General features: G+C 38.8%; 1 protein-coding gene and 1 non-coding gene across 4 annotated transcripts; one reads left to right on the forward strand and one right to left on the reverse strand.

The window, feature by feature from the left end:
* The first annotated feature begins 29591 nt into the window (after positions 1 to 29591).
* GLRA3 (glycine receptor alpha 3) lies at positions 29592 to 97965 on the forward strand. Of its 3 annotated transcripts, XM_074154480.1 has the most exons (10): positions 29592 to 29710; positions 45301 to 45428; positions 51526 to 51593; positions 63642 to 63865; positions 66590 to 66672; positions 78043 to 78180; positions 86372 to 86586; positions 88191 to 88337; positions 93947 to 94066; positions 97696 to 97965. In XM_074154480.1, the coding sequence occupies exons 1-10, from the start codon at positions 29592 to 29594 to the stop codon at positions 97963 to 97965; spliced, it is 1512 nt and encodes a 503-aa protein (XP_074010581.1). The 3 variants fall into 3 exon arrangements, with proteins under 3 accessions (XP_074010581.1, XP_074010582.1, XP_074010583.1); XM_074154481.1 differs by lacking the exon at positions 93947 to 94066; XM_074154482.1 differs by lacking the exons at positions 29592 to 29710; positions 93947 to 94066 and having other exon boundaries at positions 45350 to 45428; positions 88191 to 88343.
* A 2994-nt stretch (positions 97966 to 100959) lies between these two features.
* On the reverse strand, positions 100960 to 101042 carry TRNAL-CAG (transfer RNA leucine (anticodon CAG)). Its single transcript has one exon. It is a non-coding gene; the product is annotated as a tRNA-Leu (tRNA).
* Between the last annotated feature and the right edge of the window lie 43137 nt (positions 101043 to 144179).

A 144179-nucleotide genomic window follows, 5' to 3' on the forward strand; every position in this document is an offset into this window, starting at 1 on the left:
TCACACTCCCAACCTGCCAGACTAACATGTCCAGACAGTAAGATAAAAATATTTCCTCTATTTGCTCCATAACTACCACTTTTTTCTGCTGCTTCTCTCCAGCAAAAAAGTATCACATTATGAAACCATTTAGAAGAATCATAAGATGAAATTTTTACTTCAGTAACTCTCTACTTCTCATATGATATACATAAAATTATCACAGTTTCATCAGCTCTGAACAACTCCATCTCCCTTTGTTCCTAGTATACCTTAATATTTTAGTCCGTAAGTTAGGATGTGATTTATCCCCTCAGTAATATACCACATCATCTTATAGAATTTTTAGCTACTAGTTTACCATATGATTATAATAATATAATTATGATGCAATATTTTTAGCTGGGTCTTCTGTTTTTACTAGGAATTGTTCCAGAACTAGAGAAAAAATTATTTTCATTGAACTCTTCTGCATATTATTTCAACAGAAACTACATTTTGATTTCTGAAATATGCTCACCACTCCTTGATTTTGTTTAAAAAAAAAAAAAGTGTGACACCTCTTCAGGTTCAAAATTCAGGTGAATTTGGGGATCTAGCTGACTGTGGCCAGACCACCTGGGGTGTAAAGTAGCTCTCTTTCCCTTGAGAGCGTAATTTGTCCACGCCGATGACTAAGGCAGTACTGTGAACTAGCAACAAAGTGCGACACTTCTGGTAATGTAATTTGCAAAAAGAGGACAAAACGAACTTCGTATTTCACTAGGACAATATTTGCATGTGCAAACTTCAATTTAGTAGCATTAAAATTCATGTTTGCATACTGCAGGAACTAAGAATAATTACACATTTACTTAGCTGAATGTAAGACTGCACCAGGCAATGAAGCTCATGAAGTATTTATCCTGTTACTAACAATCAAAGAGAAACATTTTAGGCAAAGTCTAGTTTTATGCAAGTCTGGTATCAAAAGGAATTTCTCTACTCGACTTTCTCTTCCAGATTTTTGTTTAACTAGAAGGTGACACTGAAAAAAAAGCTGCTAAATAAAGATAAACCAAAATAACCCAGGAGAAGAGAAGGAGGAGATCCGTCTGCATGCGTATCTCTTGTAACTAAACAGCAGGATTTCCCTTTGGCAAAAGGAGCAGATTGGAGCGAGTTTGGCTCTATCACTTGTTTATTAAATTGGGACCCATCTTTGAGAGTAGAAAAGCCAGTGCTTTGGGTTTATAAGATGGATGTGTTGATGAGGGTACATGTCCCTTTCTACTCTGTATTTCTGAGCACATTTTACATTTGTTTTGATGTGTCAGTGCATTATTATCAAAATGCTGCAGAAAAAAAGTCATTGTTTAATTTCATGTCTTTGTAGAAAATCCTACCAGCAGATAGTCTGATAACATTCTTGCCCATTTGCCAGAGTAAACATTTTATATTTGGAATTTCTGAATGTATACAGAAAAAGCTATTTACAAATACATAACAGGATTTGAGGACGTGCTACCAAAACAAAACGGGGTAATATAGCATGTCAATAGTACCTGTGTCAACAAAATCCAGCTGACTTTATTTTCCCAAGTACTTCACAGGGAAAAGGAAAAAGACTTTGCTTTTAGTTCTGCACAGTGAAACCCAGTCTCCCAACCCAGACCAGCTGACATCAAGGCATAGAATAATTCATGCTGGACCATCCCCTTGCTCCAGGCCAGGAAAGAGAGCGGCTTGGAACAAATTTACTGCTCCTTCCCCTTCAAAACCCAAGATAAATCAGACTAGTAATGTCTGTGTATTTGCAAAAGAAAACTGGATAATTTTAGTGATGGAAAAAGATGCCAACAGAACTAGATGAATTTTGCAGATCACAAGCTTGATCTGAAGAGGAACTTCAGACCCTAAACCCTTTCTGGATCTGGCCTGTTCTACTCCCAACACGCTGAAAGTTGACATCCTCCCCCAGAACCCACCCCCAACAGAGTATCAGGGTGTTTAACAATAAGCTCTCTAATTATACTCTTTATATTTGGTAGGAGCCAGCAGAAGGCTTATATAAACAGCTTCAACATTGTCATTCGCAAACACAACAGACTTCACAAACAACACAGACTATCACATTCATTTCAATTAGTCCAAGATATCACTCAGAAGAACAGTGAATAAACCCAAATCATTCTGAATTATTGTAGTACAAGTGGCAATAAAATAAAATAGATTCTGCAACTGTTTTCAAAAAGGCTGCGATATTTTATACAATACTGCATGTCAAAGCTCTGAAGTGATTGTGTTGAATTTATCTACGCCTGAAAAAATTTAAGACTTTATATCTCATTGTAAACTATACACAGTTTGGCTATATCTGTGCTGTGTAAAATTCAGTTTGTGACTTTTAGCAAAGTAAAATTTATTTAATGATTTATCAGTGTTTACAGCACTAAGTGAGATTATCTGAAAAAAAAGAGAAAATATTTTCTTTTCAAGCATATACTAAGAACACAAAGTATCAAGTTTGAATTAAAATAAACTCCATACATCTGGTCCAGTGAATTTGTATATCGGGCTACCTGCACCCTGAAAAGATTCTGGCGAAATACTTCCAGAAACTCCATCTTCTTTGCTCCACCTTGTCTTTTTTTCACCAGTTCCCCAGGGTTTAGGGTCAGAATCTTGCAGGGGTCAAAGAAGAGACATCATCTCTCCCCTCTCTTAAGTGAGACGTATGTAGGGCAGAGTATCTAATTTATTGCTGCCCCAGACACTCCAGCCTTCAACTCACAGTGGCATCTAGAAAGCCACATATTCATCCATCAACTTTATCACAAATTCTTACAGTTGCAATCAGCACTAAGCAACAGCTTAAGTTATTTTTCTTCAACTACTTGGGGAAAAACAGGTTTTTCTTGTTTCTTTCCAGCTTTAATTTGAACTATTTTTAACAAGACGCAGTTGCCAGATAATACCATTGATAGAAATATTGGCCTGGAGACTATTTCCTCCCTGCTCATAAAGTCTACATACAGAAATTGTTTTTCCCATCTAATATTAAGACCCCTCATGCGTAATCTGCCTTAAAAAGCTCACACTTCCAGCTGATGGCTTCTCAAATGGCTCACCAGTCACTGAGCATTCAGAAGACTGAGGCGGAACTGATTGCGTGAACACAAAAATTTATTTAAACTTCAATTTACTGTTGCATTATTTTTCATAATAAAGTTTTAAAGTTTCAGAGAACTAAATGTCAACTGATTTACCATCAGCTATTAAGATGTGATTAAGCCATGACTCACTGCAACAATAACTTCGTCTGACCCACGCTCATATTTCTTGCTTACTTTTTGGCTGGTGCACCAAAACTGAGAGCAATTAATTGTTTTCTGTATCTTGTATATTTGTGCACTCCACAAATACAACAGTGTAACAGCCAGGATACAGGAGCAAAATCTGGCCAACAAAAAAATTCACCTAATCCAACGTTTATTCAAAAACACATTACATGATACCTGAAATGCAGGTAAAGCAAACCTAAGCCAAACTATTGGCCACGTTTTAGTTCTTCCTCACGTATAAAATGCTTCCTTCACAAATTCTCATAAAAATGTCTTTCAGAAAAATAAGTTTAAGAATCTAATTACTTGCAAAATACTTCTCAGAGAGCTGAGAAGTGAGAGCTTTTACAGTGCTGTAAAACTACCTACATGATGTTAAGATTCAAGGCTCAAAACCAGAAATAGATCGATGCAATACATCTTTGTTTTAAAATTTTATCATAGAGAAACTTTGTCAGGAGCAAGATCAAGTGCAAGAAGAACTCTTCACAAAGTGTCATTTAGAGGTTACATGAGGTTTCCCAAACTATCACAGAGTAAGGAAAACAACCTTCTGTTTTTCTTGTGCAAAATGTGAGTGATTTAGTAGATTCTGCACTTGGCCAAGAGTTAGCTATGTGGTATTTTATGAAGACAGACAGTCAACTTCATTTTTTCTGTTGGACTATATACCAAAGAATTGCAAAAGGTTACACATGAAGTTTGTAGCAGCCCTGAAAAACCATTCTGGATTGTGATGAATAGTGAAGGATATATTTCAATAGTTGGTCATACACCACTTAAAATGGAAGTCACTTCTCTTTTTATAAATATAAACCTACAGGAACTGGTTGGAGAAAGACCTGGTGGCAAACAGTTCCAATTTTACTCTGCCCTGGAGCAAGCTATAAAACTCCCCGCTCTCCCCTGGTAAGAGATTTGACCCAGCCTTGCAGCAAATCAGGGCAGAGACAACACAGAGAGAACATGACATTGTCAGACTGACACACGGGCTGCATTTAATAACCCTGACCACAGCAAAGTTTACGGGGCTGCTGTCAGACACTTTGGATTATTTTGACAAATCTGGATAAAAGTAAGCACAGATACATTCATAGTTCCACCCTTCCACCACCACCCCCCTTTACTATAAGGTATAAATCTGTGTTCCGTAAATAGTTCCAGGGCCAGTAATCAACAATAGGCAATGTGTGTTCTAGCCAGAAAGTTGTTACCACAAGGAGTTACTGGTATCATGTGTGGAAGAAAAAAAAAACAAACCTGCCAGTTGTTTTTATATTATTTGCAGTTCTTAAAGAGCATTCCGGAAGGCTCTGTTGGGATCAACACTAATTAATAAACATTTTGTGTTGTGGATGCCCCATCTCTGGAGGGGTTCAAGGCCAGGTTGGAGGGGGCTTGAAGCAACCTGGTCTGGTGGGAGGTGTCCCTGTCCAGGGCAGGGGGTGACACTAGGGGGGCTTTAAGGTCCCTTCCAACCCAAACCATTCTATTGTTCTATGATTGTATTTAATAGAAGAAAAAAAATGTTTACTATAATAGGTGGATAATTATACCTCTGGATTTTATTTTCTTGATGAAATACAAGACTTGCTATTGCAATAAATAGCATTGATTTAGGAAGAAATAAAAAAGGAAAACACACCTGTCAAAAGGTCAGGTTATAGTTGGCAGGAAAACAGCTCTCAACCTTCCTAATGTGTAGCCACAAGAGTTTGCCTTGTGTGAGCGCTGCTGCAAGCAACGACAGCATGAAGGCCTTCAGCACAAATAAAGTTGCCTGCACAGACCCACTGGCAAAGCAAACTCTGCTTTCGGGAACAAGTATCCCTGAACTTGCTTATTAATTTGTTTAGAAATATATTCTGTGTAACTCAAAGTAACAGATCTAACACATGGACAACAAAATAGATATGGTCCTCTTTTCACAGTTCCCTTCTTCATTCCTCTAGAAGCCATGAAAGCTTAAGTGTTCCTTCAACTTTTTTATCTACAAGATTATTTTATCTCTGTCTATATCTGCTTCTAGAGCATATAAACCAGGTTTTGATTCCAAAACTAACACTGTCTAGTTAGAATAATTATTTTATTTATTTTCAGATTTCAAGCATCAATTTTGTACTCTTACCTACCAAATGTTAAGTATGCCTGTTAGCTCAGTTCTGGACAGGTAGCCTGAATCGTGTGTGTCTGGCAGTAGAGATGCCCACAACATCGACAAATAAGCCTATTAAAAACCACTTATGTATTTGCAAATTAACACGCAATTCAAGAATTACTCCAACCTAGAATACTTAAAGGAACATTAAAGTTCTTTTATACTGACTGTGGCCCTCAGTTATAGAGGTCCCTTATAGAGTCATGAAAATGTAATCCAAAAGGATAGGTACGTAAAATCTTAACAACTCAGTAAGTTCTTAAGACACTTGAATTGGGTAAGTTATTCGTCACTGTGCACTTAATGGTCCTCAAAAGCCTGGAACAGTTTAAAAGCAGCAATGTGAAAGATTTTAGATGACTAGGCATAACTCTTGCAAAGCCAAACCACTGTTGACATGAGATATTTCACTGGTATCACCACTGAGGGGGGGTCAGCTTTCAAACAAGGAGCAGAGTTCAGGCAGTAGTTAATCTCCATCAGACTGAGCACCAATTCTGTTGAGCCCTTGCGACTCTAAAAAACATTCAGGTGTTCTGGAATCATGTTATTTTTGTGACTAACAGAGCTATCTGGCCCATCAGAGGGTGATTTTTTTTTTTCATCACTATGAAAATGTTTGAGTGCATTCCCAGCTCCACCCTTGCCCCACCTCCCAAATCTTGTCATGTACGAAGTGGACTTTTGGCATTTAAGCCATAATTTTGCACTAGGACTTGCAGATATACTTAAAAGCTCTGAAGCAGTGTATTATACCCAATTTAAACCAGGAAAAATAAATAGTCCCTGACAAAATGAGTTTACTGGACTATTTTCTCCTGTTAAATCAACCCAAGTTCTGCTGACCTACTGAGAAGACAGTGAATCAGAAGTCTGGAATAGTAGTTCAATTAATACCAGCCTTCTGCATTTAACTCCTCTGAAAAAAAAAAAGGGGGGGGGGGGGTTGCAGCTTTCCCTTCCTACACAGTCAGTTATCTTATTTGTATTTTTGATAAATGTCCATTGTGTTGTTCACACAGCTCCATGTGTGGCCAAGAGGCAGTGCTGGTCATTGCAGCCACTGGAACGGGCTGCCCAGGGAGATGGTTGAGTCACCATCCTTGGATGAGTTTAAGAGTCACTTAGGTGTGGTGTTGGGGGATATGGTGTAGGAAAAAACTTTGTAGAGTAGGGTAGATGGTTGGACTCGATGATCCCAAGGGTCTCTTCCAACCTAGACGGTTCTATGATTCTATGATTGCAATTCCACATCTAAATATCACAACAAGCTATAGATTGCACATGAGCAGGCAGTATAATCTATGAGACAGCCTGTGGCTGAAAAACTATGTTGAGTTACTTCATTTCAGCAAAAGGCAACCTTAAGTTAAGGTCACTTGCAAAGCTTTGTAAAGAGCTACATATACAAAGACTGCCTATGGGTTTAAAACAAATAAAATCCCCAAACTACCCAAACAAGTATCATAACAAGCTCTACATAGCAGGTCTACTAAAAATAAGTACTATTCCTTTACCAACTCCCACAGGCTAAGGCCCGATTTCAGGTTAGGGCTGGTTCATTCTTAGTTCCAAAAATGGCAATAGTTGCAGGGTAGCGTGTATTTGGCTGAACAGGGAGCAAGTTCTGTTGTCAAAGCAAATGGGGAAGAAAATTAAACAAGAAAAAACAACAAATTTTCCTCCACACACACTTCTTTCCTTGTTTGCTATGGACTCTGAAATTCCCTCTTCTTTCTTCTGTGCCATCTCCTTGTTTGATCTGTTACTCTGAACCGATCTTAAGAAGATTAAAACGTGGGTTTTTTTTCACTTTTTAACTAAATAAACCTTGTCTCATAGTTGCCAAGCAGCAATACAAACTTCTACAAAGAAAGAACATTGTAGAAAATATCTTTTTCATCCCTACTACCAAAAAAAAAAAAAATCCCACCCAAGGAAATCCACGCATCTTTCAGTAAGATTTTAAAATGCTCATACACTAATCTCATTACTACCCTTTCAATTAAAACACTCTGTTCATTTGTTAGGGTATCATCTCTTAGGGGGAAAAAAAGAAAAGCTTTAAAGAAGCATGAAAACAAAAACACAATCACAAGAAACATTTCCACTGGCTGTGAAAGACGCTCCAAAATGATCTGTCTGGTCATGAGGTGAAATCTCTTTGAAATTCATTAAGTCAGACACTATCAGCCCAATCCTGCAATTCTGACTCAGGCAAAACTGTCATTGACGTCAGTGAAAGCTTTGCCTTTATGGAAAAAGTGAGAACGGTTTTCAGGACTGGAACCTAGTTGTGTTTCGTTTCATTACCATCTTATTTCACACGCAAAAAAAAACCATTTAAATCAGAATGATATTCTAGTCTAAAAGTAAAACCACACATCCACAGAACACAAAACAAGCACAGTATGAATTGCAGTGGAATTTTATTGTGGCCTCTATTTTAACTTTCCGTTAGATGTCAGGACGGTGCAGAAATCAGCATATATTTTCTTTATGAGTGTTGGCTTCTCTCAAAGTGATTTATGAAAACAGATCTGCTACTAGAAGTGCTGTAGGGTAGACAGAAGGTTGTAGGGAAAACACCAACACACTAAAGAACTAAAGAAAAATAGGCAAGAACAAAGCATAAAACAAAGCAGTACAGGAATATCCAAGCATTTAACATTTTCTTAAGATCTTCCAAATTCTTTGGAATCTTTCCAAATTCATTTGTTCTCTTTAAAAAAAAATATATTTGAATTATCTCTTGGAGACAGTTCTCTTCTTTGGACAGGCTTCTAAGTAAATATTTCAGTCCTTAGTGCTGTTTGATGTTCAATGTTTTTTTATTTCTTAGATGTATCTGTTTTCACCATGTATTTTTCAGTATCTGCTGGAGGAGGGGAAGGAGTAGGACTTTAGAAGAACTTGATATATTCAGCAGTTATTTCATCACGTATAAGTGGATTACATTAAGATTTAGATTACATTAAGATTAGATTTTAAAAAAAAATTTAGTGCATATCTTACAAGTTGAACCCAGTCTTTTCTGTATTAAAAGGTAAATTGGGGCAGTTTACATCTTGAGAGACACATTTTTCCCTGTGTTGTTTCATTGTCCAGTCATCCTGTAAAAGTGGATGTTACCCCAGCTAATTCTTCTAACCACATGCTGTAGAGCAGAGCCAGGCTAAGGAAACAGCATACGAACAAACAAACAAAAAAACCTCTTTGGTTTGGTACAGGCCAGAAGTTGTTACTGGGCAGTTAGACCCTTTAATAAAATGCTTTTTTATGCAACTCTCAGAAGCCATCCCCACACCTGTGTGCCTTCCAGCACCTGTTCTGCCAAGAAATACCCAATGGGCCATTTGTTTGCTACATTTTTGCCCAGAGAAGTGGTGGAGTCTCCATCCTTGAAGATATTCAAAAGCCATCTGGATATGGTCCTAGGCAACCTACTCAACATGACCTTGCTTGAGCAGTGGAGTTGGACCTGACAATTTCCAGAGGTCCTTCCTGGGGTTCAATGATTCAAGATTCAATGTTGAGTTTTAAATATGATCAAATAACACTTCAGTATTTAGATTTTGGATTATTTTCCCTATTGAAATAGACCACTGGGAATCAACTTAGTATTCCTAGCCCGATCTACACTGTTTGCCCATAATTTGTTTTATATACGTATTTATCTCTGCAATGACCCATGATCCTAAGTCTTTAAAGCACATACCTGAAAACGTGAGCAAAGAAATCTCATGTGAAATCAATAAAACCAATATTAGAAAAAAGTTATTGAAATTATTTTGATTTATTTTCCTGAAGAAAAAAACCAAACCCCACACCTCAGATATATCTACCTTTGATGCAATAGTTGTTCTCTAAAGCAATTACTGTACTACTACTGAAAGACCACATATATGTGTATATGCAGTTATTAAGTAATTCTTGACACAGCAGTCAGCCAGTTCCCATTTTTCATGTTTAGCCTAATAAAAGCTTACCTTTGTGTATTACGTCAACAAGTGCAAAGAGATTTCTTCTTACAGGGAGCATAAACACAGGAAATCAAAGGACATTGTTATAAACCAGTGTTATAAACTTCACCGCACAGTCATTAAACTGTTACAAGTGGAGCCACTTCCAATAATGCTGAACCCCCATGAATTATTTTCATTAAACCTCACAGCCCTGGGAATTAGTTGTGTTTTGCCTGCAGAAGGCTGCAGTCCAGCTCTCCTACTCCGGAGGCAAAAAAGCAGAGATTTCCGCTCTCCGGTTGAGATTTTTTCTTAATTTCTTTTAGTCTTAGAAGTGGAGATTGCAGTAAAACCTGCAGCAGGTGAAGATCTGCCAGTCTTGGTCATTTTGTAAGCCTGAAAGCACTTGTCTGCTGGTGGGAAGCAATGACTTCATCCACATGAACTGCTGCAAAGCTCCTCTTTGTACTCAGACAACACTGATGCTGTTTTGCCAACACCCTCAACCAGGCATCCCGCTGAACACACGAGAGAAATCACTTCAGATAACACCCTTTTAAACATCCCCTTTAAAGGGATTTTACAAATTCATAGCACATTAACAGCTTCCCCTGTGACGTACTGCTTGGAAATTGGCAGTTTGGCGACACGGTGTCATTGATCTCAAGTGAGACACCGTATGTCACAACTCTGTTAGAATTAGCAATAACAACAGATAAATGCTTACAATCTCCAACGTGCACAAGCTCCTGAGTGCACGAGGAGTCAGAACGTATGAAGTTTTACAGGCTTTGAGGAAGTGTCTCCAAGGCCTTGGTGAAATACTGTATTAACACACATCTACGTTATCCTGGAAAAAAAAACAAAAACAACACACATTGAAAGCACTTAGGTTTTGCTTGCTTTTTCCTCCCTCTACCCCTCAGCTGAAACCCCAGTATGATTGTAGTGGGAAATCTCTTTACAGACCTCATCAGCCATTAAAAATTGCAGCATTGTTTCCTCTTTGGGTGAGGAAGTTTTGCGAATCTGGTAGTTTTTTGGATACAGTGACAAATTGCATTTGTGAGAGGGTAACATCGAAGAAAAGAACTCAGTCCAAAGAGCAGTTTTCCAAGATTAAATAAATTCAGCAGCTTTCAGTTGCTATCTAACCTTTCCATTAGACTTTTCATCTACTGGGTACTAGGCAGAGCTAAGTAGGAGACTAGTCTACAGTTATGTAAAACCAATTCATGTCTCTTTCTTCTCAACATTCAATTAGAAACATGTACAAATACTTAATAGTTTCCTCAACAGAATATCTTCTTTTTTAACAGAAATGTATGTATTCACATATATATATATACACACACACACGCTACAACTGAAAGTCTGAAAAGCATAGTCATTATTTCTTCAGCTTGTTTCCCACTGGAAAAAAAAGTAACACCTTCAGTGAGAAAAACTGCAGTAAAAAACAAATTATTTTCCCAGTCAGCTCACTTTAGCAAATACAGGGACACTTGCTTCATGCGTTTTTATTGTCCTCGGTAGTTTGGTGCAAGAACAACACAGAATAAGTTAATTTTCATAGAATAAGAAATGCAAAGATGTCTAGAAAATCATCTGGGACCAAAGCCTACCTACGAGTCCTAGAGAGTCCCTCATTGACAAGTATTTTTTAATTTCACAGGCTGCTTTGGAAGGCCACTCTCAGGCTTTATGTGGATTCACTTCATCTCAAGCAAAGTTTTTTGGGTCTCAGTTATTTTTATGAACTGGCAAGGATGCATAGTCAGCATTTCCCTGGCAGAATGGCATGTGTTAGAGCTGGTCAACTAAGGAAAACACTACAAGCTTTTCCGTAAGCAGAGCCAACACACAATGGGCAGTTTCTAGTTTATTTCACTACTATTGTCCAAATGGCAACTGATCTCAGATCAGGTTTTTCCATCACTGCTGGTCATAAATTAGGGTTGACAAGTTGCCAGTAAAAAAAAAAATAAAATAAAAATCATATTTCAAAACTATTCTCTTAAGAAAAGGAAAACTCCTCTAGCCTCAGCCCTTCAGAAGTCACTGGCAGGAAGTATCAACATTTGGAAATAGTCAGCATGAGCCCCAGTGCAACAAAAGTCTTGTAAAGACTACTTATTTCATAGGAATCAGACTAGATCAGGATGGAAGGGACCTTGATAGGTCATCTGGTCCATCCTTTTTACAGGAAAGGGAGCCTAGATGGCATTATCTAGCATCTGTCCAATCACATCTTGAAAACCTTTGGTGATGGGGACTCTACCACATCCTTGGGGAGGTTGCTCCCAGTATCCTCATATTTTATACTATGATATTCACAGCATTCTGAAACTTCTCCCATTTGCCTTCTTCCAATAAATAATAGCAGTTGTTTTGTGGTTTGGGCTTGTATTTTTTTTTTTTTTTAAAAAGGTGACATTTGTACAGTTTGACACATTTATATATAACAACTGTGTCTTAAAAACCCTTTTTAATGCTAGGCTGAAAAAAAGAGAACTGGTGGACACCGAGCCATCTTCCTTACTGCACTCTCGCTTCTGTTGAGCTCGGCTCCTTTCAAATAACTTATTTTCAGAGAAAAATGTTTCAGAGAACTGATTTTTGCCTCTCTCATGGCTGGAAAAATCTGGTTCACTGCAAATGCCAGGCTCCAAATGTCTCATGGTTCTCAAGGGAAGTTTATTTCCCACCTGTTAACTTTGCAAGACATCTGCACCATTTTTAACTTCAGGATACTGTTTACATGTTGTGCTGGTTTTTGGCTGGGATAGAGTTAATTTTCTTCATATTAGCTATTATGGGGCTGTGTTTAGGATTTGTGCTGAAAACAGCATTGATAGCACAGGGATGGTTTAGTTATTGCTGAGCAGAGTCAAGGCCTTTTCTACTCCTCACCCCACCCCACCAGCAGTGGGCTGGGGGGGGACACAGCCAGGAGAGCTGACCTCAACTGACCACAGGGATATTCCATGCATGGGACATCATGCTCAGGGTATAAAGCTGGGGGAGAAGGAAAAGTGGGATGTTGGGAGTGATGGCGTTTGTCTTCCCAAGTCACCGTTACAGAGATGGAGCCCGGCTTTCCTGGGGATGTTGAACCCCTGCCTGCCATGGGGAGCAGGGAATGGACTCCTTGGTTTGCTCTGCTTGTGAATTTGGCTTTTACTTTACCTATTCAACTCTTTTTAGCTTTGTTATTCATTCTAGTAACCTAACACTTGTTCCATTTTACATTTGTTTCACCTAACAGCCTTCACTTATTCAGAGCAGGCTCCTGCAGGTGTCCAGGCATGCATGATAATTAGAAAACATTTTTTTCTGAAGTAATAAGCCAAAGTGTACTGCCTTTAAGAAAGAGCACTGTGAAACAAGGGTCATGCTAGTTATATTGAATTGAAGGGTTTTTTTTTTTTTTTCAAAGAACACTGCTTGATCTCACCTTTCATCAATTTTAAATACAATCATTTAAATAAAACATAACAGTAAAAGCACAGCTGCCAGGATAAGTCTAAATACATTTCTAAAGCCTTCCTTCTCCTTCTGCACACACTACAGCATTGTAACAAAAACACTTTGCCTGATGTTTTAATATTGAAAGAAAAATAATCATCACACTTGAAGCCTGGATTCTTGATGGACATTGCTCAGATATTTGAAAAACAGAAGAATCTTATTTTTAAACCTTTTTTTGTGATATTCGCATGCTTTAGTAACATCAGAGTTTACTGTAGTCACTGCTAATCTTTGTGAGATAGTGAAATAGATTGTTAAACAAGTAAACAATTTACTAATGCCTGAGGAAGGAAAGAGTTGAGATGCTTTCAAGAATCCAGTATGAATTAGTTTGGATTTGTTTTATACAAAATTCATATTTCCACTTCTTTGAGTGCAGTGCATAACTTTTGCCTTTTTTTTTATTATTTTGTGTAAACAGAGCTCCTGAACCACGTCAAAATCTGTCTGTCCCTATCGCTGTTGAGCACTGTTCAAACTAAGTAGAGGTGGCAGTTGTCTTTTTTTCCTAAATGTGTTTTGTGGCCTTATCTGCTGCCAAGGAGGTCTTAAAAGCTTCTACAGTTCAGCCATTCTTAAAAGCCTTTTTGAATAAGATACTTTTTCCAAGAGGTTTCTATACAGCAAAAATATTTTTGACCTTCCTCTAGAAAAAGTATATTGACATTCATGGAAAATGAGTAATATTTCCAGCGGGTCAAGTCTACTGGAAAGTTCTATATATTTACTAATGTCTCACAGAATTGATTTCTTCTTTACAGCCATCATTGGAGGTGTATTCAACAAGCTGGATGGATCTCACATCTGTACTCAGCCATCCAGCCATGCCAGGAAGCAGATAAGAAAAAAATTTTACTCCCATTTTAAACTTTGGAAAGAAAAAAATAAAATCGCAATACCATGTACCAGATTTATGAAAACAGCTATACGTGTTCTCCAGATTAGAGAGCACTGCTATCTCCAGAGGATCTGGAGACACTTTGGTTCTTCTGAGAAATAAAAAACAACTCCTTTACCAACTTTCACATTTCCCCCTATTTCCCCAAAAGCGGTATGAAGCAGTGCCGCAGAGACAAGAACAGACCTGTCGACAGCCTGAGTTTCAATCTGTATTCCTGAAGACTGCGTTCTAACCCCAATGAGACCCAGGAAACGCACAGCAGCTTAATTTACTTTTTGCCATTGCTGCATTCCTCTTCCCTTGGTAATAGCCTTCATATTGCTAGACATCCTAATTGGGGAACTGACACGCTACATTTGTAATGCAAGGCTATTTGCATTCGTATTACTGTTTTTCATCCAACTTCTTTTATTCCAAGGAACAGGTCACTATAGGATTACTCACCAGCCAGAGACTACTTGAGCACTGCACATTTACATCTCCAGACTGAAAGTATGAATCACCCTTCAACAACATTTCTGCATAGAGACCGCAGCTCCCCATCACCAATACCGAATGGATTTGAACTTGATCCATCAGGGTCTCAGCTGTTTCCAAGATCTTACACCCAGTAGAACTACAGGCATGCTCCTCATTTGTCTCTCTCATCTCCTGGGCTGACATACTAGAACATTTCTTTAAGAAAAAAATAAAATAAATGTATTTTGGTGACATTTTCAGCAAGCAGCACCCTTACTGAGAATGAAGAATGGAAATGCCAGCTACATATAATTGAAGCAGTGACAATAAATTGATCTCATTAATTCTTCCAGTATCTCTGGAACTGTGCAGGGTTCAAACTGAAATTGTATTACCACTGTATTAACAGTATTAAGAGACATACTAACAGTACACTCCGATTCCCCCATGCTTTGGAGGATTTCAAGTGAATCTGAAGCTTAATGTCTGTACCTGTGAATTAAGTAGCCTTGCTTCATGTTCTGCCGCTCCTCAGAAAAAAAACTAAGGTGCAAAAACAGAATCTTGATACTCCAAATAAAATCACAGTTAGTTTGTAAACTGAATTAAAACATCATTTAGTGAAGCAAACTGCTCAGGTCAGCAAAACCACATCCCTCTGCCCCTGAAAGAGACACTCAGAGTGGCTGTTCTACCACTATTTTCCTGGTAGACTCCTATTTTTGCTGCAGTTTCTATAAACTATAGATTCCTTTTATTTCCTGCCTCCCAGCCAACACAGAGTGACAGGGAAGAAACCTTCCATCCCTTGTCTCTTCTGAAAAGGCGAGACACAGTCTGGTCAACCTATAGAGTGCAGAAGAGCAGTAGAATCTCATCATTGTTTTCCTCTTCCCATTTCCTACAGTTTATCACTCCCACCAATACATCCCGGTCACCTGAAGCTATGGGTTTCTCCAGACTCCCATCACACAGATGAACCATAAACTGACCACCACAGGCTGCTGAACGGTGCTGCAGACCCCACCAGTGAGCAGTGCACAGACTCCACCCTCCTAGATAAATACCATCAAGCTTGACATATAAGATGCACATTAGATCTTCTCTAGTCCAAAAAAGGAAGAAGTTACTCTAGCTTGACAAATAAACATTACTAAAAAATAAAAATAATTTTAAAAAAGTAAAGAAATCTGATTAAGAGAAGTAGTCAAGTATTAAGAAGTTCTCTCTGAGAATTACCCCTGGACACACAGATAGTCTTCTCACAGATAAAGAGCAAGAAGTGGCTGAAGCAACGCTGGCTACATAAAAGGCAAGTCAAATTATAAAATGCACATTTTCCTTCAGAAGATTTGAACAATTCAGATGGGGAACAACTAAATGCAGCTTCCTCGGGGTCAGTGGTTGTGACTGACCATCTCCCTCCACTCCAAAATTCAATTCTCTGAGGTGTGTAAGCACGCAAAATACCTTTATTTATGTAAATTCTATAGTCATAGCTATATTAGAAAAAAAACGTCAAGCCTATTTGTCTGAAGTTTTTTATTTGGTTGGGTTTTTTGGGGGTGGGGGTGGTGCCAGGGGGCATATTTGTTGGTGGTGTAGGTTTTGGGGGGGTTGGTTGGTGTTTTGGGGGAGTGGGAGGAGGAAGTATTGATTGGTTGTTTTTTAAAAACTTAACTCCATCTGCATTAAAAAAAAAAAAAATCATCCCAAACCCCAACATACTTCCTAAATAGAAGCAATAATGATTTAACTATTTTCCCCCTTATCTGCAAAAAGGGGACTGAAAAATGACAAGAGAATTTTCCATCTTTTCAGAACACATCTGTGAAGGCCACCCAAAAGTATACATAGGCTATATAAACAGTTCGCGATTTCCCATTCCTCAGGTATCTCAGTCAAAGCTTGCATTTATCAATTCCAAACTCATCACAACTCTATGAAGACAGCTATTGATTTCAAGTCATATCCAGCCATAGACTTTCTTATCAGCAGATATGAGGACTTGGAATTCGCTAAGTGCTTGTAAATGATCACTAGGGCACTGAATTGAACTTCAAAACCACATTTTTGTGTAAGACTTGAAATACATGCTCAAACGATTTAAAACATCCCTATTTGCAGTCTAGTGTTTAATATTCTCAAAAAGGTGTCCTATGTACATTGCTATTTTAACCACACATGCTGAAGAACCACCTGCATGAGCCAGTGAGCAGCAAGCCTCAAAAGGTGGCCAGACTCACTATAGAATGAGTGAAACAAGTCACCTGAAGAAGCAGGTGAACCTCATTTGTTCCTATTTTCTGATATTAGAGAAGTCCTTCTGCAAAAATGTCCCTTATACAGCTTTAACATTCCTGAAAGTTTAAGCTCTCAAGACTTGCATGATATTTTCAAGTTATATCCCTTTAAGATATAATCAACTGACACATTTACTGCCTCCTTTCTCCCAGAATAATGAGGCTAGAAAAAAGCTCATTAAAAGAGCTACAAAATACTTCATTAAGCAAATCAACAAAGAAGGAGAAGCTATATAAAATTGCATCTCTCAAAGTTTTTCTAGACCCCTCCCAGGATAAAGCAAGTTGCCACACATAAATAAAAGCTGGACAGTAAGAGAAAGAGAATAGCACAGCTATTATTCAAATAATCTTCCTCCACTATCAAGCTACTGTTAGGCAGAAATAGGTATGTACATACACAGCCCATTGTTTTAGTTGCACAGCTGGATTTGAGACCACATCCCACCTGGTAAGAAGAGTCCTGGCACTCTGGTACCACTTTCCTTTTCTTTCACACCAGTTCAGTGAGCAGCGCTTCTTGAACCTACAGTTATTGCTGCTTCCATATTATTTGCACACTGTTTGGAAGTGGAATAGTCTAAACAGCTTCCATTTAGAGTAAAAGAAGAAAGGCAAGTAATGCCAAACAACTCCTAGAAATAATACCAAAGTATAGGGACAAAACCAATACAGACTTGGGTAACACTATAATAGCACCAGCTAACACTCACACACTAGCCCTTTTCAATACATATTTCCTCTCACCGCATCTGTAGTTTAGTGATGAACAGCACTAGCTGAAGTGTTTACGTAGAAAGCGTTAGATAAGAGAAAAACCAAAGACTATCAGATTATTTCAGAAAAAAAACCCAACAAATCAGAGAATTTAACACAATCCATTTCACAGATGCGAACTGCAGATACTGCAAACAAGAAGTAAAATATAAGACAGTAAAACTAAGTAAGGAGGTAAAGTGATTTGAGAATTAATACAATGAAACGAGCACACGGAGGAATAACAGCAGTGTGGGAAGTCCAATAATCGCCTGTGACTTTTTCATACCAGTATTTAGCCAAATCTTGTCAGCACAGCCTCCCCTCCCCTTAGCGCTGCCTCTTTGCCTCTCACAATGAGCTCCACACTGAAAACTGGAATAAAATGAAAAGCTGACAGGAAAGCAGAGACTTTCTCCAAACTCTTTATACTCAAGAAATACAGAGGTACAGCTATAAAACAGCTGAACCAGTCCCCTAGAATACAAAACCACAATGGGATTATTCAAGATTTCAAGGCATCCCTAGAAAAAACATATTACAAAGAAACAGCAAAATGTCAAAGTTATTAAGTTTTCCTACATTAAAAGCACTACTACATTTATTGAGTCTCTGTACTTAAGAAGAACTCATAAGACAAAAACAAAACATACCAAGAAAGCTACCTCACCCTAAAGCAACTTCAAAAAACCATATTCACAAAGAACAAATAGAAGCCCAATGACAGAAAATATTTCATCAAAAAAAAAACATGAAAAAAAAATAATCTTAAAAACCCCACCATAAAGCCATCTGTTAATTACCTTTCTGGGTAGCTGCACCTCCTCGGCAGGTTGGACATCAGAAAAACACATTTGAGCTGTTCTTCCTAATATAAAGAAAGGAGCAATAGCTGGGCCCAGATTCTTTAGTTACCTTGTTAAGAGCTTAATTGAATAATTAAATTCACCTGCTGAATGCCTGATTCTGCCTGTCCCTGCACTGGCCTCCACCTGGCGTGTGAATTAGATCAGAGTGGTGGGGGCTGTGCTTGGGAAGAATTAACCTAGAGATGCTCTTTTTCCTCTTTTCCCCCGCCCCAGAAGTGGGGTGTTTTGCAATATTTTATTACCAGAAGTATATTTCTCAAAACTCTTCTTTTATAGGAGACAAATAAGTTTTTGCTTTAAGGTGTTTATGAATTTTAAACGTGTTTTGCACAAACATCTTAAATTTTGTTTATACTTTGACATGTCATTTATTAAAGTTTAAAAAAAAAGTAGTATCCATCCTGACTATGACTAGGTTGCATAGGGTGCCTGTATGAACAGCATATCAGCGTTCAAATCAGAAGAACAATGTACACAAATCATATTTTTGTACTACACCTTTCTGCATTAATAAATATGTATTAGTACTGAAAAAAATAATTCATTTCAGTCAGGCATATCAAGTGGTTTAATACTTTTAGTTTGAAAACTATACAAGGATCTATACCATGGAAGCTGACGTTGAAGGAATAAGCCAAGAGAGAGCTCATTCTCTGAGAGCTGCCATCACTAACATTTTTTTTTAAATCATCAAAGCGTGGATATAGGTGCAATGAGCTGTGTACAGCGTACCTGTGTTAAGGTGCAGCAGGAGACCACAGACTCACAGAGTGGTAGGTGTTGGAGGGGACCTCTGGAGATCATCTAATCCAACCCCCTGCCAGAGCAGGTTGCAAAGGAATGTGTCCAGGCGGGATTTAAACGTCTCCAGAGAAGGAGACTCCACCACCTCTCTGGGCAGCCTGTTCCAGGGCTCTGCCACTCTCAAAGGAATGAAGTTTTTCCACATGTTGAGATGGAATTTCCCGTGTTCCAGCTTGTGTCTGTTACCTCTTGTCCTGACACTGGGCACCACTGGGAAGAGTCTGGCCTCATGCTTTTGCCACGCACCCTTTAGATATTGGTCAGCATTGATGAGATCCCCTCTCAGTCTGCTCTTCTCCAGGCTGAACATCCCAGGTCTCTCAGCCTTTCCTCAGCAGACAGATGTTCCAGTCCCCTCATCATCTTCATAGTCCTTCACTGGATGGGCCAATGAGGGGGCTGAAGGAAAGGTCCAGCCAGGAGTAGCAAGAGACAGGACTGGAGACTGGCACACCTACAGAGGAGCTCAGGCTGGGACTGAAGGCCCAGTCCTCAGCTTAAACAGAGCTTCTGGGCCCATGTACAGGGTTGCACTGATGAGGTGCTGGTTCTTTTGGGGTGTCAGTAAGAAAGGCATCAGCATGTAAAGCTGGTTAAGGAGTTTAAGTAAAAGATGGAAATTATGGGAAAAGTGATAGCAATCTTATGTCCCTCCTGATGCTGAGTGTGGCTGGATGCCCCAGATGAGGCTGCATGAGAGTCATTAATGGCCAATAGTGCACGCAAGACCCTGACAGGAGTGTACAGGATCACTACAGCACATTCCAGGATGTGATGAAACTACTGATAAATTGTTTTAACTTTTCAATGGCTTTTAAGCCATTGAATCCAGTAGATTTTATGAGCTCTGAAGAACATAAATGAGGGACTAAGCAAGACATCGAAAATAAAATCTAACAACCTGGTCCAAAAACCTACGAGCAGAGATATTTTTATTTATTTTCTTTGAGTTGGTTCCAAATGAATACTGCATATATCCAGAATTCTAGAAAAGTTATTTTTTTAGGAAAGTACTTGGACCATCCGATAAAGTCCTGAACTGACCTCGGGCAGAACATTGCATTTTATTCTCATCATTTAGTTTTGAGAAAAAGAAATTCAAACTGGAAAATAAAGGTGAGAAAAGCTACTCAGGAGACCGCAAGAGCTTGGTTCATTCAGTAAATGCATTTCCTGAGGTAAGCACAAAGGAAGGAAAAGACTAATACTCTCAAAAAAATCCACCAAAAAACAAAACAAAAAAAAATCCCACCAAAAAAACCCCAAATACCCCCAAACAAACACAAAAAACCAAGCAACCAAACAGAAAACTGTATGTGAATTTGAACTTACCAGAAATAAACCAGGCTTTGAAATTAGAAAAAAGTTCCTAATCATCAAAACAGTGAGGCGCTATCCCTGTAGGAGCAGCAGCAGAAAAAGGTTTAGGTGCTTTTACGACGTAACTTACATTTGTCAAAATGCAGTTGACTTTTCATGGTGTGATTACCCAAAACAGCCGTGGACAAAACCTAATGTCTTGGAATTCAACTTCCAGACCTCCGTTCAGCTTCACAATGCACACAGAAATACCACTGCACCAAAGAAACAGAAGATCTCATTAAATAGAGGAATTAATGCTATGCAGGCAAGCGTGTATCCTCTTCCCTTCCCACCACCTTCCCAACGTGAGTAACAAGGCCAAGGAAGAGCACCTTGGTCATTGGTGTTGCCAAATTGGTTCAAGCTGGCTCGAGTACCTTTCTAGATGACTGCACTGCATCAGATAGAATCATAAACAATATCAAACACTTCTTTCAATATATTGGTGCTCGGACCATTTCAGCAGCAGATTTCGTAGGGCAGTTCTCCTCTCTGTCCCAGACAGTGGTTCCCTCTTCATGGTCAAGCCTATTGAAAGCACTGCGTGTTGAAAATAGTGAAGTGGAAGGTAGGATAAACACCAAGTAGGCAAAAATAAGCAATTAATAGTAAAATTAATAAATAAGAATAGCATATAATGATAATAAATTCCACCAGTAAACTATGTCACTATAAGGCAATACTAAAATCACTGCTAAAAGGAAAGTTGCTGACTGTGGAACATTTGCTTTGTAATGAAAAATTTTCAATCTTTTGCTGAAACAGTTTCAATCCTTTATCTTCAAGACCTGATGCCAATGCTGAGAATGATTTATGTGATGTTGCTTGGTATTACATATGTAATTTTGAAATATCATGCACAATTGGCTTTGATGCTTTAAATCCTTCTTCCTGACAGCCATGGATTCAAATCAAGAACAACTGTTGCCTTTTCATAAAAATTAGAATTTTAAACTCCAGTTGACTTCAACAAAAAGAAAAGGAAGACATTAACAAGGATCAGTAAACGGAAAGCATTTATGTCTGATTTAGAACATGAACACATTCAAAATCTTGTGAGGTATGAGGTATTTTATGGTTTATCAGGATCTAATGAATCATGAGATTAAAGTCTGGGCTTACAAGGGTTGAAGAACAATATTCAGCTGTAAATGGGTCTTAAGCCCAAATTTTAGTTGTTCTTCTTTCAGGCTCTTTTCTCTAAACTCATTCTGCAGCAAATCTGAGGGACATGTATTCACCTTCCCTTGAGGAAGTTCTCACTGGTACTCCAAAGTTACTTTGGGAAAACGTATCAGTGCTTTCAATGAAGATATAGTTCATAATGTACCTCAGCAGGATCGCTCACATGAACACATTTTCTGAAATCACAAGGTATTCAGTCACTTACTGTAAAAGGAATGTACATTAGGGTGTGTTATAGCAATACATTCTGCTCATAAATTATCACTTTACATACAATGTCCATTTTTCCAAATTATTATAACTCATATTCTGCTCAAATAGAAACGTCCAAGAGGTCAGTCACTGTTCAGAACAGTAAGGCTTCACTTTGTTCTATTTAGTTTCAGGGATAACAGTCATTTACGATATTTCTTAAAAGAGCTTCCAAGTGCAGGATTCTCAACAGGCCACTGAAGAGGGAAGGTCACAGAGATGGACAATTACACCTCAACGCAAGTGATCCAGTCATCCAAGCCATTATAAACAAGCCAAAATATGTCGTCAAGCACTCATTTCATCTTAAAAGTAATATGTATACAAACAATGTTATGTAATTATCGCCGAAATAATACATTTTCCAGCAAATTAATTAGCTGAAATGGGTCAATAGACATCAGAATGCATTTAAGAAGAGCTATGGAGGTAAAAGTGGACAAAAATAATTTGTTTGTAAGTCACAGCTCTGAAAACCAGTTTCGAGTAGTGGTGTTTATAAAGTAACAGCTGGATACCAGCCTAAGCGGTCCCGGGGCTTACATTTTGGAATCACTTCCCAGATCGTTATAAGGGATCCCCTGCAAGTTATCTAATACAGATTTTCAGAGAGTTATTGACAGTTTACATAGATCATAATCTTCTTGTTAAATTTATGTCCTTTCTCTGGCCTGAGGCTACACGTAGCGTGCACAGTCAGTACAAACGTTGGAGCTGAGCAAAGACCAGAGCAAGAGAGAGAGAAGTTAGTGGGAGATTGTCCACTTTGGTCTACATCTTGCAGATTCACTCTCTCTCTAAATTGATACTTGCATCTTTTAGCTTCCCAAACCTGCTGCAAAATTTGTGTACTCTCCAAGAGGAATGAGAAAACTGGCGTGAAGTCCGGCAGGATGAGAAAATCTGGGCTCCCAGGTTTGATTCCTTCCATTTCACACACACCTGCTGTCATTACGACTTCGCTGCATCTGTTCCTGGGCACTGAGAAGTGCTTATTTGAAGGGGTTTTTTAAATTTAATTTAAAATACTCCAATAGAAACAAGGGTGGTCCAACACCAGCAGATTTTGAAAATGTCCTATCTAAAGCCCTGCCTCTAAGCACAAACATCGATACAGCCTAAAATTTAAAACCCTGGGTGTCCTTGAAATTATTCCAGTCATTACAAGACCCAAACATTTTCAGCTGTATCATTAAAATGGTCTCAACCCATATCATGTTTTACACATGCAAGAAATCATATTTCTAGCATCAGAATCCATGGGAGTTAATTTATACAGTCACAATTTTTCTTCTCAAAGTTAATTTTTCCTGTGCAAAACTATCCCATGGGCAAAGAAAAAAAAAAAAAAACACTCAGAAAAATGGAAGAAACTTAAATTTTCACACTGAGAAAATGGCAGGCTGCTCTGGATATTGGAGCAATGTTCTGCTATAATTACAAGGAGTAATTAAATAAAAAATTAAGAAAAGCAACACTCACTAACAGGAACTGTCTCCCCTGAGGCTTGAGCCAGCAAAACGTTCAAGGGCCGCTGACTGCAGCAGAACAGCTCACCTGCTTTGAGCCAAACAGCGTTTAACGGATTGAAGCCTTGATTAACAAACAGAGCTAATAACAAAATATGAAATTAGTTTGAAAATCTTTCTGCTTTTGAATGGACTCTGTGCATTTCTGCCCCTTTTTCAGATGACTGTTTGTTCTGTTGGTTTTTTTGTGAAACAGAGAGAAAATACTAACTTCCCATTGACTCTCATTATCTCACAGAAATTCTATTTATAGGCACATAAAGAAGAGACCAGATTTTGCTCCAAGGCAGTCAAGACACTACAGTGAATATAAACATATCAGCTACACCTCAGCACTTCTTTTCAGCGATGACTGCTTATAGAGCACAAATTTAGCCTGTATTTATATCCTTGCTTAGTTGTCTTCATATAAAGTGAATATTTACGCATATGTTTTCTAAACATAGTGATTAATATTTAATAAGAATGTTATATTTTGATATTAGACAATTCAGGGTGGTATTTTTTACATATATACTCATTATTTACAAGGCTTTTCATTAAAGTTTCCAATCTGTTCTCCCTTTATCAATTTATTTCTAAATTCTGCTGTATATACACTTGATACGTATGTGTGGTATGTTATTACTCTGAAATATATCACTCTTATTAACATTGGATGAGCTCTAGCACTCAGAGTAAAAGACAGACCATCTATCTGCATTTTAATTTCTGCTACTACTATAACCCACCGCCCCAGAGATGAACTTCTCATATAGTTTAGCACAGAACTAAAGAACATAATGGACAGAAGAATATCAGTTGCCACTGGAACCGGGGAACTCCATCTGAATTCAGAGAATTAAGGGGTAAGATAGAAGGTGTTTGAGAAGAAAACCTATTTGTAGAAAAATGCATGCAATCTGTTGGTCATATCTCAGTTTGTTAAAAGACTGATAATTTAATTAACCATGAAGTAGAAAAAATTTCTCTGTGTGCATCCAGAAATTAAATGCAACAACCGACAGCTAAGCAAACCAGACTAAAAAGCCTACTTATTTTAATTACCCCAAGACTTGCTTTTGAGGTAATTAATTCTGAAGAATGTTTTGGTACAGCCTTGTGGTGAGTACCCATATTTCTTACAGAGAAAACGGGCAAATGTTCTTATACAGACCCCCCACTTTATTTTTAGAGACTGAAATACATTGTTAAGCCTTATGTTGCTTCTTGAGGTATACTGAACTACTATATTTTTCATTTTAGTGACTTTACTCCCATATTTTAAAGTTGGCTTTTCTATTTCAGGATTGTGTTTATAAAAAAAAAAAAAATCTATGCTATTTCCAGTTTTGTGTTTAATAATAGGTCAAAGCCTCTGGGGTTTCACACTTGAATGAATTACATCCTGGGGAATCCTGTGTACTGAGAAAGCCAGACTAATTAACATAATCAAACATGTCTCAGTAAAACTAGGATCTAAAACTACAGTGATGTCATATCCCATCACAACAGCCTCTTAAAATTCTGGAATGTTCAAACTGGCAATACTAGCATGGTAAAGACTACATACGTGAGATCTTTATTTCTTACCGTTAAGATATATGTGGTTTCCAACTCTGTCAGCTTGGAAGCCAATCTAATGTTTGTAAGGTCAATGTATTGCTTTTCTAGGGAAGCAAATAACTTTAACTTTGTAGCTGAATATTTCGTGATAAAATATTATGGGTTTATAGTTTCACATGTTTTAACACTGGAGCCATCGCTGGTTTGAACTTCCAAGTCTCAAGGCTCATCAAATTTTACCCAACGGCTTCTGGATCAAACACAGAATATACAGCTGACCTAGATTTAAAGACTTTAAATGGTGATCAGTTCTGCTCCCTCTTCAGTTGTTTCAGTCTTTTAATTGTTTCAAAGTAGGATTTTTTTTCTATTCTGAATTCCTCTTTTATCAGGTTCCAATCTTGTTAATTTACTGCCCCTACTTATTTAAAAAAATTACCTTCACTTCACAATCGTTTTTCCATCATGAAGGTGTCTAAAAACACCTCTAAACTTTTCTTTTTTTTATAAGTTAAAACTTTTTAATCTTATGTTAGAAAAGTATTTCAATCACAGTGTTCTCAGAGCTCTTTTCAGAAACCTTTCAAATATGTCAGCAGCCTTCTTACAGAATGATTATTTGAACATATCGAACCATAACATGTTCCAGGATGGGGCACATTAAAATGATAGTAAGAACTTCTCATGACTACCACTGTGATTAGTTTGTCTTACTATTCCACAAGGACTCTCCAAAAAGTCCACCAAAAAGCACATTCATGGAATCATGGAATTGTCAGAGTTGGAAGGGACCTCTAGAGATCATCTAGTCCAACTCCCCTGCTAAAGCAGGGTTGCCCAGAGCACATCACTCAGGACTGCATCAAGGCAGGTCTTGAAAATCTCCAGAGAAGGGGACTCCACAACCTCCCTGGGAAGCCTGCTCCAGGGCTCTGGCACCCTCACCAGAAAGATGTTTTTGCTCATATTTGAATGGAACTTCCTCTGTTCCAGCTTGTGCCCGTTGCCCCTTGTCCTATCGCTGGAAACCACTGAAAAGAGTCCGGCTCCATCATCCTTCAACCCCCCCTTTAGGTACTTGTAAACATCAGTAATCCTTCAATCCGTATCTGCACATTGGCTTCCCTATATGAATACTGGTGAGTAGCTGCGTGATCTTGCACTCAGTTGTATAAATTGTGTGTTGTTAAAGTGAGCTGCTTACTTGACCTATGCTTATCTCTTGCTGAGTGAAGATACACAAAGTTCTTCAAGCATCCCCATTTTTGGGACAAAAAAACCCCATATTTTCCTGTTATGCTCCACATTAGGATCATCTCCTTCCTGTAACCTTAAATCATTTTTGGCTCACAGGCTATTCCTGTGACCATCTGGCGACCATCTCTCAAACTCATAAATACGAGTGGTTTACTTTCAAATATACCTAAATAGCAGTTGGACCAGAGAAAGAGGAGCTATACAGACTGCTGGTTATGAGGACAATTAGAAATTGACATTAACATATGGTATACACACATCAGCTCTCATGTTTTGAACGATGATTTATGGTGCCGTTATCCGGGTGTATGAGGCATATATAAATGAACACCATTAATATTTGAGGCAGATTGATACCATGGTGACACTCTACAGATCTCGTTTTTAACACGGATGTTCAAACAAGTCTTACCTTTCAATTTACTGTATCTACCAGAAGTGTCAAGAAATATGAAAAAAGATCTAAAGATTGGACACAGCCATGCATTCAGCTTTGTATAATAGCAGGTAAGTCTACCAGTAGTGATATGGAAAGAACAAAAAGATGGTAATTAAAACAATAGCGCATTAAAACACTTAAAACAATTAGGGAATATTTTATCAAAGCTTGTGATTAAAAACTAAGTATGCTTCTATGCTTCTAATCTCATTGAAGTCAAGAGTATGTTTCAAGTGCTTTGTTGAACTGGAACTTTTCATAAGTCAAGGCAAGTTGTTTGAACCTCCTCAGAAAAGAGTATTTTAATATTCAACACTACCCACATGAAAATTTCCAAAAGCTTGAAAACAACATTTGTATTTAGCAGAACAAAATGTTGGAACAGCAAAGTTGCTACTTAAAGCACGAGCAAGTGTATGTTTTTCCCACAGGGATTTTGAGGAGTTTGAACTCTGCATATCTGAAGTATAGCCTATATCTATAATTAATAGAACTGTTCCTCCCGGAGAACTGGAGAGTTCGTGCTGGTAGTTTCCACTAACAGCATCATAAGAAAAATGTACTTGCCTCAGTGCAAATAAATGAAATGTTAGACCAATCACTGCTGAAGTACATAACGTACAAAGATAAACAGCACCTGGAGAAGTAGCCTTACTAAATACTTATTTTAAGGGGAAAGATAAGAATCAATTGTTCTGAATATACAAAGGAAGTACTCTACCCTGATTCTGTAGAGCACCTGCATTGACAGGCTGTCCTTGAGCAAACAGAGGGATTCTTTAGTTTGTTTGCTATTGTGTTTCCAGTTAAGGGCTTAAACAGGTTCTTCTCATGATGATTGTTGCCACACAGGGCAATTGGGAGAATGAGAACAAAAGGATAAACTTTTGGTCAAATGGACCTAGAAATTGAGAGAGCTGAATACAAAGTACTGAGTACTTATATAAGCACTACTAATTAAAAAAAAGCTCAGGGAACATAAGGAATAAGCTAGTGATATTCTAGTACTTTCTTCAGCCATACACTTGATAGGTATCAACAAAGAAATCCAAACTGGATCTAAAATGTGCGGTAGGCATTATTATTTAGTGATACCTGCTGGAACAACCTTGAAGAAGAAGTAAAAAAAGATAAGGATAGGCAACAATGGAAAACATGTTAAGAACTGAGGTGAAAGCTACATGTGGGATATTTTTGAAACAAAAAAGACAATATAGCTGAAGGTAGAACATGTGATTGCCTCTAAAGATTTCTAGGGAAATACCCTATTTCTAACACACATGCATATGTGTGTTATGGATAAAATCCCTGTTTCTTATTTCTTACCTGCATCTACTCTACTCGATATCTTTGGGTTTTTTTTTTTCTATTATACATAAAAAGTTGTTCTATATTTCACTCTCTGTCTTTCCATCATCCTCTTTCCAGAATGAGTTTATTATACTTCCCTCAAATTTCCATTTCTTTTACTCTGCTTCATGTGCCTAAACTTGCTGAACCTTTGCCTTTTTCCATATCTCCTCCTTCCTTCTGCACTTGAGTTTTCTGTAGCCCTTTAATAGCCGAAATAAGACTCTGGCCTGAGATAATCATGTGGGCTGTGCAACTAGTGGAGTTGCACAAGTAGTGGGACTGCTGTCTAACACAAATTAGTGGCTATAGGAAAAAGCAAGGCAGCAGATTGTACTGAGGCAAACACTGAGAGGAGGAGATGCCCAGCCAAATACATTTCACATATGCAGAGATCTGACCCTGAACTGCTCCCACATTTCTCCTTCCATTGGCTCTCCCAGACATGATGTCAGTGTTCAAAGGCCACTGCCTTTTAGGCTCACAGAGAGTATCCCTACTCTACAATCTCAGAAATATTTCCTCTTTTGTCTGTCTCTAGATATAGAATCATAGAATGGTTTGGGTTGGAAGGGACCCTAAAGATCATCTAGTTCCAACCCCCCCTGCCCTGGGCAGGGACACTGTCCACTAGACCAGGTTGCTCAAAGCCCCATCCAACATGGGGGAAACTTTCCTGTTTCCCTCTTACAATGTTCATTCCCTTGTTCCTTCCCAGGATCTCTTCCACTCTCCTCCCCAGGAAAACTTTCAAAATCTTTGGATTTCCCTATTAGTCTGCTTATGGCACTAGATCATCTCTCTTTTCTAAAATATGGAATAGAACAGGGTATACTTTCTCTGTGTCCATTAGCACGGTATTTTCAAAGAAAGACTGAAGCACAGAGGTGGTTCCCCCCACGTTTCCTAAGAAAAGCACACAACCTAAGAAAAAGCAGAATACACACACACACTCCCCCCTCTTTCCCCAATCCTTTCCAAGCCCCAAAGCTCGGTGAATCCACACCGGCTCTTGGACGATAGCTGCCCCGTGCAGGCACCCCCCCCACGCCCCCTCTCCCCGCAGAAGGGCAGGCACTCGGGCTATGCTGAGCACAGACACCCACCACCAGCCCCAGCCGAGCCCTCCCCGGCGGGGCCATCTCCCCCTCCAGTTGCAACCCCTCCGGGGCTCCGTCTCGCCGCCTCCCTCCCCGGTCCCGCCCCCGCCCTGCCTCCCCGCCCGCCCCGCCGCCGCCGCCGCCGCCGCCGGGGCCTCGGCGCCCCCCGCGCCGGGGATGCGGCGGACGGCGGGCTGCCGGCTGCTGGCAGAAGCCGGGGGCAGGCGGCGGGGAGGTGGGCTCCCGCCGCCGCCGCTGCCTCCGCGGCTGGGAGCAGGCTGGGATGCGGAGCGGCGGGGCCCGCCGGGAGGGCGCGGGGCGCTGCCGGGCAGTAGGCGGGCGGCGGGCGCGGAGACGCCGGAGCCGTCCGGGGTGCTGAAGGACTCGGCACCACCAAAGCTCTCCAGGGTGCTGAAGAGTCCGGAACCGCCGAGGCGCTCCAGGGTGCTGAAGGGTCCTGGAGCTCCGGAGCTCTCCAGGTTGCTGAAGGCGCCGGAGCTGCGCCGAGCCGCCGAGCCCCGCCGATGCCTCGGACAGGAGCCCACCGGGACTTGGCGGCGGCTCCCAGCAGCATGGCCCGGGTTGGGTACCTCCGGGCGGCTGTCTCGGGATTTTATCTGTGGGAAGCCGCTTTGCTGCTCAGGTGAGTCGTTTTCTTTGGGGAAGCATATCTTCCGTGCCCTGGCTACCTTCGGCAGCCAGACCATGGGCACGGAAACTGCATGTGTGGGATCCATGCTTTGCGAATGACTTGGTAACATCACATTACCTCGAATTTGATTTTGTATGTTGTGGGCTGAAGGCTGCACCTTTCCTTCGCCTCTTCCCAATTAGCGTTTCCCTATTCGATCTGGGAATTTTATCACTGGTTTTAGCAGGAAAAGCAACACTAACGATCTTGAAAATTCTTCAGCTGCAAAGTGTCTATATCTAAAAGTTACAGAAGATAATCTGAGTTGGGAATATACAGGCTTATTTATTACTATAATTTATTCAAAAAAATCAGGGATTTTCCTTTTACTTTTACAGCAGCAGAAAAATGATAGCTGAGTAAACAGAAGATATGTTCTACAGAATTTCCCTCAAGAGGGATGGCATTTGCTGTACCACTGGCAGTCTAGGATTTGTATTACAAAAGATAGGGACATACTTATAAATTAGGACCTGAGTAGAGGACTGAGGTTCATACAGCTTTTTCTACTTTCTGCCCAGGACACTTTTTCTAGCTAAAGTAATGTTATGATATCAGCACAAACATTCTTTTAATACAGAGCTCTAAAAGTGTGGTGATAGCAGGCTAAAATAAACTGGAATTCTCTTTTTAAAGGTGAAAGGAAAACTTAAAAAGAAAAATCAGACATGTAAAGGAGCAGGCTTCAATGTCATCATGTATTCACTGCTGATGCAGTTAACCATGCTTCCTGTCAACAAACATTCTAGCTCTGTATCACAATAAACAGAGTATGGCATACAACATGACGATGCCAGACTATTTTAAGAATGACATTGTTATCTGACAGAGACAAAAAAGGAAACATATTTGAAAAGTGGTTCTCCAGAGAGTTTGGGGATTATACATGTACGGGATTTATAACCACAAAGTTAAAACAGTAGCGTGCAGTGCCGCACAATGATGGCACATTTCACAGGTGTTCTCAGGTTCATAGCAAATCTTTTCTTTTTTGAAGATAGTTTAGTGACCTGTTTTGTATCAATATATGTAATGTAAATAGTTTATAACATGATTTTATTGTAATTGTGCCAAAAGGAAGAGACTTTAAGAAACTGGGTCACATGGTATGGGATTAATTGACACTGGGAGGAAAGAGTAAATTTAAATAATTAAAGTTTAAATTTTCCAGTTTCATTGAGTATTTAATGCTCAGAGTAGATGGCCAAACCCCTGTGTAGTGTAAGCAATACAAGCAGTACTGTGTTGTTATTATTCTGTTTCCATGTCCTTATAGAACTTATTTTTCTTCTGCATATTATTTAAATACCTTCTTACTGTTGAATGTTTCATCCTTTATTTTAATGATATAAAGACATGTATTATATTCCAAGGGGAAAAAAGTGAAAAAGTCAGTTTTGGACAGCATACGTGTATTTTGCATCACATAATTTTGGACTAACATTTAGTTGTTTCAAAATGTCTACAGGCATCTTATTTTGCATAAATTCAAATTATTCTGTTCAATGTCCAAACAACTGTTGTATTGTAATAGCCTTCTGCTCTTACACTGCCATTTCATCCCAATGAACATGGTTAATGTGCACAAGGACTACACAGTCTGAGAAAGACTTCAGAAAGCTGCACAGCATGTATGCGTGTATTTGATACATATCTCAATATAGACACTGCTGGTGACTTTAGGTCTGGCAATAAGACCTGACAAACCCGAGTAATTTTGAGACACACAAGAGTCCTCTCCATGTTTTGACATGGAAAGAGTGTAAATAAATTAAAAAAAAAAAAATAAATTAAAATGGTGAAAATATTAAACCCTGTAAAATTCCCAAGCTTCCCAAAGGCATTAATTCTAGTTCTTTTCTCACTTAAGCCTTGAGAAATTATTTACATTAGAGCAAAGGGAACAGGGAACAATAGGATGCTACTTCCACTCTCTGTGAGACACACAGACTCCAGCCCTAGCACCTATAGAACACCCTCAGTGAGAAGACGGATGTGCTATGAATTTCTAGGAAGCAAACCTTAAGTGTTTCACTTGCTCAAACATTATGGAAAAAAACCCATATCTTCTCTTACATCGAGCAACATTAAAACTTTTCTACTCTTCCTTAGCAAGTACTCAAGGCTGTGGAGAAGACTGAAGGAACCTAACAGGAAGAACCTTCAATTCTTGTCCAACAGCTCCGAGGCTGTTCAAAGTGATTGTTTAAATTATATGCCTGTCAAGATAGACATTTAGTTTTATTTTCAGTGGAGGTCAAATGAAAACAAAGAGGATTTTTTTTCAGTATAAAGTTCCAGGCTTGCTACTTTAATGAGCAAAGTCTCTGGATTGATGTGCTTCACAAGAGCAGACTGCACCTGATTCTTTTTTTAAAATATTAATTTTTCATCCCACATCTAAAGGCTTTTCAAACTGAAATGACTGAAACAAGATGTATATTAGTCGTAGTAGGATCTAATAATCAATCTGATTACTGAAAGACATTGTAGAGAGAATAAAACATTGTTAATAGTCTTTGATAATATTGTCCATGTTTGTACTACTATGTCTTAGATTAACAACATACTTATTGGTAATATATTAATAGATTTTTGACATGAAAAACAAGGGTTTAAGCACATAGTACTCTATTATATTTTCAGTGATATGTTTGAGGATTGAGACAAATGTTATAATTAGACCCAAAATAAAAAAGATATTATTTATTAATGATTGCTAGGCCAAGCCTCAGTATGATACTAGGAAGAGTGTAGAGATGTAAAAATGAGGGCAATGGTTTGAAGTTATAATAATCTCTAAGACTGAGTGTTCCTCTGTTTTCATTCGAGTAACAGTATTAAGAAAAATTCCTCTGGATTTGCTTGGATTCCAGGAGGTCATGCTGAGAGCAAGATCATATTTGTAGAATCAACACAAAGATCACATTTGTGAGTCAGTTTTATGACAGCTCTTGGACTTGCAAGGGCTCCAGCACAGCTTTACTGGAACTACACTGCCAGGAATTAGCCAGGGACTCTACTTTCTCCTTAAAGAGTATGCTATAGGTATTTTAGGTGTAGACCTGTGTGTGGGGAAAGCACAGGAGGAAAAGGTAGGTGGCAGTGTGGAAATGCAAAACAGATTTTCCCTATATGATATAGCTTAGCATAGACCAAGAATCATGTTATGACTGGGTTATCGCCTCTTTCCTCATTCTATTCACTGCCCCATTGGCCTTATATTAAAGGAAGCAGTATCACAGAGACAGCTAATGGCACTTAGCAAGACCAGATCCTTGTGGAAAAAACCTCAATGCAACCTAACTCTGGGGCATGTCTGAGCTCAAAGTTAACTGATTTTGAAATTTTTCTTGCACTGCGTTGCAAATTGATTTCAGATGAATAGCTTTAAGAAGCAAAAGTCAATATCCTTTAAGCCAGCATTAGTTCCTCCAAATAACGAAAAAGGAAAAAAAAAAAAAAAGCTAAAAAATAATAAAACCAATATATCATCACAAACATCTTTGAAAATAAAGATTTTTCAGATGTTCCGATGAGACTTCAGTATCTTATTAATATGTTAAGAATTATACCTACAATACTATTAAAGAAATGAAAGGGTCTGCTAAAATTAGGATGCAAATAAATAGGGTGTGAAAGAAAATGTAGTAATTCAAGATGAGAGCACCGAGGCACAGTACCTTTCCTCAGTAGCTCAGACTCAATTTGAAAAGATGGTTTCTATGGGATCAATCAGTCAACAGACTCCAAGTCCTAATGAAAAAAGATTTGGTACGTCTCAGGGAGCAGCAAGGGAAGGGAAGGTGAGCTGGGAGTCCAGACTCACAGCAAAGCAGGCAGGAGCTGCAGGAGACCTACCATCAAAGTTTGCAGTCCCTCAGGACCTGTGCAAGAGCAGAGCAGATCCAGCCCAAACAACCCTTCCAATTGCCAGGCAAAGTTGGTAGAGATGAGGCAGGACCAAGGGCAAGCCAAAAAGCCAGGTCAGATCAAACTCAGGATCAGAATTAGGAAGGTGCAAGGCTGGGTGGTGGTGCATTTGCTCAGTAGCTCACACAGAGACCAAGAGTATCTCCCCAGCACTCCTGAGAGAGAAAGAAAAAAAAAAAAAAAAAAAAAAAAAAAAATGAAGAGAAAAAAAGGGAAAAAAAACCGCTCCTGGGAGAAGAGGATGAACCCCTGCTGAGGCTTCTACAGCTTTTTATCCAACAGCTCTGCTTCAGAGCTGGGCTGCTGCGTTATCAGTGCTGGCATGGAGCCCAGCCAGCCAAACCCCCAGCATGAAGGAAACGTGCTCAGAGTCCTCATAATCCATCAGGAGGAGTGCATCAGGGTTCCCTTGCAAGGTGAACGCACAGGCAGGCATCGTGCTTTCCAAAACTCAGACAAAAAAGGAAGTGGAGGTTTTTGTGACCAAGAATATGATATTCAAATTCTCTCATATTTCAACTATACCAGTGAAAACACTGAAATCCCTTTGAATCAAATATGAGTTTTTTCACAAGTATAAATTTGATCAAACTTCTACTATTCATTCTTTACTTCTATAAAACCCAAATATTTTAGTGACTACCATTTCTATTATTTTGAGATAGAATTATGTGTAGATTTTTGAGTTTATAATATTATAAACAGCAAGAAAATTAAATAACAAGGAAATCTCAATTAAAAACATTAATCTTTCCATTCTTACTGTGCTAGTGACATTTTCTTACTTTTCAATCTCTCCTAATCCACTCCGAGCCAATTGATGCTAACAACTGAAAACGAGTAATATTGTGAGATAAGTGCTGTGCTTCTGGATGATGGAAAATGTAATAGCTCTGTTATCAGATTAGTCTTGTCCAGCTATCCTAGAAATCATGACAATTAGATAAAATGAAAATTTTTACAAGATTAGAGCTTCTTATTTTAACAGATTTAGAACACAAGCTTCAAATGACCTTACTGAGCATTATGTAATAATACCTATAGGGAATGGTTCCTGCAAATCAGCTTTTCTCAAGTAATGAACAAGGAAGAGTCCTTCTGTGTGGTGCTGCAGCTCCTCCTTTTTATTGCTTTTCCCGCCGCTCTTCATGATGTTTATTGGAAGAATCAGTGAGAGGAGGTAGGAACTAAAAAGAAAGACACCTTTTTGTGGATATCAACTACCAGCAGAAAGGGAACATCTCAGAGAGCAGGGAAAGACACAGCTAGAAACTGGGTGTAACAAAAATACAAGACCAAAGCAGGAAAATGAGAAGAGCATGAGGAAGCAGAGCAGACTGCCCCGTAAAGTCAAGAGAAAAGATGGCAAGAATCTTTGAGGCTGTACTTTTTTCTAGCAGAGACTATAATCCGTTATTTTTCGTGGCTTCTGAAGCAATAGGATCCTTCCTGACTGATGTCTTTAGATGCTGTGTCAATACAAACGCTAAGTAGTGAGGGTAAAAAGACAGAATGAAGGAAAAAAGTACAAAAATAGACAGCATGCAGTTATAAAAGAATGCATTTTGTTACTATTCCTCCAGTCACCTCCCTAATGAGTTGCTCCAACATTATTCAACAGCAAACAGGGTAATAATACTTGGTCCACGTTGCAGTGGACTTTCTACATAACAAACATTTCCTATCTAATTTTCCTGTACCACATACCACCCTGCTATTCCTCTAGCCCTACCATTGATGTACAAAATGAGCAGGGGTGGGGGAAGAGTCAGGGCTATTTCCAGGTAGGAATGTCCCTAAGGAAGATCAGTCCTCCTCAATACTTTTATTATTGAAGTTTTGAGTTGGTGACATGAAATATTAGCGAAATGCGGTTTCCGAGGAAAAGAGTTTGAGACCACAGAAAATGTAGGAAAGTTCAAGAAGACTCTGGCCTGAGATCATCATGTGGGCACCGATGGGGCTGGTGAAATAGCGGAGCTGAACAAGTCGTGGGGCTACTGCCTCATACAAATCCATGGCTACAGGAAAAAGCAAGGCAGCAGATTATCCTGTGGCTGTTTCAGTGAAACAATAAAGTGAGTAGAAAGCAAAAACAAGAGTACTAAATTATCTCAGACTGGGAGGGTGAGTTAATTGCTATTAACCTGTGTGTGATTCTTACAGTTAAAACTAATTTAGGAAGAGTATCATAAGCAAAATCAGTACACCTATGACACTTAAAAAAGCAAACTAGTTTTCTTCCTCTTCCTGATTAAAATTCAAGCTCAGTTTTAGCTACATAATCTACTGTTTTAAGATTTTTCCCTTTGTTGCATTCCATCTTTGATATAAAATATATATAAAGACATCTTTGATATAAAAAAAAGTAATATTGGAATATGCTACCCATCTCAGCATTGCCCAAGGCTTACCACACTACGTACAGTTTGCATAAGACTCCACTACGTCTAGAATTCATCTCCAGGTTCTTATAAAATATTTTTTTTTCCCTTTCAGAATTTTGAAAGGTAAAATATGAGCCTAATGTAATCCTAAATAACATCTCTGAGGATACACAGGTACCAGAATATATTATTTCCATTATTGGCTGTTTACAAATTTGCGTAATTTTTACCAACAATTAACTTTAATTAACTTTAATTTCACAACTTGCCACTCAGCAGAAATGCCTAGAAAATACAGTTATACCAGCACTGTTCTTCAGAAGATTGGGTTTCTTTAAAATTATTATTACTTTACATCTCAGTGGGTGACTGCAAAGCTTAGGAACTTTTTGGTTTATAATGTTCTGGGATACAGTGGGGCTTGATTATTAAACGGATCCTGAGTTTTTGTCCTGCTAAGGCTTTTAATTTCATTGAATTTTCAACACTGCACTGTGGTCTGATTGATGTAGTGATGCACAGGAGTGTCCATCCTCTGGGCTCTAAGACATACTCATCTGCAGGGACCAACCAAACTTCCAGCTTTGTGAGCAACGTACCTGCTGGCTAAGGGTGCCCTACAACAGAAATAAATAAATGGCACAAACTGGTAACTTGCTGGAAAAAGTAGGGTACAACTTTTCATTTCTTGAAGGGAAAAATAAAAATTTGGAAATCAGTCATGACTAAAGCACTGCCTTCACACAGCTAAATTAAGACTGACTACAGTCTTCTAAGGTAAACATTAATTCTGTGCCTAAGTATCTATATAATGCCTCCATAAAGGAACCCACACTTGAGCGATGTTTTCCCTGATGCTATCAGGTCAGATCCATTACCACTGACTCAACCGTATTTGAATTAAAATCAAAGTGTCCAGATTCCAGCATCACATCTGGACTGCATTCCATAAAAGACTTTTTTGAAATGCATAGCAGGTTTTTTCAGTGCTTTATTCTATCAGAAAAAAATGCTTTATGCAAACTTTCTTTTTTTAAAAAAATTACAAAGGAAGTATATTTATCAGTTTGCAAGATTTATCAGAACTTACTTTAACTCTTAATTGGCAAGAGTTAAAGTAAAATAAACTATCTTCTGTTTTCCTTCAGCTCTTGCACACTGAAGACTGGATCCTCAATTGTTTTGAACACGATATTGCAATTTTTTACTACACAAAGTAAATATGAAATGCGCCCACTTGAGACAGTAACCCACGGTTACAAAAAGTACAATACAGTAGAGAACCGGAACTAAAAATGTTATTTGCAAGCAGTTTCTCCATATTTGCATTAAAACTTTACCTCCAGACCCTATCCCAAAAGATCTAACACTGTGCAAATGAACTCTGAGAACATATCTACCTCTTTCCCTACTTCTGTTGTTCCTGTACACAGATCTTTGGGTGTAAGTGTACACAAATTTTCATCCTTAATCACAATGTGAGAACAAATGCTCTCGTTCAGATTATCTAAGTAAGGGCCTTAGAGAAAAAAAAAAAAAAGGTCTTAGATGAAAAAGCACCTTTTTCATCTTTCTTAACAGTGATGATTTCTTCAGGAGATGAAGTGTCTTGCACATAATATAGACAAGAACACACTCGGTCATGGACTTTCCTTCCCCCAGCACATTTCCAATGTTTATATGAGGCTCCTAAGACTCGGGTGATAATTAAGGGGGCGCTGGATACGTGGCATAAGCAAGACTAATACAGCAAAGAAAGAGCATGTATCTGAGGGCATGTTTAAATACCACTTTCTGTGTGTGAAAGAGAACGCGTGTGTGTGTAGTGGACCGGGATAATTTTGGTGGAAACACGAAAGGCTAGCAGCCCTTTTTTCTTAACCTTCACATTATTTTCTCTGACTTATTCAGTAAGGAATATGCTTCAGTGCATGCATCAGGAATACTGGGTTCTGTCATTATGTGGCATGAATCCTGCCACTCTCAGCATCACCCTGAAGCTCAACCCTGTTGTTCCTCAAAGAAAGTCTTATTCTGAATTATTATAGTGTTGATTCTGGATAGAATTAATAAAAAGGGAAAAATTACCTCATCCGTGTATCTCATGAAAATTAACACAGCTGGTTGAACATCCCCATTCCTGTCTCTCAGAAAATTCCAAAGCTCTGAAAAGATTTTATTGCTTTTTCAATGCATAAAAAGAAATTTAAGGTGGAAAAAGCAGGAAAAAGTCTCCGTCAATTCTGTGGGGGAGATGTTCAGAGAAGTTTTTGAAAATTAGAACCTTAAATTCCCATCAAGGTTAGAAAATTGATTGTGGCTGCCAGAACAGAAAGAAGACTGGACAATACTCCATGCAAGCCTGCCAGCATCTCCTTAAAACAGCATTGACACAGATATGTTTCTGCAAAACTCTATTTCAAGAAAACAGTATTTTTTCCTACTAGAAATGTTTTGGCTTAATTGAAATTTCTTAATCAATAGTAATATTATGGTACCTACCCTATAATTAGCTGACTAATCAAAATAAACAATTTCTTGAGAAGTGTTTTGGGCAAGAAATTTATATAGCACTGAGTTCTATTTTCTGATAAGTTTTAACTTGTCTGGGCTGTAGTCCTGCGTGAGGGAATACTTTATTTTTAGGGTGAGTGACTCTTCAGACTACATTCAGCTTTTCTCTAACTGAACTAATATCTTAACAAACTTATTTTGGAGAAAAATGTCTCATCTTCTAACCAGCCACCTGAGTGCTCACTGAAGGTACAGGGCAACGCTGTGGTACTGATAGAAGCAGAGCTTCCCTAAGGCAAACGGAATAGCGTTTAATTGAATTGTGCTTCAGTCTTCCCAAACCCCAGGGTTTTAATTCAAAATCAAATTTTTATCTAGTTTTGATAAGGCCCAACCATTTCATTCTATTATAAGATCTTCTGTGAAGATTTTTATGACTAGTAAAAGAATTGTTTGAGAAGAAATACAGCGAAGAACCCCAATTTTCAGTTTCAGTTATAGTTTTCAACTCATAAAGGTGGATTTTTAAAGCAAAACAAGGCAAAGGAGGAACAAAAGACTTTTAACTTTCTAAATAATCATTAATTATGATTACAATAAATATATTTTTCTACAGATGCACAGTTCAGTGAACACTATTCCTGTTTATACTGAGTGAGAGTGCAGCAACCTAGAGGGTGCAAAGTAAGCTGATGGGGCAATGCCATAATAACAGTAAATCCAGGCAGGGAATTACAAATAGAAAACACAGTAATATGCACCTCTACAATTTAAAGGACTTTTTGGGACGCATTCAAAAGACAGAATCAACCACGCAGCTATAATCTGTAGAATTCCGTTTTCAGTATTCACAGGTTACTTCTAGATTTGGGAACAGTTTGCCTCAGGAAACAATAACTTGCAGTTTTTAGCCAGGCTACAGTCTCATTTTAATTAATTCTCCTTTCAGTCTGGTGTTGCCTCATTGACATCAGTTGAATTACTATTCATTGTGATGGTGAAAGACACCAGTCAGTTCCTGCACAAGTGCAACTCGTTAGAGGAATCGTTCATTAATCACAAAAATTAATGTAATTGTTCAGGTCTGACATGCTTTTATAGAAGGATATCTGGTATTATAAAAGATAATATGCTGAAATTATTTTACTTGGTCATTTTGCAATCTATCCATTACTCCAATAACTATTCTCCATCATCCAGTTACCACGCAAATTAGTGTTTGTAGTGAGATAGTAATGCAAGTTCAGACCACTATATCTGTGATTTACAGTTTCTGTTTTCAAAGATATTCTGTTCATTTTAGCCAAGTATTATCTGTCTTAAAAAAAAAAAAAAAAAAAAATCATTGAATTTTGGGACGATCTGCCTGTCTTTAATTCAAAGTTAAAGTTGTAAAATCTTACCCCATGCAGCAGGTCTTTGGAAGAGTGAGAGATTTGCCTGAATTTGAATATTTGAAACATTCTCTGCTCCTTGTATAGCTGTTTGCATCAGCTTTTTCCTAGAAAAAAAAATGTAGGTTGAATAAATTTACAAACAAAGACCTGAGTTTAGAATATTTATAAACATAAGGTGGACAAGAGGTACAAAAGACTACTAAGGAAGTAGGTTCTTCTGGGAAAACAATGAATAAATACTCGGAGTCATAATTTATAAAATGTCTTAAGAAAATTCATGGGCTGCTCAGCTGAAACTGGCAACAATAAACTTGTCTTAAAGAAGAAAGCAAAATTAGAGGGACAGCCTGTAGTTTACTGAATCTATACCTTAATTAAGGGATACAGCCATGCCCATAGGATTATGAATAATGCTGACAAATTAGTTTTCTTCCTTCCTTCCTGAAAGATTTTTTTTTTTCCAAAGGAGAGGCAGTAAAGCATTGTGCTTATATGTATGTACCAAGTCACAAAAAACCCCAAGTATATACAAATTTAGCCTCAGCTAGAATTTAAAGCCCTTTGACCTGTAGAATGGTGATCAGGTCAGAGTGTCTTAATCAGAAGACTTAAAACCCCATTATTCTCTATCTTTTCTGGAACATTCTTCTGTCAAAAAGGTATCTTTGTCAGGTTTATGTTTGTTCTTGGAATAATGTGTGCAAATTCTATATACTATGAACTGATCTGGTTAGTCTTTATCTAATTAATAGAACAGATAATTAGAGACTCTCCCTATAAAGAAATAATAATAATCCTATGCTTCTGACCTCTTCAAACATGTTTGCTTTTGCCATTCATCCTATCAAAGACATTTTATGAAGAGAGAAGAGATCTATGTTGCACAGAAGAGAGTTTAAAGACCGTCTTCATAGCACAAAATCTTACCGCCACAATTTGCAAAATGCAGTTACCGAGGCACTCTCAGGTGATCAGACACTGTCAATTAGAGGATCATTTCATTTTTGCAGCCCTTGTTAATTACATGGTTACACTGAATAATTTTTGTTTTAATATTGATGTATTCTATCCCGATTGCTTACAGTTTCAGAACCAAGGGAAGTAGTTGTAAGATTAATTCACCTAACGGTTATTGGTGACCCAGGGAATAAGTACCAATTCAGATTAATTTACTGAAATGTGTATATTTTTGTTTGTGAGATGCAACTGAGTGCATATTGGCTGGCTACAGTTTTTGCTTTCCTTACGAGTGTGTAATTAATTTCCTTGAGCTTCTTTGCAAAGCTTTTTAATGTAAAGTGCATTAAAAACTTTCAAACATCAGCTGGAGAGAATGGACCACAAACACAAGATCCAACAGCTCCAGGGGTTTTTGGCCACACTGGCTGTCTGAGAGAATAAGTAATGAAATGAAAGAGCTATTGGACCATCATAATGCATGCAAAGCGTCATATAACAGCTCTGTTGTATGCATTTTAAAATGAAATATAAAACTTCTGCCTCTTTGAATGGCTAAGATGGAGCATGTTTGAGATGAAAGAACTAATTTATGATCAGATGAGAAAAGTCAGCAAGCCAAATATTACAGTAACTTGGTGTTAATATAAGATTTTCAAGATAAAATACATAGGTAGTATTGGAAGGAAGGAAGAAAATGAATTTACCATTCTAAGGTAATTTATATCAATTGTATTCAAAAGTAAGCTAGCGAGACTTTGGAGACTAATCTCAGGATAACTTTGATAAATTAGGAGAGTGCTGTGACTTGGAAACTTCTCTCTGGGAGGTCTCCAGCGGAAGTTACCACTGCAGCACACCATACTCTATCTCTCATCCACCTGTAGCAGCATCAAACAGGGAAGAGCCAGCAGATGGTGCAAAATGTAGTTTCTTCCTTCATATTTTGTCTACGCTATTCTTTCTAAGCTCCTCTGCAGGACTACAACCTTTCTTATACAAATGCTGACAGTAGCCCATCACTTCTTTTCTTCAACATTTTCAAATAAACAGGTACTCTTTTTAGGCTGAAACAACACACTGAAAGTGATTTTTAAGAACCACCTTGAAGACGAAAAGTTTAAAAGAGAGGGGAGAAATCAGCAAAAACCAGTCCTTTCTGGAGAACACAAATGATACAGAAGTCTCAAAGACAGTATGGCTGAAATCACTTTTTAAATATACCTTTTAAAATAGACCATATAGAAAGGACTTTTATTTGTAAAGTTCCTTTCCTTTATTCGTGCTTTGATAAAAACGCGCAGAAGTTTGGGGGGAGATAGAAAAGAGACAGTTTATAAATAGGAATACAGCAGTTCTTCAAAAGAACATGGGACAGCAATCTGAATTTTGTAGCTTTGTATGTTTTAGTGAAGGAAACATTTGTGCAGATCGTGAAATTCCCTTTGAAGAGCTTTTCCTCAATCTTCCTTTTTCTTTTGGAGGAAGGGAAGAGAGTGAGGTTTTTCTCTCACAAACATTCCAACTTTAAAAAGGTGTTTCAGGAGCACAGATTCATGACCCGTGCTTTCTCCTGCTGGCTAAATTGCCAGGTGCAAGATGAGATTTTCCATTTAAATTCTGTAGATGTTGGTGCTCTGGCTGCATAGCTATGGTAACTATAATTTTTTTTCAGGTTCAGTAGTAGAAATTATTTTAAAGATAGAAAAGAATCAACAACAATGCAACATATCTTCACCAGAGGTGTTAGCAAAGAATGGAGTCCCATCACCTGCAATCAGAGTCATGTATGTCACAGCATCTTAATATCCAGCTCCAACTCGAAACACACAGAGCTTTTTTTCTCTCTACTCAAAGTGCTAAACTCTTCCTGAACCCAAGTGTTTCACTGGTTGAAAGCCTTTTAATTTATGATCTAAATTTACTCCTGGACTCTTCATATCCATTTGCTTTCATGACAACATTATCATTTAGCTTAAAATTCTTTCCTCTTTGCAGGTGCATGTCATAGATAGAACGTTTGCTCATCTTTTCCTACAAGTGGTCAATCTCTGATTTTTAAGCTGCCTGTAGTTTAAGGGCAGCTCAAGTGCAGTTCCCATTCTGGAGCTTAATTTCATAATGATGCTCATACAACTGCTGGACAAGTGAAATGCCCCGCTGTGAAAGGAATTGAGCAAAATGGGGCAATGCTACACATATAACCTCCAACCCAGGTTACAGGTTCCAGTACTGGCACCTCCAAGCCTGGAAGCCAGCCACAGGGTAGAAGGATCTCAAGAAGACACTTTTTTCCACTTTGAACTACCCCCATTGCTTCCCCTCCTTAACCCCTCCAAGGCTGTAATGTGTCTTTTGGCAATCTGAAGATTTCCGCAGGAGATTTGTGCTGTCTACTCTGAATTTAGCCTGTTATTTTCATTCCTTTTCACCAAGCTACCCACATATGAAAGACAATACCTTATATTTTGCTAAACTCTCTCCCAGAAAGCTGTACTGTCTTGACAGTCTGATCTTCTGTTATCTTTATTATTAACACTGTGTGCCAAATCCCCACTTGAATTTGTCTCTCTCATTGATTTTTCTTCTTTCTTCTTCAGATAAATGTGCAGCATTTTCTGCCCCTTTGAGGTATTTATACACTTCAATCATTATTTTTCAATCTTCTTTTTGATAAACTACACATATTGAGCTCCTAAAGCTTCTTACTGTAAGAAAATTTCCCTAACTCTCAGATCATGGTTTAGTGGCTTTGTTCATGGACGCAAAATTTTATGCAATGGCCCAGAACTGGTCTCCTTAATATCATATAAAATAGCAAGTGACCTTCATGCTCCTACTCACTCTTTCTCTCTTTCCACGTCAGCGGGTAACACAATAGTGCAGCGAGAACTTCACCACAACAGTGCTGAGATCTTCAACATGAATTCTGAACCCTTCTTCAAAATCTTCAAAATCCAACTGGCCTCCATTCCCAATTCATATATCTCTTAATATCCTTCCTCTATCTGTTTTACACTGTCCTACTTAAATGGATTGAACTTCAGAAATGGGTTATTTTCTTGCCCTTATTGATATTTATACTTCTGTCAATTATTTGCAATTCTTAGTTTTAAAACATCAGTGATTTTCTATCTTCTTTCCAGATGTCAGATGGCAGTGCGGAACACCATTCTCACTACAACTCCCTGCAGTAGCGTTTTGTCTAGAATTTGGGATAGATAAACCATGTTTTGGCTGTGCCAGGCTGGTTCTTGCTATTCTCCAAAATTTATATCCCACTGCATATGTCCTCAGCTGACAGTTTATGACTTAAATATGACTTTTGGTAGGTCAGGACTAGAAATCAGCACAAAGAGAAAAAGCTCTTTATCTTTTTTGAAACTACAAAAGCCACAAATGGTTTTAGTTGTGCTGTGTATCACAAGGTTACTCATTTTATCGAGATATATATTTACTGACTGCGTTGTTTCTCCAATGTGTTGGCCAGCACCCCAGTAAGAGTTCCACAACAATAAAGACCTTTTCTCCAGGCCCACGTGGCTGATGGCAGTGCCGATACTCTGCTCTCTTGGCATGTGCTGAACACACTTTAGAACGTCAGTGGGAGTTCTGCCTACATGTGGAGAGCAGGCTATAGGAGATGACATTTGCCATGTGGTTCGGAGATGAAAATTTTGCCCTAAGATACTTCCTTCAGTAAGTTGTGGGTTTTGTTTTTTTTTACCACCGCAGCAGACACTTTTGTTTTAACAGAAAACAGACCTCTAAGTCAATGTTAAAGAGTAGCATTTGCCAAGAGATTGTTTGATACATTGTATTCTGCTTAAATATCATTAACATAAAACATTGGTTGAACAAAACCTGGTGGTAATAGTACTAATTTATGAAAGAACCTCACTACCTTTTTTTTTTTTCTGATCTAGGCTTCTGTTTCACTGCACCCAGTTAAACATCTTAGACTCCAAATTATGGCATTCCACTTTCACAGCTATTTGTGTAGCTGACATTATTAACTCTGTGATAATGGGCTGATTACTGTGGACTGGGAGTGTTATTAACCTCCAGAAGTCCTGTGCAAGAGGCAAGAGCAACCTATAACTATGCAGCTTAACAAAACAGAATTTGCATATAAAATGACTGACATAAAAAGAACATACTGTTTCCATTTCTTTGCTATGACTATTTTTGAAGCATAAACTGGCTTGAAAGGCAATCTCAGCTTTCTTATTTTCCTATTTGTACAAGAATGAACTAAGTGATTCACTGTGTAAAATTAAAGTTTCCCTAAGAAAATCTCTAAAAAAAATGTTTTGCTCTGTTTTCTCCTGTGTTTGTTTTTCCTTGCTGTCAGCTTGGTAGCCACGAAGGAAACGGACAGCGCACGATCTCGCAGCATGCCAATGTCACCCTCTGATTTCCTGGATAAGCTAATGGGGAGGATGTCAGGCTACGACGCAAGGATCAGACCAAATTTCAAAGGTAACTTCAAACCTAAACTTTTGGTATTTCAGGTTTTTTCAGTATTTTTTTTTTCTTTTTCTGAAACGCTTGTTAATGAATTCAAATTCCCACCTTGGACTACCATAGCCTGAAGCACTCCAGAAAGCAAATTCTGTGAAAATGAGGCCAAATCATCATATCTGCCTGATCCTAACCAAAAGGAAGAGTGTGTTAATGATCTGACCATCAGAGTCAAACTCAAGAGAGTTTACCTTAGTTAAAAAATCTATCACCAAATTAGATTCCTCACTCCTGTGCCCCCATTGTGCTTTGAAGTGGCAAAAGGTACCGTCTTTGCTCTTGTTCCTCTCCCTGTTCTCAGTTCTCCACTGAAACTGCAGGTTCTCAATGACAGAAACTGTCTCTTTTATGCACTTTTTTTATGTCAAAGATGACAAAGGAGATTGAAAGAAGATTGGAAAGCCAAAGTTTGCAAATGCAATGATTATATCTGCCGAGGATATTAGCACAAACTATATTATCCAGACCCGGAAATGCTAAAGTAGAGCATTTAATGAAGAATTATACAAACTATATTATTATACAAATATACAAACTACTGTACAAACAAATAGCACTCACTCTAACTTATGCAGTCTGAGAAGTTTAGGTAAATTTGACTTTTTTTTTTTTTAGAATGCAAATTCCAATAATACAGTGGAACTATATTTAACTCTATTTCTCGGTCTTTAACTCAAGTTATCAGTCTTTAAAGTCTCCAGAATACATGTATTTTTTTGAAAGAATAAGCCCATTGTGATTTAAGATGACATTATTCTCACTTTGCCTTGGCTGCCTCCGCTTATCTTCTTGAGTATCTTCTTGAGTCCAAGAGATTCTCTTTGCTCTAACATTTCACTATAAGGCAGGTTTTACTTCTTGTTTAACACAAAATTTTTCCTTCAAGCAGACAGCCCTTCCTCCTCTAAGTCATCTGTCAGTGCCTTTCCGTCTTAATTCTTATTCACCACTAAATTTTATAAATTTTTGACATCTCCAAGTCCCAGAAACTTAAGTGGTTATGACTCTAAAGCAATTTCTATTTGCTGGTTTTGCCATAACTTGCCCGGACTGATTCACAAGGACCAAGTAAGTTGTTTGTCAAATTACTTCCCATCAGTAAGCCGTAAGCAGTTATACATAATACATAAACTCACTACACCCAGGATTTACTGCAGCTGGAAATTCTTTGCTTTTAATAAGTTCGCGGTGCTGATATTTCTCAGAAAATGATAAGTGTGCACTGGAAATTCAAACACACCCCTAAAAGATTTACAGCAGTGATCAATGTCCCTGATGACCACACAGTACAAGTCCCTTGGACTTTCCTTACCAGAACTCCTTTGAAGAATGCTCCAGTACCTGGCTTCCTGGAGGGTTAATGTATCAAACAGTATTTGCAAAATAATGCAAAATGTTGTATTTCTAAAATTACTTTGTAGATGAATGGTAGCTCTTAAATTATTTTTGCTCCTTATTAAAGTTGCCTTGAGGTGTTGCCGCAGTATAGTCTTCAGCGTGCAAACTGCAGGTTCAACCTAAGGTAAAGCTGTGCTGGGCAGAAGACAACCTCAGGCAAAGCGTAAGCACTGAGTCTTTCTCCTTACTTCTTTGGCTCTCCTGAAGTCCTACAAACAAGTGTTTAAAAATTAGGAGTTTACAGTTTAGCAGCTGATTTTGGGGACTGGATTTTGGAGTTTGTCATGGACGCCGTGCAATCACAATCTTCTACAGGGCTACAGTGATGAACAGGCAGATGGTTCAGAGATTACGAATTCAACACGGTATTCTTGAACATATAATTCAAAAGACTTAGAGCCTTATTTTGTAACTATTGAAATTTAAAGAGACAAAACCTAATTTGACATTGTTCTTTTTCAAAAAGTGCACATTCTAAATCTTCTAGACAGCTATGCAGTTTGAACAAATCTGCCCAGAATGATTCAGATCCATCACTAAGAATAAGTATCTCCTTAAGTGACTTTGCCATTTTCTGGCTAGTTTTATTAGTCCGAGAACAAGTGCCGGTGCTTAATGCTTTTTTGGGTTTTTAATCTGGCAACAGTTTTAAAGAAACAGAATGAGAACTGGTAAGAGAACACAGACAACCACTTTTAGTTATTTGTACTTCCAATAAAATTTCTGTGTAAACAAGATTTTTAACTACCATCTGTTAATCATAATTAATCATCGTCTATAACACATAATTATATATTTTGTATGAGTGCTTTGATTTTGGATAAGGAATTCTGCATATGTTCCTGCAAATATGGGAAATATTTCACTATCAAATTTGGACTCAATTATGCAATCCATGTGTGGAAATTGCCGTGGCCTCAAGATGCTCAGAATTAACCTGATACACAAGAGGTGGTGTATTTTTATATCTATGCAGCCCAGATTGCATCATTAATAACAATCTACTAAGGTGGAAATTTTGGGATTTACATAGGAAAGTGTAAAGTGTTCCTTGCCCTAGTGTTGTTGAACAGTATTCAGCAATTATTAGTTTAGGAACTTCTTAAGCCAGGACTTAACTGAAAAAAATAATTTAGATAAATATTCTGATCACTTCTGGAAGCTGTACTTTTGGCCTTTCTGGTATCTTATGGCAATAAAATCTTCATGTTTTGGAATAGTAAAAAGTACCATTTTTTGTTTGCTTTGAATTTGGTGACTATTTTACTGATTTTATTGCCACGTGACATATTGAGAAATGGAGGAAAAGAATGAATTCTTTTTGATCTTTACAGATTTTTATACTTATATCCCGCTCCCTACCATACCCCTTTTCCAACGTAAAGAGTCCTGTTCTACTTAAGCTGGTTTTGCATGGCAGCGTTTCATAGGATTTGTGGTCCTTGTTTGATTTCTTGACATCTCTTTTCTCCCTAATATATCCTTTTGAGGTGGACAGAGGAGAAATTTTGAAGTATTCAAGATGGAAGTTCATGATCTGCTTATTTGATAATCCATTTTTAAATGTATTTCTTTGCATTGTCCTATCTTTATTGATTAAAGAACATGCTTCCAGAGAACCATCTATAATTAATCTAGCCTCGCTTTCCCGTGTGGAAATAATTAATTTGGAACCCATCAGTAGGAAAGCATAGAAAAGATTATTTGGCATTTGACTGACACTGATTTTCACCAAATATTTTATTGATTGACAGCTCAGTATTTTGCGATTTTTCTGCACCTCTTTGCAGTCAGCTTTATATACAACCATCCTAAAAAATCTTATACCAGAAGCCAAATTATATTGCTAGATCTTCTTTTCTAGGTCATTAATATTGAACTACAAAGATTCCATGCAGATGCATGGGGGAACTCACCAGCAATCACCTTGCACTTTGAAAAGTGGCTATTTATTCCTCACATTAAATAACTTTAAAGCAAAAGATCTACAAGAGAACTCTATCTCCCTTCATCAAAACTAATATCCTTAAAAAGCTTTGACAAAAGCTCACATTAAAAAGTTTTTGAAAGTCCAAATAAACTATTTTAATTAATTTAATTATATATTACAATTAAAATTAATATTTAAGTTAATTAGATTGCCTTTGTCCACATGCTTATCGGCTCTTTCAGAGAGCTTCAGTAGATCTGAGAGATGTTACTTCAGCAAAAATAATATTAATCCATCTCTCTTAATCATACAGCTCCCAATTTCCACCAGTTTGGCTGGTGCAGAGGTAAGGTTTACAAGGATAAAGTTCATGGTCTATGTCATCCACCATCATACCTGGAGTCTGGTTTGCTTTTTTAATTCAAGTTATACTTTCTGGACACAGTACACATTTCCCCTGATAAAAATAACTGACACAGGTGAGACCTGACTCACAGGGATTCATATTTCCACAATTTTGCAAAAATTTTTGTAACATATGGCTTGATATCACCGCAGCCTGTCAGTTTGTTTCTGTTCACTTAGTCTGAAATGTCTTCTATAGTCCTCATACAAGTCTTCCATCAGAGCAGCTCCAGTGTTTGACAGATCCAGCGATTGGAGACAAATGCTGCTACAAAAGACTTCATTTAGTTTTTTTCTGCTCTGACCTTCTTCACTTTCATGGATGCTTTTATATCTTAATCATCTTCCCTTGACTTCACCTTCCAGATCTTGGCAGCATTCTATTTTTAACGCCTTGCAGATAGTTATCATTGTTAGCTTTTCTGTCTCTAGTGAGTTTAAGCTCTATTTTTTCCCTGTCTTTAATCTATGTTCAACTTGCCCAAGTTCCTGTGTTTGAATATGACTTCCAGTTTTAACAGCTTCCTTTATGCTTTTTTTTGACCACGTTTTGGGAAGTTCATTTTTACTCTCAACAGAGTAATGTCTAAACTATATGCAAGCTGCTTTTAGCTTCTCCTTTTGTGCTCTCTTTAACTAGCTGTTAACTCTTGTTGTAATGCTGCTTTTGAAATGAAGCATCAGTCTTACAATGATTTAGAGCTTTTTCTTTATAAAAGCAACTACGTTTGTTGGTACAGCAAACCTACACTTTAAAGCATAATGCAATTTTAAACAAGACTATATCACATCAAATTTGAAACGATGACAAGTATTACAACATGAAAGCATGTGAAAGCAAAGCTGCCTTGCAAATAAATTATCTAACATAGCCAGGAAGTATAATTTTCTCCCTGAGAGTTTTTAGTGACTCTGTGTTTGTTGATCTCCCTGGCTTTTTATTTCTTCCTTGATCCCTTTCAGGTGTTGTCAATGTCAAGCTTTTACTGAATTCGAAGAAATATCAGATATGCTCAACGGCTCTAAATAATTAACCAAGTATCAAAGTGCAAACAGTGTCAAAGTGACTGCAGAGTGATACCTCCTTACCTGAGAATTCCTCTCCGTGCACATGAACTTGTGTGTTACAACGACTGACGCACACATAGTGATGTTTTGTTGCGATTGCCATGCAGTACTTCAAAACAATTATTGCCTTGAGGAAAGAAAGCTGGATGTTCCAAGTTATCTCCTGTTGGCAGAATGTTTTATGGACGTTCTGATTCGTTAAGTTTTTAATACGAAGTTCATTGGTCAAATTAAATTTTGCTACTTGCAAACCACTCACAGCGGCAGAGCAGGTTCTTACTTCAGCAGCCCTAAAAAAGAAATATTATGTAAGGGTTTGTAAGACCAGTCTTCAAATTCCAGATCTAGATCTTTATTATTAGTGACTGCTTACACCTGCAAAAAGAAACCAAGTTTTCCAACACTGAACTGGGTCATTGATATAAGACTATCAAGGTGCAGGAAGGTGACAGAAAAACTTTGTGATGGAAACACCTTGTTTCCACTGTACACAGACTGAAATCGATAAGAAATACTGGAGAAATTAGCACGCTCCACCATAATGCCATTTTTACAGAGACTTTCAGAGAAATAATTTAAAACCTTTTCCCTGAAGAGACGATTCATTGTTCCGTTATCCTACTGACTGCTCTGCCATGACTGATGCTTCACAAATGCAAGATAAGGCAGAATAACAGTTGACTGAAGACCCATGGTAACAGAAAATTCAGTTTAAATGGATTCTTAACAGGTTTGTGGACTTAAGAGAAAAGAGAATAGAATCTAAGTCATTCTTTCTTATCCACGTTTGTTGCTGTAAGCAGTAGAGATAAGAGCAGCAATAATAGATTTCTGTTACCAGTGATGACAGTTAACATTAAAGGTAGCAGCTGCCTTGAGTGAAAAAGGTCACTTTTTCCCCTAATTGCTCTAAGAAGTGACATACATGGCCCACTGAAATGCACATAAAAATATTTTTTACTATATATTTCAAACGGGGTGTTGATTTTCTTGCATAGAAACATCTGTGCAAGTTTATAATGAACTTTCTCTCATTTTCTTTTATTGCTCGAACTAGCCTGTCAAGCAGTGTACCTTTGAGAAAAATCAAAAGGAAAAATATTAAAAACCATTCAATTTAATTTTGCGTTAAATAAGTTGGGAGTAGAGCGCTATTTCCTCCTAAGTCTATAAACACTGTTTCATAGTGGTTTATATTTTACAGTCTCTCAATAAGCAATGATTCTGGAACTGGTGTTTTTTCCTCTTTTGCAGGCCCTCCAGTTAATGTCACATGCAACATATTTATAAACAGCTTCGGATCCATTGCAGAGACAACCATGGTAAGATATTTTACCCCAAACAAAGTGTTTAAAGTTCAAGCTAAATATGTTCAATGAGCTTAAAAGCCAGCTAGGGCTTCTCTTCACCTGGAACTAAATGAAGAAGGAAATCCACTTCTGAGAACAGACAGTGAGAACATTTAATTTGGCGATTGATTTTTTTCTAACAGAAAATCCATCATTATGCCATCAGACACACAAGTAAAAGTAAAGCCAAGGGTTGGGGTTTTCTTTTTCCATAAGTTTTATCTGACAGCTGTAATGAACTCACTATTTTCAATTTGATAGGCATTAGTTTCTACAGTGTTCCACATTTCTAACCTCACAAATGTCACTTCATTATGTTGCTTTGTTAATAATGGTATAATTCCATTATATACAGTGCATATGGGGATGCTTACTTTGTTTTAAAAGTCTGTCTTCCATAGAGCTATTGCACAGAGATAATAGAATATTTCATTATGAATTCTAAGAGTGGGGTAAATATAAGTGGATTGCACACTTTTTGTATATACATTTATAATTAACATCTATTAAAGAAAGGCAGAAGATACAGTACAAAAAGACTGGAGATGCTAAGGAAATAAGGAGAAAGAGAGGTCAAAGTCTAAAGACAGTAAAACTAAATATTGAACTGTGAACTGATAAAAATAACTTGGATAATCCTATTTAACAGGTGAAACATATCTGCTAATAACTCGGAGCACAGATTTACTCATTGAAATTTGGTGGGAGAGGAGATATAGTCATACTTTCTCCACAAGTGCCTTGTGTTTTGAAGAAAAGAAAATAAACACCTTTGAAAACAGTTACATGATAATTTGGGGACAGAGAGGGTTAACATACAGAGAGATGAAAGATGATCTATGGGAGTTTGTAAGATCCATATATAATAAATTGAAATCCCAACAATTTCAGGGGTCAGGATACATACTTGGAACGACAGAACACAGAATAAAAATAATTGGTATAGCAAGAAAAAAAAAAAAAGACAACACAAAGGAATAATACCAAGCAAAAGCCATCCTTCTGAATTACCAGTAAGAACAAAAATGAGACCTTTGAATAAAGCCAAGGACCTGTAGTTAGGAAATCAATAACATAACATCAAATATTTATGCCCCCTATCTCCAAGGTGATGTTCACAGCTGCCTGATCTTTACTTGCCTTGAAACACAGGGGTAGATGCTGCCGATGATTTTTTTTTTTCAGGTAGAAAATCACTTTAATTTTCATTTGGGTGACTTGCCAGATTGAAAATCCGAAACAGATTGACATGGCATCCAGGGAGATTTGTTCAGGTTCAATCAGAGGATTAAGCAATGCCCACATGATTAGAATAGTGCTCCACAGCTACTTTTTAATGGCTGTATGGGTGAAAATGGTGCAAAGCGGGAGATCAACCACAGGGTCAGTAAAGTGCAAAGATCCAGCAGTGAGACCACTAAAAAAAGGATATTTAAAAAACTGAAGTTGCTACCACTTAAAAAAATTGTCCTTAACTTGGGAAGAGGATGCCTGAGTTCACATCTCAAGTGTATTTTCTCTCAAAAAAAAAAAAAAAAAAAAAGAGAATTATAAACGTTTCCTTTCAGTACAACTTAGTACAATACTTCTGTCTTATAATGAAATTATATTCTGATCTGTGTTGCCTTGAAAGCCAATTAAAACAGTCGAGATAGATAGATCACAACCTGATCTTTAACAAATAGCTTCAGGGTAATACGTTATAGAAAAAATGTCCACTGCTCACCCTCCATCAGCTGAGCAGGTTACTCTGTCGAGTAAGGCGATCAGGTTTGTCAAGCACAATTTGCCCTTAGTGAATCCATGCCGTCTTTTCCCAGTTGTGTGCTTCATTTGGCTTGTGATACCTCCCAGGAAGATTCATTCCATAACTTTCCCAGGGACTGAACTGAGACTGATGGGCCTATAGTTTCCTGGATCCTCCTCTAAGCCCTTCTTGTAGGTGGGGGTGACATAAGCCTATGCCTACTGTAAGATCTCCCTTGGAGATGACCCCTCCGATCTCGACCCAGAGGCATTTGTTGGGGCTTCCACAATCTCTGTAGTTTACTTCTATACATTCAGGGTTCTCCTTAACATAAAGAGTGACTCTTCTTCTTCCCTGCCTGTCTTTAAGAAACAGCCTATAACCATCCATCGCAATCCTCTAGTCACGTGAGTTGTCCCACCATGTTTCCGTTACCCCTGTGATACCATAACTTTCTGACTATCAATTGTATACATTCAAAAACTGGGCAATTAAGTACAGCCTTGACCTTAGGACAAATGCTGCCCTTATGATGCTGGTATTCTGTTTATAATGTGTTCACTGATACATTCAAACCAGACTTGCTTATGGTCAGCAGCTGTTCACCTCTCAGAGACTCAAATCTTCCTTTGCAGAAGAAAAAAAGCTTTTGTGGATAGGACTTTCATTTGTGTGTTTTATTAGCTTTAGTTCTCCCCAACACTGAAGATGAACCACTTCTGTAGAACATAGAAATATTTCTATCCTAAAAGTACAATCACAACCATCTTGAATTACTTTACAAACTGAATTTCTGCATTGTTGCACAATATTAAACTCTCTGTGGTTCAGTATATTACCAATTGTCACTATTTTACCAATTTTATTTACTATAGACCTTAAATTTCAGGTACCTATGTCTTAATATTTATCCTAAATCTTTACACATAGAACAATTGATTAGATTCAAAAAAGACTTTGATATTCTTGATAAACACTTGTTTTCCAATAAGCTTAAGCAAGCAACAAGTGCAAAATAAAACCTGGCCACTAAGTGGTGCTTTGAAGTCTCGCTGGTATTTAAAACTACCAGCTGAATAATGGCATATGTATATAATTATTAATTTTAAAGAAGTCCGAGTACATCAAGCCATGTCCTTCACTGTCCTTGCAATTGGTCCTGGCACTCTCAGTCTCTCTCTCCCTGTCTCTCTGGTTCTCTCGTTTTCTCACTGATGACCAAAATCTTTGAGCTCCCTCTGCTGCCTCGGTTATGTATAACACAGTAAACTGTCCCAAAAAATCAATGGGTTAAAAAAAGCCAAGATTGGTTGCAAAATAGCTTTGCATTACTGGACTTTATAGTTCTCAGTAGGGAAGAGGACTTTGTCAGAGCTCGATGGTTACAGTTACTTCATATTCTCTTTTTTTGTCTCAAAAGACAAATCAGATGGTTCATAGTGGAGAAAATCACCTCTTGCTGTGATTCTAGTTAAACCGAGGTAATTTTCAGTGATCACATGAGGAACTAAATTTATGTCATGTATGCTCTGAGGAGGCAGAAAAAAAGTAAACCACAATTTAAAACTCCCTTAAACAAACTTCCGTCATCAGCACCACTTAGGGCTGAGCCTTGCCAATCTCTCTGTTATTGGGCTGTATATGGCCTCCACAATATTCACAAAGTGAGGATTTCATACTCATCCTCTAAAGTAAAACTCTTATTGCTTCACACCTATAAAGGAAAACCCAGGTCCAGTGTTTAATTTTTTTACATGTTGCTACTATTTATTTTTCATCTAAGGATTTAGAAATCTCAAATAATAGCAGGAGATTAAAAAAAATGGGGGAGCCCAGAATAAAATTACTATTTCATTACATGAAATTAACATAAAATAATTAATATAAATTATCAGCAATCACAAAATCTCTCATTAGCCACCACCAGATGCCTACAGTGTCTTCTGCTCTGACTTCCTAGTCCTGGGAGAGATGTCAAACACAACTATCTATACCAACTTCAGGTGTACCTAATGCTGTAAACGTTTTTGAGCACGTCAGTCAGTTCACAGGCCTAGGGAACAGGCAGTGGTGATAGTCCTACACACGTGTGCTGGGTGATGTTTGCTTAAATTCTTGCTTACATTAAGGGAAACCTGGCTTCAAATGTTTTTTACCTCATTTGAAGAAAAAACTAAATTCAGGACTACAGTTGCCTCAGTACTCTAAGCCTAGGAGTAATCATTCTGCTGTATCTAAAATAGATAAAGATTGACCAGGATAGGTGTTACAATCAGGTCTTCCAGACATATTATAGGAAATAGTTTTCTCATTCTCTCTGGTCCATTTTAACAAACATGCTTAAAGGTTTTAAAAAATACTTTGTACAATACAGAAAGTTGAAGAGCTCAATTTAAAGACACCAGATTTTCCATTTCCCCATATCCACATATTGCAAGTACTAGGAAGAGAGGACTTGAAGGGACCTCCTACATCATCAGTGCCAGCCCTTGTTATTGCAGACAAATTTTCTTTATAGTCATATTCACCACCAGTTCTAATTCAGCCCAAAACCCAAATGGTTTCTTTACATGCCAGCACTTATGAAAGGTTCTTCCACAATCTTTATCTCCTCATTCCAAGGGAGACTTAGTCTTTAGCCAAATTTTTACATCTTCTTTATCTACACCCATCTGATCTTGTTCTAGAAAAGCTGGAGAAAAGTTCACACCTCTTATTCCCTCTTCCCTATACTTGTTTCCATTGGGTCTTTTTTCCTCTGACTGCTTTATTTCCCTTGGAGGAAAAGTCATAATTTTGCACTACGAAAGCCTATGGCGTTATTCCCATCCCCTGCAGCAGTTTATCTCTTACTTTTCCATTTTTATATTAGTCTTTTCAATCTGTTTGAGTAGCAGCTCTCTGGTTTTAGCTGTTGCTAAAAGTCTGTATCCTGCTCTAGCAATTACAGCATTACCCAGAAAAAGCTGTCAAGATAACTGATTTGCAAGATGAGATCTGCTCAGTCACTATTATAGAAAATCTGAGGATCTGCGAAAATCAGATTGTGGCATCACCACATAGCTCTGTTCACATTTTCTGAGGTGTGCTCTTTATAAAATTTCATATTTTTTTGCAATGATACAAGAAGATGAATTCCATTGAGGTTATGATTATGTCACACTCATGATGTTTCTTTAATTTATAGGGACACAGATACCAAAGTAAAGACACTGTTAAAAAAAAAAAAAAAAAAAAATCAAAGACTAGTCCAAAAGAAATAATTTTTCAACTATCTTTAGTGTATCTGCCTCATGATGTGTATTTAAGCAACAGAAATTAATCTCATCATGATATATAGGGATTTTGTCCTTAACTCCCATTGATGCTAATAGGAGTTAAGTCTGTAAATCCCCATCTATCTCTGTAAGAATGTAGCCTTTCTCCCTCATTTTTGCAGGAACCTGCAATTTACTAACACTTCATTTACAAACACGAAAGCTACAATCAACTTTAGAATAGCTGTTCAACCTGAAGAAAATAAAGGATTTTCAGACTGTCACCTCTGTTCCTAATTTCTGTTTTTGAGTCTAGTAAGTATATGCTGGAAAAGTTCTCCAGCACAAACACTTTACATGAAGCATTAACCTTGAAATTCTTTCCTTTAATAAGTTTGAGTTGTTCTGGCATCATTTAAAAATTTAGTTCTGCTCTCGTGTCTTCATTCTGTGCTGAATACTTGGTACTCCATGCACTCTGGGTGTGCATTTTTAATTACAATAGCCAAAGTAATCACTCAGCATGAAAGAGCTGTGCACTCAGATTTATTTTTGTACTTCATACCCATCCTGCAAAGGCATATCCTAAATCATATCCAAAAAAAGTTGAAACCATTTTAGAATACTTTAAAATTAAACAGTAAAATTATAGAATATGTCAAAAGAGCTTGTAGGAATCTGTTTTCTACGTAGCCTTCTTCCTTTTCCAAAGGGAAATCACAGCACACGCTATCAAATGTGGTCATTAACAGCTGGTAGAACAAGTAGCTTTATGAGATTGTGATTCAGGCTTTAATTTTCTTTAGAAGCCCATACAGTCACAGAGAGGTGTGGGCTGATAGGCATTTTTACTGACATGCCCCTTCCTGTGTCATTACTGGCATTATAATGATGGTGCCAGGTCTCTTTTCTTTTAGAATCATATAATTCTATGATTCTATAATGATGGTGCCAGATCTCTTCTATTTTTTTCCCCTAAATCCTTCTAGATCATAATGGCAATTCACACAATAGCAAACCTATTGGTTTCTTCAACAGCACAAAATATGACTTCAGAATCTGTCTCAGTCACCACCTCAGCAGCCCCAGTCATCTCCTGCAGCACAGAAACTGGGTTCTGCACCTCCTCTCACTCCCAAGCCCACTCCTTCATGCCTGCAGGGATTTAACCATCGCACCCGGGAGGTACCACCCTCCCATCTGCATCCCCCCGGGCAGGTCTCTGGACAGGGATCTACAGATTGTCACCTCTGGGCAAGTCTCCACAAGACATGGTCAAAGTCTGGGGGCAAATTTAAGCCTCTATGTTCCTTTCCCAGATAAAAAGTAGCCAGCTGTCTCCTTGAGGGTTTTCTTGTCAGAGGCTGTGAGCAGGTGTTTAAGCTGCTGGAGTTAGGCCCTTCTGGACTTGAGCTTTTATTTTATCCTTTTCACCCTATTCTAGACAATGTCATATTTACCCACCACCACAAGAAAGGCTGCAGGGAAAGTTAGCATGGAATTCCCAAATTCATCTCTGATTAATTTCATTATATTTCCCTGAGGAGATGAAACAGAGGATGATTTCAAATACATGGTTTTCAATAAAGGTTTCTACTATTACCCCATTCAGTCACTCATTGAAACCAGCCAACTAAGTGCGAGCACAGAAAATGTATTAATAACAACATGGAATGTATAGCACCAAAAATTCATCTGAACAAATGAATAATCTCAGAAAACCTCAAGTTTTCACTTAGCAAGAAATACCTCCTGCTGTTAGAGCAGAAGCATCTTCAGGGACACATTTGTCTGCAGAAAAATACCCAGAATCTTTTGTCAACTGAGAACACGGCAAAGACAAATGAAGACAGAGGCTTAGTGCATGATGTTTGTTCATGTAATTGTCATGTCCATTTTCATCTATTCCCTTATACTACTGCTCAAAAGTGCAAACATTTTAAAAGCCCCTGAGCTAAAGCTTAAAAAAGCAATTACATCGAACAAGTTGCAAAATGTGATTTAATGTAATGCATTAGGAGTTGGGAACACACAACTTCCATTAAGAATGGAAGTAGTATAGTCAATCTTCAATTAATAAATATTCTAGGACATGCAGTACAAGCTGTGACAAACATTATTATACATTGTGTCAGTACTGTGTTTAATTATTTTTTTAAAAGTAAACATCCTAGATATTGACTAGCTTTGACTTTTGATATGATAATTATTTTTGAGCACAGAAACTAAGATCCAGCCATTGCTACCGATAGTAAACCAGAAAAAACCCCAATACTACAATTAACTAAACCTGTCCATTTTGCAATGTTTCCATCCTAAAGCCTATGGAAAATAAGTAGATTTTGTAGCAGACTCTTGAATTCAACAGATTTTGAGTTCTTGTAATAGAGATGAGGGAGAGAGCTAAAAATCAAGTAGTCCTCACATAAACTACTGACTATATTCTTCTTCTAGCTACGGGTTGAATGGCAGACTGATAGCTCTGTCCTAACAAGCATCCTGTAAGAGGCTCCATACTTTCAGTAAGGGAACGACTGAACTGGAGGAGTGACAGAGCAGTTCTCATCCTCCTGACCATTAGCAGGGATGGTAAATGAGATATTACTCAACCCAGAAGAAAAGAAAGGTTACGGCAGCAGGTGACAATGCTGGGAAGAGCACTTGGTAGAAAGTAATATATATACTTAGTTGCCAAACTCTGAATTTTGACTTTGTAAGGGAATCTGAGATGTCTGACATTATAGACAGCAATTCTGAATTCCTATTTTTAGCTGGTTCTTTGCCAAGTAAGTTCTGGTTCTGTTGACTTCAATACGAGTATTGCTGGGCACCTATTGGAGACAAACTCTGCAAAGGAATTAGGTAAAATTATAATCAAACTTTAACAAAACTATTCACAGGACACCCACCTAGCTACCTAGTGGTTCAGAAGCATAAGAAAAACAAACGAAACCAAACAAAAACCCAAAACAAACAAACAGAAACCCCAGAAAGATTAAAAATATTAATGAACACCTTAAAATCTGCTTTTATACATCCTTGGACAAAGAGAGAGAGAGTGCTCTTCATCCAAAAATCCATCAACAATCTTTTCTGAATAGCTCAAAACAATTTCCTAAAGCTTTCTGAGATGAGAGGCAAGTTAGCCCTCACCCAAATCCCCAACCCATCTGGCCTGTCCTACTTAACGGAGTGGGTAAGAGAAACCACTATTTCCAAACCAGTCTGGGATTAGTTTTTATCCAGAAACCGAATCGGCTCTTCCTCAGCCCGCAAGGGCTCAACTCTAGAGATCCTAATCACCAGCGAAGCTCTTGGCCAACTAACTTGAGGCAGGACTAGACAGGAAAGTTTTCTATGTCTTCGTGTATGGAACTGCATACTTGCCCTTAACACAGCAAAATTTCAAGAGTCACAGGATTAAAATGCAAAATTGCAAGAGAAAAGCTTTCTCCTCAGGCCCATTGATGAAGACTTTCCTTTCTGAGGGAGGAATCCTTCAGAAAATTCACGAAGTTCTTCTTACTGCAGTACCACAGTTACTCCCAGCCTCTCTACGGGTTCTGTAATTGCAAAGCGAGAACAATAAAATAATCCTCAGTTTTACCCGCTGCCAAAATCACTTCTAGAGAGAGAGCTTCCACCTGTGGAATTATGCAGGGACAGATCACTGGGAAGGATTCTGTGAGTCAGACAAAGTCTTTACTGTAATGAAGAGCATATCTTCATGGCTTCTTGTAAGGAATGCCCTACAGCGATTCAGCACAGAAAAGCGTGTTCTTAGGGATGCTTGGCATTAGTTAAATCTTGTTACTCTGACACAGATTTGAAGTGTCAATTAAAGTTAAGTACTCAGTGATCAATTTAAATCACAGTTAATTTCTCTTCAGATGCTATGGTAAATATCTGACAGATTAATGAGTTGCAGTTAATGGTGGAGCACGGAGTCTGTTGCAATTTTTTTTCCACTCATTAATTGAACTGCCACATAGCATAGATATATGCACTATCCGTGCTGCAGTTCAGACCTGTACTAATGCAAAAGATGTAATAAAAAATAAAGATAAGTCCCCTTATTTGCCTTAATAAATCACGTCAGTGAAAAGATCACCAATGTTTATTAGCATGATAAGCCAAAGAATGAGCCAGGATTCTGCTCAGGAAAGGAGCCAGGCTGGATTTCAGTCCAGCCTAAATTTAATGATAATTAAGGATGTTCTTGTCCTTAGATTTAAAATGTTATCTCTTTCTAGTATTTGCTCTTTGATATATTTATGGATCACAATCAAGTCATAATGCAAGTCTTTTGTATTACCAGTTAAAAGAAATGAAGCTTTTCCTGTTTACTCTGACAGAACTGGCTGTCTTGTCCAGTCCTAGATCATACTTTTCCAGACCTTCTTCTATATACTGTTTTTCTGAACACGTATGACTACAGATGAGGCCTCACCATAAATTATCTGAGTAATCATGGAGTTGCAACTATTAAGCATGAGGAAATACAGGGGAAATCATCAGATTACACAGACTTTACTTACATTTCTCAAACGTCAGTGTGAATTTCAAGGGTCTTCTCCTACTTTGATTTTGCAATGTCATTGGTAACTTGCATAAACAACGATTTACCACTTTGAGGGGCTTACTTAAATTTAAATACTTGAGTGTCTATAGAGCAAAGGCACATTGAAATCATTAGCTGAATAGCTTTTGGTCCAGACTGAAATTTTCAGATACGTAAAGGAAAACTAAGGAAATTCCATCAATTTACCCAAAGTAATTGGGTTACCTAAAGTGCAGCCATAGGGCTAGTGGAGCCAGTGCAGACCCATGGAGTGATCTCATTCCACAGGACCAGGGTCCAGCAGGTGTTCTGATGATGGTTGAGGTTACAGAAGTGGCTCTGGAAGCCACCACAACTTAAATGATGATTTCTCTCTCCCCTCGAGGAACCTCCCCAGCACAGAGTTAGGAGTCATCCCTCCAGGCAAGTAGCATGTGAGAAGAGTAATCCTCTCGTAGGAAAACAAATCAATTCTGGCAGTTTAATTCTGGTCTCTGTGTTTGCATCAAACAACCCTACTTGTTTAAAGCAGTTAAGCCTCATGCTCACAATGTGTGAGTTTAAACAGAGATGGTGAATACTTGTCCTTCAAACAATAGCAGTCCAATGTATCTCCTTCTGTATCTCCTTCTAATAGATTAGGCACTTTTTTAGTGAGTAACAAGAGCCAATTTAAGTCAGACTTTTTAGGGGAGAGAACAATGAAAAAAAGCTTTAATTGCTTCAATGAAAAATTTAACTAGGTTTTTGTTCATCTTAAAAATTGGAAACAATTTAAACCAATAAGCTTTAGGCAAACTGACATATAGAACAGCTTAATACAACCTTAACGGCCTCAAGTTGCACCAGGGGAGATTTAGATTGGATATTAGGAAAAATGTCTTCACTGAAAGGGTTGTCAAGCCTTGGAAGAGGCTGCCCAGGGCAGTGGTGCAGTCACCATCCCTGGAAGTATTTAAAAGCCGGGCAGACGTGGTGCTGAGGGACATGGGTTAGGGGTGGGTTTGGTCAGTGTTGGGTTGATGGTTGAACTCTATGATCTTAAAGGTCTTTTCCAAAGAATACTGAGGAACAAGCTTTTCTAAGGGTTTTGGCTCACTTTATTAAAAAAAAGCAGCCACTTGTTTTCACATCTGTAAAGTACAAATCCCTGGTTCTTGTTTCATCAAGCCATGATGATAACTATGAAAAATACCAAGAGCTCCTCTTCATAACTTCTTAAGGCTCTTGAGGCTGCCACTAGCCATGATAAAAAGATAGGAAATTTATTTCAGTTTCAAGGTTTTAGCTAGTTATTCTAACCACTAATAACTACTACACAGTTATTGGCCAAATTGTATTGCTCAGCCTTGAACAGTTCATTTCCTGTTCTGATTTAAAAGCTTTCTTTTTAAAATTAATTTTCATTGTCTTTTTAAGCAGTAAACAAGTGAGGTTATTTACTTCTATTATATTCAGAAGTGTCACATAAGCTCTGAGAACCAGCTCCCATTTCCCCTCTGCACCTAACATGCTGGTTACTATTTTATTTTTATCTTCTTCCATTAATGTAGTAGTGCAAATAATGAGGAAAATCATATTATGACCAATAAAACTATAGTCCCTAGATCCTTATGCTCAGTGTCTCAATTCTCCCTGTTCTTGATATAATGAAATGAGATGCTAATATTCATTTTTATTTAGAAACAAGTATTTTCATCTTTCAGAGTGGTAAAGTTTTAAGTGTGCAGCCATAAATACAATATTGTCTCTGACAGAGAGCATATACAACTCCAAAATGACTTCCAGAAGCCTGAAGCACTCCACTCATTTTTTCCATAAAAGCCCCCTTGATTAAGACGGGACTGTCTGTAGGAATTAAGGTGACTCCACAAAGCTAATTTATTACAAGATCTTGTATATGATCTCCTCCATATCCGAGCAGAGGAGGAAGACCTGTCCTCCTCAGACAGCTGTATGGCAAGTTACTGCTCACAAAATTTTCAACAGAGAACTGAGGCACAGGAAATCTAAGTGGTGGATCTAAAATATGTAAGGATTAGAGAGAGAAAAAATAAATTAATTTGACTTCCCTTGCAGTGGGACAGGTTCTCACTACCTAAGAGAGGGAAGTGGGAATGCCCCACCAGGAGCTGGACAGAAAAAGGTAACTCCATAAAAACCCTTTTATGCTTCTTTCATTTTTATTTTTGCTGTAGGGGTAGAGTTATATGGAGTTATATGAGTTGTACATGGAGGCTGGATTTCCTTATCTTGGGATTTTTTCAATTGCCCTGAAATGCATCTTTATTCTTATCCATTGTGTCCCCACTAATACAAATAGGTATCATGCTGGCATTCAGCTAAGTAATTCTTTTGTCATCCACAGATGGACAGGGGATTACATTGCTAAGAAATGAAATAAAAGCTAAATCCCTGTGCTTGATAAAGCTTTGCTTGTTTTCTCTTTCATGCAGGATTACCGAGTGAACATCTTTCTCCGTCAGAATTGGAACGATCCGCGCCTCGCATACAGTGAATATCCAGATGACTCTTTAGACTTAGATCCATCCATGCTGGATTCAATTTGGAAACCTGATTTGTTCTTTGCTAATGAAAAAGGTGCCAACTTTCATGAAGTTACAACAGATAATAAGTTGTTGCGAATTTTCAAAAATGGGAATGTACTTTATTCCATCAGGTGAGTCTCCAATCAAATGATTTTTTTTCAGACAGAAGCTCAAAATTGTACCTGAGAATTGCTAACGGATACCTTGAGTTGCTAGTCATGCAGGACTATCACTAAAGTAGTTGTGAGTGTGGAAAACAGAACTTTATCATCATTACTGATCATTGTTAATACTGAAATAAAAATGATCTCTCATTAGGCATGCACATAGTAAAAATAAAAAAATAAAAAGGTATCTTTCCCATTTTGAAGTACAGATACTGAGCCTAGAGGAGCAGGGACAGAGGAAATAATCCTGCAGTATTATAATCTAATTATAATCTAAACTGGCCTACACGCTGTAGCCTCCCATGTCATGACAATCCAATGTTATTTCTCTTTTTCACCTATTTGGATATTGCGGTTGCACTTCAACATGGAAACATGACCTGTTTGAGGAAGCACGACATTTAAAGAATAGTTCATTTACTGCTGGAGATGGAGAGAAAAGTGAACAGTAAACTTTTGAAAAGGTTTAAGCAGCTGTAAACAGCCATCATAAGTATTGACAGAATCTAGTTATCCTACTTCTTTCCTTTTCTCTTTTATTAATACAGACATTAGTAAGCATTTCAACACTATCTTCAAAAACCTGATCTAACAAGAAACACATTGGATAGAAGTATACTAATGCCCCATTAGGCATGATACGGATTTGGTATTAATACAGTGACCTACTTGTGAAAACCGTTACACTTTTCAAAAGAAATATACCTCTTGTTCAATGAGGGTTTTGCTTTGCATGCTTTTATGACACTGAATTAATGGGTAACTGGAGTTTTTGAAGAAACATCAGGATTCCTTAAAACAGTTTGTATACTAAGAGAAAAAGAAAATGTATCAGCGGTGAAGGAGTCTCCTTCCTCCCTTCTTCCAGTGCAAGTGGGCAGTATCTTGTCCAGCTTACACAGGGAGAAAGGGTTGGGTTAAAGTCCCTACGAGCGTTTCATATCCAAAAGGAGGTCAGTCTGCCCGTCTGGCAACATAATTCTTCAGTGTCACAACATGCATTCTGTCACTCGAAACAGATGGAAAGCAAGTAAAAAGGATTTCTTCTGTGGACCCAATTAGAAAGTAGAGCTAAATCAATTATCTCCAGACTGTCCGAGTCACCCTGAAAGGCACTGGTGGTTGTTCTGCTCTGACCAAACAGCTCCTCCTCCTCGCCCTACTCCCTCCAGATACACACAACGCAGAGTGTAGGCACCACCACCAACTGCAGCAGCTCTGGGTTGCAGCTTCATTAGAACTCAGACCAAGTTCATGGTCACATTAAATAGGGGGAAAAAATCCAAACATGAGAAATATTATAATATTAAATTATAAAAGCAAACATCAACTGTGATGAAAGCAGATGCCAGACAGCTCCTGTGTTACTTATGGAGCCAGAAAGTTTATGTTGCCATGATATAATTAAGAACTATTACAATTTCTGAAACATTTAAAATCATATAATTGGCATCTAGTTGTTACATGAATTTGAGCCAGTTAAGCTTTTGAGGAGGGGAGACATGCTAATTGCTAACATGCTGGTATTAAAAGAAAAAAAAGAAGATTTTTAAATTTGCTTTTTCCTTTCATTCCCCAATGTCTCCTCCTTCCCTAATTGTATTGGAACAATTCAGATAACGAGAAGGTTATCATTTCAATAAATATTAAATAAATACTAAAACATACTAGGATATTTACTGAAGCACAAAGTGAAGTCCAGGTGCCTTTTCTCTGAAATGACTTGCCATGTTATTAACCTACTCACCAGATTTTGCATTTGGAACCATTTTTAGTAGCATGGGAATAGGGCCTGGGTCTGAGTTCCCTCCTTGGACTCTCCCCCTGCAGCTCTGTCTCTGGCAGGCTAAACACAAGCTATAGCAAAGAACCAAGAAGCTCTGGAGAGGAAAAAAATAGGGTAAAAGAAATATTCTGCCACCTAGTGCCCACTTCCCTTTAGCCTCAACACCAAAACCAGGAGAATGGGTTTAAGAGAGGAGGATTCTAGAACTGCCTTTCTAGAAGAGCCTTATGTGTAAGGAATTGAACTGAAGCCCCTCAGGTTTTTGGAGAAATTTTACTCTAAAGATAAGTTATTGTATTTATATAAAATGTAAAAATACTTCTTTTGCCCATAAGGTGCAAAGGATTTCACAGGAAGTATCAGGACTACTGTGAAACACAGCTGCAGTTCAAAATTACAGGCATATTTCAGTCTACCATCAGTATCAGAAAAATGTTATCTTAAACCTTTGTGTTGACAATTCAGGCACCTTATTTTAGGACAATAACACATAAATTGCTTCGCCATCACGATTTGCAGCTGACATCTGTTATGAAATTCTTGCAAATCTGGTTAAGTTTTCTGTCAAGGATTTGAAATACTGCAACGGTACAATAATTCTGCTGTAGGACAAAAAAAAAAAGCATGCTGTTGTTGCATTCCTTTGGACTTCTCTAAAGTTAGACAACCCTACTGAAAAAATTGTTTTCCTGAAAGTCTGTAATAATTTTTTTCCACATCGTCATACTAGGCTGAGCGAGTGAAACGTGTTCAGCTAATATACATCTATTTTGAGTTTTCTAAGGAAAAAAATGTATTTTCTTCTGTTTCTAATGACTTCCAGTGTTTTCATGCATTCGTCCCATGCAGTTCTATGGCTTTTTTGTGGTATATTTTTAATATATTTTTTTGTGTTCTTTCAGATTGACTTTAATACTGTCCTGCCCAATGGATCTCAAAAATTTTCCAATGGATGTGCAAACATGTATAATGCAGCTGGAAAGCTGTAAGTTTGCGTAATGTTATAATTATCCTGTAAATGCTTTTATAGGGATTAGAACAGCTATGCAGGAAGTAAAAAGACTCGTGGCGGTGGTACAACAACAAATTTTCAAAAAAGAATCCTCTATTTTACCAAAAGAATCTGTGAAACATATGTGGTTTTCAAAGGAAGAGATTCTTTTATCCTTCAACATTTTTGTGTAAATCTAAAGTTACAACTAAACTTAAGCACCCAGTGCCAGTTTACCTCTACGTACAATTTATGGATACGGGGATTCACCATTAAGTCTTCCCTGGATTCACACATACATTAATATGTATGCGTAATATGGACAGTAATATGGGAGAGCATAAAGGAAACAGGAGAATAACTTAAGGAAGTGATTTCTGTGATTTATGTGAATATCCTGAAATCAGTAATAACTCAGTGTCCCTAAAAGCTGGAAACAAGATGATTATACTGAGTCTCTGCTATCCATATTCCTGCCTATGTGTTATAGCTACATATCTGTAGTTTTTACCTAATCACCCTAAAAGAGATTAGGGAAAGGGTTTACTACAAGGGAGAACCGTAGAAGATTGCACAGCACGTATATGGATATACCTATATACCCATGTCCCTCCATAGGGTACATCACTTACACAGCCCTCACCCCCTCAACTGGGGCAGCGCCTTGGATCAGTGGGAAAAAAGCCCAGTAAATCTTGGGAAGGGCTGCAGAGCCCTTGCATTATGAGGAGGAAGAAGTCATCCACACAAGGTATCATCTGGCTAGGGATAAACTGTGAGTAAGGTCTGGTTATCAACCATAACGCTGGAAAAATTTCTGGCGTCTTCCGAAGACTCTGGGCTTAAAGGAATTTGTAGTTGCCCAAATAGCTTGATATTGAAAACACCCAGCAAAATGCAGAAAGAAAAAAAGACCTGAGAGCTTTCTAGCGCAGAGAAGGTCTGACGGTTTGTCCAAACCTGGTGTTACACTAGAATTTCAACGGAAAAAGCAAAATTACAACCCCATGCGATTTAAATAATCTCTTCATAAAGCTCTATTTGCATTATACACAAATATCCAGAGGAGAGCAGGGGAGAAGGTAAAACCAGCTTAGACAAAACAGGCTTTGCAGAATTATCTTTCAGTTAACAGCAGTACTGTTTATGTGAAATAAAATTAGCAGTTGTTAACTCAACCCATCATATATTGTATTTATCTCCATCGATATCTGGCTTAGAACATAAAACAGGTTGGAAAGCGTCCAGCAGCTATGTCATTTCAAGACAAACACACAGAGAAGCACAAACCCAAAGGTCCTGTCTGATGCTTGGAGCTGAGCCAACACTGGGTAGAGGCAGAGATATGCATTAAATTTGCATTTTTCCTGTGATATGACGTATTTAGGAATTGCCTTTTCCCTTTAAAATGAGAGGGCTTTGGAAGAGATTCCCAGCAAAAAAAAATCCCCATAGTGATGTGAAGAACAAAAATAAAATAAAGTGTTCTTTTAAGGAAACCAGCAATCTCAGGTTTGTGAAAATTAATGACAGGAAAAAGAGATAAATAGTCAGTATTTATCTTAATATCAGATTTACAGGTTTAGGATCAATAAGTAAAATATTCCATAAAATAATTTTCATTTCTATAGAATGAACATACTGGATTATTTGAAATACGTTATAGATCAGAAATACAACATACATAATTTGATTAAAGTATTTCCTGGCGTTTTTTCTTCTTTTACTGGAACAAATTAGCATCTAAGAGGAGAGAGAGGTAATTATCTGTCAGTCAGTATGTGGGAGCTGGTTGTTGTAAGGGTATTGGTGTGCTTTTACAAAAAATTGCAGGGTGAATATGAAAGCCAGCTCCAGCTTCAATTGCAGTGCACAGATGGTAATATTAAAAAGCGGGGTTTCAATATGAGGGCAATGGCTGGATCTGACAGCAGAAATTTTCTCGATTAAAATTGAGTAGTTATTTGCTGCAAATGTCAAGGAATTTAGGGCAGTATTATATATTCAGCATTAAAGCAAAACTCCACAGACAACCCGAGAGGATAATCCTATTAATAACCTACATCACCTTTATAATTAATGTGACTAAATAAAGGGTTAATGAGGCAGTTGTATCAGAGTACATACAGAGGGCAAGTATATTCACTATATACAATTGCACTTCAAACAGCAAGTATCATACTGTTTGAACAAGCAAAAGGTTTAATTTATTTTTTAAAAAAGTGTTAAAAAAGTTATGAAATTGATGCTTTAACAACTTTATAGAACTCAGCTGTATTTTTCCCCCCCTCCAGTCCCTGTAAGGACAGGTCACACAACAGCTGAGCATTCTAGAGCAAACAGGCATCTGGTTTGCTTTATAGAAGCCTGGCAGGAGCTCACAGCTCCCACAAACGGCACCATAGGGAACCAACACTTCTTACTTGAATGACGCTGTAGATGTTCTACTGCATTTTCCAGCAGAACATTTTTCACTGAAGTCTTGCTTTTTTAATCATTCTGTTCAGTGAGAGCAAATTCCCTGCTGCACATCCACGGAGCAGAGAGAGGCGACGTTCACAAAAGAAGAGTGGAACAAAATACAAATGAGCACTTCAAAATCTTCTAGTTACAGAGAAAGATAAAATTTGATTTCATAAGGAAGTTACAAGTACTAGAGCTTCACCCATATCGCCTTGTCTAATTCCATTTTACCTGTAACTCCAGACATTGGAAAATAGAGACTATAAGCAAAGTTTCCAGCCTGAGGTAGAAAATTTTGCAGCGTGTGGGAGCTCTGGCCAGACCTCCATGTCCAACAGCAGAATAACTAGTTGGGTTTGCAACAGCAGTGCCCTGAAACTGAGAGAAATTACTTTGGAACCAAAGACAACAGGTGCAGTGACATAATTTCCAAGCTCCCAGACCTTCAAGAGCAGGAAGTCACCTGCCCAAGCCCAGTTTCTCTATACAAGATGGACAGGAAGGGAAAGAGACACCTTGGAAGAGTTACAAAAAATATCTACAAACTGGATAGGAGAGTAACTAGGCAAAAAAAAAAAAAACCAAACCAAAAACAACCAAAAAAGGTATTATATGAGTCTGAACTCTGACCAATTTCCAAAACTTTGAAAAAGGTGAGGAGAAACATTCAAATTCCAGAGTCTTTGGCTAAGAACAGGCATCCAGTTCTCTTTAAAACTATAGAGGAAAAAAGGAGGATGGGTGTGTTTAGCATTTTCCCAGGGTTCATATCAAATGTCCTGAGGTAAGAACTGACATAACCCTGAGAGCCTGAATCCATCCAAGCATCTCTAATTTCTAGGCCACAGTGCCAGTCTCCTGTGGCTGGCTGGCTCATATTTTATGGTGCCCTGTGAGACAACCTAAACAGGAGACGGAAGCACCCAACCTGATGGCCAATGCACTATCTGGGGAAGTGGAAGACATGGAGCTTCATAACTGAGAGGACAGTCCTCTCGTATCCCAAGTAAATGATCCACTCGTCAAGCGGTTGCAGGAGCAAAACAGCAGCTGCCACACTTCCAGATGTCCCTTTGGAAAGTGACCATCATTGGTGGTTTCTCCACTGAGAGCCAAGTTGCACAGGACATAGTACAACTATGAATTCCCAAGGCCCATTTATCGCACAGTATCTGGTCTTACAAGCCTTGCTCCTGCGTGTGTCACTAAGGAAATTAGGCTGTTTCTACCAAGTCACTCATCTTTTTCTCACTCATCTTACCACCAGGTTGTAAGAAAGGTCGACAATTACTTATAAAGGTTTTACCTCTACTATAAAATAATAATTTTGTTTAATACTATATACTTCCCTTCAATATTGATCTTGTTGCCCCAGCAGAGAAAGCTCCAAGAGGAAAATTCCTGTATAGCTTCCCAAATGATATTTTTATTTTTAGCCATCTCATGTAAAGTTTTTTCCAAGGTCAGTCTAAGCAGCTGGATTTGCCTCTGGTTAAAGAGCTTCGCTTACATCATGAGCGTCTGAAAAATATTTAAGTGGAAATGCCTTCTATTTTTAAAGGATATATTTTACCAAATGATTTCTCAGCAACTAGGATGAGCTGCTTTTGTATCTGAGAAAGGAAGCAAATGAAAATGCACATATGAAATAATCCCTTCTACATTTCTGTGCCTGACACCAGGGCAGCCTATAGGCATGTGAGATAATTTTAGTTTTATTCTGCTTGAATAAGATACAGAGAAATGTCAGCTAGATACATATTTATTTCTGCGGCCTGTCTCCCAGGAAAGAAATGTTTTTCTTTCATGTGCTAGAGCTTGTTGTCTCTCCTTTTTTTTTTTTTTTAAGTTTCACTTTTATCTCTACATTCCTTTATTCATCTATCACAATTATAACTTTGTGTGACATTCAATATTCCTGAATTTTCAAAGACTATCTCGGTTATAAAAGAAGAAATATGTTATGAAAAGCAACATATGTAAGGGAGAAAGCACCTGTTCACATCATAATTTTATTTTTATGCATATTGTCTCTCAATAAATTAAATAATGGCCTTTTTTTCCCACCTTTTTGATTTATGGAGGCTTTTTAGTCTTTCTGCAGTAGAGAAAACGATGTGCTCATTGTTCCCTTCCCACAGCAGTGCAGAGACAGCATAAGAAAGATAATGGCACTGGAGTGTATTCCTTATCTGCCAGGGAACCTCAGGTGTCCGCCTGAGTGACAGTAATTATGGACACAGGAGGTGAACGTTCTTGTAGAACACGTGGAAACCATCCCTCTTTTCCATTTCAGTAGCATAAACATTGTCAACAATTCATCCTATGAGTTCTACTCTGCAAATGGGTGACCTGGTCTACAGGGAAGTGTCCCTGTCCATGGCAGGGGGTTGGAACTAGATGGTCTTTAGGGTGCCTTCCAACCCAAACCATTCTACGATTCCATCACTCAGCCCATTGGGCATATCTGAAGTGAGACCTGACACACAGCTTTGAAGAGCTGGACATTTGTAGTCTTCAGCTCCTGACCAATGCTGGATGAAAGGGTGGCAGTAACCATCCCAACTGCTGCTGAACCCACAGAAGCTCATATAAACATGACAGCTGAAGATCTATAGGCTTCAGCAGGGACTGTTAGGTTGGAGGGATGTGGGCTGGGCCCGAAATGTTATTCTTCTCTGACATTCAGGCTAAGAAGGATAAACCTGTAACTCCTGAGGGAGAGATTCCATTAGAATGACTTTGAGGCCAGTGCAAGGAGCAGAGCCTTTGCAAAGCAGCTCAGAAGTACATAGAATAAAAATCCTGCTGTCTTGGAGCTCCAGCATAAATTTAGCCTTGAAATGCCTCACAGTTCATTTCTGAAGCTAATATTTTTAGTACATAATGTATATTAGAAGAATTTATTCTAACCTCCAGCCAAACCCAGGCTCGTTAGCTTCCCCCTGCAACGTTGCTTGGAATTTAGGGCACAATTCAAACCTCTGCCATGTTCCAGGAACAGTAACGTGCCGGCAGCCTGCCTGGGGGGCACACTGTTGGGATGCCTGACAGAGTAGTCGTCAAATAACTCCGGTCAACATGACCCTAGTCCTTGCCTCAACTGGATAACTAAAGGAACGCTCGGCTTGCTGAATAAATTTGCTGAATAAATCCAATGTTCCTCCTGGACTTGTACCTTACTAAACATTAAAGACATGAGAATGAAATTTAGGTAAATCACTGGGATTAAAAGAACTAAAGAATAAATTCTGTAGTCTAAACTCTTATACAAGTCTAAACTCTTGTACAAAAATGCTAGATACTCGGCTGAGTTGTTTCACGCCATTCATGTCTTTGTTTATTGAACAAGAGGAAAAGAGTTAGGTTTTAATATGCCTGTAGGTATTATAAAACGACACAAGGGAAGCATGGCCTTCCTGGGATACAACAGAATGGGTAGAAAATTTACAAGATATATTGGCATTCAACTGGATCACTAGATTGCTCAAAAATTTTGTTCTTCATGGCTTGGAATGGTATTCTAAGGGTGGTTAAAAGGAAAGAACAGCAAATACTCAGCAGAAGTAAAAGAGGGGGTATCTTGGAATTGCCAAGACAATTGTGGTTCAAAGGTGTGGAGTCCCTGAAGATACAGGGGAATTGCTTGTCTTGAATAACAAACAGTTATTCAAAAAAACATATACAAAAGTTTTTTGCAACGGTGTGGTCCTTGGACAGCCTGGAGAAGAGACCTTCATACTTTCAAGACATTTCAATAATTCTTCAAGACAAACTTGTTGGATGTCCACTGTCTTGCCCGTGAGATTATGGGCTTTTAATGCCTACAGCTGATATTGAATTAGCTAAAATAAAATTTTCATACCCTTAGCATGCATGTACACAACTGATATAAACAGCTTGTTTCCAATAAGTTCTATGGAGTCATGTGGACTGATGTGGGTTGAATGGAATCCTATTTATTTACGGTGGACTTTGTTCCTACACTTTCAAAATTGGATGAATGAAAAGGTTATATTTATCATTAATAATAGTGTTAAAAAAAAAACCCACAGATACAACCTATTTTTTCCTTTCAGAGGTGCCACATGGGTGTTGATAACTTGTCAAAACCATTTTTGAAAAGATAAGATTTTCTGGAAAAGATAACAGACCAAGGGAAAAGTTCGGTTTTGTCTTTTCCGGACACTATAGTTGCTCTCACTACTTAGAAATATTTCAGCAGGATCACATCCTTTTTCCCTGCAATTTTTCCTGCAACCTGTAGCTGAACATGCTGTAATTTTTCATTCTAGTTAGACAATTTTCAGTGCTCTCTAAAGGCTAGAGTTAGTATTTCTGTCGTCTCATCCACCTTCTGCCAAAGAGTTTTATATAGGTTAGATCAATTAAAAAGACTAACACTATAGTTTCATTTTATTTGGTGTCCAGACATTCAAAACCCTGCATCAACTGTTCCAGGCACAAGTCCTGACAACCACTCCTCACCCGCTGCCTTGTTTTTCCCACCTCCTCTCTCTTTAAGTGTGACCATACAGAGTTTTACTTTCATTTTTTCACTTTTCACCAGTCTGTGACAGACTATTCTCTAAAGAAAACTTCTGCAGGCCAAATCCAATTTTCCCTATTGTTTCAGGCCCTTCTACGCTGCCAGTTAATTCTAAATTCTACTTATTTTGCCAGGTCTTCGTATTCATCTCAGGCGGAGGTCTCAGTCTGCCAGTACATGCTCCACTAACTAATTACCTGGAATGACTTCAGGCTCCTCAAACTGAGTTGTCTTTTGAAAGGGAGCCATTTGCCAAGAGGCTACAGTGCCCTGTACACACACAGTTCTTGACTTTTCCCGAGAAATACTCCCTCTGGCAACCTTCTCCTCCTGGGATGATCGCCTTGTCATATAATTACCAACAATTTATCGTCTGCTTTCGCATTACAGATGTTCAAGACCTCAGACTTTGGGTTAATAGAGGCAGTATTAATGCAGCCCAACCAGTCCTGTAACTTTGGAACACCGCTCTTCTACATCAAAATGTGTTCTTTTCTGTCCTTTCTTTCCAGTTCTACAATGACACTACTAAGATCTTGTGCGATAATAATATCTTTATAGAATTAAGTAAGAGCAAACACCTGGACAGTAGCCAGACAACAACAAATACGTTGCAAACTGCACTCTAGATGAGCTGCAACAGCTGGTTTGCGTCCCATAACACACAAAATTTGGCACCTCTGTTTCCTTTCTCAACCTTCATGCATTTGCACCCTGCAAACCCAAACCCTAGCACACCAGATTTCGGTGGTAGAAGTCCTCACTCATCTACCTGATTTAGTTTAGGTTCACCTGGTCCTGCAGACCATTATACAGATGATAACCTCCATTACTTCCAGCCATTTCTGTTGTATAAAAAGATCACTTTTTCCACCGTCAATGAAAAAGTGGGCTGATCCCTCTTATACTAATTAGGCCAGTGTCTGACTGTCCTTTTTTCAACACTAAAATGTAGCCAACTAGAACTTTCCTCCACAACACCGTATTTCCCAGCCACCAGTAATAAAAGTATCTGGCAGCAATTTATAACAGTGACCAAACCCAGCTCATAGTCAAAAAAAGAAAAATTCCTTTTTAGCAAGAGACTGAATATCAAGCTGGGCTGCAGCAAATGCAAATAAGAGATACTTGTTCTGCTCACAAAGCAGCAGCAAGAGAGGTCATATAGTAAGAGTGAACAGCAAGGATTTACAGATAGGAATAACCATTATGTAGCAAAAGTTTTCCCTGAAAGGTTGAAAAAGGCTGAAAAGTTTCCCTGAAAGTGCTCAGAAATAGATTCACAGATTTTTTTTCCAGACACATAGACTGGGACTCCCTTCGGACACATTTCCCATGGAAAGCAGAATAAAATGAAAGCAAGGCAGGGAGAAGGCATCTTACACTCACATCTTATCCCAAGAAGAAGTCAGGATTGAAGGGTTAAGCACTTATGTCTACTACAGAATAAGATCCATACATCTATAAGCAGAGTTAATAAACATTTAAAGTTACGTGTAATTGATAAAATTATTGGTTGCTTTGGGTCACCTCTTTCTATACTCTCAGAGTCGAGTAGAAGGCCACTGAAATCATTTCCCTGGACAAAATACACTGTCCTCCTGATAGAAACGTTAGAGGCGTAGGAAATGTGGTTAAGCATTGTCTCTGTTATTTTTGAAAATATAAAAAAGTATAAATAAACTGCAAAACTCACTTTGGTAGGGGCTTCTGTGGTACAGGAACTCATTTCAGCAGTGGATGGACGAGTGTACTTTTTCTCATGTAGATGAGCAAGGTAACTGCATTTTAGTGGAGACCTTCTCTGTTGCAGCATCTAATCATTTCCATTTTCTCCCTGCCCATGGCAGGGGGGTTGGAACTCAATGATCTTTAAGGTCCCTTCCAACTCTAACCATTCTATGATTCTATGATTTTGCAAACTCAGCAGAGCAAATCCGTACGCAGGAAAGGTCTTCACAGTCCCACTGAACTCAGGCAGTGGCATTCGAATTTTAAAGTTATCCACATAATTCTAAGACTGTTAACTTTTGTGATTGGTGGGTCTAGGATTCTAATATAAAAAATAACACTCTGCCCTTGAGGCTTCCAAATTTTCATTGCCAAAGCTCCCTCTACTTTTGCTCCTTGCTGTGCTCTCAGCCCCCAAATTCAGCGCGCACATTTGATTGGACTACATATATCACATTTAATATAGGGCCTTAAATTTGATTGAGATTCAATTTAAGTTGATTTAATTTAACTAACTAGTGGAAATATGAGATTATACTATTTTAAATTTATTTGGTATAACAAACACATCTCTATTAATCTCTGTACTTTTAGACACATTTACTTTATGATCTGGACTTACAAAACCAGATATAGTATTGAATGCTAAAGCTGTATTTAGGCATTTAAAAGTAGACATGATAAAAATGAATTTCTACATCAGCATTTTGCATACACAGCTATTATTTTTACTAGATTGCACTACAGAAGAATTAGTGGGCAGGGTAGATAATCAAAATTAAAAGGAGGCATTAGAGATGAATGAATCTGATTTAGTGAAATACATTTTGACATAGCAGTTGTTTCTTGTCAGTTCAATGAGTTTTACTTGGGGGATATCGCTTCTGGCCATAATCTACATGCTTCAAGTGATAATCTGCTTTACACACAACTGCTTTTTGTCTGAATTCATGTAAAGTTTGATAAGAGTTATACTTATGATTTTTCATAGTTTATGGCATGTAATAGTGAATTTTAAGTCTGTGTTCATTGAGTGTCATGTATGAAATAAGACAGAAAAAAAAAAGGTTTCCTTGCACAGTTAATATATACATATATAAAATGACTTGAGTAATGTCTAATCTTAATTCAATACTTATTTAAAAGGGTATGGTCTCATTTTTAGCATATTCATCCAGCCCCAACAAAATGCCAAAGTAAAGCAACAGTCACCCCGAGTGCAGCAAATCAGGGCATTATGGCTGAATAACATCTATAGATGTATCCAAAGAGTAATGAAGTCACCAAATATACCAGGTGAAAGATTTACGCCCACACACCAGAGAGGTTATTTCCTTCACTGGAACTCAACATTTCAGTATTTGCAGGCAGACAGATACTCTGAGAAAGTTCTGAACAATTTATTTTGAACAGTGATTTGTTGCTGAAAGGTTAAAAGATATTTCCAGTTATCAGCAGGTTACCCTCAACAGCTCGTTAGCATTGGACTAAAGCAGGGAGGAAACGTTGCAAAGCAGCAAAATAGATGAATGAAAGCTGTTTAATTTAGATGTAAAAATTACACCTTCTGGCTCAAGCTATTATATGCGACTCAATTGTACCCTTGTCGTTCAAACTATTACAACAATAGAAGCTATCTAGTTTTAGATTTCAATATAAAAATCTCACTTTGCCCAAATATACTAAATCCTGAGAAAGCCTTAATGAAACCTGAATGAGGACAGGAAGATTGATTTGGGGTGGTGTTTTTTTTCAGTTGTCATAACCAGAGAAAGTTTATTCAGAAAAATTTAGAATAAAAAGCCAGGGATATACTGGAAAGTTAATACATCACATATTCAGAGGAATTAGAGCTATTTTCCCCAAGGATCCCCTGTGCAAATATTCAGCTGAGAGAGGAAAATAGAAAAAAGGAAAAAATACTTGCCCTTTTAGAAAGTCTGGCCCTTGACTAGTACTTCTACTACAGCTTTTGCTGTTGTATTTAGTCTTATACACACACATGCATGAGGTACGGATAAGTGCAGGAATCTGAATATTAAAACTGAACACCTTTTAGTCTCATAATACCTCACAATCAGCTAATACGAGATGATCACAATCCATTGCTTTCCCTTGCTCTGTACCAGCTTCAGAGAACAGTATTTTTTCAATTCAAGTAATACCTCACTCCCGCAGAAATTCTCATTCATTGTTCTCTGAAGAAATTGCACTTAACAATTGACACAAACATAGCTTTGACAAACCACCATTTTACCCGAAATTAAAGCAGAAAGATCTGAGTGTAAAGGGCCGATTTTATCCTCCGTGGGTTGGGGAGGGTAAGATTTTCCCAAGCCCCCAGAGAATTGGATATTTAGCTCATTTTGATGCTTTTGTTAATTCCATTAATAGACTACTTGACCATTAAGATTTCACAGAAGATATGACTGGCTTTTTGTCTAGTTCAGTATGGTATTGAATGGCATACAACACTTTGTGATTAACAGGTACAAGAAGACCCCCTGTATTATCTCCTTTTTATAACATTTACTTAAGCCATCACTGCTTGTTACACCCCTGCTTTTCAAAGTTCACAGCTGACTTAGAATTTACTTGTGTTTGTGGGTTGTTTTTTTTAGTTGGATACACAATGAACGACCTCATTTTTGAATGGCAAGAAAAGGGAGCAGTTCAAGTAGCAGAAGGTCTCACTCTGCCACAGTTTCTATTGAAAGAAGAAAAGGATTTATGTTACTGCACCAAGCACTACAACACAGGTAGGAAAGCATATTAGTGATTAAAACTGGGAAGAATTTAGCATTTATTGCTATTTTGGAGAGTTGTTTGGGTTTTTTTTAAATATTCTCACTGAACTCACAAGATTAAAACATAGCGGTGCAGATAATGTGCAGGGGGCCTACCAGAAAGCTGGGGAGGGACTCCTGATCAGGGAGGGGAGCCATAGGACGAGGGGGAAGGGTTTGACACTGAAAGAGGGGAGATGGAGATGAGATCTGGGGAAGAAATTCTTTGCTGTGAGGGTGGTGAGAGCCTGGCCCAGGTTGCCCAGAGAAGCTGTGGCTGCCCCATCCCTGGAGGGGTTCAAGGCCAGGTTGGAGGGGGCTTGGAGCAACCTGGTCTGGTGGGAGGTGTCCCTGCCCAGGGCAGGGAATGGCACTGGATGGGCTTTAAGGTCCCTTCCAACCCAAACCATTCTGTGATAATGCAGTCTTAAATTACTGACACAATGAAACAAAACTACCTGAAGGCCAAACAAACTCCTATTTCAGTAAACTTACAAAATAATAGTTGAAATAATTCAGAGGCAATTCAGTCCGGAGTCTTATTTTCACAGCAGGTGCCATGACCACGTCTACACTGTGGGGTCTGAAGCACCAGGACATCCAAAGGTCCATGTGCTGGACATTGACATGGCCTGGCTCAGCCCAGAAAGAGGGCACAGGGGGTGCGGGGCAGCTCTCCCTGCCCTGGCTCTTACAGCGAGGGGGCAACGCAAACGAGCCAAAAGCATCCTTCCTGTGCAATGGCCGGGGGTCCAAAGTAGACATGGCCTTTCTGAGTTGAAGCCTTGTTAAAACTGTGTTTGTTTTACTGTGTTTGTTTATGATATGTTTAATATATCATCTCTGGGATTATTTGAAAAGGGGGGGTTTAACATTAGTTACACAGTTTGGTTTGGTTTCTAGGAGGGTGTGATTGCCTTTCATTTCTCTGTTACAGCCAGAATTATTAACTACTGTGTGTAGGCTAAAAAACTCTAAACATTACATTAAAAGACAACACCAACTAAGAGCTTCTTTTCCCCCATTATGTGACCAGTTTATGACAGATATGTGATATGTGACCACTAATGCACTTTCTTAATGCTCCTGCAATGGGATACCCTTTAGACAGATACCCTTTAGGATACTCCACAAGAAACAAAAATATCTTTTCAAAACTAGAAATAAAGCCTATTTCTTTGGCTTGCAACAGATTAGATTAAAAGGATTCTTTAAAAATTGTTAAACAACTGCAGCTCGTATGCAGAGTGACCAAAGAAGAGAAAAAGAGTTTTCAATTTAAATTCAGTTACAACACAGGATGGAAAGCTTTTCTGAGACATCCTGAAAACAGAAGAAAAACCTCAAAAGTCACCCAGTGAAATAAAAATTAACACAAAGCTTCAGGACAGTATGTGGAAACTCGTCAGTGCGTGTCTCATCGGTGTTTCATGCCCAATTGAAAATGGAGCTCTGTAACCACAGCTTGAAAAACAAACTGCTTCTAAATATAGGCACATCACAGTTCCAGCTACAGCACAGCATAATGGCTCATCAAGTCTTGTGCTCTGAAATGATGCAACATCTCTCATCATTTTCGTGTTTTTGCGTCCACTGGCATATCCTCAGTGACAAATTTGGGAAGTGGAGTCGTAACAACCAGAAAAAATCTCAATACATGAACCAGTCCCATTACGAGGATGGTCTCGCTTTACTGCATCCTCATTCACTTCCTCTGTCACATCATCGCTCCCCTGAGATTTTGGGCAACACTCAATTTTGGTTTCAAGCACAGGTAATTTCAACCACAGCTGCAAAAAGCCCAGTATACGATAGTATGAATTTATATGTAATAACAGTCTAGCAGGCACAAACAGAAATACTCTGCATCTTGGCTTTACCCCTACACCATGAAAAATCTGCACTTGAATGATGCTGCTCAGAACCGTTTTATGTTGATTGATGGGGTTTGGCTCCAAGTATTGGATGTAGTGGTCCTGGAAGCAGCAGAGCTATGGTTGGTACACTCTCCACCAGGACCAACAGGTTCTGTAAGGGATCATTTCAGATAACTCTGTATCCTTGATACAGTAAATCTGTGACCTCGATGAACAGCCCACTTCCTTAACTCCACATTCCCCATTGTCCTCCTGACACATCCATCTCCTACACAATCTTTGCTCGTTATCTCTTTGGTTCCCCACTAAGGTCAAACAAGTTGCTTAACAACCTATAGAGATTGAACCCTTTCTCAGTCCTACCTTCAACTGACTTAATGCCTTATATTGGGCCATTTTGCTGCCAACATGATAGACATCAGGAGATATAACTTTGATGCCTTCCTCTGCCAACAACTCAAACTGCTCCTTGTTTTGAGAAACACCTAAACAACTCTTTTGAGACTACAGCATGGATTTTTTTCATAGATCACTTCTCAGAAAAGGAAGTTTGTACTTTCTGTCCAGTAGGTATTCTATGGGTGTGAAATCTCTGAAGCTGCTCATTCTTTCACTGAAAAAGGAGCAATTATAAACACTTTGAAAAACTAAGTCTACAAGTGGCTGAGGACTTGACCCTCCCGAGACACAGAGAACAGCAGTGCCTGACTCCAATAGGGCATTTTTCTCTGGAGGAGAAGAGACCTCAATGGTCACTCCTGCATTTATCAAAATTTAAACATTCTGCCTTAAAGATGCATTGAATCAAAAGTTCTCCAGCTCTCCTGGAAGTAGAGCCATTACACATCCTTGCTGTTTCTGTTGCTATCAGATCCTCCTTAGTTTTTACTTCTCCCCTCCCTGACCTTGCTAATTCAGTGCAACACCTGATTAGGTTTTCACATCACAAGCAAAATATACTCAATTTGCAAAATATACTCAAAATTGAAATTTATATTTCAGTGCAAATTGCAAAAAGCATCTGGAGACTGCACTTATCAAGTGCTTTTTTATTACCCTGTCTCCTTCTTAGAGAGGTATGAAGAAAATTTCAGCTAACTTTACTTATATGTAATCAATTTTATAGACAATCTCTTGAAATAACCAGCTTTGGACACACACATAATTTATGGTATCTTGTTTTTTTAAGAAATTTTATAATGGGAAGGCCTAAGGACAGATACTATTTAACAGTGTTTCAGTAATAAGTAATGCAGAATGACTCTGAAATGACTGTGTAACATTCTGGGAGGAATGGAAAGGAAGTCTTTTTACTGAGCAATATAAACTCAGTGAGACTGCTCTCCTGGTGGTGTCTGATAATGACCCATTATCATTCTGATAATGACCCATAAATAGAAGAGAAAGTAGAAGGAGCAGCACTGCCTCATGGAAAAGTCAGTTTATATATTTCATTCTCCTTCACGCTCTCTGTGAAAATTACCTGCCTGGATGCAGTCCTGAGTAATGTGCTATAGGCAATCCTGCTTTGGCAGGGGAGTTGGACTAGATGATCTCTAGAAGGTCCATTCCAACTCCAATGATTCTGTGATTATGATTGCAGCCTGATACGTAACACCCAGTACTTTTTCCACCCAGAGACGTTAATTGTGGCCTCATTTTAGCAGACGCAGAGCAGAAAGCAAGCGCGTAACAAAAGGCAGGGGGAAAGTGCTGGTGGTCTATGCCATCCCTCTTATGGAAATAGTTTTATTTCATTCTGAGACCATGTGTTCAACAAAACAGTTATTTCAGTTAGAACATAAAATTGTCCTCAGATAATTTCTTTCAACGTTAAGTACTTTAAAAATAAAAAGCTTTCTATTTGGGGCGTTGAGGCTTTTTTCACTAATCCAGTTTGTCTGAGTAAAATGTTGGTCCTTTTTTGCTTCATACCAAGGTACAGAGAGCAGACAAGAATATTCGAAGCATTACAGTGGCAACTATTAAGGGAGAACTTGCAAATCCAAAGTATTAATCACTAGAAAACAGTGAAAGACAAAAAGTGCAGTAGCCACATTGCATCAATCCATGCAAAATCTGCTTCTCGAGTCCACCTATTGTTTTCCTGTAGAAGAGACTAAAACTTTTGCTTTTAGAAGAGAGAACTGTCTTTACTTTTCTCGCTATAGAGAAAAGCGTCTCAGCTGGCTTTTGCAATATCTTTTCCACATAAAATGAGGAACTGGGATTTTTACAAGTCTAAAAATGGTAAACACTGCAGAGGTTCAGAATAGCACCTAGAAATAAATACCCTAGCACAAGTTTTAAGCTCAGATTAAAGCTGGAGTGCTTAGGATCCTTAGGGGGAGTAATTGAGCTTCTTAAGAAAGGGATTTCCAGAAGACAGAGAAATGGGAGAAGCTCTGCATCGCATTAAGGGATCTAAAGTCAGCCGTTTAGGCCAAGCATATCCCAGCCCCTGAAGAAGTTTCACTCTCCCTTTCTCCTGTCTCCCAGTGCTTAATCTCATGTTGAACCTGTGGCTCTGGCAGTTTTTCAAAGGGAAAAACGCCGTGCCAGAGGAGATTGCCCAAGTTCGATTGCCCCTGGGCTCTGTTAGCAAAGCTCCATAGCCAGCAATATTCTTGCCCTTGGGGTGCCTGTTTGTTGCTGGTAAATAAAACAGAATTGTGTAGTCTATTACAGGTCCACCAGACCAGACTGCTCAAAGCCCCATCCAACCCGGCCTTGGGCACCTCCAGGGATGGGATTACTCACAGTTGGCTACAGCAGCAACAACAAAGAATATGTGACCTAGACACTTGCTCACAAGAAAAGCCACTTATGCTTCCTGGGGGAAAGAAAATCATACAGACTGACTGGAATATACTGTTTTCCATTATAATAGTGGTTTCAGTGTGGATACTGTATGGAAATCATGCCAACCCAGTAGATCTAAGCATGTTACCAAAGAACATGTGTAAGAGAGAAAAATGCATCATCACATGTATATATACCAGTTCACTTCATATACATAGGTACAGCGTAAGTGGTTGCCTTTATCCCACTTGAATCCCTGCTTAGGCCAGACCTACAAACACAAAGAACATTCCTCCTGTTTCAGGAAAAAATGCTTATCCTTTAGGAAAGCCTCAATAGCTGCTCTTTTTCACTACAGAAGTCATCCACTATGGATTGTGTGCACGCCTATATTTAGCTCTGGCCTGAAACTCGTATCGTGCCTTAATTTGTGAATCAACCTCAGCAAAACTACAAAGGTTTCACATCCTCCTCTCAGCCCCTCTCCATGACATTTACAGTGTGTATCAGAGCAAACAAGATCTTACCTTTCATGTGCCACAAATGAATTATGAGAGGAATGCTCTTAGCTGCTTGTCTGTCTCCTCCCCCACTGAGATGGCTTCATGGGCACGTCTCTTCTGATCCATCCAAGTATCCAGTCAAATAGATTAATCCACAGCCAACCTGGTTAGGGATTCAAAGTGGAATAGAGGAAGAGGACCAAGAGCTGGACGCTGGTTTCAGCTGAGAAACAACCACACCACCTCTGCTGGCTGCCTCCGAGCTGAGCTATTATAAATGGCTTTTTTTCCATTCTGCTTCATTAGCCAGGTTTATACAGGTGGTTCTGATCTCAGCCAGGAGGGGAAAAAGCTACCATCAACCCTTCCACACTCAGCCAAGTGCTGAGGATGACCTCCAGCTGCTGCCTTCTACCAGTGAGAAAGCCAAGAGCCAGCAGAGCAGTAACAGAGAGCAGTGACTGCCAGAGTGGCCACCATTGGCCAGCGAAGTTTACTAAAATACAAAAAACAAGCACAAAAATTATTCAGTATAATTCCTGTAATGCATCACTCAGTCCTAGTCCTGGCCTCTTCATAATCCCATCCATTTTGTCTCCTTTTCTGTGGTTACAATATATTCCAGTTGCTCTCCTTCCATTCAGAATCTCTTTCCCTTCGTTAGGGTTCTGTTCCCCACGGCAATTCCTCTCTTCCTCCTTAGCTCAGACAATCCTGCCAAACTTGCAACTGCATAACAATAACCCACATCAGAGCTAATATATTATTTATTGCTCCTTGTTTAGGACCACAGTATTTTTGTGCTGAGGTCTCTGTAATAATTCAAGCCTACTTGAGTGCTCAGGAAAGAGACTCGGAGCTCTCATCCCACCTTTCTCTGGAGAAATAGACAATGTACAAGCAACAACCAATGTTTATCAACACTTCAGTTATGCATATTGATACTCCTTAGTTTTTCTTCCTAATTTGTTTTGAAAGAAGACTATAGAACCCTATAAGAGGAAAATGTTGCATGTTGAACTCTAACTCTTGCTGATGTGGTGCCAAATAAAATGGCTTTGCAAGAGACTTAGATTTGGTTGATGCATTTCTGTCACTCCCTACCGCTGGGATTTAGTGTGGTGGGTGAGAGAGAGCGCGCTGCTGTCCACGGCTGATGAATTTACACAACAAATGACACAAAAAAGACATTTTCAGGGTAAGGACCAGCTTGAAAGGAGCATGCGATTCTGACAAAGGCCAGTCAGAGCAGAACTTCTAGTTCCGTGGGGTGTGCTGAACCGCGAAGTAAAAGAATGATTCATGTAAATATCCTTTTAAAGATCCTGGAAGAGAAACATGGGGGAAAATCCAGGCCTTTTCCGAAGGAAATATCAAAATTCCCCTTCACTTTGCTAAACCGGGACTTAATTCCTCGATTGAAGCAGAAATCAGTTTTGAAGCTGAGGCGGCAGATGGCTGAGCCAGGATTTGGGACACAGATTTCAGGAGTGTAGATAGGATTCAGAAAACACCGGCAATTAGGAATGGAACTAATAACTGAAAAGGCAGATACAAAACTCCTGAGATACAGCATGGCACTTTAAAACTGAACATCATAAATACCGTCTTCCTGAATACGTTTTTTTTTTAGTTCCTTGGTAGAATACAAATTTTATACAATCACATTTAATATGTCATCATAGAAAGAAGTAATGGGCTGGTAAGAGAACTATAATGAAAATAATGAAGTTCAGAGGATATTTCTAGGCACTTAAAATGCCTGGAATAAAAATATTATCATCTGACATTATCTGAAGTTCATTTCTGTATCCCTAAAACTATTGTCACGGTATAACACACAATATATTAAATTAGTATATGATAATCTCACGAATAAGTCCATTACATGAATTTTGTTAATATGATAAAGATTAAAGCAGTATTAACGTGGAACAATTTGCTATAAAATGGCATTTTGGCAAATAAAAATGGATTAGCAAAATATCTATCAAAAAGTACTGGAAAAGATAACTAAAAAACTTCATACCACTTAAGAAATAAACAGCTACGTAGTTAAATTTAGGATTAGGAAATGCTTTCATTCAAATAAGGAAGAAATCAGTATATTTCTTGCTGTGAGAAAGTTTCATGTATCCACTATTAATAGCAAGAGCGTTGCCTTCAGACCATCCATATGTGACTAATATTAGCATCGAGCAGAATTAGAAAATCTAATGAGACCAGGGCAAGATCTGAGAAACAATCTACACTTCAGAGGATACAAAAACCGATCTGGATATGAGGGAAAAAAAATGGTTTTATGGCATTTCTATGAGGAAACAACAGATTTTTTTCTGGTTTGGTTAAACGAGCAGAGGTTGCTTGATGTTCAATATCTGGAAAAATTAGGCCATTTAATCAGCTTCCTAAAGTTGCCTAATCTCAAGTCCTCAATTTCCATTTGAGTTGGAACAGTTTGAATGGGATAAAGGGAGACATTTATCAGAATCTCCTATTGATAACCCACACGGATCTTACTATTTTTTCCCCAAATTCACTGGACTGAAAAAAAACCAAACCAAATTTAAGTTTAAAATTGAACCAAAAGGTAAAGGAGATTTTATGCAATGGGAGAGCAAGCTTCTTCTGCAGTATTTCCAAACAATAAGGTGCATAAAAAGTGTGATGGCACAGAGGAACTCTCCTGTGTCATAAGGATTTGTGTTTCAGTCATCTCTTTGTTTTTATACGGAAAGAAGTAGTCCAGAGCTCATTGAATTCTTAAATTTTCAGGTTTTTGGTCTGCTTTCTTTCCAGTAGATAATTCTGTTATAACGGGCACTGTACATATCAAAAATCACTGAAGAGAAATCAAACCATTCATCTTTCATTAGATAACAAATACGTTTGACAGAGTGGAAGACCTTTAGAGGGTGCACTAGATGTTGACAGTAAAGAACATTCTGTTTCTCTTGAATATCTCTTTTTTGTTATCAAAAGGAAAGTTTACGTGTATTGAAGTCCGATTTCACCTTGAGAGGCAGATGGGTTACTATCTCATCCAGATGTACATACCCAGTCTCTTGATCGTCATCCTCTCCTGGGTGTCATTCTGGATCAATATGGATGCAGCTCCCGCCAGGGTGGCTCTGGGGATAACCACGGTACTGACCATGACAACCCAGAGCTCAGGTTCACGAGCGTCTCTTCCAAAGGTAGGCACCATTTCCTCTGCTTCTGCTGCGTTAGTACGAAGTCATACTGCTGTGTGACAAACACCTTCAGTCAACCTTATACTATGTGTTTTAATTATTAGCATTTAAGCATCTTCTAAAGGAGGTAAATAACTTTGAAATATTTGGGGGGGTTTTGAGTCACCAATCAAATATATTCTATTTCTCTCCTTTTCAACTATTTAGCCAATCCCACATCTGCTAAATTCCACAAACCTCAGCTAGTGATGAAAGCAATGTTATTCAGTACCACATAAATGCTGCTCAGTAATCGACTGGCTCGTCCTCTTCCGCATCCCAGTAGCTGATGTCACCCCAGCAGATATAACTGAATTTCTAAAAGTCATAGATTCCAACCTGCTCTCAATGATATTCCTTTCCCCAAACCTGCCTACACAATGAATTAACTCAGTAGTTACAAACGCATTTATATTAAAATGTAGAAAAATGTGAAGCTAAATAGCTCCAAACAATTGTATAAAGAATGGTTCACTACACAATGTAAACAGCTTAAGGCATATTTCTATGATTAACTATTTAAGCTTTCTGACTTGTTACTGCTTTAAAGTTTTTCTTTTTCATTTTAAGTGTTATTCCTTGACTATCTTCATGTGCAATTGCAATCAATAGAAGTAAAATATATACGATAAAAATACACAAAGTCCACTTCTGTATTAGTTTTAATGTGGTATTTTGAAGTTGGCTATTTTATTTTTTTTTAAGTAAAAGAGGTACCCCTAAGAGAGGAGAGTGTGCCTTCACTTCAGATATATGGATCAGAATGCAGCCAAATGTAACATCAACAGATAAGAAAATGGAATGCTATAAAAACTCAGAAAAGCAAGAATGTAAGAGGTTACCAAGGAGAGCTACAGATGCATTTTGCCACATTTTTGAGGCCTGAAGAGAGCTATGTTGGTTTATACGAGAAGGCTCAGAGAGGGACCAGGCCCTACCTTCCTAGTCCAGGTTATGTCCCGCAGCTGAGCTAGGCAATAAATAAATAATTAATCAATTACAGTTCATCTACTCTCCAATTGATTTTCAGCACTTCCACTGTGTCAAAATTACAGGGACCAATCTGAATTTATATCTTTGATTTACCATGCCTATATTAGCAGAGAATGAACATATCAGAGTTCTCCATCTCTCTTCCCCTACCTAATTTCTATTCCAGGAACTTTAAATCAGATCCATTCTAACACAGGAATTCCCACTGGTCCCAGTATAAGGTATCCTCTGATCCCTTAGGACCATTCACACATCTCAGTGGGACAAGGGAAGGAAGAGCATGTGCTTCTTGTGGATTATTTGGTTCGTGATAAAATACACAGTAGACCATGAGGAACTGTTTATGACATAAACAGTAAACACATTTTGTGAAAGACTACATTTTTAAAAATAATATTTAACGCTTATAAATTTAATTGTTTTCCCTCTTATTACCTAGTCTTCATGTTAAGTTTTGTTTGATAAAAGTAGCTTTGGGCTGTGGAGATATTAATGCACTTCCTCCTGACGTGAAATACTAAAGTTCTCATCTGTGGTTTTAAAATATTTAGTTTTCTGCTCTATTCTCTCCGTAGGTGTCGTACGTCAAAGCCATTGACATCTGGATGGCCGTGTGTCTGCTCTTCGTATTCTCGGCACTCTTGGAGTACGCGGCTGTAAACTTTGTGTCCAGGCAGCATAAAGAGCTGCTGCGATTCCGCCGCAAGAGGAAGAAGAGCAAGGTAAAAGTAATAGTATTCACAAGTCTGAAAGAGCCTGAGATTGATTTATGCCAGGACATAGGGTTAATTTGGTAAACACACCGCAGCTTAAATATAAACAAAATGGCAGCAGGGAATGAAATTCACTACAGGCAGAGGGTCACCACAAGGACTGTGCACTGCATAAATCCAACTCGAATTCTGGAAAGAGGGATTAAGAGGGATTTAAATGAGGCAGGGGCCATGTGGGAGCCATCTGCACAAGCACGAATTTCACTCTGTTACAGGAGGCAGATTATACCTCAGTGGATGAATGTCGCTGGCGCTCGCAGCAGTTTGTGCTGCACTGAGATTCAACAAATAATGTTCCTTAATTTCATTCTAGTATTCAGTTCAAAGCCTTAACAGCTGTGTTGAATGTAAATATTTTTAATACAAAAAAAATTACTTTTTCAATTAATATTATTGGTGGAAGAACTAACATTTTATTTTAAAAGCTGTGAAGTGGTGAGGTTTTTTCTTCTGTCATGTTAATTTAATGTAAACTGTTCATACAAATAGTAAGAAACTTCAATACAGCAATAGTTAGTAATATTTATTTTATAGCTGAAGTTATCTAGACTAGGGTAAAATAAGTCCCTACCAATGTGCAAAGTCAAACAGCTGAGGCTACAGGTTTGAATTCTGAAGTTTGCAGTTATATCAAGCAATAAGCAACATTTCTTACAACAATATGTAACCACAACTTCTGATTTTTCAAAGAGTAAATATTTCTCCACATTGAGTACCCACCAGTGATGCCACGCAGAGCCTTTCCACTGGCTTTCAGTCACTCTCCAGAATAATACCAGGGATGGAAGTCTGACCGTAGCAACATGACTCAGTTCATCCATCCTTCGTTCCTGAAGACTGACCCCAATTCTTGCTTACATCACAAGGGGGAGACCTTCTACAGGTTGTTTCCCTTTTACTTAGAGGATAATGAAAATTTGCAGTGCTGCAAAGCCTACCCAAGCAGCCTCTAGAAAGACTCCATGTCAAAAAGCAGGCTAGACACTCAACTGAAAATGACATTTTCATACATTTGGTGTTCCTGTGTGTCAATTCTGAGGCTTCTTTTGGTGCAGAGAGAAACCCAGGCACTGTAGCCTGGAGGATCATAGAACCATAGAATTGTCCTGGTTGGAAGGGACTTTTCAGATCATCGAGTCCAACCATCAACCCACCACTGACAAAACCCATCCCTAACCCATGTCCCTCAGCACCACGTCTGCCCGGCTTTTAAATATCTCCGGGGATGGTGACTCCACCACTGCCCTGGGCAGCCTCTTCCAAGGCTTGACAACCCTTTCTTTGAATAAATTTTTCCTAATATCCATCTTAAACCTCCCCTGGCGCAACCTGATAGCTCAGGATAGTTCAGGCTGTGTGTGCCTGATTTCAACTTCCGTCCCTGTGAAAAGCCTGCTTTTTCCTTTTCGCTGACAGTAGCAGAAAAAACACTTTCTGAGACACATTTTTGTGATGGAGGGTTGTTTTTGAAATATGGCAGCTCTCTGAAAGCTGCTTAAAGGTTTGGAATGGGGGGAATGGGCCGGGATGGGTTGTCGCACAGGGGGCAGGTGAGCCACAACAAATGCCTCATGTCTCAAACACAAAGAGCTGTGGGGAGTCACGCATTATATGACTATACTTTTAGTCCATTCCTTTTTTCACCGTGTATTATAATGTCTTCTGGATCTCGGGCAATATTCAATCCCATATTCAATTTTAGTGATGTCTTTTCATTTCCTTAAATACATGTCAATTATAATCACAGGGTGGGAAACTGGCAGGTAATATCCCATTCCCTCCAAAGGAACAACCCAAATCTCTTTCCAGCCCCCTCTTAGCCAAACTTGAAGCTCACCAGAGACTCTTCTTCAGCAATCACAACCAATCAGGTTTCAGCTTAGAGGTCTGTGGGGAAGGATCCACAATATACAAAGCACTTCTAAGAGAATCGTAGAATCATAGACCAGTTTGGGTTGAAATGGACCTTTAAATGTCACCCCGTCCAACCCCTCCCCCTGCCATGAGCAGGGACCACTTACAGAGAAGATCACAAAAAAGCAGGCACATGAACAGTCTCACTGACTTAACCATTTTGCTGGGTCAGTCCTTGACCTCGTGGTATTTTTGAATTCCTTATTCTAATTTTACACTTCATTAGGCAGTCTCCCAGCTTCTTCAGGTAGGTTTTCTGCCAGGTTCTCATAAAATTCGAGGATTCGAGGTTGCTGGGTCTATAGTAAAGTGCCAAGTACTCCCCTTAGATTCTGAAGGATGAAGACATGCATTTCAATGCATTTCTTCATAACATACCCAGGGGAGGGTATTAACTATATTCATGGATATACGGCTTTCCCTTCCTCCCCGTATCTCCGTGTTTCACCATGAGACAGGTTTCTCAGCCTAAATTTACCAAAAACTGCTTTGTTCCAATACAAGGTTATGATTTTGACAAATAAAAATTTGGCTGAAAAGATTAACTGAACATTTCTTGACTGACTCCAGTTCTGTGTAGAGCTAGAGCTCCTGGCCAGAGTTAACCTTTGAGAATACACCTTCTCAGGCCCTAGAGACAGCTCAGCTAATTGCTCCTTTTTTTTTTTTTCCTCAGTGTTTTATTAAACCATTCCTTGCCCAGCAAGTATACTGGAACTTGAAACGTTACAACACAGAGATTTTATCTCAAAAAAATTTGGATCGCATTCTAAACCCTCCGGTATACAAATAATAAATGATATCTTACGGAGTAAAGAAAGCAGTTAATAACTAGCCTTCCTCACCACAAATGTTATTATTTATTCACCACAATTTCTAGCATGAAATGTAGGCTCTGGGATCATAAGTCAAATTAACTTGTGTTTCCTTCCTCTTTTGTCCTTTTAACAGTTACTATAGCCCATGATTATAAAGTTCTGTATCTGTTTATTATCCCATTGTACTGGGTCAAACAGCCACTGGCTCTCAGGAGTTAAATTGTATTAATTTTTAAAACTAGCATGGATAAAGAAATGTACGTTTGACCACAAAGTCAAAAGACATGAAAAGAAGTTAGGTTAAAAGGCTGCATTTAAAATAAACTTCAATGGCTTCCTTGAGCATTAAATCCTATTTCTTTTCAAAATGAAAATTGCTATTTTAGAGAACTAGAATAGTTAGGGTAACTTATTAGACATTTTCGCCTTATGTGCTTACCATTCTTGGGACATTTTACTAGGATTTGGTTTTTCTACCAGGTGAATTCCAACCGATGAATGCAGAATGTTTTGGCACTGGCATTTTATCTGCAAGGGTACAGCAAAATTCCTAGCAATTTGACTCTGTTGCAAAAGTCCAAAAATAAATGGTTTGGGAAATGTTTATGTATGTTGACAGAAGAGAACACGTACGAATAATATCTAATTGCAATAGGGCAGCTGAAGAATTTCCAAAGTCTATTTTCTTTGTAATTAAAAAGACATGCTTGTTGCAAGAAATATTTACTTTCACCAAGCAACCCTAGTGACAGTCAGACGATTGAATTTCAGTGCCAGAATGCCCTTGGGAGGCCAGGGAATCCATTTTCCTGACCTAAGTCACAATCAGTTATACCTAATTCATCCCAGCCATAAAAAAATCCACAAACTCCCCTGCAATCTATCCCAATGGTTTAGAAAGTGTTTTACTTGTGCCTTTGTTGGCCTCTCATGGCAAATTTAGAAGGGGCACAGAGAACAGACTACTTCATTCCTTTATGTAGCCATTTTCACATTTCCATTCAGTCTTTTTTTCTTTAAATATTTCCAGTTGGGAATATTATTTTTTTGGCTTATTCTTATTCTCTGGAAATTCTCCTCATAAGTCCACCTAATTCCTCAAAACTGTGTTCACAACATGAATTTTAGCCAGTAACAGTTGAGAGCAGCTGAAGGATCATATCAAACATGTTCTACGCTTTTTTATCATAGAATCACAGAATGGTTAGAGTTGGAAGGGACCTTAAAGCCCATCCAGTGTCACCCCCTGCCCTAGGCAGGGACACCTCCCACCAGACCAGGTTGCTCTAAGCCCCATCCAGCCTGGCCTTGAACCCCTCCAGGGAGGGGGCAGCCACAGCTTCCTTGGGTTTATCCAAACCCTTTTGCCATTTGGCTTTTTAACAACAGCCTGGTATTGACCCATATCAAGATTTGGACCTTCCATAATGCCTAGGTCTTTTTCCAGAGCTCCTGCAGAGCCATTCCCTTTCCACCTCCTGTTTGTGAAGTTGGTTATTCCTGGCTAAATGTAGCACCTTGTATTCGCACCTACTGACTCTTCTCCTGTATTTTTCAGACTCTTTGTCCAAGTCGTTGAATTTTTAGCTCTAAACATATCCTCAAACAAACTTGCAGTTTTTCCCAGGTTGGAATCTTTTGTAAATTTAATTAAAACTGTGGGGTTTTCCTTATCAATGCCGATTAAAAACACAGGAGAACTGAAATCTCTCTCTTAAAAAGCATATGATTGAACTCAGACAAAACCCCTGCAGTAAACGAGTGTAGGAAACAAAATGACAGCTGCTGAGATTCATAGAAAATCATAGTTATACAAAATGTACTTATTTACAGAGCTCTGCTAAGATATTTTGGCATCCAAAGCTCATCTCTCCTTGCCATTTTCTTTATGCTTTTTCCACCTACAGTCACTGCCTCTTTCTTACACCATCAAGTCCATTTGCAGCCTCCCTTCCCAGACAACAGCACCAGCAGCATCAAAGGCGATTCTTAGGTATAACTGCACCCTCTGGCTACCATTTTTATAGTTGTAACTACGGACCTCGCTCAGTAATTCCAAATAACGAAAAGGAAAATTTATTTTCAGAGGCTCAATCCAATTTGCAGAGAATTAACCAAAAAAAAAAAAAAAAAAAGTGTCTGGGATTGTGTTCTAAATACATTTATAACTAAAAACTGTTACTGCAACATAATATGCAGCCTACTCATTGCTGTTTCCCAAGAGCCATCGCAATAGGTACAGGAGATTTTAGAAAAAGGGTGTCATTTCTTTATGAGTACACAAACGGCATAACAAATCCTGGGAACAGAGGAATTTTGGTTCCCAATTTGAGACTTCAGTTGGTGGTCAGTATATGATCCACAGTGTTTTGTCAGAGAAAGCAATCTGGCCAATGAACACAACTATTTCACAAATATTATATTACTACGATGAAGGAAATGTTCCTTCAGAATGAATTAATATCAATTACTCACTTATAATTACACTCTTTTCAGTCTTGAAAGACAAAAGGACAGAACTGGCAGAATTCTAAGTCCTGTGGGGATATTGAAACACGCCTGTAACCGGTGCTTTTTTCTTAGTTTCATTTACACTTTGTGGGGAAAAACAAACTGCGTACATATACTGAATAACACTGATTTTAGATCAGGTTTTAATATATTTAGTTTTCAGGAATAGTCAATATTTTAATTCTATTTTCAAAAAGCTAAAGATCGCCGTATCTTTAGTGAGGAAAATAGAAATCAAACTAGACTGTCTTTAATGGTAATCACACCTCTTTTCTTTTGTTTTCTTTTTGGTCAACCCACCCGTTTTGATGAAAGTATTTTGAGGGAGTTCTTGATGGAAATGAAATCAGTGAATCATTGCAGCATAGCAATGGCTTGAGATGTACAGGACCTATAGACGGGACTTTGCCTCAAATCTACAGTACAAATTTAAGGGTAAACTATGAAGAAGATGTCCCATTTGTCATAATGTGGTACCCAACCATTAACAGAGGCCCTGTCCTTTTGTCTGAAATAATGTCTTCCCGTGTGAACTCCATAAACCTTCATTGCTACCTGTATGTGATGACGTGAAATGTTGATAAAGGTACCTGTTTTGTTAATTTTGTAATCCATTTTAATCTGTTTAAATCTGGATTAAAATACAGTATTAAAATTTTACTTTCTGCAACTTCAAAGGGACAGTGACATCAGTTCAAGGTGCAATCAGTTGCTACCAGATCAGCTTTTAAAACCAAGCTCTTCGTAGTCCAAAACAATTCAATAACACTTTTCTTCACAAAAAAAAAAAAAAAAAAGAACAATAAAAAATATAGTGTTCAAATAACCAAAGCCAAGGCTTCAAATAAGCCTTCAAACCATTACCACAACCTACACGCAAAAGGCTATAGAGATCTTTTCAGCTCTTATGCTGACTGCCTTTATGACTCCTCAAGAGAAATGTATTATTAAATATATGGACAGAAAACAGGATAGTCACAGGGCCACAGAAACTGGCACCTTTCTAATACTTTATAGCTAAGTATTTTGTAGAGCAACACTGATACGAAAATAAACTAATTGAAATTATTTCCTACAGGCCTCCATAAAATTCTAAATTTCTAAATATAGACTGTGATCTAAATTTATTTACATTCTTTAATTACAGTAATTTTAATAGAGATGATGAAATATTTCTATGTAGCTGTATTCAGAATAACTTCCAAATTCCTTCCAAAGCCGTATGTGTGAAAAGCACATTCATATCAAACCTTAGTTAAAGTTCATTCATAAAAAGATTTTAAAAGCTTTATCAAAAATCAATAAGAAATCATTCATTTTCTTTTCTTTAGTGATGATGCACTAAACAAATACGCAAAAGACCAAAACCAAAGCTTTCTTATTATATTTTTAAAAAAAATTCAACCAAAATGCACTTTTCCAGGAAGATTCACTGTCCAGCTTCTCACCTGGGCCATACGGGGCACTTCCATCAGGTGATTTCAACAGCTGTGGACTCAGACACGTGTTATGAGAAATGTTCCCAGTCAGAAAGAGGGACTGTAGCCAAGTCAGTCGATAAAAACAAATGGGGTGTCACCTACATTTTATAAAAATGCCTTCGAAAAAGCACTCAAACATTACTGTCAATAATTAGAGTACCTACGTCTTCCCTGCTGTGTACAAGCACCCTTAGGTATCAACCTGAGGCCAAATTAAGGATTCTTCTGCATTATGAATCTGCTGAAAAACTTCCAGAACCACATTTTGGATATTCCAGCAGGTCCCCCAGAAAAAAAAAGCGTGGTGGTACCTGGCATGTTACAGCGTTCCAGGTGGTGGCCTTTCCCACATGTTCATAGCCCCAGCACAGTGGTTGGATTTGGTAGATTCAACCATCCCACCTGCCCTCATGGAGACACCATCCACTGGGCAGAACTGCTAGAATCCTAGAAGGACCTTCACATCACTTTCCAAGCAAACAAATAAATACTCAGAGACCTGGCCTTCAAACCCATTCCAGAATTATTTTCTGGAGACGAACAGAAAGATTTAAACCCTGAATCATATGTATGAAGGCATTTAAAGAGCAAGCTTAGTGTAAATTCTCACAGTCCGTATATCTGTAACTTCTGTTAATGGGAATACAACGCCACAACTCTCCTGGAATACAACTACTATGAAGATGTTATTTCCCACTCTTTTCTGACAAGAGAGGAACACTATTGCAGAAATATTTGTTTTATCACGTCATCAAATAATGATCCCATCATTTTGTATTTCTGTTACTCATTTCCATATTGCAGTAAGTCAGTGATTTTTCCCTCCTCCTTTTCTTTTGTGTTAATTTTTCTTTACTTTTTGTTTTCGTAAGAGAATTCTAACACAGATTTGAAGCACAGTAGTTTCAGTGAAGTCTATTCTCTATAAGTTTATTCAATTTACATAATTGAAAAAGTATTGCAGTTGGGTGATAACTACAGCTCTGCTGGATGCTCGTGCTGATTGCCAACCAGTTCACTTCAAACTTAGTATTCTGCATTCTTTTGTATTATTTGTTCTTCAAATAATATTGTCAATAAACATCATTGGAATTTTTGTTAACAAAGTAATTAACAAGGGTTCTTCTAGTAAGTATTACTTAATCAGAACTTTAAATGTGTTCAGAATTAATTCTCCATTCCAAAACATTTTCAGATTTTCCAAACGTCACAGGTACTTTCAAAATGAAAAATTTGGAAATTTGGATTTAAACTGTGTTCATTGAGAAATTACATTTGTACAAAGTAAGAGGTTTAAATAAAGCAAAAAAGTTTCAGAATTACTGAACTGAAACACTTATTATTTGATTTGCTTTTGTAAATGAATTTTTTTATTATTTTATTTTAATTTAAGCTAGAAAGAGCTTCAAAATATCAAAAATTCTCTTACAAAAGGAAAATTGCTGCTGCTCAATTCTTTTTTCTAGTACTTATGGAAAATATTTTCTAAAATACTTATCTAGGAAATAACATATACATAATACTTTGTCATACTTCATAGAAGTCTAAGATCCTAAAGCAATTAAGCTAAATTAGACATGAAAAACAGGAAATCCTGAATGTAAAATCAGTATTAAAAAATTGTGAATGCCATCAAAATCCCACGACTATCCTTGCATAGCAAACATAGTGAAAGAATACACTGGAGTATATTTCAGAATGAAACTTGGCCCTGGCTTCACAGTCTATGTCTCACTTATTTGCCTGCATTTGTACCTCTTTCATTACTTGAGAACACCCATAACCAGGAAAAAAGAAGTACAAAATGTGTCTCCAGACAGAAGCCCCATTCTCGAAATGCATGTTATAGAAATATATACATCTTCAGACCATCTACTTTTGTTTCTGTGACACGTGATTAAAAACCACTTTCTCTTATAGCTCCCTGAACTCAGAATGACTTTGCCAGAAGAAAAATCCAGCCTTTAGCTTTCATTCACTTTATTTTAAACTAAGACACTTTCCATGCTCTTCTCTTTATCTGACACATTCACAGGGAACAGCAAAATAAGGCACACAGATAAGATTAATTAAATATATGATAACCAAATAGGCAGAATTCTCACTAATACAATTAACGTGAAGATCATTAGTGCTTGTATGATGAGTACCTCTTGAGGCCAGGATCCCACTTCATTAAGCAACGTACAGAATTAACGACTGTTGTCTAAAAGTTTGAAGTTTGCCCAATTGAAGACTGAGGATATTTACTGTAAATGGGGAAAGTCAAGCCAAATTGGAAGTTGTGTGCCTGATTACCACCAGTTTAACAAGCTTTCTCTATTCTCTAAAGAGATTATAGAATCTAGAAACAAATAGGAGAATTCTGTGCTTATTAAAGCTGCTGCAGTATTTCTGACAGACACTGATAGGGCTGAAATTTCAACCGGTTCAGTCAAACAGTGGATTCAAGAAGTCACTGAGGTGACGGTGAAACACTTGCTATTTAGCAGCTGGTAAGATTTCTGTGAATAAAACAAACTTCTGCTTTTTTTCTTTCCTTTTTTTTTCTTTCTTTTTTTTCTTTTTTTTTTTTCCCAACAGGACGATGACATGAGGGACAGTCAGTTTAGTTTCACAGCCTATGGAGTGAGCCCATGTCTGCAAGCGAAAGACGGAGTGACCCAAAAGGGGCCAAACAACCCTGCTCAAGCTGCACCAAAAAGCCCTGAAGAGATGAGAAAGGTATTCATTGACCGGGCCAAGAAGATAGACACAATATCCAGGGCTTGTTTCCCCTTAGCCTTTCTGATCTTCAATATTTTTTATTGGGTAATTTACAAAATCATCAGGCATGAAGACATTCACCAATAAGGAGGTTAAGGCTCGCGCTACACGTAGCTCAACAGGCGGCTTTCCCTTAGGAATGAGCATCCCAGGAGTGACCGGGAGAGTTAAAGGCATTGAGGGGGGACAAAAAAAGACCCTGCCATGCCCAGTCGCAGCGAGGTGGGAGAATGGCACCCAGAGAAGATACATCTGCTCTTGCAAACGTTCCGTGTCAAACTAAATATTAACTTTTTCATTGTAAATCACTCTCTACTGAAGCTTTACTGCCAAGTATTTATACATACTGTTACATAGTGGTATAATTGTACAGTTCTCTTTGATGTTCCTTACATTTTTTTAATTCTGGTGTATTTTTAACGAAAAAAAAAAAAAAAGGATCCAGAATACCCTAGGTAAATCCCATAGTATTACAGAATAGATTAGCATTTGTAACTTTTACTTCAATTTTACAAGATAATGACAAATTACTGATCTGAGGTTACAGTTTTAAGAACCTTTTCTTGTCTTAAGGACAGTACCTGTGGTTTTGCAATGAGCACACGACACATTTAAGTTATTTATTCAGTGTACTTCATATTGCCATTCTCCTGGAAGGTGTGTGGTGAAATAATCTCAGACAGCACAAGGTATCTATAGCCTAATAGTCTGCATATCACATGGGAAATATATTAAAATTTGTAAAGAACTGACTCCTGCATAGGATTTTTTTTTCTTTTAATTACCTACACTTTGATAATTGAAACTTATAATATTTTTTAATCCTTTTTATATTTTTGAAGGTTTTTTTTTCTCAATTGATAAAACTCATGCAGCTTTGGAGACAGCCAAACTACATAAAAATTTTGCAATGCTTCATTTTGATTCAATGCAAAGCTATCTGGGACCAAAATTAAGAGCAGATAGTCAACTGCTTCCCTGAAACATCTGTAGGATGAGTAGAGCTGTGTTTATGCACATTTATCTCCTACTTGTTACATAAATACAGGAAATTTAATTTGTGAATATGTCAATTTTTCTGTCTCTTTCTTTGAAGCATATTGATATGGCTTGGATACTGGCTAAGAAGCACTTCGCAACTTTGGAAAAACATGTCACTGTTGTAAAACATGAAAAAGGATCTGAATTGTTTTTCACATTTATTATACTTCACATTAATTAATTGGAGAACAACTATCAAAACTCTTAGAGAGATTTTCCCTGTTTAGGATTAAATAGGTCATATTAGTTGCTTCTTTGAATTATAACAGAATAGATCACATTTATGGCAGGGCTTGTAGGCAAGAGTGTTTACTTTTGCCAATCTTGTTTACTGAAAAACAAAAACATGCTCAGATATGGAAATCTGACATTTAGAATTACTGGGTCCAGTAGCTGAGGCTGTTTCTCATTACAAAAATATTTTTATTTTTAACATGTTTTAAATTTTTGGTTTGTTGTTGCTCAGAATGTATGTACAAAAGCAAAATACAGCTGGAGGCAAACATCTGGTGCCCTGCCAAAGGCATGGCGCATATGAACTAACAGAACCATGTATCTCTGCACCGAGGGTTATAACACAACAACCTTGGGCTTAGTTGGGTTTGTTGTTGTTTTCCCCTAAGGATTTGTTAGATTCTAAAATAGTAGTGCTCAGGTTTTGGTCAGCTGTGTCAGAAAGAAGCACTATAATCCTCCTCTATCTTAAAACAGTATTTTTTAATATATAGTTTTGCTTCACTTATGATCTGAAATGGATTCAATCCACTTTAAACAATTATTTTTTGCTGAGGTTGTGTCTTTTTTGTGTTGATTTCTTTATGTGCATGCTCCTGTTCTTCTGTGCGAGAGGGTATAATGAAATAACGGCTGACATTTCAGCTGGGTTACATCTGTCTCTCTCAAAGTTACCATTAGTTGTATCGTATGAAGAGGGATATAAACTCGCTTCTGCTGTCAGCGAAGTCAACAGTATTTTGTTTAAGGACTGTTTGAAGTCCTGGATCCATAATCAAGATCCATCATCTTTCAGGGTCCTCTCTCTTCTTTCCTTCTAAAATTGCTGAATTGCATTCAACAATGAATTGCATTCATTCAATGAAGAATTCTTCATTGAAGGGGTAAGTGCATCAAAAAGATCAGATCAGAATAACTCCTAGTTATTCTAGTTTATAACATGTGAGCAGCTGGTTGACATTGCCTATATTCCAACCATTCTGCTGCTCTCACACGTGCAGTGCTACCCTGCTTTGAAAACGTGAACAAATTTGAGTAAAGCAGAGCTAAACAAATTTAGCCTAATTTCTTTCTTCACTCTTTAGGGCAGAAAAGGTCTATGCTCTCAAAGAGGGAAATCAGTCAGGAAATCTTGGAAGTGATGAAAGAGAGACTGGGTTACAACACTGGCAAAATGCAGCAGGGGGTCAGAAGGAATGTAAATTGCTAAGCAAGAAGGACAAGTTCCTTCATTCATATGTGAAACTATTACCTCCGTGAGGAGGAATAACCCTTGTGCCACATTTCTTTTTGACTCAACCATGCTAATCTAAGGAAAAATTACAGCATATATAAACAAAAAGCATAAATCTACATTCTCATTCTTTTCTGGCCTCCCTAATGGATTGTTACCTACATGTTCTCTTTAAAATAAATGAGATCTGTAGATTTAACGGGCCTAATTTAGTTGGACATAATGCCTGGTGTTGCCTCTCAGGATGCATCTCTCCAGCCATGTGCTATGGTGGGAGAGAAGAGGGGGGTCTCAGACCTGGCCAGTGGCCAGTAGATCCCTTCCTCTGTGTAGTTCTACTTCTCTTTCATAGGCCATTACATTGGGAGGTTGAGCACACCCTACTTCTAAACTGAATATTTACATATAATGCTCGGTCTTCTAACAGGGCACATTGAAAAGAAAGAGAATTAATTATGTTTAAAGCATCATCCTAGAACAATTTATGTTGGAAAAGACCTTTAAGATCATTGAGTCCAACCATTAACCCAACACTACCAAGGCCAGCACAAAATCATGTTCCTTAAAGGACTTGTCAGGAGTGGGATTCGAACCCACGCCTCCAGGGGAGACTGCGACCTGAACGCAGCGCCTTAGACCGCTCGGCCATCCTGACCTGCTATCATTATGAAAACTGCACATTTTTTTATTGTGCAGCAATCCATTCATGATAAAAGTATTTCAAACAGAGGGGAAAAGCAAAAAATGGTTCCATGATGATGTTTTCAAAAGCACACAACATTTGGCATGTTGTTCTGCTGCCCTCAGGTAAGTAAAGATTTTCTATTTTGATATAATGGAACCCAAGTCTCTCTGACAATGATAGGTTTGTGGGTTTTTTTACCAGAACCATAACATTTGCCAAGGTGACAGAAGCCTTTGCAGTCCGCTAAATAATGTGGTTTTCAAAAGAAAGCAGAACATAAAATTTAAATTTCATTTAGATGATTCCTAAATGACTTAGTGTAAAGTCACACGGTAAAGGGACAGAAATGTCAGTTGAGATAAGAAACTTCACCAGTGATGAGGGGAAAAGCCCAGCAATGCCAGCAGGCAGGGCCATCCTCCTCCGTAACAGAGCTGGAATCAACAGCAGCTGTCATCTACTGAGATTAGGCTGGGAGATGGTCCTTTTGTCACTGTATAATGAAGTAGCAGGGAATAACGTTAAGAAGATGCAAGAATGGAAAGGAAATAATCAAGGAAATAATGGTCGAGGCAGATGGTACCTAGCAGGGCTTCTCCTACGTTTGGAAAAGAGCCCATTCCTTATGCTGAAGTAGATGTTACCTTATCTTGCTGTCACTGAACCTGGGCTCTGCAGGGTACAGATCATAGAAACATAGAATCACAGAATGGTTTGGGTTGGAAGGGACCTTTAAAGCCCATCCAGTCCCACCCCCTGCCCAGGGCAGGGACACCTCCCACCAGACCAGGTTGCTCAAAGTCACATCCAACCTGGTCTTGAACCCCTCCAGGGATGGGGCAGCCACAGCTTCTCTGGGCAACCTGGGCCAGGCTCTCACCACCCTCATTGTAAAAAATTACTTCCTTATATCTAGTACAAATCTCCCTTCTTTCAGTTTAAAGCCATTTACCCCCACACAAGAAGGCTTCTTGTAAGCACAACCCCCACATGACAGGCCAACGCAGCTTTGCCCCAAGTCATTATTTGCCATAGGTGCAGACTCCGTGCTGCTCGGGTCATGGTTTGGTGGTCTCCGTAGACCAGCCCTATACTTCAAAAACAAAATTCCGGCACTAGAAGACCATTGCAACACAATGACAACAGAGGAAGGAACTGTAGGATCTGGAGGAATTCTCCTCTCCAAAGGCCAGAAGCTTCAGGACCATGAGAGAGAATAAGAAGGGTCCCTTAGAGGTGCAGGAGAGACACTCACCTGCCACAGCACCAAATTCTGCTTAAATTCTGAATAGAAAAATGCATTTTATCTTCAAAACTATATTCAAATATCAACAAAACAGGCTCGCATTGCTTTTTTCTCCATGATGCTGACTAACTAGAGCAGGCTCGAAGGAGAAAGGGATAGTAGGAGTTTACTATTGAGAATGTATTTATTTTAACACCAAAAGAAAGCACATTCTACTTTGAAGGAGTTTTGGCAGCAAGCACTATCATTTAAGCAGGTTAGTGGAATCCAGGGAGAACGTGGGATTTTATTATTGTTTCAGCTCGATCATATACTGGTTTTCTTTGGATTCTCTTTATTAGACTTTGTTCCAAAACCTTTTTATAGGCTGCTTGATAAAGAATCCTTTGTGATGTGGGAGAGGTGATTCCGTTTACCCACTAGAAAGGCTTATATTTAGGTGATTTAGGTGCGCACTTTACATTTAAGGAGTAAGGTATTGCTCCCGCTTTGTACTATAACCCCCTTAAAGATTGTAGGTTGATAATGTAGATAAAAATAGAATATAATAAACTGTAAAAATCCTTATATTTTTAACATTAGGGAAAGATAAAAAGTCTTCCTTAACTTAAAAAAAGCACCCTATTATTTTTAGCAATAATTTTATATTAGATGGAAATTACTTTATTTATACAGTTCCCAGCCCAAGCTGAGATGGTTGGTGACAAAAGCCAGATATACTTTCTGCTCTCATTTGAGCTATCATAGGAATTATTCTAATCCAACAGAGCAGGATTTGGCCTTAAACTCTGAAACTGCCAAAGGAGCTTTTAATTCTTACAGTACCCCTGCGAGGCAGTAAAATAACTTTATCCGCATTTTACTATACAATCACACGGTTATTTAGATGAGAACAATATCAGCTCATCACAGGTGTTTTTTTTTTCCTTTTTGGGACAACTAAGAAGAAAAATATAAATAACCAAACTAAGCTAGTTGTTAATAATAACAAAATGGAGTATTTTCTTTTGGAGCGGTTATGGAAAAGGTGCCTTCAGGCAAGACACAACACCGACAGCTCTCGGTTGGGAAGGCTTGTGGGAGCAGGTTGGATTCCCAGCAGCAGTGGGGTAAATGCCAGAAAAACCTTGGCTCATCCTCTATTCTTGACGATCTACTGCACTTCTTCACTTTCATCTTTGTGAAATATGCAAGAAACATTTCTGATGTTCGGATTTTAATGTACGGCCGAGTGCTGTTAACGGATGAAATGGACTCTGATGTACCATGAATGTGTAATCGTAAGCTGTACAAAAACAAACTGTGCCATAAGCTTTTGACCTAAAGGTTAAACATAAAATACAGTATTTTGTGTGTTAGTCATCCCGGCTTTTTAAAGGCTACAACAAGAAGAAAAGAAAAAAAAAATACGATAGTGTATCAATAAATTGTCTGTGAGTTTTCAAAATATTCTCCTGTGAGTTCTGTCTGATGGCAATTTCATCTCAAAGTACTTCCTTTTTGGTAAAGCTCTATAAGTGTGTTGTGCATGGATTTGATTAAATTCCTTTTTATTGTATTACAGTATCATATCACACTTAAACTGACATTCTCTGCAGACAGAAGTGTTAAAATATGTGAAATTTATGCTGTCACTCATGTCATTGTAGATATTTTGGTCAAAAATAATAAACTTAACTTTTTTCAGAAACCATGCAATCATTTTTATGATTTTTAAGGCAATGGGTTTAAAGTCACAGGAGGGACCATCAACACCACTGGGAAAAAGGGTGGAACCCTCAGCAGTAGTTAAGGTGCATTTACCATTAAATATCTCAGGAGTGAAAACTTGAGAGAGAAGGATTAGAGTGCCTTTACTTGTTAAATTAATCAGATTAACCTTCAAAATACTTTAACTGCATTAATGAAACGTATAAAGAGGAGTTTCCAGGGAGCATGATGGAGGGCGGTAGGCACTGAATTAGGAGTTTGATCTTCCCAGGCTTCCTTTACAGTGAGCAGATGGAAAGAGGTCTCTCCCGAGGACGGGCAGCTCTGAAAAAAAGCCTGTTCTGAAAACTCAGGGCAAGTTATCTTGATAAATGGCTACTGAAATCAGGACAGCCACTCCAAAATAGTCCTGCTGATCTTATTATCAAAGAGGCAAAGAATTCACTTGCGGTAAAATAGTCTTATGGAAACTTTCTAGACCTGTGGGCCCTCCTAAGCGCTCCTTGATAGAAAAAAACCAGTTATGAGAGAACTGAAGTGAGGTTAGCAAACAAGAATTCCTGTGAGACCAGTCTGAGTTCTGCTAGTCTGGTTACAGCAGGGTTAATATGCCTATGAAGAGCACACAGAATGGTCATCTTGGTAAAGCCATGTGTCAACATGATACCATTTAGGCTAGAAATCCTTTGCAGCCCCAATGCAGAAGCTTTGTGCTCCCAGACCCCATATGACCAAAGGCAACATCAATTACCTCTTTTCAACTTGCTTTTCAGGTCGATGGGATACAAACACAAGACACCTGGTCTGGTGGGAGGTGTCCCCGCCGAGGGCAGGAGGTTGGAACTGGATGAGCTTTAGGGTCCCTTCCAACCCAAACCATTCTGTGATTCTATGACTTTGCCATTCTTCCAAATGAAATATTTCCATATACAAATAATTCAGTTCAGCAACGTATGGCCTGGAGCTCTAGGAAACAGAAATTTTTCAAAAGAACAGCCAAATGTAAGCGAGCCCCTGAGCATGCCCTCCTACAGCCCATGGACCTGTGTGGTCAGCCCCTGTTGTTCCCTACAGTTCTTGCTCCACCAGGTCTGCCCCACCTTGTCTTCCCGAGCCCAAAGCAAAACCGGTACCTCTGGTCTCCTTCAGGTCTGCTCACAAGCCACGATGTTCTGAAACTACGACCATTGCAGAGGTTTTTGTTTCCAGAGCACAAAAATGGCAAAGGCGCTGTACCAGGGGCACAAGCCATTAAACAAGTCAGTAACAGCCAGGTAACCTGGCCCCAGAGTCAGAGAAAAAAAAAGAAGTAACAGACCTTAAAGAGATCAATATGTGATTAAATTCCATAAAGTGTGCAGCCCTTTCAACGCAGAGTTCTGGAAAAACAGATGTCAAACATCTTTTTCATGTTTACATATATAGCTACCAAATTATATCAAAAATGAAATAAAAATTTAATTCGATATGGCCCAAGCAATTGATTTTATTTCTAGTGTCCTACCTTCTCTATACTAGCAGGATCTCAGAACATTTTTTTTCCTGAATAAGCATTATATGCAAAACAGGTTTCCCTCCCCACCCAGTTCTCGTCTCTTTGCAGCAACAGCATCATCACTCAGGGGAATATAAATGACACCACGAGATGGCGCCCTCTCACGCCGATTGAGGGACCTCACGCGTGTTCGCGTTTTGTTGAAGGAGATAAAACTTCAGCAAAAGGCATTCCTCACGCAGAGACATTCGTTATTAAGAAGGAAACGTATAAAGCACAAGCACTATTCGTACTAAAAATCACACTTCATTTTGAAAGTCGTGCAAACGTTTTGAGGTGATGCTTCTTAGAAACAAAAACAGTTGAGAGATTAATCTATTAAGAACAAAACCCAAGAGTTTATGCCTATATATACATATGAAAATGTAAAGGTTTGTGTACCTATTTTATTAAATAGAAATGGCATTTCAAAACAGAAACCAATAATTTATTTTTTTTTTTAGTATCTGTTGATTGTCACTTATTGCTACAGGTATGATTTTGTGCAACAGAAAAGGAATGGCCAACCAATTTTTAAAGCAGTCTTTAAAAAAATAAAGAGGAAATCAATAATTTACACCCCGCTCTCAAATCTGCTAAAGCTAGAAGGTCTTTGGAGTAGATTCCTTGTGCTAAGGATGCCTTCAGAGCACAGGTACAGGTACAAATCCATCAGTTATTAGCTATGCACAGCAGCTATTCCACTGATTAATGACATGTGTGCTGTTATTCTGTAATAAGTGCCGAGAAGGCAGCTCATATAGCTTTCCATCTGCCTTGTGACGGCCAGTTGGGTCACCACCCACTCGCTTCCATTCACCCTTTCGCGTGTTCACTCAAAGATGGGAACAGCAGCCAGACCACCCTGAACTTTGGTCTGAAATGACATCAAGGATATTATTTGAGACAGATCCTACAGAATCGCTGCAGACTAGAATAGATACCGCAGCGTACCACTTACAGCCATTCACTGGTTGTCCTGAGTTTCTCAAGAGACTACAACATATCGATACGGTGCATGCGGCGTACATAAGTTTGGGCAGTGGTAGGTTGACAGTTGGACTTGATGATCTTAAGAGTCCCTTTCCCTGACCTAGATGGTTCTATATATTATCTTTCATTATTTAGATGCTAGTTAAATGGGACCATGATGAAGACTACTCATTTTGAATATAAACTAGTTAATAAATTATCTGCCAAAAGTTAAAGAATTATATACTTAAGGTTCATAGCAGTATTTAAAACTTAAAAGTCAGTGAGTATTGTTTGTTGTTCTCTTTTTTCTCCCCCCACACACACTTTGCAGGCTCTCCCAAATGATGACTCAACTGAATGACTTTGCCATAACAACCAACTGCGTTATGTTTAACTGCGTTGCCAATAAAAGAAACAAGAAGAGCATATTCTCAGTGCAACAGGAAACCTTTCCATTTTATACAAATGCGGTCAGAGGTGATACAGAAACAATTTTATACCAACACACAGTTTTGAGAAGACATATTTAAAAGCACTTTCAAACGTGTCCTCTACCTTTTTCAGTAGCTTCAGATTTACTTCAAGGTTTCTAAGTAGAAAAAAAAAACTTGAATTTTGTTATTGCAAATATATGAGACCAAGCAACTTGTGAGCAGCTTTGAAGCAGTACCAAAGCCACTTCTAGGTGAGGGAACCGGGAAAAGGTAATATTTCTTTCTTCTCTCTCCCTTTCTCTCTCTTTTCTTCCCAATAGCTTTGTATCTCACAGCAAATCTGATCCCTCTGGGAGACTAGGACATTCTGGGAGGACTTTGCTCAATAGTTGCAGTGCAAGATAATGTCGGTTCAGGTCCCACCTGGGCTACTGGTTGTGGCAGGAGGAGTTCAGTGTGCAGGTGAAGTCCTGATGGTATAGAAGGCCCCTGAGAGCTCCTTGCATGCTGATCTGAGTTTATTTCATCCCTGCATTAACTCTTTTATTCCTTAATGACACCTTCTTTCATTTGAGAGGTTGTACTGACACAGAGCAAAGTGTATCAAATTGGTTTGTCCCCTTCTAATTATTTCTCCCCTCTGATTAGCATCAAAATTTCACACAGCTGCTCCATTTGTAGAACAGTTACATTGTCTTTCAGATTATCAAACTTCTAATACTTCCTTTTTACCTACAATACTCATGCTTGTGCTCCCACCCCAGCTCCACCTGTAAGGGAAAGGATGGACCCAGTTTGACATGAAAATCTGTCCTCTTCCCGGGGACCCCAGGCAATCACTTGGCATAAGCATTACAAGAAAATTATTAGATCCCTTCCTCACCTCTTTCCTTCCTTTTTTCTGGAAAAATTCAATCTCAGTTTGCAGTATTAGCGTGTCCAAGTGGCCTAAGGTCTTCTATAAGCACCTTCCTCACAACACATCTTCAAAGTATCAAACCTATGTCTAAACCCTATCAGAATTTACAAAATTTGTTTATTCTTTTCCTGGTTTCACCTGAGGCGTACGGTTCCTTTGGGATGCCCAGAGGGACTGCTGGACCATCTCTGTAAACAAACAGAAAATCCCATACACTGTTTTTGCCTCTCTGAGCTCACGATCTCTCCTGAACCTGTACCAGCTCTCATCCAACCACGTCACATTCCCTACTATTTATCAGATGGCTACAGGGTAATTCCAGTGACTGCTGATCTGTGAATTTTACAGGATTATTTAACCTTTTAAAAATTAAAGCAGAATATTTTACCTGTAGCAAGCAGAGCAACATATCCCCTATGCTTCTTTTGGCATGTGCAAAACCATCCAGAACAAACATCTTTTCCAGCGTGATAGAAAGTGTTAGTGCTTTCCATTGTTTGTTCCACGTCTGACTATGAATTTTCTAACTCAGGGTCAAATTTAAGCCCTATCAAGCACAAAAGTCCAACCTGCTCTGTGTTTGTCCCTGCCAGGCTCTACACACATCAGGCACAGTTTACATATGAATCACAATTTTGCAGCTCCAGACAGAGCAGATGTATTTACAGTCACAAAAATTGTGTGTAGGAATTCCCAAGCTATGGTTACATCTTCATCTTGAACAGAAGAGGAGAAAGAAAGAAAAAGTCATTCTGTCACTGATTTTGAGGCAAGGCTCTTAGCACGGCATGATGTAATTTTCCTGAAAGCAAGTGGTAAAATACCTGCTCGTCCAATGGAAAATAATTCTGAGAAGTTGTCCCCTAAAGCTTTATTTGTGGATTTCTACCTCTGTTTGTGCCTACCCAGAGGTTCCAGAGCAAACACAGCTTTTAGCAGGAATAAAGACAAAGTGTGGGAAGTGCACTGTAAGACACCAGCCTTACTGAAGTGCTGGAAATGGGTTGTTTATATTCCCAACAGAGCACTCACGTGGTACTTTAGGTGCCTGTGAGAGCGCTAACATGCAGAAGGATTACATTTCCAACAGAATTGTCCACCTACATAGCATTTTTACAGAAGTATATGTAAAATAAGTAAAAAATACATGGTTTTGCCATTTTACTTAAAACAAACAAACAGAATATTAGTTATTTTCTTTTAAATAAGCACTCTGTGCTGTCTTCCTGGGGGAAAAACCTCCTAAGGTCACCTCGGAGCAGGAGAATCATGGATGATATTAACACCTTACGAATATTACAAACGCATCCCTGTCCTTCTTAACCTATATAAAAGTCTCCCATGAAAAAGATATAATCAGTTTTCTGGATGGTCCAGTCACTACTTTAAGATCAGTGAGTGACAGAGTTCATCCTGATGTTGCAATTTTCTGAACTTAATATCCTTTGATACAGTTTTAGTGGCGAGAGTTTCTGTGCGTCCGGTTGGAACCAGAATTTGCTGTCAATCCCGCTTGGGTAGTTCCCCACAGCCTTGCTCTATGGGGCTGAAGTCAATGGAAAAACGTCCATGGAAATTGGATGAGGCTGCCCTACCAGCCTATAAAATGCAGTGCTTCTATATCTCATTGCAGCTGGAACTTTAATTATTGCTTTTCCAAAGGAAATTGAATCACCATCTTTGACATAATAATTCTGAAAAATTTCAGTTTCCTGCAGACCTTAAATAAATGTTCTGAGCTCAGGGAGTCAGAACTCAAATAATGAGTCCTTTCCAGTGTTTAATTGTTGTGAGCCTGCAAGTTAAATCAGCTATTTAAAAAATATTCTGTTCATAAAAATAAACTGCAGCAGAATCTAAACTGAACTTGAAGATCTGGCCCAAACTTGGACATCTGTAAAATATACTTGCCATCGCGACTCTCTTAATTCTGCTGCAATCCAGTCTTGCTCTGCCTGAAGTGGAAATAGTCCTACTGACCTCAGCACCAGCTGGGAGAGGCTTTTTAAGACTTATCCAACTCAGACGTGTAATTTCAATAGTTTCAGTTACACTAAAATATTTTAAATAGTAAAATAAATATGGGAAATATTCTCAGAGATGGTAAGATGGTAATTATGCAACATCCAGGCACACACAAAAAAAAATCCATTCGTTGTACAACTCTTTGATCCTCCTTTTATCCTCCAATCTCTCACTTTTTTAAAATTCTCAGGGTAAAAGCCTATGGAAACAGACTATATATTTCTGTTTGTGCTGTTTATATCCAGATAGTAAATACTTAGTAGAGAAGTCAGAACAAGGAAAGAAACACTAAATCCCCTAGCTTTAGACAACGTATTTGAGTTGAGATCTAGAAAAAGATCACTTCATTTCTTTTTATTTACCTTTTAAAGAGGCTCCATAAGTATTCCCAATGGTTTGTGCCTTTGTTCTATTCCCACTTGAAAGTCTGAATTGAAAATTTCTCCATCATTTTAAATCCAGCAAAGGACAACAAACAGCTCCTGCCTTTCATGGACCCCTGGGGAGTAATCTTTATTAAAATAAATCTTTTTTAAATCCCTTGTGGAAGGAAGTGGACACAGGAACAGAGCTGTCTTTAGCACTGCTCTAGTCCAAACACGCAAACTGTCTCCCTGGAGTTTCTTTGTTAATAGGAATTTAGCTTTGATTGGATCTTTCCAGAGCTCACAGAAAAATATGAGATTAAACAGATTTACCTGTATTTTACCTGCTGAAGAATCACTCTTGGATGTTGTACTTTTCTGGGAAAAAAAAAACGCAAAACCTTGGAGACCTTTTCAATTAGCTCTTCTATAGCCTGTTTCTCCTTTATGTGTATGAGAACTCCAACCATTTAGCTGTATTACTATGCTATCCCTAAGATTATCTAGAATTGGAAAAAAGAGGAATTCGGCAGATTCATTACTTCATAGAAGGATGTGGAAATAAGGCTGACTCTTGCTGTGCTTCTCATGGGAGATCAGTTGATTCAGAAGGGGAAAAGGGTACAAGAACAATGTGTAGACGCATTTCCAGCCCTCTTGTCCATACAAATAAATCCATAGAAGGTAATTATTCTTGGGTAGTTAATTTGAAACCCAGCCCAACTAGCCAGTCTCCATGGCTCCATCTACACAGTTCTGAAGGCAGCAGAATCAAAACAAACACTTGTGTTTACTTAACAGGAACAGGTAATTAACTCCATTCTGAGATCATGTCATGAAAGTCATCCCACTTGTGAAGAGCAATCTAAGAGGCAAAGATTAGTATTATTTACAGACTGATCAAAAAGCTGTGAATTCAATCTCTTCATATGGCACCCGGGACAATAGCTCTATGACTCTTCAGTGTGTTTTACAGAAAAAAAAAGTCAGTTAATAACAAAAGAGGAAAAACCAAATCACCTTTCCTATTTCTCCAGGATGACTCCCATGAAATAACTGGAATTGTAGAAGAGAAATAAAGGATAACTTGGGCCCATTCCAGTCTCAAAAATAACCTAATTTCTATTAGTTAGACTTAGGGCCACATCCATAGTGAAGATACTAAACAAACTTATTGTCTTCAAGTCTCAGTCCCCGTTGCTTACTGTCCCTCTGTGGCGCCACAGCTCTGGCATATTAGCTTCATATTAGCAATGGTGGGTACAGACTCAATCTTCACAGGACCCGTACTGCCCAAAATATCATGATATCAATAGCTACAACCTCATTGCAAAGGACAGAGCTATTTTGGGAGACTGAAAATAGGAATCTTTCTTTCTCACAGTAACTGCCCATTCCCTGACCTCCTCCTCCTGTATCTGGCAGAATGTTGACAATCTGAAGAGCCTTCAGGACAAGACAGAACTGAGACCTCCTTCATTTTTCCCTCCCCATGGAGGGGGTATTGCTTTTTCTGCCCCAACTCAACTTGCTCTATGAAAAGCACCCCCTGCATGCTTTACTGGCAAGAGGGAATTTACAGTAAGTAATACATTTGTAATTACATTGAGTAAAACTCTAAATTATAAAATTATTATTTTTAGATTATGTATCTTAAATATTCCTTAACTACATGTTTAATCTAACAAAAAATTATCTAATACCTTTTATATGATGGGAATTCATATATTCATTCCTTGTCCCTAAAATTTGCATTTTAAGTGAACATAGAATCACAGGGGTAACAGGGACTTCTGCTTTAAGATAGAGTCAGACACGTATGATTGGACAGACACTTGTTAAACCTGTTTTTAAAGAACTTAAATTATGTCAACTTCCCACTTCCCCAAGGCTTTACTGTAGTACTTCACTATTCTTACTCTTAGAAGTTTTTTTCCTAAATATCAAATAACTTTTCCTTTTTGCAATTTAAGGCTATTATTTCTCATTCTACCTATGACAAACAAAGAAAACTTATTATTCCCTTCTTTGCTAATGGTTTATTTACCGCATTCCTTCTCCACACCACATTACACGATTCTTCTCTTCTTTTAGACAAAAAAAAAAATCCAATTCACTTCTTTCCTCACAGATCATGGTTTCCAGACTGCAAATCACTGCTGCTGCTCTCCTCTATGTGTTCTTTGGCCACTCCTCCACTTGTCTTGGAGAGCCCAACACAGAACTGAGCAAAGAATTCAAACTAAAGCCTTGCTACCAAGGTGCAGAGGTATATTACTTCACATGTTTTGGATATAGGGTTTTGTTTATCCATTTTCCTTTTCATAGCAGCCTCTGTTGATCCATGTTCAGCATGGGACCCATACTAGCCCATAGACTCTCTTCTGCGCACAAATATTCGTTAGTCTTCATTTGCTCACTTGAGCAAAATATTTTGCTCCCTTCTAGCCTGAAGTGACATGAAAGTAATGTAACTTGAATCTTTTCCAAGGAACAGGAGGCCCCTTTTAAAATTCCTTCCCCAGCTTCACAAGACCTTTCAAAAATGTTTTAAGACCGCGTCGGTGGAGCTCTCCCCATCACTCAATAATAATAAAGCATCCCCATCACAGCCAAGCTACATAGCATTCATATGCTGTCATAACAGTGCTTTTAAGGAAGAAACATGAAGATTTCGAGTAAATATTCATTTGGTGCTATTTCTTGCTTTCAGAAAATAAAAACCAGATTTTCCATCCTTCCCTTTCCGCACATGTACACTCACAAGCACAAATTAATTTATCAGGCAGGATTCTGTCACTGTTAGGGAGCTGTTAGAATATGTTCCGCACACAGCAGGTGCCTAAAGAAGACGACTTTCTGTTGTGGAATGGAAAATTTTTGTGGTCAAAGTTGGAGGAACATTTTAGATGTAATTACCCAGAGTATTTCAGCTGCGTGTAACACTAATTTAGAGAAAAGAAAAAAAATTAGCAATTGCTGATTGAAGCACATGCTTAGGTCCCAGGGACCCCTAAAGCAAGGGAGTCATGCAAAAAACTTGATTTAGCGGAGACACAGAAGGTCACCAAAATGCAGGGGCAGAGTCCAATGAAACAAATAAATAATTACTCTATTATTTTGAAAATAATTGGATTATTCAATAATTTCAAATAAATACAAGTTACAGGTTCTATGTCCTGTTACTGCCAAATCAATTCTGTAATGTCTCAGGAACAACAGCTAAAACCAAGCTAATCGCCCTATGGAAACACCACCATTCCAACTGATGTTATCCAAAACCTGAGAGCAACATTGTGTTGCTCTCACATTCACCCTTCCCTGAACATGTCCTTTGACTTTTCACTGGCTCAACAGCCGAGCTTTTCATCTCTGGTTATTAATGTTACAACTAACAAGGAATTAAAAGCAGTTCCTGAGGAGTGCCTTCCAAACATCAAACGATAGACAAGTGATTTATACATTAGATCTTCTTCTAGTAACATAAATATTTGAAATCTTTTAACATCAAATTGATTTACATTGACAATTCTCAATTTAAGATTTTTCACCTATTGATAACTTCAGATACCTTCTGGTGGAGGCAGTCCCTGGTAAAAGCTAAGCTATCATTATATAAAGGATTTCTCCTAAAAATACGGAGTTTCTTAAGGTTATTTTACTTATTTCTGAGGCCATGGTTGGCAAGCTTGGTGAAATTTACTCTCTTACAGCAACTCGTTTGTTAGCATTTGTTTAGCAGGCTAAGAGTGACCTTACAAGCACCTGACAAGAAGAGAGAATTTGTCACTGAAGTCTTTTAATTGTGGTACTAATCTATAAAATCAATAATGTAAAGGTATTATTTGTGTCAGTGTTGGGTCGATGGTTGGACTCGATGATCTGAAAGGTCCCTTCCAACCAAAACAATTCTATGAGTCTATAATTCATATAAAAAATGAAATGTTAGGGTTTCAGAACACTAGGAAACTTGCCATCATTGGATAAAGGCAACACTGGCACCATGACATCTCATAAGGGAAAGACCAGAAAACAATCATTTCCAATAAGCAACTGAGATGTTCTAGCCCATTTTCATGCATCTAGACCCAGACTCTGGGAGAACCCCCCGTAAATGAACCTCATTAACTCAAGTGGCAGGACCTACTACAAATTGGCAATAAAGGTAATATGGATTTTTGGGATAACTTTCATTCCTTTGGGGGTGTTAGTGATGAGAATATAAACCATTCTTGCAGCCTCTGTTGCCCAGCACCTTTCTCCACTCATTTGTTGATCAAAATGGTTTCTATCCCCCCAAAGCTTGACCCGGGGAAGGTGGAGAATAAACCAAGCACAGGTTTTTAAAATGACATATTCTCACCTGCGTAGCACTGGCTTATTCCAAAGACAGCCTAGGTTTCCTTATTGCAGAACCCTTGTATTTCCTCTAAATAAGTTTCAGCCATTAGCTAGTAAGGGAAGAAAATATAATTACAACTTTACAGCATTCTTTGACCACAGTCCCAATATTTATGTTGATGCTATCCCCAAAAAGCAGTGTCATTTCTGGAAAGAAAAAAAAAGCTGTATCTGGTGCAGAAGGTGGATTCAGGAAATCCATAGTACTGCTATGGACAGCTGTGTTTAAAGTTATTCTTCACCACTCTTAAAGAAGATGTAGCTGATTTTTTTGAATTTTTGTATAATTGCAGTAATCTAAAATGTAGTAAAATATAGTACAACAATTTAATATCCTTACAGCTGGGTTCACAATACTTCTAAGAGTACACCCACACTGCGCTTTGTTCCTTCCTGTTGCTAAGGACAACACGGTCAGAATCAATACTTATTTCTAAAGGACATTTTTCTCTGAACTTGCCAAACTTTTCAGCATGTCAAGAATTATTAAATGGGATTGCCAGTTATTTCAGAGAGCACGAGGGGAAAAAAAAGACCTAGATAGTCTTCCAAGATCCTGAAATGTCAGCAAATCCAAATGCTTCCTTTGATGTAATTTCAAACATCTGAAAAACATTATTAACCCAATGCTAAGGATTCCTCTTAAATCATTCAAGACACAAAGAAGATAACAGACCCAATTCTCACTGTCTTTTATCTCATATAGATACTAGCTGTATAAAATGTGTACGCAAGAAGATGCTAATTTTGAAATTGAGAGGGAGGGCAGTGAAGTATTTCATCTATCAAAAGCAAGCGTAAGTTGGAGGCTGATTTGATATAAGCTGGCTCATGTTCACTGTGGAATATTTCTTCTGTTCAGCACTTTCTAAAGAAAAGACATTAACTATTAACTGGTGAAGCTGACTTGTCCTTTTTCTTCCCTCTTCCATATCAGTTCCATCTCTGATTGCCGAGTGAGAGGGAATACGAGTGCCCTCTGGGAAGTACAGTAATTAGCCATTAATATTATCTTGAGAATTTCAAGATTTCAAGAAAATTCACTTGCTCCCTTCGCCTGAATTTATTTTTCTAACAAGGTTTTTGGTTTGTATAGTGGTTCATGCTTAATGGCTGTCATGGTTTATTAGATATATTGAATTATGTGACAGAATAGTATTTCAGTGGTGCTATATCTGTGGTGCAGAAAGAGGCATGCTCTGTTGAAAAAGGAATGCAGATACATTATAAATAAATACATTATAAAGCATGGTAGAAAGCATTCCCTTGCCTTTTATTCTCTTATTTCTTTTCCCAAGGCATTGGGAAAGCTGGCATTATTGTATTTACTCATACCTCATTCAAGAGGCTGCTGTTATTTTTACTTTGCTTTTTTTCCAGGCTTGCAATAGTGTAAATGACTGCAAAAATACAAGGTAATAGAGAAGAAGGAGGGCTGGTTGTGACCAGGGACGAGCCTGGCAGAAATTCTTAAGCCACACAACTGTGAGGGTGTTGCTCTGAGGAAACCTCTGGGAGGAGAGGAAACAACTACTTGGAAATTAATAGTAAATTTATAGCTATGTAACCATTTGTTTTGATATTTTTTAATTATTATTTTTAAGCTACAACTAAAAAGAGACAGTGAAAATACAAAAAGGCATAACTGGCTGAATTTTCCATATGAGGGAGAAGGCTCAATAAAACACATTACACTGAAGGTGGAAAATCCCTGGGTGGTTCTGGGCTCCTGTCACGCCAGAGTCATTATCAAATCAGAGGTGTGTATATCCCTGGTAGCAAAAACTCTTTCCAAGAAGTAAATGCAGTTGATTAAGTTACATTTAACAGCTACTGCCCAGTCAAACCTTTGTGTATTTTAGAAGCACAAGGCATGATGCCAGGTCAGCATTACCAGTCCGCGTGCTCTATCACAGCGACTTCTGCACCTCTCCATTAGTGCGCGGCTTAAAATTCTGGTTCACAGTTTCTAAATGCAACTGTTTGGAAATATGTAAAACAGTTTCCATAAATTTCTCAGTGACCTTGTATATTGGGGAACAGAGGAAAAGATTTTCATTCAATAGTATAACACAAAGTCTTAAAATTCTGTGGTAAACTGGAAGCTGCTTAGCTGGAAATGCCCAAGAAAAAGGATTTAAAGATGACCATAGAATGATAGTAAACTGTCACGTGTTGCAGGTGAGAAAAAAAGGCAAAAAGAATCCTAGGAAACATCAACAGATACATTTTTATTAGGAATAGATGCCGTTCAACAGTCCTGGAACTGCTCTGCATGCATATGTTCAAACACCTAAAGCAGATCCAGAGGATGACTACTTGGATTACAAGAGGAATATGAATTTTTTCTTTCACATGAGAAGGCTCAAGGAGCTTAATTTTTTTAATCTGGTAATAGAAACAGCAAGGATGTATGACTGATCTCTGCAAACAGAGCGTGTCCTTCTGATCCTGTTCAGGGACAAACACCCAGAGCAAAACAGAACTCTTTAAGCTAAGAAAGAATATCAGAAAATAAGAGAATAAAATTAGGCTTTCTCCTTACAGAAGAGTGAGTTCTAACCTATAGAGCATTCAAGATCTGGAGCAGACTTCCAGTGAAAGCAACAGGGGTAAAAGCCTTCAAAAGGAGAGCTCCTTCTATGGAACATAATGTGAGTGCCTACAGCAGGATGGGATTTCTCTCAATGACTAAATAACTTCCTTCTCATCCATTGTCTCCATCGCTGGGTGATTATACACATGTACACATACATACACACATACATGTAGATAAAATCTCCAGCACATAGAAACTACACGTTATGGTACAATGTATTTTATCCACTGCAGTGTGTAGTATTTGATCTGACTACACACACGTGATCAGTAAATAGAGATATGTGAAAAGTTGGCTTGGAATTAAATGTCATAACCTCTTATCACCACAAAGCAAAATATGTACTTTGGGTGTAGAGCCCTGAGTCAGTATTTTTATTGATGCTAAGCTGTTATAAAATATTTTTATTTTAGATAAACACGAGGGCAAAGCAAGAACAAATATATTTTTCCAGGAACTAGTTAGGATCTAGTGTACCTTAGTATCCCCTGAAAAACAGTGTATAATTTAGGAGTGACTCACTAGGGCACCAGCTTTGGAGAATATGTTCAATTCCTGCTCTGGACTTACAATTAGTCAGGTGAAAGCCAAGTGGGGCCTATTTTTACTATTGTTAGTTCAGTCCCAGTGTTGATGGAATTACTGAAATCAGTGCTCACTCCCTACTATACTGTAGGCTCAGTCTTCAAGACTGCGTGATAAAAATTAAGTCAGACCAGGAACCCACTGGCAGTGAAGAAAGGGATCTTCTTCCTTCCCCTCTCCTCCCCGATGCCCTCAGAAATCAAATTCACTATTCCTGTTTTACCAATAAATCCAGGGAAGGAACAGTCAATCCCAGCTGCTCAAAGTCGTGGGAGACAAGGCTATGTCTTTTAATATACAATATTCTTCAGTTGGTTCGGTCATCTGGAACTGCCTTCACAATCGTCCAAAGGGATGAAAAACACTATTTCGCAAGAGAAATAACACCGTTTTCTCTTTTAGGTAATTGTTCTGCTAAAATGCTGAGGAGCAGGAAGGAGAGACAATGTGTTCAGGGTTATACCCAAGAACGCACTCATTGACATTTAGTATATTTCTAGTAAACTATTATTCTTTAGATCTAAATTTCTTCTGGAGAGGTAAAAATGTGCATGTATTTGTGAGCATATTGTATGTATATAAATAAAGAATCGAGTTACCATTTCATATGTCAAAACCCATTTTTAACATTTACAGCCAAAAATACCTGTGGCCTTGGTGAATTTCTGTCCTGGATAAGGAGGGAAAGGAGAAAGAATATACACAAACTGCTTTGTATAATTCTTTGGGATTAGATTTGTCTCGCACCAACAGGAAATGCTCATGAAAGAAGCTGGTATGTTGAGGAGGGCTTATAAACCTCTAGGAATTTAATCTTGGTGACAACTAGCCAACCAACGAGGTACTCCATCACTGCTACTGCAAAACACAATCTGGACATCATCCCTAAAAAAGCTGAGGTTTTTTTACATTATATTCTGCATTTTTGTAATTGCATCTAATTGGTTTACAGGTACAGTGTCTTTTCTACAGTACTAACAGCTCCATTTGTATTTTCACAGTACCTCTGTGAAAAAAAAAGGATTTTTTTTTTTTTTTCCTATTTATGAACACAGAAATGATGAATAAGTACCAAGAGAAATTATTTTAAAGTTGCAAAATGAGAAAAAACCCTGAAGGAGGCCAACAGAGGACCTTACACTGAGTCAATATGAGCATCAGGCTCCATCTTTGAGTTCGTAAGTGGCGCGCTGGTAACACAAGAAACACTGGATCCATCTAATGCTTTACTTCCCTGCCTTCACCCCTCTTTGTTGTGCCCAGTGGCACTGGGGAGAGCAGCGTAGTCTCAGCCACTCCCCACAGAAAAACCCAGTAAGATGTAGGCAGTTGGAACAACCTTCCCTTCTCTTCCTAATGACTCGATGTGCATCCGAATAACGCTGTTTTTCAGTGCAACGAGGTAAGCTCATGTGGATTTATTCACGTTTTTTCTTCTCTGACAGAACAACCCCTACAACAGCAGACTCCGCACGTGCAGCTCTACATGACTTTATTCAACAGCAATTTCACTGGTTTTCTTCTCTAGTTCTCCTTTCTAGTAACATCGTGTTGCTTGTACTTAGAGAATTTTATTCTTTGGCAAGGAAGTCTCATTTCTTTTATTTTCTGGAAGGCTAAAATGACTCGTTATCATCAGACCCACGGGTCCACAGATTAAGCTACATTTTTGTGCCTCAGCAAACAGATTGCAATCAATTTTTTTTTTTTTTTTTTTTTTTACGAGCACCATACACTTCTATTTCCCCTATGCTCTCGAGTTCCCAGTTCCACTGTTATTTTTGTTGAGAGGTTTCCCATCGTGAAGGGAATTACATGAAAAGCACAAGCGCTGGAGGTGTTCTGGGGAAATATTGTTGTGCTTTGTTATGAGTCAGCCTGGATGGAGTCAAAACACACAACTTGTTCTTAAGAAACACTGGCTGAAAATAATGGAAATCCCAGATACACATCTGCTTTTAGGGCCTTTATAACATCTGGGCTGAAATCCTTGTCATCCAACTGCAAGTGATAAATATTCTCTTTCCCTTCCTTCATTGGACCTACTCTAAACTACAATTTATTTATTTTTTCTTAGAAAACATATAGAAAAATCTGGAAACAAACTTCTGTGTAAAATTTATGATGCCTACAGCCAGAATAGCTTCTTTTGGTTCCTCTTTCACACAGAGCCAGTGGTAAGCTTTTGTGTCTTCACATGACACATCTATCTCACACTACAGTAAACACAAAGTCCAAAAACCAAATTATAGATACCAGCTTCCCTATCAGGGTAATCAAAGCTAGTGACCTTTGCTCTTCTTTCTCTCCCAGTATCTTTAGCTGTACTCTGTGCTTGCTGCTGCTTCCTCCTTGGCTTTGTCTCATCAATTCCATCCCTTTTTCATATCTGCATGACATGAGATGTTTTGGAGTGGTTTATGACACAAAAAAAAGAATATCATAAAATTCAATTTTCTCAAAAGGGCTGAATGTAAGTATTTGTGCAATTTTAGAACCTTGCTTTCAGACCTTGCTTTCCCACAATCACGGCAATTGCTCTTCAGAATATATATAGTATAGGAAAGGGGATTGCTGTGAGAGGGGAGGAAAAACTGGAGACCAAGATTATGGCTGAAATTTTCTGTGGAAATTGAGGGTTTTTTGAAGCTTGAAATGAATTATGCTCTTTAGGTAATTCAGAATTTCTTCTTGAAAATGCAGAAAGACTTCACTTATATTTTGTTGCCCTTTGTTTGTTTAGTTTAGTTTTGACGTTTACCCTGGAAAAGCCTGAAGGATCTGCCTTCTCCATTGACAGAAAAAGTGATATTTGCTAGATTCTAGTGGTTTTTAAGAGAGAACATAGTCCAGGAAGTCAGTGTACAAGAATTTGACTTCACGTGTTGGGAGGGGAAGACAGGACAGTAGTGGTGTGCTCGAGAGAAATAAAATATAACAACTACAAATCAGAGAACACAGATCACTTCTCGTGAACATTTTTCTCCTCTTTTGTCATTACCTCACCAGCTTTATCTGCTCATTTGAATGACTTTTCAGCTTTGTATCAGAGGGCTGATGGACCACTGTCTCTCACTTGATCCCGTTACCTCAAAACTACATAAGGGGCAGGTTTTGGTGCCACTGAAGAGCCTTCCTACCTACAATAAATAGCTCATTTCACATGGTCTAGGAACAGAGGATGGAGAACTCTTTCACCCTGAAAATTCACGTGATGGAGGAGGAAAATAGTATACTAAAGATTCTGCAAAATTGACTTGTTTCTTGTGGTCTTCTGCTCAGTTAAAACAAACCTCTCTCAAGCCTAAAGGTATCTCCTAAATTTAGCATTCTCTTTGCCCTCAGTTGTGTACATATTCTTGTGGACAGTATGAAAAACAAAAGTACAATAAGTTCATTGTTACATGTTAAATTTACACTCAGTAAACTTGCCAAGAGTGTTTCCAGTTGACTTAGAAATACGTCAAGCTATTGCCTTGGAAAACAGGATATTAAAATGCTTGCTGATAATTTCATTTCCCCTGAAAAACAAAAATTAAGGAGAAGCCTTCCTTGAACTGTCATATGGTGATAGTGACTATGTGTTCCAAAGCACATTTAGTTTTTGTTAAAACATTCATGAGACTGATGAATTACTGATATGTGTAACCAATTGTGCCTGCTGAGTTCCAAAAATAAAAGATATGCTTCTTGGTTCAAAACATCATCAGCTCCAAGATTCATTATGCTGTGCTTCTGCCATTTTGGGCCCATCATTACTATTATAAATAACTATTTTATGCTATTAGACAAAGAAAGTAATCAGTCTAGCTGAAAATATTTAAGAATATGAAAGCTTAATAGGATTTTCATTTGTTTTACAAGAGTGACATATATGACACCCTGTTCATACTAAACACATCGTTGCTTGGGGACTCCATAAAGCAAGATTATTTCAGGTTTTACCATCCCAATGGTAACTATAACGAATAATCTCACTATTCCCACCCTTCAAATTCTGCTTTTTATAAATTCAGTAGTTTCATATGGACCTGATATATGTCATAATTGACTAGAAAATTAATTCCGCTATCAAAAACTTAAGAAATATTCATAGAAAGGAGCCTTCATGCCACAGATAGGTATTTTCCCCTCTAAAAAAAACAACAAACCTTTTTTTGAGTTAGACTCAGAGGCTGAAGTTAGTCTTTGACAACACCTTGTTGCACTGTGGCTTTCTGGCTAAAGCTAGCCATATTGAGACTTTTAAAATTATGTTTCAAAAGAATCATAAATATATTTCTAACAACAATGAGCATGACAGAACTGCTATTCAGGACACTGTGCATACTTTCCATAATCAACTTTTTTTTTCCATAAGGAATCAATCTTCTGCATAAATTTCATCTGTATCACAACATGGATGGTAGGAAGGGTTGACCCGCAAGGTAGAACTTGCCCTTCAACACACAGTGACAAAAACTCATACGAAATTATGTGAAATCAGGTCATCTTCTCTACTACTTGACAGGTTTGTAAAAATTACTCTGGAATGGAGCTGAAATTATAGTTGGTTTTGCTTCAGATAATAATAATTAACAAATATATCTAGAATTTTCTAAAGGCTGAGAAAAAAGATTTAAACACAACTGAGCCATGCGACCTTAGACCAAAGGTCTCTGTAGTCCAATAGTCTGTCTGCACCAACAGCCAAAAACACATGCTTAGAAAAAGCATAAGAACAGGAAAAGCATATAAGACACTTTCTGTGAGTATTCCTGATCATCCAATTGTGTGCAGGTATCGCCAAGTTTTAGGTGATTTCTGCATATTTAGAAATCCCTACTGGAGTCTTATCTTGTGAACTTGTTCAAGTTTCCCTTGGAATAGATAAAAATCGTGATATCTTTCACGGTTTAACTATGCATTGCATGAAATTGTGCTTTTGATTGGAATTCAGGAGTTATGACTGATTATAAGACCAAGAATTTCTTAGGTATGGATTGTTTTCATGGTACAATATGGGGTTTGTGTTGTTTTGTTGCATTCATACATCCAAAAAACCCTAAATTAGAATAACGTACATTCTTTAAGTATCTCAGGTCACGTGCTACATAAACATCTGTAAGTCAAGAGTACTAAATTGCCTTAAAATAAAGTAAAATTGGACTCCTCGCACAACTGTCACATTTCTGTGTACTTGTAACAATTCTGGGTTGTCTGGGCAAAACTGCATCGAAGACATAGAGAACGTTCTTCAGGTGGTGCTAGTAATGACAATATAAATTCTCCAGAGATCCTGCCTATGTGCTGCGGTAGCAAGTGCATGGAAAGCTCATATCACTGCTGACCACGGCTAATATCTACAGTGCACATCACTAGATAAAAACATCATCAGTGTGGGACCATATGCTGAAATTCCAATTTGATTTTGTGTACAAGATTTCCTCCATTTAAAAAAAAAAAAAAAAAAAAAAAAAAAACAGCTTTTTTTCACCTCCAAATATATTACATAATATCTTTTTTTTTTGTCTGCTGTGATTTTGTATTCCTAAGAATGGCCGGGCCATGAGGACAGCTCTTGTTTTCTAAGGCAGAAGTAAGTAAAATATTGCAACAGAAAAGCACTTGTTTCTCATAACACTTCATCTTTTCTGTTGCGGTCAGTTCCTGAATCCAGCATTAACCTCTCAAACACATATGGTTTATCTCTGTGTGTTGAGAAACAGTGTATGAAAACATAACCCGAGAAAAATGTCCCTTCGCTGTGACATTAAGGTCACTGTTTGAATTTACTGGACACACTCCAGTCTCTAATCTTATCATCTGTAAAACTTCCAAAGCACACACAGCTTCCCCCCCTGCCCTGGGTTTGATTCAGCAGTGTTATTACTACTGAAAAAGCTGTGGAAGTTGCATCAGGCCTTAGATACAGGCTCTAAAACATAGTAAATATCTCAGGATCACATAGGTTTTTTTCTTCAGCTCATTTATATAAACACAAACCAGGCTAAAAAGCATCGAGAGTCCTTTCTAAAATTCCAAATGCACCATTAAAAGCAGGATTTTCCTCTATGTCTCTAAAAACCAAACTGAGCTATATCCAGAACCAGCAAACAAACAAGCTGACACAATGGCATCAGGTCCCAAACACAATCAAGTATAGGAACTGCTGCTTCACCCTGTGTGCAAGTCCCTGTTTAATTCAGTTCTCCCTTTCCAGAGATTCCAGGGTGATTCAGTCTCACCAGTTGGTATTTAGCCATTACACAGACTAAATGAAATTACCAGCTATCATATGATCTAGATTTTTGAAGTCTCTGTGTACAGGACTTTAATTTAGAACACCGGCCATGCCTCTGACGTGATATATGACCCTTAGCAGATAATTACTCTGGGTTTTACAACCTTGAATGGCTCCTGTCAACATAAACACAGCCTCCTACATAGAAAAGCCCTGTTTATTGGATAATTTGACCAAGACAAGCAATGGGCTTAGACATTTTTACCAAAAAAAATATTGTAGCCAAAAATCATAGAAAACCTCAATATTTTAAATAAACCCTTTCATTTTCAATTCATAAAATACAACATAGTCTTGTAATTTCAAGGAAATAGAAGAGAAATTCAGAATAACATCAATTTAAAGCTTTGTTTTACACAAAAAGGAAAACGCAACCCAAAAAGTAAGTATCCTTATTTCTCTACAAGAAGCGATCTACACCATACCAGCATGATAACACTACAACATCCAAAGTAAGATTAATAATAAAATCTTCTGGTTCCAAATGAGAACACACAATTTAAAACATCTATCTCCTTTATGTTTCAATCCAGTCTAATTTTCTTTCAAATAACATCTCTACCGAACAGTTCATACAGACAGCTTTTCAAGAGAGTGCATTGTTGTTTGTTGCCTTTTTCTTAACTTCCTGACCCCTTAAAAAAAAAAAAAAATATATATATATATATATTTGCTTGGTCTTACATTTAGTTAGAAGTATCTTCCCTTCTGCAGTCAAACAGTACTGCTTAAAGCAAGGTGTGTAGCGACACGACAGCAATATTTGGGCAGGGAACAATATCAGATCAATTTCCCCAACTCTACACCCTGGATGGGCTCATCACTTTCCTGCAAAAGGCCAGTGTCACCACATGCACACTTATCCCACCAAACCTGTACCTCTCTGCCAGTCACTGCTGGAGCTTTCACTCACAAGTCTCTCATTTGCTTTTCCCCAGCAGGTAAATCACTTCAATCAGAAAATGTACGAGAGCATGATTTATTCTGTGCTGATATTAACTGCTATTTCAACGCAAACAAAAGGACGTGGCAGTTGTCAAGTGAAACACACAATGACAAAACCATTGCCTGCTACGTTTCATGGCTTGATTCTACTCTGTGTAAAGCAAGAGGATATTTTGAGCCATCATCTCACAATCGTCTGACCAAAACCCCACTGCAAGCACCAAGCTGGATGTTGGATACACCCCACCTTGTTTTACCAGCATCCTCCAAGACTTTATGTGAGCCAGGGTGGATGTTGTTACCCAAATTTTACCAACAGAGAAACCGAGATAAGCAAGAGCTCTCACCAACAGGTTCTTGCAACCTACACACAAGTCAGAGCAGGTCCAGCAGCTTCTCTTAGACCAAGGTGTTTTACTATCACCAGAAATAAAATGACCTTGACTTCATGGTCTCGTCTTAGCATTCTTTTCTTTCTGCTCAAGAAAAGATCTTTCATAAATCGAGTACACATACAAACATCCATTACAGTTTGTATAATACCTTCATGGAATCAAAAAACTCTCTATCACCAGTTTTGTACAGATGCCTATACGTGCTAACTGCTTTTTGATTAAAAATACAATAAACTCTTGAAGGTCTCCACGTATTTTACACTTGCCTTTCTTCTTGGATGAGTGCTAAGAGCCCTCTCTATCCTCCCAGGATAGAGCAACAGGGAGTTAAAATACTGCTCCAAGATGTTCTAGGAGTGAAGTAAATTAAATTAACTTCAGCACACGTAGCATTTAACCTTGAAGGAGCAACATAAACTATGTCTTGTTCTCACTACAACTGTTGGTCTGAAAAGGTGAGACTCTTCAGCACACCTACATCAAAACCAGGAAGGGTTCCTCTATTTGGGAAATATAATCCATCATGCTAAATGTTATAGTGATAATTAAAATGAAATGTTAAGCATAATTAGATAACTGATAACAGACTGACCTGCTGCTGTGCGACCCCTGATTCAAAACACACCGTCTGCAAGAAAAGAGGAGAAAAAAAAAATCAGTTTATATAATCTTAAGACTAAAATACGTTGTTTTATAAATAGTATTAATTAATAGTCGTTGTTAATTTCATTCAATAGAATAATTCTTGAGATTTATTATTTTTATCAGTTTATGCTTTGTATAAATTTGTGGAATTATTGACACTCATAAAACAAGGTGAGAAAACAAATGGCTAAATATCTCCTAATTATTTTGAATTGTACCGTTTACATACATCTACGTATGTGTGTGTTTATATACACGTATGTAAACAGTACCACACATATTAGCTACTTGAAATCTTTGTTGTTCCTATAGGCCTGCAGAAGACAGCAATTATTTAGCAAGAAGTTGAGAACTTCACTCCGTATTACCAGGAGACTGGGAAGGGTTGGCGCTGTGGGCAAGTTACCACTATATAATTCACATAGAAAAGGTGTGATTGGATTAATAATTTCTATCAGGACTATCTGCCCTAATTGCAAGAGAATTTTTTACATCCTCAGCCTGTTCCTACGTCCCCTGCCTACTCACAGCCACAACCAGCAGGGCCAGGCAATGCTCTCCTGCCAGGTTTGTTTTCAGTCTTCCATAACAGAAAAGAAAGCGCGAAGTCATGCATTATATTAAACAGTTATTGCAAAATGAATCATTATCTGTCATACATCAGAAAAAAGTCGTGAGATTAATCATGGCATGTTCTAGCTACAGCACTTGGAATCTTGCCATTTGCTAGGTTTGTTTTCAGTTTGCTTTCTTGAAAACAAGTTAAAACCCACCAGTTTTGTTTAGATACTGGTTCCTATCAGCTTTCTTAACAACCTCAGCCGTGTTATTTCTCTGCCCTGTAGCATCATGACTATTTGTTCTTTAGGTTCCACAAGCTTTCTACCGCAACATGAACATACTCTCAAACAAACAAAAAAAACTGTTAAAGCAAACAAAAACAAGCAATCTCTTGCTAAAAGGAAAAACATTAACTGTATAAATTAAACAAAACCCTGCTGCATACAGCTCTCTAAGCAAAACCTGTAAAGGTCCGCATAACAGAATCACAGAATGGTTGGGGTTGGAAGGGACCTTCTGGAGATCATCTCATCCAACCCCCTGCCAGAGCAGGGTCATCCAGAGCAGGTTGCACAGGAACATGTCCAGATGGGGTTTTAATGTCTCCAGAGAAGGAGACTCCACCACCTCTCTGGGCAGCCTGTTCCAGGGCTCTGCCACCCTCACAGGAAAGAAGGTCCTCCTCATGCTGAGATAGAACTTCTTATGTTCAAGTTTGTGCCCATTACCTCTTGTCCTGTCACTAGGCACAGTGAAAAGCCTGAAAAAAGACTGGACCCAATCTCCTTCCCCACCTTCATAAAGGTCTTGACAGCAGGCTCTTGCAAACCGATGGGGAAGGGCCCCAAATTCCAAAATCTAGGCTGGGAGCCTCAGAGCATTTAAGCAGCCGCTTAATTGGAAGCGGGCACATAGTCTAAACAATTCCAGCTCCACCTGCCCACTTACTGCCCTGCTGAGCCTTTCCCGAGCACGGGAGCTCTTCACATGGAGAAGAAGCTCCCATGTCCTCTTCTTCATTAGGACACCAGGTGTGTCTTCACCTGTGCCTAATAAATTCCTAACGAAGACAGGCAATTTGCAGCTTTCCCCCATCAGTAATTGGCCCCTGCTGCAGCAAAGGTCCAGCTCAATCTCCAAATTCATGTTGAAATTATGAACCACCTTATCTTCGTTAAGGTTTTACCTCATACTGGTAATCTTCCTTATCATATTCTAGCCACACTGAGTAATGAACACCTTGATTTTTTGGAGAAAACAAGATGTAGGAGATAGCTCATCTGTTTACCTGAGGTCTAAATTAGGACTCATCCGAAAACAAAGAAGTCTGCTAATGATTACATTGAGAACGGTCTGGTGATCTTTATCATCCTGGTGTTACAAAAGAAGGAAGTTTCTCAAACTGTTAGGATGCAAATAACTCCTAATGACGCCTTGGGGGGGGGGACGGAGGACAGATGACACACTATGTGCGGGGATAGATGTTGGCTCCTTGCCAAGGACCATTCTTGGCAAAATTGGCTAATTAGACTGAACTGTATGGGGGTTTTCAAATATCATAATTTTTTTTTCCTGGCAAGAAACCTGCAGGTTTACATTCTTTTAAAAATCTAAGCCAGGGTTCTGGTGATTTGCCTGATTTTCCAAATGAAACACACACGTAATTTTCCTAGAATCCGGTTTGTTTTGTTTTTCAGTGAAGATAATTTCCTGCTTTATTTCTTTAGAAAACGGTAATTTGAGAGGGGTTGTTTTTTATTGCTGTTTTGCTTTGCTTTATTTTTACATCCAGCCTTACAGGCCTCCGCTGAAATAAAAGCTTAGCAGAGGCACGATCCTTCAGTTTTGCCTTCAGGTAAAAGAGCTCAGGTCAGCAGTATGCCCTCAGGTCTCTCTTTTTATTTTTAATATTTATTTACCTGGTAGAAAAACTGAAGTTCCTTGTCACTGCATGCATTTTGCTTGTAGTAATTACCGCGAGGTAAAAGCTTAATACTTAATAATGAAAGCCAGCCTAAGGTTTTTATAATCATGGTTTTTGGAGTGGTGGCTGCATGGAGTTTGTAATACAGACTATGAAGTCTGGTGCCTGCTCTGGTAGTAGTCTGAAATTATTACTCTCTAGTAAATACTAGCAAGTTCCATTTTCCCTTCCAAGAGAATGTGACATGGAACCAACTTAAGTTTTGTGCTGCTTTCAGGTAAAATTCTAAAAAATTCTGCATTTTATCCTACAGTACCACACCTTCACCATGGCTCCTGACCAGAGCAAGCAAAGTCAGAATAAATCCAAAAGAAACAACTGCACATAAAAATTCATACACAATAATTATTAAATGGACCTTTTGCATATAAGTTTAATTAACTTAGTTCAATGGCAAAGGTCATCCAGTAATTTCCAGTATATAAGTACAGGCCTCTTATTCACCCTCCTCATTAATCACATGAATAACTTTGACACTTTTCTTCTCCGAAACATGTAAAGCAGAGGTTGGCAGACTGCTTGGGCTGGGCATTTGGACAAATTTGTTAAGAATGCCAGTGGAAATTAATCACTTCTAATAAAAGGACTACTGAAATGTATTAATGCAGAAACTAATTTTATTTACAAGAATAAATATAAATAAGTAATAACTGAAGTCCAGAAAACTCTGAGAGCGTGGGTTCAGAGTAATGTCAGAGTCCCAGCACCCTGATTCTAAAAGACAGAGGAAGCAGAAGGGGAAAAGCAGGTACGGGGCAAGCACAGGTTGTATTTTCTCTAACACTTACCTGCCCACAACCATTTTCAGTTTATGGAATTTCTTGATCCCGATGTAGTTTATCTAATTAATAACCTCTCCCAAGTACTTGCATCACATTTCTAAGTATCTTTACAGTTGTCTGCTTGAGCCCATGCTAATTTTTAGAATATAAATCATCCTTTGGCAAAAAGTTCAAAAGATATACAACCCCACTGCATGCTCAACCACCTCCTCCTGTTTCAAAATGGATTCATACCAGCTTTATTCATTACCCCCTAGTTCTTGTACTGTAAGGGACAATGAGGAGGTCTCTCTAGCCTTTCCACGACTATCTCCAGATAGTTATGGCTCTCTAGAGCTTTACCCAGTCATCTCTCTTTCAGTCAAAAATCATTCAGTTTAATCATTGCTCACGCTGAAGCTATTTGATATCTTTGATCATCCTTGTTGTTCTTTGAACCTTTACAATTTCTGCTGTAGGCCTATATTCTGCTGTAGTGAAATGAGAAAAGATCACAGTATTCTAGGAGAAGATGAAAGTGGCATAAACACTTATTTAGCATTTGCTTTTTCTTCCCTTTTGTAATAATTCTCGTTTCTAATAACTAAGCCTCTGTTAGAGGAAGAAGTTGGAAGCAGCTCTCATATGAAACAGGTACTTATTCTGGAGGACTGGAGGAAGAGCGTGGTATTTGGCAAGAAAAGTTTTCAACATCCTTTGGTCTCACTCTGAATTCATGTAGTACAGAAAGCCAACAGCTGGGAAACGTTGTGCCAGAAGCAGCACCAATTGGGTTAAAGCAAGAAGAGGTTATTTTGCCTGAGGCTATAGGTATATGACAGAATAAAATCAAAAAATAACACAAAAAAAAACCTTAAAAAATACACTAGAAGATCTGTAAGCCATTCCCAGTCTAATTTCTTCTTGGCAATTTTGCAGAGAAGTGGAGGTGATTGGACCAGCCCTCCTCATACAGCTCAAGGCTCCAAGAAACAATAAAGTAGTAACGGATTTAAAAGCTCTGTTTTGATTCCCAGAGAAGCTAAGATTTCTCAAAGCTTATAACAGCCTTTCATCAGATGTAATGGTTATGAACGTGCTTTGGTTTTGATAAAGTCTTCAGAGTAATTACAGACTATCGTTTTTTACATATAGGAAAAAAGCAGTAACACCAGTTTGTGTTACAGCAGAGGTAAGAGGCAAGAAATGATGTATTTGGAAGTACCAAAAAAAGATGTAGTCAGGATGAAGCAGGAGACAGGAAGAGGAGACTTTAGAAAAGACTGTCACAGATATTGATTTAGAATGGAAAAAAATAATAGTTATTAGCAGGGTCTTACAAGACATAGGCACAGAAATAGAAATGTCCCGTGCTTAGAACTCTTCCCAGCTGAAAGCATCCTAGAGAGCATCACAGCACTCAAGAGTCAGGGGTTACCTCTAGAAGAGCTTTCTATTTCAGACCAAAAGTGCCCCTGATGAAGGGCAATAGCTTACACGGAGGAGCAATGCCTGTGTGTTATAGATTACAAGTACTACGTTTTGCTCAGCCTTCAGAGTAATGTGTTGCAAAATTATAAAATTAAATAATTACACTTCCATACACAGAGTTGAACAAAGTTTACCCGTAAGGTAATACCCAAAACACATGGATGACATCGAATCTGATTAAACCTGCTCTCAGAGCAGAATAATGCTGAGCAGGGAGAGCAGTGCAGTATGCGCAGCAAATCTGTTTTCCACACTTTAATAATCAAGACTGACACCGGGCCTGAAGTTAAGTTTCTCTCAGTTCAACTTTTGAGTCAGATGCCCAGGTGCCACCTACTTATAACAAGTGACAGTTCCAAGCCAAGTCCCTCAAACACCATTTAAGGTCAAACCTTCAGCTCTTTGTCTCTGAGACTGAGAAACCACACCACCTTCATGCACGTGTTGAGTGTCAAGGCAGCCAGCACGCACAAAAAAATCCAATTGCATGATTCAAGCAGCCCTTGCAGGCCTGTAAATATGCCAGCAGAGTGCCTAGATCAGTCAGTCACTGTTCTCAAGCTTGGCCAGAAAAATAACCTCTTTGCAGGAGACAGACTCAAAACTGTACCCAAGCATCTCGTAAACGAAGGTCAAGGCCAAAACGAACATATCCACAAAGGTTTATAACTTAGTCACAGCTAAAAAACCTGTAATTTATCTTAATCTCAGACATTTTAACAGGTCTTTTCTAAGCACTATTCCATTTGTTCACAAACAGATGTTCAGCATAGACTACTTGGTGAAAACATATTTACTCTTCTAGACAAAAAAAAAAGACTGATATTGGCAAGTCTGTTTAAATGAGGAATCATCAAGACTATGGAACTCCTGAGGCAGCTACAAGGAAGATAACATCTAGCTTTTGGAATAAGGGCCATGAGGAAATTGTTTCAACAAAGCAACAGTGAAACATATGGAGTTATTATAGACATCCACATAATAGCTGAGGACATGTTAATTACAGTGTCAATCAAGGTGGAACATGATCAGAAACAGAAGAAAGGGAAGGCAAAGATCCAAGCAGAAAATATTAATTTAATTCAAGTGAAGGGCTGAAAGATGGTAAACACAAAAGGAATCTAGACAGATGAGAGCAAAGATGAAAACTTCAGCAGCAGCGAAAATGAAAATTTTATAGTACAAGAAGCTCTACCAAAGATCGTGCAGATAATTAGCCGAACCGCAGAGGGCATGGAAGGGAGGACAGCTCTGCTGAGACAAGAGGGTGACTTGGCAGTGGCCAGAGAGACACGTAAAGGTACAAGTGAGCTCTCACTGACAGAGAGTGAAATTTTATAGAAACCGAGAAGGAAAACCGCCGTGTTTACTGCTAGAAATTTTAACACACCAAGCTTCAACAGCAGAAAATGGGACAGATGTAACAGAGGTGCTTTGCTGTTATGTTACCATGAACAGCACCTCATGGACTACTGTAGAGGATGCTGAGAACGTTGATCTTTGTTACGAACTTCAGCTCTCGCACTGAGTACCATTTAGGTGAATATGCACACATGAAAATCCTGCAAAGCAAACCTTACAGAAACCCGAGGCCAGGTTGTAGAGCAGACTGCCAGAGGAGCCCAAATTTGCCTGGGCCTGTGCAAAATACTCTTTTATTACAACACAGGTTGTAGGTAGCAGATGACTCTGTGCTTCACCATTTCCATAGCTATAGCAAGGCTTCCGAAGCAAAAGATCTTGTACTGGGTGATGATGGACTAGATGATTTTAAAGGTCCCTTCCAACTTAGGTGATTCTATGCATTGATTAGGTAGGTATAACTCAACAAGGAAATTAATTTATTGCTGTATTACAAGTAGAGGACAATTAATCAAAAAATATGTTCTGCTATGATGAAATGTCAAATTAACAACTACATAATGCAGTATGTTTTTCCAACATAAGCAGCTCTTGTGATCAGCTTTTGTGGAGAACTTGGAAAAATCTTCCACACTTCAGTAAGTCCATTTTCTGTTGAGCAAGTGAATACATCCCGTCATTGTTGAAAATCATATTTAAAAGACAAGGGATTCCTACAAGTTACTAAATGCCTGCAACTTAATGTTGAATGGACACATTTTTGAAGTCATAGGGAATGAGATTTATTCATTCCAGGTCTGGATAATGATAATTGCCAAATGCCAAAGCCAATGCTTCTGGAGGTGGATACACAACACAAACATGTTTGAAGCAGAGGACTGCCTCACCAACAAGTATTTATTGCTTTCCTGAAAGTCTGCTCGCAAGTAGGACTTTTTCCTGTGTGATACACCACGCTGCTGTGATTCACAAGGTCTCAGTAAATATACGTGACAGTACAACATTCAGAGGTATAGTGTTCTGTGCCAAAAGAAGCAGCCAAATGGTTTATCCCACACAATATAAAGACTTGCACGACAATCTCAGGCGGGCACTCACAACCAGACTGAGCCAGTGATAAAGGCTGAGCTCAGATGAGTTAAGCGTTAACAATCTCTAACCTATACAGGAATAATCAGCAGGTTGTCAGAAGAATGCCTTGGGCCTAATGATGAGGACTTTATTTGTCTGAGATATTTTTAATGGGAAATGGCAGAGGCAGTGTATTGTGATACCATCTTTTGAAATTAGTCATGTATAATCATCAGAAAACTTCCATTTGGGAGAGGTCTCATAAGTGAGGCAAAAACTGGCTCAGAGTCTGCAAGACTGGCGTATCTGTACAAGCCACTGTCAATTAAAAAAAAAAAACAAAACAAAACACAAAAACAAACAAAAAAAAGTTAGAAGAGCTCTGTCTGGAACACCGCATTCTCGGTCTCACTGCATGTCTGGTGGTGGTAGAGTTAGGAAGAGCAATTAGAAAGTAGGGCAAACAATGGATCACATCCTAAAAAAGCTGAATTACAAAACGTAGCGGACAGAGTAAGGATCAAATCACAAGCAGGTGTAAACCAGAAGCCACGCACAGCAATATTGACCCAAGGCTAGGATCTAGAGGGGCATTACGATGAAGAGCTGTTGCTACGCATGGACTCCCAACTCAGCATCAGAAAACTCTGGTGATTTTGTCGGGCTTTCCCTTCACAGTCACTCCTGACAACGAAAGCACAGTGGTGTAAATAAGATAAGCATTATGGTCCTGTTTTGGTCTCTTTGCTGTGTTTGGCACTGCTTGTGTATATTCTACTTTGCAGCGGCTTGGGTGTTATTTTGTGAAAACAGGGTTTTACTTGACACACCATGAATTTCACACAACTGCATTGAAATTGGTCTCATAACAGGGAGAAAGAAGACAGTTTTACTTTACTCCTTTTATGTTTTTCTTCCATACAAAAAGGGGAGAAGGGAAGAGGCATAAGTGCTGTTTCACCTCTCAGGAAACAAGCTGCTTCCTTGGTCTTACTGAGATCTGGAAGTTTTCCATGCCAATACAACACTTTTCTTTCAGTGCTTGAAAGAATATTTGTGATTTCTGTGCCTAACCGTGCCCACCTCACTGAAATAGGTTTAATTTTGCCAACTCAGATAAAAATTGTAACATTAGCAGGATTTTCCATTAAAATATATTCTGTACAGAAATAACACAGATCTTAAAAGAGCCGGGATAGTCTTCTTTTCCTAACATACAAATTCATCTGATTTTCTGTCAGTAATCTAAAGAGAGAAAGTGCTATTATTTATGCCATGTTTTCATTTTTTTCATGTTGTCACAGCTGTCTTAGACTAAACAACGCTGTTCTATTTTAAACTAAGAGACTTTGCATATTTATTTTAAAGAATTAACAGAGCTTTTAGAATATTTGTTTTTAAGCAGTCTAATGGGAGATACAAATATTAAATAAATATAATAAAAGATAAACACATCTATTGTCTAAATAAAAAACAAGTTAGAAGAATAGTTTGGCTATATATTTATTTAAACTCTCATACACAGCAAAGATGTTAACTATTTAAAATAATGGGGAGGTTTATTATTTTATTGTCCAACATACTGTTTTATTTCATTTCCATTTCCACATATTATTCATAAGGAATAAGGGCATGCTATTTATGCATCTATATTTCCCCTTCAGTGACACAAATTTAATAAGTCATAACTTGAGAGATAAATGCACTTTTAATCACTGGAGTGAACTGAAGGTCTGTGCTTTGAAACACCAATCTCACACTCCACATTGGCTTTAGCGAGGTTCCAAAAAACGGGGTGAGGAAAGCTGGTAAAGCATGGTTTGTATTGAGTTGGTGTCAATTTTATAATATGTTTTAACAGGAAATCGTAAACAGGGATCAACAGGTCTCTTCCTCAGTCTGTGTCATCTTTCTTGGGAGGCTCATGATCATTCAGATATCTAGCAAATTATTTCTGATATATGAAGACTAAATGGCAGGTTTATTACCACATATATTACATTTAACTCTGTCCATTTGTGGTGCAGAATATTGACACATACAGCAGTGCCCAGGAAAAACCAAACTTACAATGAATGGCTGCAAACACTAAGAAGAATTACCTTATATCAATTAACTCTGGCAATTCTATTACTGTTCAAGGCTTTTACCTCTCGCTTTCACATCTTTTCTACCCTCGTATGACATATCAAAGCATTTCCCTGCAAGTTCATCTCCCTGTTTTAACTTCATACCAGTTTATGTCTTACTATATATTCTGTAGATGTTTAGATCATGCTCCTGTACCTTCTTTGTCATCATAATCACTATTATGTATAAGGCTAAATTAGTTACAGATCAGCATACACATAAGAAAAATGGTATTAATTCAGATACTATGACTGCAAATAACGTCTCAAAGGACTTAAATTTACAAGTAAACATACAAGAGAAGTTCCATTGACCTGAATAGAAACTGCTTAACTACTTAACTTTAAGCACGTCTAAATGTTTGCAAGATCTGATCTTTAGAAAATTTCTTTAGAAGAAGAATAACTTTGCATAATAAATATACATTAAGAAGACCCCTTGAGTTTGTTCCTGAGGCTAAAAAGGTTGTGACCTGTTCTGATTACTTGACAAACCAGCAACAGTTTTCCAGTTCACAAATAAGACCGATTTCAAAGTTATTTGAGATTTGGAGATAGAAGAAACACGAACTCCTGCATTGCCCTAATATTCTCATAGCGCTTTGGGCATAGTAATGGGTGTTTTACAAGAGTTTAACATACGAACAGAAGTTTTGCTTCAGAATTTATTGTACCACATGAATTTTAAGTGTTATAACCCTGTGAAAAATCTTTAACCATAATAACTTAAGCCAAATTCTGCCTAAAGAAGTGTAAATCTGGAACCTCTTTACTGAAGTCAATGGATGTGTTCCAGATTTAAACAACTGCGCATAAGACTAGAGTTTGGCTTCACGTCTTCAGTCCCAATCAGACATTTTAAGGAGTATATTCTGCAGACTATTTTTATATAAATTTTCCTTCCTTTGGAAGGAAATATTTATGGCTGTTACACTGTCAGTTAGAAAAAGAATGGTCATTTATTCTTACCCTTGCAAAATGAGGTCGATAGCTTTGCTGCATAGGATGAACGCAAGACTGAGTCATGGTTACAGTATGTTGGGTGTGGCTGCAAAAGAAAGAAATATTCTTTACCTTAACAATATTTGTTGTTAATTGGGGGGGGAGGGGGCAAATAGGAGTGATTTTATCAGAGAATGGGTGTGTTCCCAGCAAATTAACTGTGTATGCCTGCTGAACAGAGTTCTCCATGAACATCTGGTACCAGAATAGTAGCAGCAATGGCAAACAATAAATAGTCTAATAAGGAATCACTGGAAATCCTGAAGTTATAGGAAACCCCTTAGAACATACACTAAGTTTGAAAGTCCCTTAAACAGAACCATAGAATAGCTTGGGTTGGAAGGACCTTTAAAGAGCCACCTAGTCCACACCCCTGCCCTGGGCAGGGACACCTCCCACCAGAACAGGTTGCTCCAAGGCCCCTCCAACCTGGCCTTGAACCCCTCCAGGGATGGGGCAGCCACAGCTTCTCTGGGCAACCTGGGCCAGGCTCTCACCACCCTCACAGCAAAGAATTTCTTCCCCAGATCTCATCTCAATCTCCCCTCTTTCAGTGTCAAACCCTTCCCCCTCGTCCTATGGCTCCCCTCCCTGATCAAGAGTCCCTCCCCATCTCTCCTGGAGCCCCTTTAGGGACTGGAAGGGGCTCTAAGGTCTCCCTGGAGCCTTCTCTTCTCCAGGCTGAACCCCCCCAACTCTCTCAGCCTGTCCTCACAGCAGAGGGGCTCCAGCCCTCCCAGCATCTCCGTGGCCTCCTCTGGTCCCGCCCCAACAGGTCCATGTCCTTCTGGTGTTGGTGCCCCCAGAGCTGGAGGCAGCACTGCAGGGGGGTTGGAGCAGAGAGGCAGAATCACTCAGGGAGGGACAGTTTTTACAACAACAAGCATTTTTTCCAGGTTCCTGACGATCAGGCTGCTGGATTACATACTTACAATTACCATTTGTCCATCTGTAGTTTCCAGATCATCTACCACAATCCAGAGCAGCCCAGCACAGAGCCATTATCCTTTACCATCTCCAAACTCGGCTCCTGCTTGTCAGAAGAGCACAGCAGGGCCTCCCCTGGTGTCCATCGTGGCAGGGCCCATCCTGCCGGGGAGGAGGGCAGGCCGGGGCAGCAGCGCAGCCCCAGCCATGGGGCAGGGCCTGGCAGCAGGGAGGCAGCCTGTGGGTCCAGCCAGAGCCCCAGGCCCACAGATGGGCCCACTTTGGCAAGCAATGGCTCCGGCGCTGTGGCAGGCACAGACCCAAAGTGGCTCCTGAGGCCCTGTCATGGCCTCCCCACATCCGCCAGTGGGACAGGGCCGTGATGGGTGGCCTGGGGGATCCACTGACATTGAAACGTAGTGGGCGCACACACAGGGGTGAGGCACTCCCTAAGAGGGGATCATGGCGAGCTGAAGAGCCGTTCTCCTCTAACCCCAGCATCGGAGGGGGATGGAGAGTCTCCAGAGGTGTACAGAAGCAATAGGGCAGTTACAAAAGGTGGCTCCTACCTTGAAAACTGTGGTGGGTTGACCCGAGCTAGATGTCAGCTACCCACCAAAGCTACTCCATCTCTCCTCTCCTCAGCTGAATGGGGCAGAGACCCCATAAGTCCCTTCCATGAGGTGCAGTCCTTCAAGGACAGATTGCTCCAGCATGGGCTCCTTCCATGGGGTGCGGTCCTTCAGGAACAGACTGCTCCAGTGTGGGTCCCCCACGGGGTCACAAGTCCTGCCAGCAAACCTGCTCCAGCATGGGCTCCTATCCCCATGGGGCCACAGGTCCTGCCAGGAGCCTGCTCTAGTGTGGGCTCTCCACAGGGTCACAGCTTCTTCGGGACATCCCCCCGCTATTGGCATAGGGTCCTCCATGGGCTGCAGGTGGGTATCTGCTTCACCATTAACCTCCATGAGCTACAGATGGATAACTGCTCCATTGTTAACTTCCCCAGGCGCTAGGTAGATATCTCCTCCAACGTTAACCTCCATGGGCTGCAGGTGGATATCTGTTCCACTGTGGACCTCCATAGGCTGCAGAAGGATAGCCTGCCTCGCCATGGTCTTCACCGCAGGCTGTAGGGGAATCTCTGCTCCAGCACCTGGAGCACCTCTTCCCCCTCCTTCTTCCCTGTCCTTGAGGTCCGCACAGTGGTTGCTCTCACATATTTTCACTCCTCTCTTAGGCTGAAATTGCTGTTGTGCAGGAACTTCTTCTTCCCTTCTCAAATATGTTATCCCAGAGGTTCTCCCATCATTGCTGATGGGCTTGACGTTGGCCAGTAGCATGTCCATCTTGGAGCCAGCTAACATTGTCTCTGTTGGATTTGGGGGAACCTTCTAGCAGCCACAGAAGCCACCACCGTAGCCCCCCCACACCAAAACCTTACCATGTAAACCCAATACAAAACCAAATATTATTTTTGTTTGTTTGTTTAAAGTAATCTCAGTGTTTGGCCCATTCCTTATTCTTCCCACAATATCCATGTTCTGGATGATGTTCTGGAGATGTGGGACCTGCTTTGTACAATCTCAGGGAAGTCCTAGCAGCAAGTAATCCACTTGGTGGTGACCGCTTAGGTTTCTGGGCTTTTTTTGCTTTAAATATCACTAGTGATCTGTCTAACCTAAACTGAAAAATTAGGGAGGGATACTAGGAATACTAAGATACGTTTGATATATCTTGTGCATGTATCTGAACAGTACATTCTGCATCAAACCGCCTTTTAAAAACTCTATTTGAAATAGGAAATGCTAAGCAGCCCTTTCCACGTGGTTGCAGGCCTGAAAACAGCTTTTTCTCTGTCAGGGCTCAACAGATGGCAGGTTGGCCGAGATGAAACACAGAGCACAAGGCAGGTGCCGGAGTTACAGCTTGTTCTTCCAGATCTCTGGGGAAGAACAGGAAGCTCTTAAAAGTTTGTCTCTCTAACATTTCCTTTATTAGCACACTTGTTCTATATTTGTTTTTTTATTCCCCTCTGCCAGTAAACACCTTTCAGCATGACTCCTAGCAATAAATTTCCTTGTGAATCGGGATAGTTGGGAGGGATTTTAAAGTGGAAGCTGCCTTTTACCAACTTAACCCAAGATAATTTTCAGCCCACGTAGTGAACACGTCCCAGAGAAATGTCTTCATGCCAAAACTCAGACCTGATGCTTTTCAGCTGAAGTTCTGTAATTTAGTTCCCCTGTGAAGCTTCTCTCTTCTCCTCTGAGGAAGCAGAAAGGCACATGTGAGGGGGAACTCAGGTTAACATGACTTCAAATCTCTCTTATTTCTTTCAGGCTCTTGCATCCAGCACACGCTGCCAGGTCACATGAAACCCTGCAGGGCTCTTCCTAGAGGACTCCGGCCACACAATGCTGCAGAATCACAAATTTTCAATTCTCTTACTCATTCTTGCTAATTCTTTTTAGTGACACACATACACACAAAAAAAATGCAGACAAAACATTGGGCACCAGTCAACTTTGGTACAATGAAAAATTTCTTCTGGAGACCAAAAAAGCATTCCCAGGAACCCAGTTCATATTCTACTTCCGCAGCATGTTCAGGAATATAGGACAGGGAGCACCACACTGTGCTGGGTGTTTCACCTGCTGTCAGTGAAGAGAACTGGAGTTATTTCGGACAAGTTGCTCCTCCTGATTTCCCTCAGGTTCCACTTGATTTCCTTGATTTCCTGAATTCCCCCTCCTTATCCCATTTTAAAAGCACAGTTGTCATTTCATCATTAAAGCAGCACATTTTCTAAAAGAGCATCTTCATTAAGGTCAGCGAGAAAACTTTCTGTACTTTCTTGATGTCTGATAAATGCTGAACGTACCGCAGCTAACTGGAGGTACCTTTGGGTAAGCAGCTGCATTTAAAAAAAAAAGCATGTAAAATTTTTAAAAGCATGGTAATAAAATGAACTTTTCTATAGCATTTATAGCTTCAAGGACATCTGCAACCTTGAAGTAAAGAGCCTGTTCTCTGGTTTGTGTTGGAGGATGCTGATGAGTCTGCAGTAGAGAAAGGAGAAACGTTACTTAGACGCTGTCAACACGCCACCTTTGTTCCATTGATCTTTGTGGAGGGTCAGGCATCAGACAGAAGTCACACTGGGGTTACATGAGGTCTCATCTCGGCAGCAGGAGAATCGGTGGCTTCATGCCTTAGGGAAACGGTCTTCCTCTCCCTCAGTAAATTCCCATTTGTGCCTGTGTGCACCAGAAAATCCCATATCCCTGCAGGAGATATACACTGTTTTTCAATTTACTGCTCGGCAAATGCTCATTCAGTGAAGACTGAGCAATTTGAACTGATTTTCACCTGCCGTCTTTCCTTTGCTTCCTTTCCTCTGCTCTCCCGCTCTGGCTCCCAGTTTCTTTGGGAACAAGATTTAGGCAGGTGATAAAGCATGATCAAAAATGTTTAAGGTTCCAAGGTTTTCCATTTCAAAAGCATACAGGTAACTTCTCTTTTGCTGTTGAGTTTACTTTTACATTTTCAAAATATGTATAAAACGCTATTAAAACAGCTATCAACACGACTAATGAGTTGTCAGAAGCAAGCAGGACAACAGACAATACTTTCGTAGAATCATAGGATTGTTTGGATTGGAAGGGACCTTTAGGATCATCAAGTCCAACCATCAACCTCACATTGCCAGGTTACCATTAAACCATGTCCCTCAGCACCACATCTACACATCTTCTAAATCCCTCCAGGGATGGCGACTCCACCACTTCCCCGGGCAGCCTGTTCCAAGGCTTGACAGCCCTTTCCGTGAAGAAATTTTTCCTGATATCCATCCTAAACCTCCCCCAGCGCAACTTGAGGCCTTTTCCGCTTGTCCCATCGCCTGTCCCTTGGGAGAAGAGACCAACCCCCCCCCTGGCTACACCCTCCTTTCAGGGAGTTGTAGGGAGTGAGAAGGTCTCCCCTCAGCCTCCTTTTCTCCAGGCTGAACACCCCCAGCTCCCTCAGCCGCTCCTCACAAGACTTGTGCTCCAGACCCCTCACCAGCTCCGTTGCCCTTCTCTGGACACGCTCCAGCCCCTCAAGGTCTTTCTTGGAGAGAGGGGCCCAAAACTGGACACAGCCCTCGAGGTGGGGCCCCACCAGTGCCCAGTACAGGGAGACCATCACTTCTCTAGTCTTGCTGGCCACACTATTGCTGATACAAGGATGCTGTTGGCCACCTGGGCACACTGCTGGCTCATATTCACCCAGCTGTTGACAAAAACCCCCAGGTCCTTTTCCACCAGGCAGCTCCAGCCGCTCTTCCCCAAACCTGTAGTGTTCATGGGGTTGGAGTGACCCAAGTGCAGGATCCAAAACTTGGCCTTGTTGAACCTCAGACCAGTGGCCTCAGCCCATCGATCCAGCCTGTCCAGATTCCTCTGTAGAGACTTCCTACCCTCAAGCAAATCTACACTCCTGCCCAACTTGGTGTCATCTGCACACTTACAGAGGGTAATTTCAATGCATTTCTGTAATTTTTTAATATAATGTTCAATGGAAACAAGATTCAGTGGGAATGTGTTGTCGCTGTATTTGTTTTTGCCTGTTTGGTTTCTCCTAATGGCTCTTGAACAGTTTGGTGGATTTTAAACAAATCTCGTAGAAGGGTGGAGGTGGTTTCCATGAAGATACACGGCCAAGGGAGAAAATCCAGACCATGCAGCTTTTCAAACTTTGAGAGAAGATGCAGAGTCAGTTCGTACATTATTTAACACGAGTAAATCCGCACGGGACAGACATCGTATAAATATAAAGTTGCTGTCACTTTTAGAAACCCAAACAAGGCAAATGTGAGGCCCACATTTCTAGCAAAACAGGCTGATCTTTGTGATCACTGAACTATCTGGACCAAGAAACCGCAATATTTTTGAAAGAAAGTAAAAATATCTACCGCCTTTTTGTGAAAACAAGGTTTTTGAAAACAGGCTATTCCTTGCTGGACAAATCAGGCATTATTACTCGCTGTCACTCTAAAAGTTATGTTGATCTTTGTAAGAACCTAAATTTATTTTGCTTCTTTAACCGTTGGTTTATGCCCAACCTAACGTTTGCTGGATTGATTCACTGGGTTGTAAATCATCCAGGGCGAGGACACAATTTAAATTTTAGAAAGTGCTATTCAGCTTTGAGTTACAAAAAAATTACTAAGACCTCAGTGATATGTTAATTCAAGAAAAGCCGGTAACTAAAAGGCTTTAAACTTTATTTTCTTCCAGAAACGCATTTTACTTTCATTTATATTCACTTGTACTGTTCTCAATGGACCTTATCTTAGCTTTTTTTTATGCCAACTGTTTGCCCCTGTGTCTCTGTTCCCCACAAAAGTGAAGCAAAAGTGAAGATAGCTTAGAAAAAGTCTTCAATAGCTGGATTTATTTTTCCTCAGTAAAACGCTGTCAGCAGAGCGGAGGCTTCACCTGCAAGGAAGACCTTCCAGCGTATGACACGGCATCTCCTATTTGTCTACTACATAAAAACCAGGTGGTTTTAAGTTCATAACCCCTAATTTTCTTCTCCAATGTAACTGTGAGCAGAGCTCTAAATCTTTCATTAGTGACAGCTGAAAGTAAATAATCTATTGTAAGTGATGTAATTTTCGAAGCCTCTTTACTTTCTCTTTGCAAATGTCATAACAAAGCCTGACGGCAGCTTTTATAGCTGAAACCTCCCAAAATCCCCCTTGGCAAAAATAATTTGCCGTGTTACAAAAAAAAAAAAAACTACTTATTATCTATAAATACCAATGAAACCACGGGCTCCAGTGAACTTCTGGTCAGGTCATCCACAGATTAATTGGCTTTAAGAGTAGAGGAGACTATGAAGATCGTTTGCTGTGACCTGATACACAAGGCAAATCGGCAGCAGATCAGCAAGTAAATGCTGCATCGAGCCAGCAGCTTGGCCTTGAATGGGAATATATATTAGAGTATGAAAAATTCAACTTCTACCAGTTAAATTAGAGGAGCTTAATAGGAACATGGGCTGGGAAAACGTGCTGGGGAGAGAACTTGGAAGAGAGTCTTTACACCTAGACCTTTCTTAATAAAAGCAACACATCATCAGGCTCATTTGGTAAACCACATTTAAAGGGGAAAAAGCAGGTGATAGAGTTTTTGCTTCTTTTGAGCTACCCATCCCCACCCAGAGACATGAATCCCTTTACTTTAACTGTTTTAACGTGAAAGAGGGGAGATAGAGATGAGATCTCAGGAAGAGATTCTCTCTTGTGAGGGTGGCGAGAGCCTGGCCCAGGTTGCCCAGAGAAGCTGTGGCTGCCCCATCCCTGGAGGGGTTCAAGGCCAGGTTGGAGGGTCTTGGAGCAACCTGGTCTGGTGGGAGGTGTCCCTGCCCAGGGCAGGGGGTGGCACTGGGGGGGCTTTAAGGTCCCTTCCCACCCAAACCATTCTGTGATTCTGTGACACCTCAGGTGCAGGTGCATGCTGGTCATCCTCGCAGGATGGCTGGGACCTCTCACAGAAGGCTTTACTAAGAGTTAGCAATATTCTTTTAACATCCAGCCTGAGACTTTTCAGGGTCAGCCTATATCTATTTGTTCATGTGCCAACATTGTTCTTTAACTTAAACAGATCCGTTCCCTCGCAGTGTTTATCCCCGAGGAGAACGATCTTGTCCCCTCTCAGCCTTCCTTTCGCAAAGTTAAACAAGTCCCACCCTTCCCCCTCCTCTCATCA

Source organism: Numenius arquata, chromosome 10 (assembly GCF_964106895.1).
Source record: "Numenius arquata chromosome 10, bNumArq3.hap1.1, whole genome shotgun sequence".
Taxonomy (NCBI): domain Eukaryota; kingdom Metazoa; phylum Chordata; class Aves; order Charadriiformes; family Scolopacidae; genus Numenius; species Numenius arquata.

Excerpts from the sequence above, each read along its gene's own strand:
- GLRA3 (XM_074154480.1), top strand. The coding sequence starts at position 29,592 with ATGCCTCGGACAGGAGCCCACCGGGACTTGGCGGCGGCTCCCAGCAGC. Across the intron at positions 66,673-78,042 it reads TATAATGCAGCTGGAAAGCT|TTGGATACACAATGAACGAC; the intron begins GTAAGTTTGCGT and ends TGTTTTTTTTAG. Across the intron at positions 86,587-88,190 it reads CACGAGCGTCTCTTCCAAAG|GTGTCGTACGTCAAAGCCAT; the intron begins GTAGGCACCATT and ends TTCTCTCCGTAG.